Source organism: Rhinolophus hipposideros (assembly GCF_964194185.1).
Source record: "Rhinolophus hipposideros genome assembly, chromosome: 19".
In the NCBI taxonomy this organism is placed as follows: Eukaryota; Metazoa; Chordata; class Mammalia; order Chiroptera; family Rhinolophidae; genus Rhinolophus; species Rhinolophus hipposideros.
The window spans coordinates 27,987,009-28,114,682 of record NC_138065.1 but is presented as its reverse complement, the minus strand read 5'-3'; the positions used below and the strand labels follow the sequence as shown (position 1 = coordinate 28,114,682).

General features: G+C 46.3%; 5 protein-coding genes across 25 annotated transcripts; 3 read left to right on the top strand and 2 right to left on the bottom strand.

Moving 5' to 3' along the window:
- Positions 1 to 12,032: 12,032 nt before the first annotated feature.
- Positions 12,033 to 37,149, bottom strand: ATP1A2 (ATPase Na+/K+ transporting subunit alpha 2). 3 transcript variants are annotated; one of them, XM_081026949.1, is made up of 24 exons: positions 37,011 to 37,149; positions 31,913 to 32,017; positions 31,609 to 31,668; positions 29,952 to 30,155; positions 29,368 to 29,481; positions 28,979 to 29,113; positions 28,179 to 28,296; positions 26,059 to 26,327; positions 25,000 to 25,198; positions 24,761 to 24,870; positions 24,470 to 24,604; positions 23,561 to 23,750; positions 23,258 to 23,433; positions 19,792 to 19,928; positions 19,189 to 19,339; positions 18,944 to 19,112; positions 18,554 to 18,708; positions 18,245 to 18,368; positions 17,900 to 18,045; positions 17,563 to 17,693; positions 15,021 to 15,122; positions 14,817 to 14,908; positions 13,759 to 13,809; positions 12,033 to 12,715 (listed from the first exon to the last, which is right to left on the bottom strand). In XM_081026949.1, exons 1-23 carry the CDS (start codon positions 37,020 to 37,022, stop codon positions 13,781 to 13,783), a joined length of 3,063 nt encoding a protein of 1,020 aa, XP_080883075.1. In that variant the 5' UTR covers positions 37,023 to 37,149; the 3' UTR covers positions 12,033 to 12,715; positions 13,759 to 13,780. The 3 variants fall into 3 exon arrangements, with proteins under 3 accessions (XP_080883075.1, XP_080883076.1, XP_080883074.1); XM_081026950.1 differs by adding an exon at positions 35,556 to 35,750 and having other exon boundaries at positions 12,033 to 13,809; positions 37,011 to 37,112; XM_081026948.1 differs by having other exon boundaries at positions 12,033 to 13,809.
- A 13,419-nt stretch (positions 37,150 to 50,568) lies between these two features.
- IGSF8 (immunoglobulin superfamily member 8) lies at positions 50,569 to 57,823 on the top strand. Of its 2 annotated transcripts, XM_081026329.1 has the most exons (7): positions 50,569 to 50,842; positions 54,051 to 54,428; positions 55,091 to 55,552; positions 55,888 to 56,295; positions 56,508 to 56,921; positions 57,251 to 57,388; positions 57,564 to 57,823. In XM_081026329.1, exons 1-6 carry the CDS (start codon positions 50,785 to 50,787, stop codon positions 57,364 to 57,366), a joined length of 1,836 nt encoding a protein of 611 aa, XP_080882455.1. In that variant the 5' UTR covers positions 50,569 to 50,784; the 3' UTR covers positions 57,367 to 57,388; positions 57,564 to 57,823. The 2 variants fall into 2 exon arrangements, with proteins under 2 accessions (XP_080882455.1, XP_080882454.1); XM_081026328.1 differs by lacking the exon at positions 57,251 to 57,388 and having other exon boundaries at positions 50,588 to 50,842.
- Positions 57,821 to 84,297, bottom strand: KCNJ9 (potassium inwardly rectifying channel subfamily J member 9). 14 transcript variants are annotated; one of them, XM_081026340.1, is made up of 6 exons: positions 83,246 to 84,297; positions 69,417 to 69,483; positions 68,381 to 68,464; positions 66,714 to 67,678; positions 63,821 to 64,050; positions 57,821 to 61,852 (listed from the first exon to the last, which is right to left on the bottom strand). In XM_081026340.1, the coding sequence occupies exons 4-6, from the start codon at positions 67,561 to 67,563 to the stop codon at positions 61,817 to 61,819; spliced, it is 1,116 nt and encodes a 371-aa protein (XP_080882466.1). In that variant the 5' UTR covers positions 67,564 to 67,678; positions 68,381 to 68,464; positions 69,417 to 69,483; positions 83,246 to 84,297; the 3' UTR covers positions 57,821 to 61,816. The 14 variants fall into 14 exon arrangements, with proteins under 14 accessions (XP_080882466.1, XP_080882464.1, XP_080882474.1 ...); XM_081026338.1 differs by lacking the exon at positions 83,246 to 84,297 and adding an exon at positions 69,959 to 70,119 and having other exon boundaries at positions 63,791 to 64,050; XM_081026348.1 differs by lacking the exon at positions 83,246 to 84,297 and adding exons at positions 67,929 to 68,004; positions 69,959 to 70,098 and having other exon boundaries at positions 57,821 to 64,050.
- Positions 76,712 to 108,039, top strand: KCNJ10 (potassium inwardly rectifying channel subfamily J member 10). Of its 5 annotated transcripts, XM_081026331.1 has the most exons (4): positions 76,719 to 76,933; positions 101,242 to 101,348; positions 102,518 to 102,713; positions 103,797 to 108,039. In XM_081026331.1, the coding sequence occupies exons 3-4, from the start codon at positions 102,582 to 102,584 to the stop codon at positions 104,934 to 104,936; spliced, it is 1,272 nt and encodes a 423-aa protein (XP_080882457.1). In that variant the 5' UTR covers positions 76,719 to 76,933; positions 101,242 to 101,348; positions 102,518 to 102,581; the 3' UTR covers positions 104,937 to 108,039. The 5 variants fall into 5 exon arrangements, with proteins under 5 accessions (XP_080882460.1, XP_080882457.1, XP_080882458.1 ...); XM_081026332.1 differs by lacking the exon at positions 102,518 to 102,713; XM_081026334.1 differs by lacking the exons at positions 101,242 to 101,348; positions 102,518 to 102,713 and having other exon boundaries at positions 76,712 to 76,933.
- A 2,031-nt stretch (positions 108,040 to 110,070) lies between these two features.
- On the top strand, positions 110,071 to 116,273 carry PIGM (phosphatidylinositol glycan anchor biosynthesis class M). Its single transcript, XM_081026326.1, has one exon. The coding sequence runs from the start codon at positions 114,321 to 114,323 to the stop codon at positions 115,590 to 115,592; it is 1,272 nt and encodes a 423-aa protein (XP_080882452.1). The 5' UTR covers positions 110,071 to 114,320; the 3' UTR covers positions 115,593 to 116,273.
- The last annotated feature ends 11,401 nt before the right edge of the window (positions 116,274 to 127,674 follow it).

Below are 127,674 nucleotides of genomic sequence, written 5' to 3'. Positions count from 1 at the left end.
AGAAGGCCAAAGGGTGAGAAGATGGAGTTGAGGAAATGAAGGTGAGGGCCTGGGGGAACAAGAGATGGAGGACACCTATGTGCCTAAGTGATAAAGATGCCACAGGGTGCTGAGCAAGTGGGAGTGAAGGGGCCAGCTTGGCTTCAGGGTATGCTGGAAGCCGTCAGCCCCAAGACCTGTGCTTCACTGGGCAATGTCCAGGTCTGTCATCACAAAGGCCTCATGAAAGTTCTAACCAAAAATCTGGAAGTCTCAGTCTCTGGGTGTGAGGATGATTTGAGCCAGTTCTACCACAAAGAGAATTTCAGTCTGAGGACGAAACTAGAACAAAGTCCCAGCTTGGTATTTAGAGGTACCTTAGATAGCTGACTTACAAAAATAAATAAATGAATGAATGAATGAATGAATGAATGAATACATAAATAAATAAATAAATAAATAAATAAATAAATAAATAAAGCAGGTACTCTGTGTGTGAGCATGTTTTTACTGACGCACACTTTACCAACATTGATTTTGAACTTTAGTTTTAGGAGGTCAGATAGCAGAACACATCAGATCTTGGACTTATGAATCAATCCTGATTCTGAATCCTGGCTCCTCTGCTTACCAGCTGTTTGGCTTTGGGCAAGTTACTTAACCACTCTGTGCCTCTTTCCTCATCTGTAGAGGGGGACACCATCTACTCTTCAAGATGTCAAGAGCAAGGATTAAAGCGAGGTGCTCTATGTAAAGTACAATGTCTGACATACGAGATATGGCAATCAAGTCCTCGAATTTGCCACCGTGAGCTTACGTTGCCAGCACTGTACAAACAGCTCGGTAAGGTTTCATAATCTTGGTATATCAGTGTCTCAAAGCTGTGTTCATGTTGATGCGTGACGGTGTCTCGCTCAGTGGTGTTCATTATTGTTGCGTGTCATCGTGAGAATGTCTGAGCTTGAATTAGAGCAATAAACAAACATTAAATTTCTTGTTAAACTTGGCAAGCGTGGAAGTGAAATCAGGGACATGTTAGTCCAAGTTTATGGGGATAATACCATGAAGAAAATAGCAGTGTACAAACGGATTAAACGTTTTTCTGAGGGGAGAGAATGCGTCACTGATGAAGAGAGGTCAGGGTGGCCAGTAACGAGCAGAACTGGCGAAAACATTGCAAAACTTCGTCGAATTTTATGTCAGAATTGTTGGCTGACTGTGAGAAGCATGGTAGACCAAGTAAACATCGATAAAGAAACAGGAAAATCATTTTTTTTTTAGTTTCAGGTGTACAAAGCATCATAATAGTTAGACATTTAAACCCCTCATAAAGTAACCCACCCCTCAAGCTACTACCTCTCTGACATCTTATATAGCTGTTACAATACCATTGACCATCTTCCCTATGTTGTATTACACATCCCGTGACTATATATACCTATATATTTAGTTATAGTTGACATTCAATGTTTTTTTCCCTTCTTCCGCCTCTCCACCCCACTCCAGTTTAAGCCATTGTTTCTCAGGTGTAGGACACAGCTCCCTGGCTCATGCTGGTATTATGAGCCTTGCACCCCCCCCCCACCCCATCCCCAGCTGAGGCAATCGGTCGCCACTCAGTGGTCAGCCGCTCACAGCAGCTCTTGTTGGCTGCTGGCTGCTCATGATGGTTGCCGGCCACTCATGCTGGCTGCCAGCCACACCTGGCAGCACACAGCAGCCCACAGCAGCAAACAGCAGTCTGGGACAGGCCACTGCAGCTCATGCTGACCTCCGGCTGCTCACCGCAGCCCAGCTCCAGGGAGAGCTGTTGTTCACAATCTTAGCTGTAGAGGGCGCAACTCACAGGCCCATGTTGGAATGGAACCGGCAACCTCAGCGTTAGGAGCCCAGCGTTAGGAGCCCAGCGCTCCAACCACCTGAGCCACTGACGTTCAATATTATTCAACTTCAGCTTCAGGTGTATAGCGCATTGGACACAGTTTATGAAGTGATCCCCCTGATAAGTCCAGAGACCAGCTGGCACTTTACATGATCATTACAACATCATTGATTATATTCCCCATACTGTATTAACTGCCAGTTTGTATTTCTTCATACCTTCACCTTTTTCACCCTGCCCCCAACCACATTCCCATGTACCATCCTGATAGATCTAGTACCTATCTGGCACCATATCTAGTTATTACAATATGATTGACTGTATTCCTTATGCTATACCCTACATCCCCATGACTATTGCGTAACGACCAATTTGTACTTCTTAATCCCTTCCCCTTTCGCCATCCTTAACCCCCCTCCCATCTTAAAGAAATCCCTCTAAGATTTCTTGTAAAGCTGGTTTGGTGGTGATGAACTCTCAGCTTTTTCTTGTCTGGGAAGCTCCTTATCTGTCCTTCAATTCTAAATGATAGCTTTGCTGGGTAGAGTAATCTTGGTTGTATGTTGTTGCTTTTCATCACTTGAAATATTTCCTGCTACTCCCTTTTTGCCTGCAAAGTTTCTGTTGAGAAATCAGCTGCCAGTCTTATGGGGGCTCCCTTATAGGTAACTAACTGCTTTTCTCTTGCTGCTTTTAAGATTCTCTCTTTGTCTTTAACCTTTGGCATTTCAATTATGATGTGTCTTGGTGTTGGCCTCTTTGGGTTTATCTTGTTTGGGACCCTCTGTGCTTCCTGGACTTGTATTCCTTCATCAGATTTGGGAAATTTTCTATCATTATTTCTTCAAAAAGGTTTTCAATTCCTTTCATGTTCTCTTGTCCTTCTGGTTCCCCTATAAAGTGAATGTTGGTACACTTGATATTGTCCCAGAGGCCCCTTAAACTCTCCTCAATTTTTTGGATTCTTTTTTTCTTTTTGCTGTTCTTATTGGGTGTTTTCTGCTACCTTACCTTCTATATCACTGGTTGGATCCTCTGCTTCATCTAATCTACTGTTGATTCCTGGTAATATAATCCTCATTTCCATTATTGTGTCCTTTATTTCTGACTTGTTCTTTTTCATGGTTTTCATCTTCATTTTTATGCTTCCTATCTCTCTGTTGAAGTTTTCCCTGAGATCATTGAACATTCTTATAACCAGTGTTTGGAACTCTGTGTCTGATAGATTGCTTATCTCCATTTCACTTAATTCTTTGCCGAGGCCAGATGCTGCTTGTTTGGGGTTTGTGAACCTTTGAACGATTTAAGGAAAATCTGCAGTATGAGTCAAGGCAGGCCATTTGTGTGGAAAAGCCACTGGATGCAGCTTGGGTGGGCCTGCAAGTTGGGGTGGAGTGGGCAGGTCTCAGAGAATCTTCAGGGTGAGGGAACAGTGTTAGCTAAGTTGATGACATCTCAGATGCTGGAAATATTGAAAGGAAGACATTTTGATGACATTCAGGACACCAAGAGTCATATGACAGCTCTGATGGCCATTCCAGAAAAAAAGTTCCAAAATTGCTTTCAAGGGTGGACTAGGCGCTGGCATCGGTGCATAGCTTCCCAAGGGGAGTACTTCGAAGGTGATCATAGTGATATTCAGCAACGAGGTATGTAGCCCTGTTTCTAGGATTCATTCGCAAACTTAATTGTCAGACCTCGTATATAGTATGTGCTCAGTCAATAGCTTGAATTAAATATTATTAGTTTTATTTGTGGCTTAATGTGCAGCTCTTTTCAGTGAGAGTAAAATATGCTTTTGGAGGTGATAACCCTGTATTTTTCTCATCTTAATATGCTATATTTATCTCTTCCATTCACTTCTTTAGCATCTAAGTGAGTGCCTCGACGGTATTAATTTCATGTCTTTTTTACGTGTAAGTTATACTCTCCCTCCTTCCAAAAAAGATCTAAAGCAGCTATATATTTCTATCATTTATACATTTATTTTCAGTTATGCATGTCATAAACATTTTCCCTTTCTATTGTTACATATTTATTTAATTGTGCTTTGGTTTGGCATGCAGTTTAAAAATATGACTGTATCAGACAACATCCATCTTGGTGCCGGTGCAATCTTCTGTCAGTATTCAGAAATAGAAATGTTGCCTTTCCAACTGGGAAAAATGATAGTCTGTTTCTTTAATAGATTGGATTTTTTCTTCTCTACTAAAAATGTACAAAATAAAAAATGAAAGTTTCACTTTTCCTCCTTCCAAACATAGATTCTCCAAACATAGTAACTGACATGACTTCCAGTCTTTTTTTTATGTTTATACAAATAGATACCCAGAGACATATTCTAAATTTTTATAGAATCATTCAACTCTCCATTCATTTATCAGTCTGTCATGTCTGTGAAGCTGTCTTTTAAGTTGCTGTTAGGCATTCCATATTCTGTATTGACCATAATTTATTCAATCATTCCCACAACTGATGGATTTACAGAATATTTTCCACTAATTTTTTGACCATTAAAAACATTACTGCAGTGCCATCCTTACCTAGAGCTACCTTTAGGCCCTTGAGATTCAATTTCTGTAGAATCAATTCCTGTTGTTGAATCATAGGATGCTATCATTTAAAATCTTGAAAGATTCTACCAAATTTCTTTTCAAAAGGGCTCTTCCCATCTACTATATCCCAGCGATAAGATACAAGGATGTCCACTCCCCACACCTTTGATTACATTGGATGATATTGACCTTTTACATTTTTACCATTATAAGTGGTGAAATTTGGTATGGTATAGTGTTTTTTTTTTTTTTTTAAAGATTTTATTGGGGAAGGGGAACAGGACTTTATTGGGGAACAGTGTGTACTCCCAGGACTTTTTTCCAAGTCAAGTTGTTGTCCTTTCAGTCTTGGTTGTGGAGGGCGCAGCTCAGCTCCAGGTCCAGTTGCCATTGCTAGTTGCAGGGAGCACAGCCCACCATCCCTTGCAGGAGTCGTACCAGCAACCTTGTGGTTGAGAGGATGTGCTCCAACCAACTGAGCCATCCGGGAGCTCAGCGGCAGCTCAGCTCAAGGTGCCGTGTTCAATTTTAGTTGCAGGGGGCGCTGCCCACCATCCCTTGCGGGACTCGAGGAGTTGAACTGGCAACCTTGTGGTTGAGAGCCCACTGGCCCATGTGGGAATCGAACCGGCAGCCTTCGGAGTTAGGAGCATGGAGCTCCAACCGCCTGAGCCACCGGGCCAGCCCTGGTATGGTATAGTTTTAATTTGCATTTCTTTATTGTCTAGGTAAGCATTTTTTCTACTTATTGGCTTTTTAGTGTCCATTTTTCTTTTTGTGAATTATTGTTCTTATCACTTGTCCAGTTTTTCATTGTTTTCTTTTGCTTATTGATTTGTAGGAACCCCTTGTCATACACATTACAAATATTTTCTCTCTGTTGTTGTTTTAATGTAGACCATAAAATCCTTAAGAGCAAGGTTAGAATTAAAGTTAAAATTGCGAAAGTCATCTATGTATCATCTATGTAACAATAGCATTCAGACGAGCCTTGCACATATGAGGTCTGCCAAGCAATTTTATTCACACATACTCTATTGAAATTATTTTTGGAATTCCCATAGATCTTGGCTCAAAAATCTACCTCTTCAGAGAGGCTTTCTCTGATTGACAAATCCAAAAGAACCCCTCTCATACACAGCCCTCAATCCATCACTTCACTTGTGGTCTTCACTGTATTTTACACCCTCTGAAATTATCCTGCCCATTTATCTGTTGACTTGTTAATTGTCTATTTCTCTATGACCCTGGGGACCTTTTCTGGCTTACTTATGGCTGTATACCTAGTCCCTAGAATACTGCCTGGCACAGAGTGGTTGGTCTACAAATCGTTCCTAAATATATGTTGAATGAATGATGAATTTTCAGGTTTTATCTTAATGTTATAAGGTTTTGATAATTGTCACTTGGGTCTGCTATGTTTTAAAATCTGTTAGGGTGAATATCTACCCATTTGCTTCATAATTACTTATTAAAAACTCCGATATTATTGTCCAATCACTCTTGCAGCTGAATGTCATAACCAATATGGCATGTCTTATAAAAAATATAGTGAGGATTTTAATTAATATTGGACTAACTCTTTAAATTTTTTTTCAATTACAGTTGACATTCAATATTATATTATTTTCAGGTGTACAACATAGTGGTTAGACATTTATATAAATTACAAAGTGATTCCCCCCAATAAGTCTTGCACTTACCTGACACCATACATAGTTATTATAATATTATTGACTATTCTCTAATACTGTACTTATTCCCTGTGCTTTACATCTCCATGACGATTTTGTAACTACCAATTTGTACTTCTTAATCCTTTCACCTTTTCACCCAGCCCTACATCCCCCACCCATCTGGTAACCATCAGTCTTTATATCTTTGAGTTTGTTTTTGTTTTGTTTGTTCATTTATTTTGATTTTAGATTCCACATATAAGTGAAATCATATGGTATTTGTCTTTCTCTGTCTGACTTATTTCGCTCAGCCTAATACCTTCTAGTTCCATCCATGCTGTAGCAAATGGTAAGATTTCATTCTTTTTTTAACAGCCGAGTATGTGTGTACCACCTCTTGTTTATTCATCTGTCTTTTGATTGGAGCATTAAATCCATTTACATTTAAAGCAATTATTGATAGGTATGTAGTTATTGCCATTTTATTAATTGTTTTCTGATTATTGTTTGTATTTATTCTCTGTTCCTTCCTTATTCTCTTGCTCTCTTCTCTTGTATGTTGATGACTTTCTGTAGTGTTGTGTTTGGATTCCTTTCTCTTTATTTCTTGTGAATCTCTTGTAAATTTTTGGTTTGTGGTTACCATGTGTTTCATATATACCAAGTCATGTTTATAGCAGTCTATTTTAAGATGGTTGCTTATATTCGAACGCATACTAAAAATCCTACCATTTTCACTCAACCCCTCCACATTTATGTTTTTGTCATTATTTTTACTTCTTTTCTGTGTGTGTGTTTGTGTGTATCCCTTAATTTACTGTTGTAATTACACATGATCTTCCTACTTTTGCCTTTTAACCTTTGTTCCAGTTTTAATGTTGGTTGTTCCATTGTTTTTATTATGTGTTTGCCTTTGCCAGTGAGAATTGTTTTTCTTTGTGATATTTTCTTATTCATATTTTTAATTTTTGTTGTTATTAGTGAAGTACCTTTAACATTTCTTGTAATACTAGTTTGGTGGTCATGAACTCCTTCAGCTTTTCTTTTCTGGGAAACTCTTTATGTCTCCTTCGATTCTAAATGATAGCCTTGCTGGGTAGAGTAATCTTGGTTATAGGTCCTTACTTTCCATCACTTTGAATATTTCGTGCCAATCCCTTCTGAGCTGCAAAGTTTCTGTTGAGAAATCAGCTGTCTTATGGTATATCCCTTATAGGTAACTAACTGCTTTTCTCTTGCTGCTTTTAAGATTCTCTCTTTGTCTTTAAGTTTTGGCATTTTAATTATGATGTGTCTTGGTGAGGGCCTGTTTGAGTTCATCTTGTTTGGGACTCTCTGTGTTTCCTGGACTTGTATGTCTATTTCCTTCACCAGGTTAGGGAAGTTTTCTATCATTATATCTTCAAATAGGTTTTCATTTCCTCACTCTCTCTTCTCCTTCTGATGCAAATGTTGTTATGCTTGATGTTGTCCCAGAGGTCCCTTCAACTATCCTCATTTTTTTTTTTTTGGTATTCTTTTTTCTTTTTGCTGTTCCTATTGATTGTTTACCACCACCTTGTCTTCCAAATTGGTGATTCGATGCTTTGCTTCACCAAACGTATCCTTCATTTCAGTTATTGTATTCTTCCTTTCTGATTGGTTCTTTTTTATGTTTTCTATCTCTTTGTCAAAGTTCTCACTGAAATAATCTATTCTTCCCTTAAGTTCTTTGAGCATCCTTATAACTAGTGTTTTGAACTCTACATCTGGTAGCTTGCTTGACCATTTTGTTTAGTTATTTTCCTAGAGTTTTGTCCTGTTCTTTCATTTGGGACATGTTTCTTTGTCTCTCCATTTTGGCTACCTCCCCGTGTTTGTTGCTATGTATTAGGTAGATTTGCTATGTCTCCCAGTCTTAGCAGAGTGGTCTTATGTCATAGGTGTCCTGTGGGGCCCAATGGCATAGTCTCCCTGTTCATCTGAGCTGGGTGCTCCAGGTGTGTCCCTTGTTTGGGTAATGTGTGCATTCCTGTTGTAGTTGAGCCTTGATTACTGTTGGTACATCAGTGGTTGGTATTGACCCTCAGGAGGACTGGCAGTGACTACAGTGGAGGAGCTGTTGTGCAGGGGCTGACTGCCTGTGTCAGCCCAGGGCCACCTGGTAAGAGCTACAAAGTGATCTGTGTTTGGTAGCTGTCTGTGCTGGGCTTGGAGGTACCAGGGAGTGGTTATGCTATGAACTGAGGTCAGCTGCCACTAGTGCCAAGCTTGGGGCCACTTAGCAAGACGTACAGGGCATGCCAAGGCCAGCCACTCCTTGTTTGGGGCTTTGAGAGATTTTAGGAATATCCACAGTGTGGGCCCAGCCTGGCTATAGCCTCTGAAAGAGGTTCAGGCAAGGGGTGTGAATTGGGTGGGAGTGGGTCTCAGAGAATCACCAGGATGGGGTGAAAGCAGTGTTAGCCAGATTAATGAAGACTCAGATTTAGTGTCTGCCTGTGCTTGTAGGTGGGGAGGGTGGGCGTGAGCGAGGGCAGGGGTAAGCTCAACAAAGGAACAATGTTGTTGCTGGCACCAGGAGAGAGTCGTCCCTCCATCTCTCACTCTGAAGCCAGACAATTCAGTCCCTCCTCATATATGCCTGGTGCTTTTTGAGCTGCTATTCCTTCTCTGAAGCTTAGGGCAAGTGTCCGTATTCTAGCCCTTTTAGAGGATGTCTGGGTCTACAGCAGCCCTCCATCTCACCAAACAAATTGAAATGGCTCTTTATAATAACTTATTTTTATCTTTACTACTTTATCTTTACTCTGTCTTCCCAAACACCAGTTGAATTTAGCTCTCCATGTATTCGTGTTTTTCTTACTCATATTATGCTTTTAAATTTTCTTTAATAAATACTATGTGTCACATATGCTAAATCTAGAGTGTAATTTGTTTTGGTTCTGTTGTAAGTAGAAGGTCTTCATACTGTATTTTCTGTCTCACTAATATTTAGGGATACATATAGATTTTTTAAAAATTGATATTCTTCATCACATTATTCTGAGATAAGAAAATAAAAAATTGATATCTTGTGCCCTGTAAGTCTGAACTCTTTGCTTCTAGAATTTTGTTGTTGTTCTTGCTGCCATTACTTTGCTTTTGTTGACTTCCCTGGATTTTTTTTAGGTATATAATCATGTCATTTACCAAAAAAATATGTTTTTTGTTTTCTAGTTTGCTTTTTTTATTTAGACCATTTCAATACAAACATCTTATTCAGGATTTCAAATGTGGTTATCTCTTTTGTTATAGTTGTTATTGTTATTAGTTTTCTAGATTTAGCTTATCCCTTCCTCTCTTCTCTGAACATGATTACATTTTCCTATATGCATTTCCCTCTAACATTTAAATTAGGAATAGATGTTGAATTTTACTGATGATTATTTAGTCATTTTTTTTCTTGTTTCTTTATTTTTATTTATTTATTTATTTATTTATTTAATTTTTAGAATTTATTTATTGGGGTGACAATTGTTAATGAAATTACATAATTTCAGGTGTATAATTCTGTATTACATCATCTATAAATCCCATTGTGTGTTCACCACCCAGAGTCAGTTCTCCTTCCATCACCATATATTTGATCTCCCTTACCCTCATCTCCCTCCCCCCACCCCCCTTACTCTCTGGTAACCACTAAACTATTGTCTGTGTCTATGAGTTTTTGTTTCTCATTTGTTAATCTTGTTTTTGGTTTATATACCACATATCAGTGAAATCATAGGGTTCTCTGCTTTTTCTGTCTGACTTATTTTTGTAGTGAATGCTAGTTGTCAGTTTTCTGTATAATGTACTATTCTTGCATTCCACTGTTTGGTGGTAGTCAAGTTAGTACACATACTTTTTAATTAAATTCTATCAAAATCACATTTGTCTCATAAAATAGGGAGGGCAATATGAAATTATTGTCTATATTCTAATACGGTTAAAACACTGTAAGGATGTTCTTTGAGGAATTTGGAAAAAAATTCTACACTGAAGTCACTAGAGCCAAGGATGTTTTTGAAAGACTCATTTTTTATTAAATATCTTCCTTTGGTATTGATCTAATTATTTCCCTATTTTTTTCTGTATTCTTAGCATTATGAATATTTAGCTTCTCATCTGTCTCTGATGAATCATCACATTTACTATTCAGTGAATAAAAGGGAAATGCCATAGAAGTATTTCTGCCTGGGCCAGAAGTTGGCCTGAACTAACATTACATCTAGTAGTAAGATTCTCTCAGCTTTCTACTAAGATCCTCTAGCAGATTGATGAATGTTTTCGTATCTTTTTTTTAACTCCCTACTGCATCTTTAAGATAATGTCCTTTCCCTTTCTCTGGTTCTAATCACAGAGTCTATCTAGCTCCCACTTCTCAAAGGTTTGTTATCCACAATTCCTCGCTCCCTTTGCAGCCTCCCCAGTTCACTGAACCATAGGGCTGATCCCTCCATGCCCACAGGTTTTCTGTCCCTGCAGCTCCAGATGAGGGTGGCATTGTGGTTAAGATGGCTGACCCTAGAGCCAGACTGGTCAAGATTTGAATCCTGATCTGGATGCTTACCACTCCTGAAACTTTGAATCCATAATTTAATCTTTATGAACCTTAGTTTTGTCATCTGTAAATTAAAAATAACAATAGTCTCCGTCTTATTCAATTATGAGGATTTTGAGGATTATTTCAGTCATATCACCAAGTGAGGAAGCCAGGCCTGTGGGAAACATGTTCCTGGCAGAGGGACTATCAAGACAAAAGGCCCTGAGATAGGATTAAATGAGACTGTACAAATAAAAGTTTGGCATAGTTATGGCACAAAGTGAGCTGCCATTAATGCTCTCATAACTACTGCTGTAATCACCATCACACTGCTGTTAGAGTTGTAACAAAGGGGCTAAGAACTGACTTCTGACTGCAACTCCAAGATCATGGCATAGGGTTGTGTTTGTATCTTCCTCTCTTCCATTTCTATGCACCATTGGAGGAACGCACACCACACATCCATCCCTCCTTCTCCAGCACACAAAGGTCCCTCCCTCCTGCCTATCACACTCTGTCCATGAAGGCTTCTGAAGTTTCTTACTTGCTTTGTTTATTTAGGGCTCTCTCTACAGGGCATTCCCAATGCCTTCTAAGCCAGCCTTAGAGAAGGGACAGAGCTGCCTGCAGAGCAGAAAGAAGTGTTAGGTTCGGAGGAGCGGGTAAGTCTCAAGAATTGCATCTACTTTTCCCTCCATCCCCCAAAGACAGTACCCAGAACAGTGTTCTGCACACATCATAGACTGTTAATTGGGGCTGACAGTTGGGGCCCCTCAGCCCACCATCTCTTTATCCCATACCCTCAGATTGAGAATGGCCTGATTTTTGTCTGAAACAGAAAAGGCAGAAGTGGCCCAAATAGACTCATAGGCCCTTCCCTATCCTGGACAACCCCTTAGGGTGGGTTCAACCATGAGGAAGGAGACCTTACTATATTTTATTCTAGATCATTTTGCAACCTAACTTCTTCTCCTCCAGCTTTCTCCACTGACATCATCTGCTCCCAAATTATTTCCCTTCTATCCTGATTTTTTGGCCTCTCTTTGTTGTTTCCTCTACAAACCAAGTTCTGCCTCAGCACATATTTCAATGCCACAATTTGGGAGGGAAGCAAGTTTTAAGTATAGAAATCTGAATTATGGAAGGAATTTCTTTTTTAATAGAGAAATGCAACTTTATTATTTTCAAGTACATATGTAGTGCCTCAAACTAATGTTTTACAAAAGGTCACCAAGTAAAAGTCTTGCAGATGTTTCTTTAACAAATACATACAAATTGATAATAATTAGCCCACACACTCACTACTTGTAAATGGAGATTCTTAAAGTGCCTGAAAAGTATTGTTTTAGGTAGATTAAATATGCCACCATTAGAAATATTGTTTATGTTCTTAATTTACTAAACAAATGCCATTTTTATTGATTGTGCAAAGATAAACTTTTGTTCACAGTCAATAAATCTCAAATTAATAAGGCCCAAATTACTATGATTTTCCACTTAATTTTCTAAGCCCAAGGCAATGACTCACTTTTTTCAAGGTACTTCTGATAAAGTAAAATTCAGGGTAATGAAGTAACAGACCTTGGGAGGTGGCTTAGGGGCCTGACCTAACATTTATCTTTTGTGCTTCCTTGCTTTCTGCCTTAGGTCTTCCATTTTCCTTAGGCGTCTCTAACTTGCTTTGTTTACCTAGATCTCTCTCTGCAGAACATTCCCAATGCCTTCTAAGCCAGTCTTAGAGAATGGGCAGAGCTGCCTGCAGAGCAGAAAGAAGTGTTAGGTTCAGAGGAGGGGGTAAGGGAAGGAAAAGTATCTTCCATAGGAACCAGAAACCACTGCCATCTCAGGGAAAGTGGTCACAATGAACATCAACATGAAGGGCATTTGCCTGGGAGGGATAGCCCTGCTGACTGAGAGGTCAAAGGCAGGTCTCCTAATGCTTTCTCTTTTGTCCAGAGATTCTGACCACATTCATGACTAAAGCTGATTCTGCATGTCCCTGGAAGACAGGAAGGTTCTGGGAACATCTACAGCCCACTTCCAACTTTTGGCCAGGGAACTCCTGGTTTGGCAGTGCCTAGAAACGAGGCAGATTCATTAGCGTGGGCATGAAGGGGAAGGAGATAAGAGGGGCAGGGAATGAACTGGTGGTAGCTATCCCTCTTGGAACAACGTAGAATTTCTAAATTGTTAGCATTCTAAATGGTGTGTGTTACCAAGCATGTGCGATTGAGAGAGTTGGAGCATCTGTAACATCTGGGCCTCATGGACAAAACAAACCACAAAGCAAGGGTCAATGGGAACTTTGTGGCACATGAATGTGAGATCTCAGCGAAGCTCTCCAGATTGCCTTCTTGTCCTGCCTCTACTGCTACTCTGATGACATTTGAATTTGGTTTGCAGGCAGGGCACACTAAACGAGCGGGACACAGAGCTGGAGCCCAGATTTCTATCTGGAGACTCCACATGTCAAATGCCGTGTCATTGATACTCTCCTTTCTTGTCTCACCTCCTCCACCATACCCCAACCCCCTCCCCACCACCTGTCTGTCCAGCTCTCCGCTAGAGGTTCATAACTAGCTTTGACTAGGAAATAAGCTGGTGTCTCCAACCAGCTTCCCTTTCTGGCCTCACCAGGAGGAACCATTTGTAATTTCCAGGTTGGAGAGGGAAGCAGGGGACAGAGGCAGGCAGGAAGCAAACCAAGGGTGAAGGTGGGAAGTGGGATGAGGCTGGAGAGATGGACATTGGTGATCTGAGATAGTTTCCCTCCTTCCGGTTAGACAGGTCCCTGCTAATCCCCTGTTAATCTGTTCTAGTGGGAGGTGGGGGTGAAGGGAAAGGGAATGGGGAGGGCTAGGGTGACCTTCAATTCCTCATAAAAATAGACAACATAGTAGAGTGGGGTGGAGCAGGATCTGGAGAGGGGCCTAATTTGATGGCTTAGAGTAAGGTCTCTGGGGCAATCATGCCCAGCTTATTTACCCACTCCTCCCAACTTAGCCTGCTGAGTTACCTCATTCTCTCTCTCCAAATCTTCCCCTAAAAACTACTCCAGTTTTTTCACCCCTCCCCATCACCATCCCCTAACACCTCCAGGGCATCCCATCTTTCCCATGCCTGGTTCTTCTTTCCAACCGGCTCAGTAGTATGTCTCCTTTTCCACCCAGCCTGTTAAAGAGATCGGGGTGGGGGTTACAAAGTGAGCTTAAAAGCAGGCAAAAAGTAAATCTCCTCTTGGTGCTTGGGTGGTTGAGGCCAGGTAGATAGGAACCTGGGAAAGGAGGCTGAGGGAAGTAGCGGTAGGCAGGTGAAAAGGGAAGGGGAGGAAACCCAGTGAGCTGGGGTCATAAATTAGGGAAAAGGAGGGACTTGTATTTAGCACAGTGAAGGGTTGGCCTAGAGTAGGTGGGGGTGAAAATACAAATGCCTACAGCAGTTATTCAGGAAAGAAATGAGTTTCTAAAGAAGCAGCCACCTGTTGTTGCTGAACAGAATTGTGGCTGTGGGGTTGGCAGCTCTAGTAATTTTTCAGAAGTCAGAAATTTGGATTTTATGTGAAAGCCCCCAAATTTTAGGTATTGGGCCAATTGAAAAAAACAACAACACCTGCGCAATATATGGCAGGGCAAATCAAACACTATCCATGGACCATGTTTGTTTGTAAGCCATCCTTTCTCAACCTCCAGTAAGTGATCAAAGTGCTTGTCGGAAACAAACAAACAAACAAACAAACAAACAAACAAACAAACACCATTTGGTTGATGCTTGGGAATCAGGAGGCCTTGGTTCTAGTGTCAGTTTTGCTGCTCCTTGGTTTATGACCGTGAGCAAATAAATTCACCTCTTTGCCTTTCTTTAGCTGTAAAATATGGAAGTGGGATCAGATGACATCAAGGTCCTTTCTAATTCTGATGTTCTGTGATTCCGGGTAGAAGGTGTAGGGCCTCAGAGACCAGTTGGTGTTAGGTGGTACCAGAATTTGAGAGGAAGAAGGTGTGGAGACCAGGCTCAACAGAGTCAGGGCTCCTAGGACCTGGGACCCCAGGATCTGAGCGCACTGAGGAAAGGAGCAGGGCTCTATGGTTGTAATGGAGTTTAGGTTGGAAGGCCTGGAGGGGTAGCCAGCAGTGGGGGTTGCATCTGCTGGGGGTGGGGTGAGGTGTGGAGGTACTTACCCCCAGGATATCGTCGCAGGATAAGCTTGCGGACCTCATCATAGATGAAGATGAGGAGACTGTAGGGGAAGGCGCAGAACCACCAGGTGACCCTGAAAGAAGCAGAGCAGAGTGTTAGGAATATTAGAGGCTGGTTACATAAAAGAGGATTTGAATGGACCATAACTTGGATCCTAGAAGGTGCCCTTCTAAAGAGACACTCACTTGAGCGGGTACATGCGGAGGGCCACACCCATGCCTGGACAGTAGGACAGAAAGGCGGCCAGCGCTGTCTCCTCCAGGAGTCCAAAAATCAAAATCTTGTTCCTGGAAAGATAAAGAAAGGAGGATAGGTAGCATCTGAAGGGAGGGCAAGGAGGTAGAGATCCAGGGAAACCCCTGGTGGTGGAAGGGAAAGAAGCAAGAAGAACTCTGAAGGTAGGGTCATAAATGACATCTTCTGTGCCCTCTGCAGACACCCTCTTCTCATAGTTGTGTAACCTCAGAAAGATTTTTTTTAATTTTTATGCTTATTGATTTTACCTTTGATTGTTGTCTATAACACATATATTCATTTGTTAAATAAATGTTTCTTATGTGTTGAGTTATGTGCTCTGTTCTGGAGATGCTGTGGTCAACACAAGCTTTCTTCTGGAGGCCTGCCCTTAGGCATCTTATAATCGTGTTACTGCTCCAGACAAATGGTCTGTGAAGTCTCATCTCCCGAGCAAGATGCAGAGAAAGCTCCTTCAGTTCAGAGCCCATGTATGTTTTCTACATTCTCAGTATCTCCTACAGTCCCTGGTAGCTGTTGGTTGTAGATATTCAATAAAGAAGAGAACATTTGTAAAGTACTTAGCAGAGGGAGAGCTCACTGAAGATTGAGTGATCACTTATGTTTCCTATGTCAGGATTGAAAAGCAAGATAGAAAAAGGCTCTGAGGGCAGTTTCTGGAGTCAGGTGGTGTCTAGTCCCATTGCTGCCACTTACTAGCTTTTGGTTATAAGCAATATTTCTTAACTTCTCTGAGACTCATGTTTCTTCTCCGTAAAATGAAGATATTTCTTTTATATCATTGGATTGCTGTGAAAATCATGGGAGACAATATGTGGAAAGCTCTCAAACATGGAAAATTCTCAGTCATATTACTTAACCTTTATAACATGCACTTCACCTATTTATGGCTTAAGCCATTGTTTACCAAATTTTTCACTCACTAAAGACCTCTCTATTTTTCTTCTATAATAGTCACATTTTAATTGATTTTTGTCTCTCAAACTGCCTTTGTTACTAAGTATTGAATATATTTCCCCATTTAAAAGTAATTACACACATACCTAGATTCCAAACAGAACTACTCATTGTTCACTTTACTTTATACCTAGGCTTCTGCTTAAGAATGACACTTAAGTGGGTCTAGGAGCCTTCTCACAGGTAAGTGCTTGATTTCCATAACATTTTTTGAACAATACAAATAGCATCTAGGAGGACCCCTGAGGTGCAGGGACCCCAGGTGGGGCCCGAGGTGCTGAGGCTGCCTTTGGCCAGGTGACTTGTAGGTATTAATACTCTTTTGTACCCAGCCTGACTTTTTCTTTTCCATTTGCCTCTTGAATGGGCTGGATTATGTTCAGCCCATAACTGGATTAACCAGTTATGTTCCCACCTTCCTGTGGCCTGCATGCACTGCACAGTAGGTTCTGGCCCAGAACTGTACCCAATTTCTTGGACTTTCTGCTCCTTGTTCTCTTCCTACTGCACTTTCCCCATTAGAGCTTTTAGCTCACTGGAATCGCCTTCCTTCATGTTACCTTTATTTATCTAACAGACTTTAACTTTCCTCTCCCTAGGATCGTAAATGCTATTAACTTCACCAAGGTTTTGGCATCTTTATTTTTTCCCATACTAACAAATTGTGACAACACTCACTTAGTGAATTGTGCCCATCGTTTCCAGTAGAAGAAAATAAAGGGAACAGCCGTGATAACTTCAGTACTTACTATCACCCACGCTACAATCACAGAGTAGTTATTAAGTACCTCCCAGGTGCCAGACTCTGTGATAGGTGAGCCACTCAGTGTAGTGGTCAAGAGCTTGCGCTTTAGAAACTGATCTGCGTTAATCCTTACCAGGGGGGTGACCTCAGCCACATCGTTTATACTTTTTGGGGTCTCATCCATAAATTGAAAATAATACCTACTTAATAGAGCTATTGTGAGGTTAAATGATGTGTTTGAACCACTTACCTTGGTGACTGGCACATGGTAACTCACAAATAATAAGGCATTAAACCTGACACTGAGCAACTCAGGCCCTACAAGGATAACACCACAGGACAAGAGCTACCTACAAGTGTAGAGGAGCATGGGAGATCCTGTGTTTTAGAGCTGGACAAAGGGTTGAGGTGGGTGTCACTAGATTAAGAGATGAAGGGAGGAAGGAAGGAAGGAAAGAAGAAAGGCAGGAAGAAAGAAAAGAAAGAATGAAGGAAGGAAGGGGAGAAGATGAAAAGGAAGGAAGGAAGGAAGAAGGAAACCTTAACAAAGTACATTTTAGGAGCAAAATAAAACTCATCAGAAAATCATATCACTCCTTCTTCTCTTATCTATTTCAAACATGGTTATGGATATACAGCTGGGTAACTAAAACCTGATGTCACCCTGTCAGAACTGGACCCAGAGGGTGAGGAGAGCCTCTGTGGATTGGTGAGTGTACCCAGAGCCCAATCAGCCTGGGTGCGCAGGTGCCCGGAGGGTGGATGCTCACTTCATGCCCTGCTGGAAGACTGAGTTGCGGCGGGTCTTGCAGATGATGAGGTCGGCCCATTGCACGACCACAATGCTGGCAAAAAAGGCCGTGTGGCAGGTGAACTCCACCACCTTCCGCTGCTCATAGGTCTGGGGAAGGGTGGGCAGAGAGGTGATAGTGTGAGAGGAAAGTGCAGGACCAGAGTATTGTACAGTTCAGAGCCGTTGTTAAACCCTGGGCACAAAATCTACCCTTAGACCCCAATCCCAGTTGGCCACTACTGGCCACCTGTGCCAGGTGTTTAGCCTGCCCCTCTCTTGTATGTGTAAGTGCGCATATACACAGCGCCACTCACCCACTCCTGGCCATAGCTGTCCTCCAGGTCATTTGTGGACCGGTCATCCCAGTCAAGGCGGATTCCCAGCAGTCGCGAGGGCAGGAAACCATTCTCTGCCAGAATCACGAAGTAGGTGAAGAAGCCGCCCAGTGCCTGGATCATCCCTGTGGGTTGTGAACAAAAGGCAGGGCCTGGGTCAGAGAAGGAAGCTGGAGGGGCGGCAGTACTGATGGGCCAGAGATGGATATCCCTGACCCTGAGGAAGCTGGCCCCTGTCCTGGACTTTTGCTGGGGGTTCCTCCCTCCAAAAGCTGGGGAAAGAATTCTCTGGGATTCTCTCCAGAGCCGCAGGGCCCAGCGCACCAATCTGTCCATAGGCCATGCTGATGAGCCTCTCATTGACCAGCTTGTCTGTCTGTGGGTTTCTCGGCTGTCGCTTCATAATGTCACTCTCAGCTGCCTCATAGGCCAAGGAGATGGCGGGGACCTGTGTGAGGTGGAGAGTGGAGAAGAGGAGGGCATTGGAAGGGAGCCTTGTGCTTGTCTTCTCCTCAACCAGCACAGCCTGGTCAGCTGCCCCGGGTGCCTTTCTTTTTCCATCTGCTGCCCGTCCCTGCCCATATTGCCCATGTGATTGCCTTGCCTGCCCCCTACTCCAGTCCTGGGCCTCACCATGTCAGTGCCCAGGTCGATGCAGAGGATGGTCACGGTGCCCAGAGGCAGGGGGATGTTAACAATGATGAAGAGCAGGAAGGGCGTAATCTCAGGGATGTTGCTGGTCAGAGTGTACGCGATGGATTTCTTCAGGTTGTCAAAGATGAGGCGGCCTGGGTGGAGGTTTTGAAGGCATCAGGAAGATTAGAGGGACCATTCCCCACCCCTAGCCCTGGAAGTGTGGCTGCTCAGCTTCCTGAGAGAGGAAGATTTTGTGTGTGAGGGAAGCTAAAGCTGGTTGATGGCCACCTGGAATCCCGAGTTGACTCTGGTTGGGGTAAAAGGCACAGGAAGCAGGTGTGCAGGCATCAGACATTCTGGATACCATCCAGCCCATAGCCTCCTCACCCTCCTCCACTCCTGTGACAATGGAGGCAAAGTTGTCATCCAGCAGGATCATGTCGGCTGCCTGCTTAGAGACGTCAGAGCCTGAGATGCCCATGGCAATGCCAATGTCTGCCTTCTTCAGTGCCGGGGAGTCATTCACACCATCGCCCGTCACCGCCACGATGGCTCCCTAGGAGAAGGTACAGCCAAGCTGGATGGTGAAGGCCCTGCACACGCCCGACCCTGCCTCCCACCGCCTTGCTCACCTGCCTCTGACAGCCCTCCACAATGATGAGCTTCTGCTGTGGAGATGTCCGCGCAAAGACGATCTCTGTGTGGTTCTTGAGGATCTCATCCAGCTGCTCCGATGTCATGTCCTTCAGGTCAGAGCCATGCACCACACACGCTTTGGCCTCTCTGGGGTGCAGGGGCAGAGGTGCTGATTCTGGGCCTAACCAGCCTGCTGTCTCTCCTGACTGCCTCTGGGCCTCTGGTCTCCCCCAGGGCCTCATCCTCCTCTCACTCAAAGCCCAGTGACCTGTTTCTCCCATTTCTTTCTCTGAGAAAGTGATGCTAGATCCTCGCCATGTCATCATCACAGTTAACACAGTTTACTACCCGTGTGCTTGTTTTCTCATACACATCTCATACACATCATGTTGCAGTGTAGATAGGATCCTAATTTTGGCTCAAGGAGGAAAGTTGATGTCTCCAAAGTCACCCAGCTAAACAGTGGCACAGCCTGAACACACTCAGGACTGAGGAACCAGAGGAAAGGCCTGTAAAGTTCCCAGAGGTGCTATCCTGATACTCCAGGGAAGACTCAGGCACCCTGTGGTTAACCCCAGGGGGTCCTGAAAAGGCCTCACCTGGGGTTGACTTGACTGACAGGGATATTGAGCCGGGCTGCAATGTCCTCCACAGTCTCGTTGCCCTCTGATATAATGCCCACACCTTTGGCAATGGCCTTTGCTGTGATAGGGTGGTCCCCAGTCACCATGATCACCTGGCAGGAAGAAGTTAAAAAAAGGGGAAAAGACAGCAGTATTAAGATTCCCTGCCCCCTTCTATTCCTTTCCCAAAGTCAAAAAAAGACCACTAGGTGCCAGCCAAAATAATGGAAATGTGTGTTTGTGTGTGTATGTGTGTGTGTATGTGTGTGTGTGTGTGTGTGTGTCTGTCTGTCTGTCTTTGCATAAATGGATGAGGGGGAGAGACAATGACAAGTTGTGTTCTGGGGATCAGAGATAGTTTGCTTAAATGGAGGAAAGCTGCCATGACAGAGAAACATGTTGACAAGGGTCCCTTGGAAGAGAAGCCTCAAAGGTTGTTTAGGAGTTTAGATTTCATGGAATACAAGGCTGTCAGAGGTAAAAGGACCCAAAAATCCCCCTCCTGTTACCAATGAGGAAACAAAGGCTTAGAAAGGGCCTGTGATTTGATCAAGGTCACAGGGAGCCAGAACTATGACATGGTTTTCTTAGTGTCCAATATTAGTGTCCAATTAGTGTCCAATTGCTGCAGGCAATCTAACTGGACAGAACAAGGATGACAGGGAGACAGTCCTCCTTCCCTCCCCACTGACATTCTTCCATGATGTGAGAAGAAGGTGATTTCTGCCCTAATGACAATGTTCATTGTCATGTTGCAGAATGGATGGAGTTGGATGAGGAAGGTGGTTGGCATCTAAGAGGCCAGTTAAGAGGTCAGAGATGGATTAGGATAGCATTTGCATCCATTAATATAAGATCTGGTCTTATTTTACTATGAGACCAGGTCTATGATATGATATATGATATGATATGATATGATATGATATGATATGATATGATATGATACGATACCGGGTCATATTAATTTTTGCTCCAAAAGACGCATTAGAGCTGATTGTCTGGGTAGGTCTTATTTTCGGGGAAACACGATAGGTGGATACTAAATAAATGTTAGCTGTGTCTTAACACCCTCTCCCTTGATAACTGGTTCCTATTCCTCTACTTGCTCCTAAATGTTGGTGTGGCTCAGGGTTTCATTCTCCTCCCTTTTCTTGACCTGTGCTTCATGCTTTTTGCCTAGGCAACGTTAAACATTACGATTTATAATTATCAAGAATTTAACTGAGCTACTTCATGGTATTGCTGTCTTGACATCCATTTTGTTTAGCTAAGTTGCCTGCTCTTGGGCAATATAATAAAACGTACTAGTATGTCTGTACTTTGCACTCATGGGATAATTAGACTCAAATATCCAGTCCTGACCCTCTTTCTTGAGCTCTAAATCATATTATAACTTTCCCAGCAACATCTCACCCCCGGTGTCCTGCAGACTCTTTAAATGCAAGATCAATTGGACTCATTTCTTTATTCCCACCACCCCCACCAAGCCTACTCTTCTACTTCCTGCCTTAGAAACTGTCCCTCATTCATTCAGACCTTTTGTCTCCTATATCTTCCTTATCTCCCATATCCAGTTTGGTCACCAAGTTCTCAAAACATTTCTCGAATGTAATGACTCCCCTCCACTCCTTTGTTGCTGCCTTCATCTGGGTCACCATCCCTTGCCTGAATTATTGCAGTAATCTCTTGCCTGTCTCCCTGACTCCAATTCTCCTCCAAATCCAGGCCCTCCATCCAGGTAGCCGCCTGAAAGCTAAATTTGCCCTGTGATATCTGTGGGTCTCTATAGACTACAGGATAAAGCCTAAGTCTGGCATTTAAACAAAGTCCTTCCAACTGGTCCTGGCCCAAGGTTCCAGTCTCAATTCCCAATGCTCATATGCCACCTTTCCCTGCAACCCACACACATACCAAGTACAGTCTAACTACGCAGGGTACATACTGTTCTCTGCTCTTCACATGCCTTCCTCTCCCTCACTGCCTTACAAAATACTTGTCAACCTTTGAGGCCCAGATCAAATGTCAGGCCCTCTGTAAAACATTGTCCAGTTCCCTGAGACAGAATTAATTTCTCCCTACTCTAACGTCCCATGGAGGTACTTTCCCCAGGCCTCCATGATAGTTCAGATCATGGCAAGCGGTAACTTGACGAGCAGTGGGAACATATGCCTTCCAGAGAAGCAGGCCATGCTTCATATAGCCAATCCACTTCTTACCAGCAGTTTTATTTTGGGAAAGCTACTTACCCATTTTGAGTCTTAGCTTGTTTTATTTTTAAATGAAGGTACTGGTGTTTACCTTAGAGACAAAGTGCTATGGGGTTCAGAAATCACATATATACAGAAAAGTCATCTAGTGTGATGGTTGAGAAATAGCAGACTGCCTTGGCTAAAATCCTGCCCCTACCACTTACTAGCTGTGGGGTCTTGGGCATGTTACTTTATGCCTCAGTTTCCTTCTCTGTAAAAGAGGGGAAAAAATTGTTATGAGATTATACAAGTTTCATGTTAACAGTACTGCCTGATTCACATACAGGTTCACAAAAAAATTGCCTGTTTTTATTATTAGAGTATCTCATCGTAGGTACTGAATTACCCTAGCTATTATGATTGTTCTGTGGTTAATTGTAAAGGCATTTGTTTCCCCTGAGAGACCATGAGCTCCAGAGGTCTTACTCATCTTATCCTCAGCACCTAGCACAGTACCTACCTCTGAGTAGACAGGTTGAATTGAACTTATGCAGTAATAGGGGAGAGGCTGAAAAAAGAGGAGCAAGTGATGTCACCAGTAGCTAAGTTAAGGGGAGTGGTAAAGAGCTGTATCTTGGAAATAGGAAAGTAAGCTCCAAGATGCAAGGAATTTACATTGGTTTGTTTGTTTGCTTATTGAACTCCAGCACCTTGAACAGTGCCTGATACACAGCTGGTAAACCATAAATATTTGTTAAATGAAGAACAAATATAGCACCAAGGAGGGAATGGCTATTGAGAAACAACTGTGTTTGGATAAGAGAACCTGGAAGTGATGTGCTGGGTGGGATGAGGACCGGACCCAATATAAGGGTTCTGGGGGAAGTGAGTAGTGCTGACAGGAGCCTGATAATCCCATCTCAAATGGCTAAAGAGAGTAAGCAATAGTTGGGAAGGGTAGGACTATCATTATCTCCAAGATAGGGGTGCCAGATCGGCTTGACATGAGAATAGAATGAGCCATGCCAGGGAGGGAGAGGATGGGTGTGTGACATGGGGCACTCTGAGCACAAGGGATGAGGGTGAGCGCTCTAAGGCAGTGACGAACCTTTCCTTGTAGATAACAGCTTCTCACAATCAGTGGGAAAGGAGACCACTAGTGGCCTGGGTGTCCCCAGGCCAGCAGCCCCTGCAGTCCTTTGACCTTTGGTATGTGAAAAGAGAGGATGGAGGGGAGGAAGTGAGGCCATTACCTTGATGCCTGCACTCCTACACTTGCCCACAGCGTCTGGCACAGCAGCCCGGGGAGGGTCGATCATGGACATGAGCCCCACAAAGCAGAGCTTCTCTGTGGGAAAGTTCAGCTCATCTGTGTCAAATTTGAAGCCACGAGGAAACTTTCCAGAGGGCAGATTCAGTTGACAGAACCCTGAAGGGGCGCAGAGAGAACTGAGCAAAGTGGCTGTCTGGGCACCCCCAAAGCTCCTCACCCCAGGGAAACCACTGAGGCTTGGAGATCACTTTCTCAGCCCTGCTCATTGCTTCTGGCCCCTCACCTAGCACTCGCTCCCCCAGTCCTCCCAGTTCCATGTAGGCATTCTGAAAGGCATCTTGCATCTCCTTGTCCAGAGGAATCTCCTTGCCCTGCACCAAGATGGAGGAGCACCGTTCCAGAATACGTTCTGGGGCCCCCTTCATCACCAGCACATGGCTCTGGGGGCTGTCTTCTCGTTCATGGATGGACAGCTGGAGAGAGGACAGATGGTTACAGGGGGGACATACTTGTCTTGGTTGCTCCAGTACCCAGTTTGGGGCCTCAAACAGAGCAGAGGCTGGTAAGAAACCCTCCCTTAATGAAATAACCCCTTGCTCATCAATGCTTGTTAGTATAGGGACAGTCTCTGTGTGTGGAGCGGTGTTTGGACCTCATAGTCCCAACCCTGTAACCTGAGAGTCACCTTCCCATAAGACATTAATTGACTCAACAAATATTAATTAAGATCAGGTAAGACAGACACTGTGCCGGGGGCTGGACGGCTCTCTTGTCAGCATCCCCCCCCACCACACTGGCCTCAGGGGGGCTTTACCACAGGACACGGCTGAGACTATGTTCTTGGCATTTAACAGATGCCTACAGGCTGAGAGGTACCCTAAGGAAATTTCAGAAGAAGTATGTTTCAATTGAATGGGATGGAAGGGTTGGTCGACTGGGGCCAGAGGGTGGGGAACTCTGGGAATAAGAGTCAAGAGGGTAACACGTTTTAGGAAGGTATGAAGGTTTGGGAGTTAAAGGGTAATGGCAACCAGACATGTAAGTCACCCAGGCTGCCCTGGGGGATAAGGCAGGGGTGAGAGGACATGATGCTCAGATGTCTCCACTCTTCGTATTGATGACTCCTCCGCAGTTTTGTGCAACCCCTCACTTCTGTCCCTCTCCTTCCCCTGTCCCAGTGCCCTGACCAGACCTGGTACTTGTTGGTGGAGTTGAAAGGAATCTCTGCCACCTTGGGGTTCCTGTCTCTCATCTTCCTCACAGAGCCACAAGACAACTCAATGCACTTAAGCAGAGCAGACTCAGAGGCATCACCAGCTGTGTCCCTCTGCAAGAAGAGAATTCAATGTCACATTGGGGTTGGGGAAGGATGGAGGACCAAGTGAAGAGGGCACTGAAGCCCCAGAGACCTCCATAGCGTATGAGAGGGGAAGCTGGGCATCAGCAAAGTGAGCAAGATATGGAGACGATCCTGACCCCCTACCTTAGACACGGAGATGTTCTCCTGCCCTCCCTTAAAAACTGCACGGTTGCAGAGACCAGCTATCCGAGACAGGGCCGTCCACGTGGGGGATCGTTTGTCAAAAGTGGCCCCTGGGAGGAAATGAAGGAGAACCAGAGGCTCAGTTCCACTTTAGAGCCCATACCTCCCCTGCCCCACCCCACCATCCAGTGTTCTGGACATCTTCCAGTCCCCCTCACCCCTCTGGGGTTCCCAGTTACCAGACTGATCTTCGGTGGTGTCAGCCTCATGGATCTGGTTGTCAAACCACATGTGGGCGACAGTCATGCGGTTCTGGGTAAGGGTGCCTGTCTTGTCAGAGCAGATGGTGGAGGTGGAGCCCAGTGTCTCCACCGCCTCCAGGTTCTTCACCAGGCAGTTCTTCCTGGCCATGCGTTTGGCTGTCAGGGTCAGACACACCTGGTAGAGAGAGAGGAGAATAAACAAGGCTAAGCCTCAGACAGAGATGTCTATGATCTTACCTGAGCATGGCTCTATCCTTCCTCCTACTCCTATCCTATCTTACTCCACAAACATGAGTAGGATGTAAGTGTGAGCAGATGAACCAAGATCATGAGGATATATTTCAGTGAAATGTCCAGTAGGGAGTTGAAGACATTTGGCTAGAGCTCCAGAGATGGCCAGAGTAGAGCTGGGAGTGGGGATATGAGAGTCACCCACACAGAATGGGCACTGGAAAAACTGGGCTCACTGTAAGGGTGTAAGGAGAAAAGCAGAGAGCTGAGGCCTGAGAATCAGTGTCAGAGAGAAAAAGACATTGCTGGGGACAGAGGAGAGGAGAACCAGGATAGTGACATGTCACAGTGATCAGTGAAGGAGAGGATTCCAGGCAGGTGGACAGCAGTATCTATTTCAGCAGCAGAGTTAAGAGTAGGAGCTGAGAAAATCTCACTGGATTTGTCAGTCACTGGTGACATTTGGGAGAGCCTTTACAGAAGAGTTGGCCAAGATGAGCTCCAAACTGCAGGGGGCAGATGAATATTACATGGGTAGTGAAAAGAGATGACCATGACAAGCTCGGGGAGAGAAACTGTGTGCCAAGGAATAGCCCAACCTGAGATTTTCCAGACTCAAACTCTGAGCCATGTATTAAATGATCTTTTGCAGACTCAAACTCCAAGCCAAGTATTAAATGAAAATCTGACATGTGATTTTAGGGGCTGGCAGTGCCAAAATTGCTGAGAAAGAATGAGCCTCTAGACTTTTGAGGAAAGGGTAGCAAGATGCTCCCGCGGTGGCAATTCAGCCTGAGCACTCACAGTGACAGTGGCCAGAAGGCCCTCAGGCACGTTGGCCACTATGATGCCGATGAGGAAGATGACTGCCTCCAGCCAGCTGTAGCCCAGGATGAGGGACAGCACGAAGAAGGAGACGCCCAGAAACACAGCCACCCCTGTGATCAGCTGGATGAAGTGTTCGATTTCCATGGCTATGGGCGTCCGCCCAACCTCCAGGCCTGAAGCCAGAGTGGCTATGCGGCCCATCACCGTCCGGTCACCTGTGGCAATTACGATGCCCCTGGCAGTGCCTGCAACACAGGAGGGGACATCAAGCTGGGAACGCTGGGTCCTGCCTTACTTCCTGAGAAAAGAAAACCATACCAGAGTAAACAGGCCAAAGACTCTGATCCTGGAGTTTCAGCAGATTGTGCCTCACTTGGCTTACTCTCCCTGCATTGATCATCAATCCCAAACTCGGTACAATAGCAAATTATTTTCTCTGATGTTTGTGTCTAAGGAAAAACCTTGCAAATGACTTCAACATTCAAAATGAGGAGATTCAATAAGTGAAAGAAAAATATGGTCTGAAATATTTCAGTAAAATCAATCTCATACTTACCATCCAAAAGTCACAAAGTAAAGCACTTATGGATTTTCCGTGTAGTCTTCAGATTTTCTTTCTCAACAGTAGGTATGAATCTCTATAAAAGCTAGCCAATTACTGACACTTTAGTAGACATGAGAAGGGCCTTCAGGGGAGGGAAGGGGGGACAATGGGAAGAGCATGCATGCTGGCACCAGCTAAACCTGAGTTTGAATCCTTGTTTGAGTTTCTGGGGATTGGTTTAGTAATTAAATGACATAGTGCTGTAATAAACCTAGACCAATGCCTGGCACATAGTAGGCACTCAAGATGAATGTTAGTTCCATTCATTTCCTGTTCTCTCTTCAAAGACAATTTCAGAGTAAGCAATGGAAATATTTTGCTAGGCATTTTTAACAACTGTGGGAAATGTAGAGCAAACTTCAGAATCTTAGCGCATTAAAAATTTAGGAAATTTAAAGTGTGGAGGTTTTCATTGTAATTCCAACTTGCTGAAGGAGGGAAAAGCCCAGAGAAACATAATACACTGATGAGAAACAACAAAACAGGAAGCGAAAGTTGTGGAGGTGGTGTACAAAACTTCTTTGACTCACTTTCTGAGGCCCGTGGTCTGGTCAGGCCTCTTTCTCTTATCAGCTCTTGCCCCCTACTCCTTCTCTGAGTCAACCCACACTCAGTTCACTGGCATGACCACAGAAGGCACAGATTTCAGTTGTGCTCAGACTCCTGCCACTAAGTTGTGGCAGCCCTGAGAGCTCTTGCTGGCCTCTGGTCTTCTCTAGAACCCAGAACAGGAAGGGGGCAAAATGGGCAGCCTGTTCATGACAATTTCTCTTGTTGAAGCATAGTCCTAGATGTAGCCTGAAGGAGGACCCAAGTGTCTACTTGACATGGAAGCTTTCTGGCACCTCCCCCAGCCTGGGGCTCTGATCAAAGCAAGGGCCATAGGAGGAGGCAGCTACTCCCAGACTCAGGAGAAATGGGAGGCATCAGTTAAGTCAAAGATGCCCAGAATTCAAGATTGGCTTGCGGCGTGTGTGAGTGTGAGCGTGTGTGATCTCTTTTGTGTGTGAGATTTGTGTGTATGAGTGTGTGATGTGTGTGTATGAAATTTGTGTGTGTTAGTGTGATGTGTATGTGATGTGTGTATAAGTTTTAATATGTGTGATGTGTGTGTGATATGTACTGTGTGTGAGTGTGATGTGTACTGTGTGTGAATGTGTATGATGTGTGGTGTGTGTGTGTGTGTGTGTGTGTATGTGTGTGTGTGTGTGTGTAGGGGGTCTTGTTCCAACACCTGAAGGCTTTGGAATTTGCTCAGTCTTGGACTGAACAGAACAGAAATCTTCTTGCGGAGAGGTAACTATTTCAGTGTCATGCCTCGCTAGCCAATATCCTGCTCTCTGGAAGGGACTGTTTCTGTAATATTCAGGGAACCCTCAATTCCCTCCTCTGTAGCAGGGCTTTTAATAAGTACAGCCACAGCCCCCAATTATGACTGGGTATTCAGAATTCAGACTCCTCCCTCAACGGTTGCCAGGACTAGGATCCTTACCTTCCACGCAGTTGGTAGAGAAGAAACAGATATTGCGGGTTTCCAGGGGATTCTCATGGGTGAACTCAGGGGAGCGGGTCTGGGGCTCTGACTCGCCCGTGAGGGATGAGTTGTCCACCTGGGGAGAAAGCGGTGGTGTGGTCATCAAACTGCCAGATGCACTCCTGCACACACTGCTGTCTCCTGACTCTAATCGCACTCAATCTCCATGACACAAGGGACAAAATTGCACTTGTCCTCATCACATATTTATAGCATTACTCAGATATTGTCCTTTGGAATCCCAGCTCTTCCTAACTTCTTATGTGACCTTAAACTAGGTACTTAACCAACAGAGCCTCCATTTACTCATCTGTAAAATGGGAAATTTAACGAGAATCTCTGCATTGCATAACTACAGGATGTGCCACCAACACTATAGTCTATGAAAATGGCACCACTTAGGGTCGTGCATGGCATAACTTGTGTGGCCACATGCAATAGCCCTGAATGATTAGACCATTCTAACAGAGTTAAATTACATGGCATATGTGAATATATGTAAAGCATCTAACAATAATTGGTATTCAATATAAGATGGTTATAAAGTATATATCAAAGAAATACTCAGGGCACAATCACACATAGGTATAAGGAGATGATGCACTCTATATGAGAAAAAGTACAGCTGGGAGGTATGGGGACAGGGGTTGGCATTTGGACTTGGGTCTCCCAATCTTCAAACCTTTAACTGGGTCCCTCTCAGGTCTATTCAGCCTTTCTCTTAGACCTAGCCAATTGCTCTGGCATAGCCTTCTCACCTTACAGCCGTGAGAAGAGATGATCCGAAGGTCAGCAGGCACGCGGTCTCCACCCTTCACCTCCACCAGGTCTCCCACCACCACCTCCTCCGCATTGATCTGCATCTTCTCGCCCTCCCGCACTACGAGGGCTTGCTGTGGAGAGGCCACATGCATGTCATGAAGTATTTGTCTCTACCCCTACTTTTCTATCCTGCTGGTCTCCCACCTCTTCTCCAACCCACCTAAGGAGGAGAAAAAGCTCTGCACCCTTAACAACAAAAGTAGGTCCTAGCGTGGAGAGCTAGGATGCCCAAGCTTCCATCTCAGAGCACAAGGACTTGAGAAGGGATGAGCCGGAGCCTTCCAGAAACCTTATGCCCCATTTCAGGGCCCAGCCGGCCATCTACCTGAGGCACCATGTTCTTGAAGGAATCCATGATCTTGGAGCTCTTGGCCTCTTGGTAGTAGGAGAAACAGCCAGTCACGATGACCACAGCTGCCAGCACCACGCCTAGATATAGCTGGTAAGGAGAAAGGGTTTGAGGGACCTGATCATCTCCCAACACTAAAGGGACAGCTGCCACTCAGGACGAGCATTAAATGCCATTGTTATCTGTGAATGGGAGTGAGAATGGTAAAGTCCTTCTCTCTCTCCCTCAATCTACTCGTCCCCAGCCTCCTAATATTGGAAAGTGCAGAGAAAGTCTTAGGAAGTTCCCAGGACTAGGACTTCTCTAATGGATGAATGAAGACCAAGGGAAACAGACAAGCCCAGTTAAGTGTAAAGGAACAGGGAGGGGCTTTCTCATTCATGAGTGATATTGTGTGGGTGTGGGTGTGTGCGTGTGTGTGTTGGAGATACATATATATATATGCCTCTCTCTTTTTCAGCCTAAAGAGCACTGTGACCTTGGGGTCTTGTTCCCTGCCCCCCAACTACACTGGAGGGCAAAGTTATGGGCTGGTCCAGGGGTCAGTTGTTCCAGCTCACATTGTCATTGGACGGTTCATCCTCCATGGCAGCCTGGATGCCGTAGGCCAGGAAGCAGAGGATGGCTCCAATCCACAGAAGGATGGAGAAGCCCCCGAAAAGCTGGCGACAGAACTTGACCCACTCAGGGGTTGTCGGGGGCGGGGTGAGAGCGTTGGGCCCATCCCGAGCAAGAATGTCCTGGGCCCGCTGGTTGGTGAGGCCCTGAGGGAGGCAAGAAGAAGTGTGGGAGCTCGCATCCAGAACCAAACTGGCCCCTCACTTCCTACAAGCTCGTTGGCAGGGAATAATGTCCAGGTGGAGAGGAAAATCCCACCTGGTTGGAAGGGGTGAGGGGCCATCAGGAGAGGCCACATGAAGGAGGTGGTGTTTGCAGTGGGTGCTGGAGACCTTGAAGGCTGAAGAGGATTTTGAGTGTGGCCCCTTCTTTGGTCATCATTGGATTGAGACACAATTTGGGCCCACAATAATCTCCTCAGGAGGCAGCCTGGTTAAGGCTCCCTGGAAAGACATCTCAATTGGTTCCTCCTATCTTTCTTCCAGATTCCCTACATCACCAAGGATTCAAAAAGAGTCCTACATTATTGACCATCAATGTCACAGAGCTTTGGCTATCACCCGTCACTTTCTCCAGAAAGCTTCACCTAGCTCTGTTCCCCTAACCCCAGGTTGGTTCAGATGCCCCTCTCTGCATCCCATTGTACCGCAGGCATGATTCTAGAGCTGCACTCATCATATGGCACTACAATTAAATGTTTGTATTTCTTTCTGCTACTAGATTTTTGAGCTCCTTGAAGGCAGAGTCTACTTCTTATTTATCTTTCTATCTGTCCACTCATTCTTTTAATAAATGTGGATTGAGCATCTACTACATGCCAGCTCTATTGTCAGCTCTGGGGACCCACAGATGAACAAGTACCACAAAGCCCCTGCCTATGGAGCTTATGATCTAGGGGAGGTGACACACAATCAATAGATATTACTGCCAGAGAGTAAAAAGTGTTATTAAGGAAAAGAAAGTAAGGTAAAAAGAATGGGGGCATAGAATTTTCAAAAGGGCAATCAGGGAAGGCCTGCAAGAGGAGATTACATCACTACATTTTTGATTAATAATTTTTGTTTTTCAAAGTGATCTTTGTATTGTGCTGCTTCCTATCAAGCTGACCTTGGGAAGCTGCTCTCTCTCTCTCCCTGAGCATCCTTGCTCTAAGAAAGACGTCCATAGCATCTGTCTCTCAGGGTTATTGTAAAGATTAGAGAAATGTATGTAAAGCATCTATCATGTGCTTCATATATAGCAGGACCCCAACATACTACTTTAAGAATAATAATGAGTCAACCCACAATTTCATGTATGTCAGTCCCATGAGAGGTTGTGCATCACTGAAGCTGCTTGGGGTAGAGGGAGAGCCGTGCCCAGAGGCCCTCTGGGGCCTGGGTTCTAAGGAGTCCTGGCTTTCAGGTACATAGAAAAAGAGATATAGACTAGGAAGCAGGGGATCTGAGCTCTAGTTCTGGCTCTGCCACCAACTAGTCACTTGTCTCTGGGCCTTAATTTCCCCATCTGTAAAGAGGGTTGGATTATATTTGTAAGGTCCCTTACATACTGCTAATACTCTCACCTCTTTGGTGATCTCCCCAGAGTCCCTCCACTCACCTTGGACAGGTCCACTTGGTATTTGCGGCCCAGCTCATCCAAGGATAGCTTGTGGTCATCCTGGGGAAGGGAAGCTGAGTTACTTTGCGGAGGGAGGCTAAGTGTGTGTGTGTGTGTGTGTGTGTGTGTGTGTGTGTGTGTGTGTGTGTGTGTGTAGAATGCATGTGAGGGCACCAAGGGACAGAGGGGTGAGGCAAGGACATGGAAAAGGTGGGAATGAGTTTAGTGCATCAGAGCTGTGGGGCATCTCTCCCACCATCGGACCCCTTTTCATGGCCCTGCTGGGCAGGCTTATGGGCCTTACCATGGCCACCTCCTTTTTTAGCTCATCCAGCTCCTTCTCTTTCTGTTTCTTCTTGCCACCCCCATTGTCTGCAGTGGTGGCTGCAGGAGAGTACTCACGTCCAGCCTGCAGGAGGAAGGGAGAGCCCAGAGAGTCAGGAAGGATGGAGGCTGGAGCCTCTATTCCTATCTCACAGCAGGGAGCCCAGGCATTGGGAGTGGGGGCAATGGATTCAAAGCAGTGATCCTTCCAGGGGAAGAGAAGGCGTAGAGAGTGGAAGGGACACCAGGCCCTCAGTTTGCAAACAATTGGCAAAGCCATTGGGCTCTATGTTTGAATTTCAGGGAAGGCTGAAAGACTCAGCAACCCACCATTAGTTGTTTAGTAGTTAGGCTTTTGCTAAGATTTTGTTTGTTGAAAGAACCCTGCAGCTAAATACAAACCAAAATAAACAAAAACTTTAAACAACTACCTTACACCATTTAGAATCCTGGAAAGGGGTGAGAAGGACTGAGGAACCAGTGAAGGGTGGAAGTGACCTATAGGGATGTCTCTGTCCCAACACTATGGCTACTTTACTCAGAGAAGAGTAGAGACAGTTAAGAATTTAGGGAAATAAGAGTCTTTGAGGAGCCAGGGATCAGGGCAGGGAAGTGTCTAGAAGAGGATGTGGAACCACAGGGCCTAGTAGTGGCATGTGGAAATGGAATGAGCAGGGCTCATGGACTGAGAGAAGTTAGTAGTTGGGAGGGTCAGAGCATGTCCAGGAAATGGGGACATGGAATTTGCTGGGAGTCCTCTCCATCTTGCTGGGCAGGCCTGCCCACTATCCAACAAGAAGCAGTTTGCAGAACTTGTGGTCCCAAAGCACAACTAGATAAGAAGACAACTGGGTCCCATTTGTCCCAAAATAAAAGAAATTGTCTCTGAGGATAAATCTAAAACTAAAATGCGTATAGTTCTTAAGTCTAGGCATTCCTGGGTCCTTCGGTGAAGTCAAGTAAATATTTTAGCAGGAGCCTCATGAGGCCACCAATTTCCCCTTCCTCTTCAGGGCCTGTGGTATCCTCACCACCACCAGGCTTCCGAGGTCTCACAGGGAACATCTGGAGGAGAGAGTGGGAAATTTCTTTTTCTAAGGGGAGGCTGTCTTGGGGTAACAGGATAGGAGTGGGGTTGGGGAAGGCCTGGGGTGTCCATGACAAGTGCTTTTTCACTCCCTCTTCCTCCCCAGACCCCTGTCCTCCTCTTTTCTCAAGATATCATGTCCTTGTCTCAGGGGCTGCCTCTGTGCTGAATGTTGAGAGAAGAGCTTTTCTATACTATGGTGTAATTAATTTTTTTTACATAAGGTACAGGTATCTGGATGGGACATATGGCCAAGGTATTTGCTTTTTTTTATGCAGGATAATGCAATTTTTTAAAAAATAAAGTGTTTCTTTTAGAGCAGTTTTAGGTTCACAGCAAAACTGAACAGAAAGTGCAGAGATTTCCCATATACCCCTACTCCCATGTATGCAGTCTCTCTCACGATCAATGTCCCCCACCAGAGTAGCACACTTGTTTCTGTCTATGAACCTACATGGACACATCATTACCACCCAAAGTCCATAGTTTTCACTAGGGCTCACTCTTAGTATTGTCCATTCTACTGGTCTAGACAAATGTGTAATGACATGGATCCACCATCACAGTACCATACAGAAGAGTTTCACTGCCCTAAAAACCCTCTGTACTCCATGAAAATGCCTTTATTTCCTACCAGAGTCAGGAGCAATCCTAGGAATGCAGCAGCTGCCCTGATCGTAGGCATGAATTCAGCCCCTGGAGAGGGAGGAGTCACCGGTGACATCAGGACAGGAGGAGGTGTGCAGTGAGAGTGGATACCGTGTTCTCTTAGACACTAAAGTTTGCATTTATCCCCATATGACACATCCATGAGTCAAGTATACAGAGGTCAGACAATTAAGTTCGCTAACTCATCCTAGAAAAAGTGCTACCTCATTGCTAAATATCACTACGGTCACCTTCAAAGTACTCCCCTTGGGAAGCTATGCACCGACGCCAGCACCTAGTCCACCCTTCACAGCAATTTTGGAACTCTTTTTCTGGAATGGCCATCAGAGCTGTCATTGTATTACCCTTGATGTCCTGAATATCATCAAAATGTCTTCCTTTCAATATTTCCTTTATCTTCAGGTAAAGAAAGAAGTCATTGGGGGCCAGGTGAGTAGGGAGGGTGTTCCAATACAGTTATTTGTTCACTGTCTAAAAACTCCCTCACAGACAGTGCCGTGTGAGCTGGTGCATTGTCATTATGCAAGAGCCATGAATTGTTGGCGAAAAGTTCTGGTCGTTTAACTTTTTTACGCAGCCTTTTCAGCACTTCTAAATAGTAAACTTGGTTAACTGTTTATCCAGTTGGTACAAATTCATAATGAATAATCCCTCTGATATAAAAAAAAAGGTTAACAATATCATTGCAACAAGTTTGCAAACTTAATTGTCAGACCTGTATTTTTGGCTTCTTAAAGGCTGATTACCTTGGGGATCCTGAAGCAGCCCCACAGAGGAGTGGAGAGGGCCCCTTTCCCTTCCACAGGTGACTTAAGGGAGTTCATTGAATGGATTGAAATGCTTTGGATTCATGAATTCATGAACTATGTCCTTGGTGGGACAGGGCTGAGAAATGGATGAAAGGCAAACAATCGGGCTACACAAGCTTCAGTGAGGCAGGAACCAGGCTTGTGCACAGAGGAAGAGTGCAGCTGGGGCAAATGAGCAGAGGCCTGAGAATTTCTGTACATTCAGGTGTAAAATAAAGTTCATGAGGCTTAGAATCAAATGCATGGTTTTAAAAAATTTCCAGCCCACGCACTTGGGGCGTGTTGGATGGTGGCTGAACTAGTAGCCCTATGCAGCCCCCCTTCCTTCAGCCCCCACCCTGTCCTCCTGCAGGCAGGCACAGAGCTTGGGACACACGGCCCCTTCCCCCTCCTCCTGCCCTGACAAGGATCTCAGCCTCTGGTCCCTTCCCCCTCCCTCTGCCCTGGCAAGAATCTCAGCCTCTGTCGCCAGGAACCTGCAAAGATTTGGGGCCAGCAGGCTGCCCAGGCAAGAAAGAAAGAGAGGAAGCAAGGACCACTCCCCCAACCCTGTTCCTCCCTCCCCCAACCACAAGTCCCAGTCGGGGCTTAAATGCTAAAGGAGAACAGAGAGTTCTTTCTTAGGAAGCCAGAGGCTGGGACAGAGTGGGGGAAGCTGGAAATCAGCCACTGCTCCCCCCACTGCAGCCTCTCGGTGGCAGCTGGAGCTGGCCGGTTCCCTCCCACCAGTGCCGTCCCTTCCCCCAGCTCCCACGCTGTCCTTCATGGCCACAGTGTGATGGGGTGACAGTTAGGCCTTGCTTTGGAGGTAAGATGCAGGGGGAAAAAGGGATGGGGGCAAAATGAGTCCCAGAGGAGGGCGGAGGAGGATGAGGGTGGGGGATGGGGCTGCTTTCCCTCCTTAATGGTCTCTTGGTAGGTTGAACTCCAAGCTTCAGCCCTAAGTCTGCCCACTTCACCCAGCCTCTCAGTCCAAGCAGAACTGGATCTCCTCCCTGACTTGCTACTGGGGGTGGCAGGGAAGGGGATTTTATGGATGCTGGGGAAGAAGCACATACCCCAAGCAGTTGGGACCCCCTGAAGAAGTCAAGGTCAAATGGCTTCCCAAGCAGGACATCTTGAGCTGAGTCCACTTTGTTCTATGGTGGAGCAGGGGAGAAGGCTACATCCCTCCTCTTCACTTGTGATGGGGGAGTGGAGGGTCACCTGGCCTCTCCTCAGAGGTCTTGTAACTCATCTGGGACTCCCTTTCCCTCGGGAAACAAGAGATGCCAAGGTGCAGTCTGAAGATCCCAAGACAGCGTATTTTCCCATGGTTGTCACCTCTTCCTCCATAAAGCGCCTCCTCAGAGACAGCTTCTCACAGACCCTCAAACAACCCCACACAGTAAATTGATGCCCACACACGCCCCCTGAGACACCAACTCGGTTGTTAATCCATGAATATCTGTATCAGTTCCAGCTTATGGAGAGCACATGGGTTGCAGGTGCCACGGGCGCAGACGTTCTATTTATAGCTCCCACCCTAGCTCAAGAACCCTGGTGTCCACGCTTGGAGTTTTCCCAGTTGCTAAACTCAGTGCAATAACATGTCCTTGCCTGACCCTTCCTGGGCTCAGAAACTCCCCACAGGCCCCCTTTTTCCTTGACACCCCCCCTAGCTCCTTGGCTCTTTCCATCCACGCCCAGCATTGCACAAAGGAAGGTAGTACACACAGTGTATAAAAGGATTGGGTCACTTTCCTCCATATGGAAGCTTCATTTCCAAGTATCCAAAGCCTGGTGCCTCCCCTGCCTCCCATGGTTGTTAATATTCCCCTTGGCATACCCAGTGCTGCAGAATGACACAGGCAGGGGTGGGCTGGTGGGGATGGGGAGGCAGCTTTTTCCAGCCTCTTGGAAAGTCCTCAAAGCCCATGGCCAGAACAATGTTCCCAGAGGACATCTGCAGAGGTGCTGGGATGGAAGCTGGGGGCGCATCACTCTTCCCACACCCCTCTCAGCTGTCCTAGGAACTCAGAGACCCTTGAGATGGTGTCCGGAACTGTTTGGTGATTCTGGAGCAGATGCTCTCCTGCCCCTCTCTAACCTGTAATTGGACCCCCAACCTTTCAGGATGGGATTTCCAGAAAAATGAATGTTTTCAGGGGGTGGCAAACGCAGGGAGGATCAATAGTGCCAAATATCCCTTCCACTGGGAGGTTAGGGGACGCACTGAGAGTGGAGGGACAGAGATGCGGAGTGGGGTGGAGGGAGAGCTGGAGGGGGGGTGTGGTGGGCTGTGAGGCCGATTGTGGGGTGCTGAAGAGGTAAGCACTTGGGCATGAGCGGTGGGCCTGCGCACGAATTTGTAGCTAGGAAACTGAGTTCCAAGTTAAACCACCCCACGGATCAGCTTTTCTATGCTTCTCCCTCCACATCCTATCCCATTCATCCTTTCCCTCTAGTCTCCCTCAGCCTCCAGAGAGCCCTTCTTCCCACAAAGTCACCCTTACTCTTTGGGGGATACTCACCCCACGGCCCATCTTGGGGCTCAGTGGCTGAGGGGGTCTAGACCGGACAGATCAGCAGGAGGCTTCACACTGCGGTCTGGGAGGGCCAGAGACCAGGCAACCAGACCTCGGGCCAACAACAGGGTAGCTTTAAATAGGCCCTTCTCCCCCCTCCCCCGCCTTCCACTCTTTGGGAAAGAAACCTTTGTTGAAACAGGATCCCTGAGGACTCCTCCCCTCCCGCCCCTTAAGCAACTGGCGGTAGCAGTCAGTTTGTCCTGCTGTGTGCTCCCCTCAGCACTCTCCCTTCCCCCTGGCCTAGGATGAGCAGGAGAGTGGGGGGGGGTGGAGGGGAGCAGTCCCTCCCAGCATCCCAGGGTGCCAGAGAACACATGGTCCACCCTTCCTCTTGTTTTCCCAGTGGGGAAACTGAGGCCCAATATGAGTAAATAGAACCAGAACCCAGGTCTCCTGAGCCTACATCCGACCTCCCAGAGAAAGAAAGAGACTGTTCTCTCTACTACCGTGTTTCCCCAAAAATTGACCTAGCCGGACCATCAGCTCTAATGCGTCTTTTGGAGCAAAAATTAGTATAAGACCCAGTCTTATTTTAATATAAGACTGGGTATAATGTAACATAATACAATATAACATAACATAATAAATGTCGGGTCTTATATTAATTTTGGCTCCAAAAGACTCATTAGAGCTGATGGTCTGGCTAGGTCTTATTTTCGGGGAAACACGGTATGGGGTTGCAGGGACACTGAAGCTGGAAAAAATAGCTAGTGTTGGAAACAAGGCCTGGACCTTGCATGTGAGGCACCTCAGAGGGATCCTGGTGAGAGCCAAAGTTGGCACAAGAGGCAGCACGAAGTCTGGAGATAGAGGGTAGGGGTCATCACCCATGCTAGAAGAAGAGTCTGTAACTTTATACCAGTTAGCACAGGGGCAGAGATGACCCAGGGTGGGACCAGCTGGACTGGGGATGTTGTTGCTGTCCATTTGATAAAATAGTCAAAGAATGAAAGGCAAAGGGAGGAAGGGAGGAACCAGAAGAAGTAGAGACACAAGGAAAACTCCGCCCCTGCCTTTTCTTTGGAGCAGTCAGAGGAAGGATTCTCCTGGAGGGTCCCAATTTCTCTGGGCACACAGAGGGTATGGAGGGAAGCCAGAGGATTAGGGGCAGGTCTGAGCACCCTGAGCCCAAAGGAAGCTAGGAAGAAAGGAGGGAGGGGATGGGGGCTTCCGTGTCCAGAGGCTAAAGGTGCCTCTGGCTGGGCTGGGTCCCTGCTTGGCCCCAGAAGGAACTCCCTGCAGAGGGATTATTGACCTGTCCTCCAGCAAATCCACTCTGAGGGCACAGGGCTCAAGTCTTAATTCCCTAAATAACTGGCCCCCTCTGGGCCTGCAGTGGAGATTTTCCATTACAGGGATCTGGAAGGTTACATCCTGCTTCCACCCTCCTTCTCCTCCTGGGTTACAGCTAGAAGGGTGGGTACAATGGGGCAAACACCTGCTCTCCATGGGTCTCTCAAGTAACCTTGAATTTGGGCCTAGGGGAGAACAGGCAGTGGGTGGAAACAAAGAGAGGAAAACAGATTCTAGGTCAAGACTCTGTATGTAGAAGAGAGTGAGAGAAGCATCTGAAGGTGTAGCAAGAAGCTTGTGGTTAGGCATCAGGAGAGACTGCCTAGGGAAGACACTAGAAGAGTGGTCCACAGGTGGCTGGGTCATTCAATACTGGGGCAAGTGAAGAGCAGCCTTGCCCTGGGAGTTGGGGTGGACAAGAAGATGACTTGGGATTTAGGAAGCACCTGTTCCTTAGTTCCTGGGTTGGGATCCTGGGTTATCTTCTGTCCTGCCCTCTCCAGGACACGAGGTGAGAAAGACAAGAAATCCAGCTGTGGAACTTGAAGGCATGTAGGCATCAAGCACTGGGCTCTCACTGTTTTTACACCCCACCCTCACCCTGTTGGTACCACCCTCACCCTGTTGGTACCAGGCCCTGGCTCTGGTCCCTGGCCCTATAATAGAAAGAACTGTACCCTTCCTGTGCCCATAGGAACAAGAAGCCTGGTGGGGCTTCCCTGCCATGCTCTACATTGGGGCCAGTGCACAGCCCCAAGGGTACTGCTTCTCCCACATTTGGGGCTCAGACAAAAGAAGGAGTGGACAGGACACCCAGGGCCTGTTCCCCACCCATGCATCCCCGAACACCCTCCCTGCACAAGTGAGTGTGGAAGCTCTAGGAGCCTTCCTCCTGCTCCTCCAGTGTGACCCCCAGACTCTAGGACATGATGGGTGTAGATACCCGGTCCTTTGCTCTGGGTGCCTGGGTGGGGCTACTGCTTCCTTTGAACATAGCCGGTGGTGCCAGTTTGGGTCAAGGCCCTTGAAATGAGAGGAACAAAGCAGAGTAAGAAAGACTTAAAAATAGGACGTGGGAGAATCAGGATGACTGGTATGAGGAGTGGGTTTGAAAGAAAGTCACAGGGCAGAGAGGGAATTGACAAAGGGCAGGATGGGGGGTCCTGAATCAAATGTGTGGTCGGCATGGGGAGATCTGGGAAGTAGGTGTCTGTGTGTGTGTGAGAGACAGAGAGACAGAGAGAGAGAGAGACAGAGAGAGAGATAGAGAGAAAGAGAGAGACAGAGAGACAGAGGGACCAAGGGAGGGACAGAGGAATGTATACTCCCATGCATCTGAGCGTGTACCCCTGTGTGCTAGTTAAGACTGAGGCGGACATGATTGTGTGGGATCCTGTGTGTGGGGAAGAGACAGTGTGAAGTTACCAAGTGGTAATTCCAGAGGAGAAACCCCTCAAGACAGGAGAGGGCAACATTTATTTGGATGTGTGGTCATTCTGCTAAAATTCAGTTATTTGTGTGTGCATGTGGCTCGTGTGGGTGTACGTGAGAGTTCATGGGAGAATGTGCATGTGCACTAGGGAGGGGTGGGGTCACAGCTCAGCTGCAGATGAGTTTTCAAGGTCTCCAAGAAACAGTTTTGTTTCCTAAGTGACTGGCCTCCTGGGGCCTCCAGCCCAGACTTGAAGGTTGTTGCAAGATCATTAAAGAGAGAGAAGGAGGGAGAGTGGGTGGGAAAGAGCACTGGGAACCTTTATCATCCCCACTGTCCTTCCCACCCCCTCACCCCACTTCTCTGCCCCAGTCCTGATTTGAGCCAAGCTCACCAGCCTTGCTTGCTCTCTTCCTCCTCTCTGTGGCCAGCCCTCTCTGGGCAGTCTCCCTTTCTCTCCCCCTTCCGTTCTCTCCAACTCTCCTTTCCTTTATTCTTCAGGGCCTGTGGTCTTATCACCACTGCCAGGCTTCTAGAGCCTTCTGAGGGTGTGGGTGAAAATTTCTCTTTCCAAATGACAAACGTCCAAAAAATGTCCAAAAAAGATGCCTCTTACTCCTCCTTCCTCTCCAGACCTCTCTCCTCCCACTACCTGAAGATTATAGTGACTTTGTAGTGGGAAGTTTGGGTTCAGAGCCATAGAGTGACTATCCAAGTCCTGCTGCTTCCTCAGTTTCCCCACTGGACCACAGGGCAGTGCTGGATTTTATCTCCATATCCCCCTTAACATCTGTTCCTCTGTTTTCTTTCTGGTCTTTCTTTTCCATCTATTCAAAATGGATTCTAAAAATTTCTTCCTCTGTTTCTCCTTGCTTCTGTCACTTTTAATCTTTTCCCCAGATTATTCTTATCATTTTTTATTGTTAAAATCACTGTAGAAAGAATTCAGAAAATGGAGGAGAGAAAAGAACACCCAGAAAAATTTCCCTCAGCCCCTCTGCCTCTGCTCCCATCCCAAATCTTTTGTCCTCTTACTGCTCTCTGGGTTGGATAGCTCCATGTTCGTGTCCCACCTAGACAAGCAAGTGAAAGTCTAAAGAAAAAGGAGAGGATCCACGGTGTGGCCCAGGGGTTTGTGTCAACTCACTTTCCTGAGCATGATAGCCCATGGCTGTTCTGGGCCTCTGTTTTCCCATCTGCCCTACTTGTGGCCCCTACCATGGCCTAATGTGAAGGGCGCATGTCTGTAAGTCAGGCCAGCTGAGGCTGGTCCTGGTAGGGCCACTAACCAGCTGTGTGACTTTGGACAAGGAGCACCCCCACTCTGGCCTTGCCATCTTCATCTGAATAGTGAGGAGCAGAGTTAGAAAATTACTGAGGTCCCTTTGCAACTCGATAAACCCCAAATTCCAGACTACTTCGTCCTCAGCTCATGGCTCAGCTCAGGTGAACAGGAGAAGTTCCCAAAGCCTTCATCTGTGCGAGAACCACCCATTGGAAACATGGGTTCAGAAGGAGATCCACAGGGGCAGATTCTCCTATTTTGTTTATTAGTATGACCCACAGAAATGAGTTTGATTCCTTTATCTCTTGGCATAGCAGCAAGGAAGGACTCAAGGTTTGGGCAGAGAATACCCTGAATTCTTACAATGAGCCCCTGTGAGAGAGGACAAGGTCTGGATAGCTTTGGGGGAGAAGGACTGGGTTGGGGACAAGTCTGGAGGAACCTGACATGTATTGGCTGGCATTTGATCAGCAAATACCAGATGAATCTGTTTCCAGAGATTGTTTGGGCTAGGAAAAACATATCAGGGGTGATGGGGGGGCTGGGGTTAATGGGCCTTGCTGAGTGTGGGGGCAGGGGTCACAGCTGGGCCCTCTAGGGTTTCTGCTTGCCTTTGATTCAATCTGGGCAGGGAGGGAGTGGCCCCCCAGCCTCCTGAAGCAGGTTTGCTTTGGCCTGAGATCTGACCCAGCCGCTGGCCCAGAGCACTCCGCCTCCCTGTTCCTCCTATCAAGAGGCAGCCTGGCTCGGCCCCCAGCCTCCCCATTCCTACCTCTTTCTTTCCTTACCAGACCTCCTGCTCTTGACCCAGGATTTAGCTCCATTTGTCTGCCTGTCTCCTTTGGTATTCCAGATGCCCTGCAAACATCTGGCACACAGGGCCACAAGCTTACTTTCACATAACCAGCTCTCTTTGGGGCTTCGGGGAGCTGGGCCTGCTCTGTACCTCAGTTTCTCCGCATGTCCAGGATCCTTTCACTCTTGTGCTTCTGTCTGGTTGTTCTCAGTGCTGCCCCATGGGAACGTGAGTGCCCCAGCAGATTCAGTCAATAGTGCATGCTCATTTTCATGCCATTGCATCATTCAGACTTTATCCCAACATTTGTTTACCACCTACTGTGTGCCAGTGCAAGGTACTTGAGAAACTATTACAACCAAGGCCAACAACCTTCCCATGTCATGCTCCTTGTGTCAGAATCTCATGCCATTTAGTCCCCAAATCCCTCCACCTCATCCCTTGACCTGGTCTCTCCAAGGTCAGCTTCTAGCCCTCAGGGACTCCTCCTTATTTCCTCAAGCTTCCCCCACGTCTTTACCTCCATTTCTGCTGAGTGACATTGGGTGGGATTAGGCTCTGCCTCCCACCTAGGCGATTCTCCCATCCCAAAGATGTGGGAACAAAGCCTGTGCCAAGGAGTACTCGAAATCACCTTGGGCTGGACTAGAGGGAGGGCAGAGGCTTGCCATATAGGACTCGTTCTACCATTAACTAGCTGTGTGAACTTGAATAAGTCCTTTACCTCTCATTGATAAAGTGAGGGCATGGGACCGGGTAGGAGTTCCCACACCCACTGTATATTAATGTCCCATGTCTGGGCCTCACCCCCCAGGGACCATGTTTCAGTTGGTCTGAGTTTTCACCCAGGCATCAGTTCTTTTAAAAGCTACCCAGATGATTCAGGGTGCAGGCAGGGTTGAGAACCACTGACCTAGATTGTCCCTAAGATCTCTAGCTCCTCAGAGCGCTAGAGTCAATGATGCACTATGCTAAGCATTTTAGCACTTTCCATGTGTTACCTAGTTTAGTCCTCATAACAGCTCTATTTTATACATGGGGAAATGGAGACTTCCCTATGTAGGGGAGGCAGACTACACAGCTGGTAAGCCCAGGTTTGTTCAAGGTTGTACTGTCTGGTTCTGGAATCCTAGCCCCAAAGCTTTTGACTTAGTTGGAAACATGGAAGTTTTATTTCATATGCCTCAACTCCTGATTGGTAACATGCCTTATCCCCTAAGTTTTAGGTTTGTTCTGTCTAATCCCCTAACCCCAGGGACATCTAATTCAGGATCTGGCATCCCCAGCACCAAGGCTTGGAGCCTCGGTCCCCACCTGCTTGCCTGGATTCCCTGTCACCCTGGCCTGCACACTTGTCATTCCCCCAGGCCCCAACTCCTTCTTGGGGTGATGGTTTGTCCTGTACACAGGCAGCATGACAACATAGTCCAGAGTGCTGTGAGGTCAGAATGCCTGAATAAGAAATCCTAGTCTACCACTCACTCATTGGACAAAGTTTTAGCTTCTCTGAGCTTTGGTATTCTTAACAGCTCTAACTCATAGGGCTGTTTTGAGAATTCAGGGGTTCCATGTATGTTAGCTATTGTTTTCTGTCCTTGCTTTTCAATGTCCTGGCCTTGGGACTGCAGTTTCTGTTTTAGCTGAATCAGATCTCCAGCACTGTTCCCTTCCCAGAACATAGCCTAGGTTGTTTCCTGAAGGATGGAAGGTTCAGGCTCTGACACAGGGGAAGCTTTCTGTCGGCTGTCGATGGAAGTGACCAGTGTGAGACAAATTCCAGAGGGAGCAACAGTGCCCACTACGGAGATGGTCTGGCTACCAGAGAGAAAGGACCCAGTTTCCCTCTCTGTCACTCACCCATTGCTCACTTGTTTGCTCAATTACTTGGCAAATGTCTGTGGAACTTCTACCCCTTGGCAGGCACTGTGCTAGGCATGGGGGCAGAGCCCAAAGGAGGCAACAGTGGCTTTGAGATGCTCACAGCCAAGATGGAGATGCAGATATAAACAAGCCCTGGAATGACAATGCAGAGCAGAAAATACCATCAAAGGGCTGAGGACAGGGTGCTGTGGGAGCAAGGGTCATGGCAGTGTCAGGACTCTGGGCCCACTCGCTCCCACAGCAAGCTCCTTCACCCGCACCGTCCCATCTGTTTCTTTGTTTTTGTAGTCTTTATTTCTGGCTTTCTTTTCTTCACTTTCCCAATATAGAGTCTTGGGGAAAATTCCACCCTTTTTTCAGTTGGACTAGGGAAAGGGGGAATGGTCCACTCTACAGCCAGGACAGCCAGGTTCCTGGAGAGCCCAGGTGTAGACAGTAGAGGACACAGGGGCTGTCTGGAGAGAGGCCTTCGAAAAACATGTGACATCCAGCAGGGAATGGTGACAAGTAAGACCCGAGCTAAGTTGAGATGGCTGTGTGCTCCCATACCCTCTCTCTAGATTTCTCCTGAAGTTTCCCTGCCCTCTCTTCTGACTGGAGGGGTACACTGTGAACCAGACTTTTCTTTTCTGGCCCAGGGTGCTTTGATGAGCTAGGACCCCAGAGTTAGAAGTGAGAGTGTGTGTGAAATCCCCCATCATTCCTTTTCCCCCTCATACCACCACACACACAACCCTCTTACTGATTCCTCTTTTCCTGGGCCTCCAGCACTGCGTTTATTAATTCAACAAATATTTATTGAACTCCCACTATGTGCTAGGAGCTTGAGATATATTTGTGGAAAAAGACAGTTATTTCAAAAGGTTGTATAGACACCAGATGTGTGTGTGTGTGTGTGTGTGTGTGTGTGTGCTCACATGTCTGCATGTATGAATACGTGTGTGCAGGTTAGAAAAGCAGGAAGAGGAAGAATGTTAGCAGTTAAGTTCGGGAGTCAAACAGCTTGTGTTTGAATCTGAAAGCTACCGTTTGCTAGCCAGATGACTTTGAGTAAGTGGACTCACGTCTCTGGGCCTCCTTCTCCCATCTGCAGAAGAGGTAACAATCGTGCTCCCCTGTAGGTTGTTGTGAGCACTGTAAGCAGGTGTGTACAGAGTGCTCAGAGCAGAGCCCAGTACACAAGAGGTGTTCTGTAAATATTAGTCAGTACTGGTGCTTCCTCCTCACCTTGCTCAGACCTGGGTATAGACCAGGGGTGTCCAAACTTTTTTGAACGGTTTTCACCAAGGGCCATATGCTGTAAAATACACAAACAGCCGGGCCACTCACTCGAGGTGAAGTACATATTGCCTCACCTGGTTTATTTAAGTAAACTAAATATATTTTTGGAATTTGCTGCGGGGCAATTAAAAATGGATTGCGGGCTGCAGTTTGGACACTCGTAAATGACCTGTTCTCCAAATTTATCTCTTGCTCAACTTCAGTGATTCAGAGACAGCCACCTGGCATTAACCACCTCCTGCCCTCTGAGGTTCATCGACAACATGCAGCCTGAAAACCTCTGTCTAGCCAAATCACTGCCATCTTCTGCCCTTGATGGATCCCCCTCCCCTACCCCAGGCTGCCTGGTTGGGGAAGACATATCACACAGTGGGGTTGCCTCAGCTCATGCCACCCTCCAGACATATGTCTGTGCCATCAGCTCCCTCTTTAACTGACTGGAAATGGAGAAGGATGTGGGGGCTGCATCTGGGGCAGAGCTCAGATACTTAACACTATGGGACTGAGGAACAAGGGGCTTGTCAGTAGAGGGAGGATGAGGGGATTCCAGCTCAGAGGGTTCCATCCATGGCATTCTAGAGTGGGTGGCAGCTGGCACTAATCCTGGGCATGGAAATGGCAGGGCCTCCTCATAAGTCAGGACCAGGTTATGCCAAGACCAACAGTGGCATTGTGGCTCCTCTTTAACAGTTATGCCACACTCTGGTTTGAGAACTTGTGCTTAGCCAGGGCAAGAGGAGGGTTCAGGGAGTACACACACACACACACACACACACAAGATACCAGGACAGTGCAGGTGCCTAGCTAGGAAGGAAGGTGGGAATTGTGCATGTGGAGTGTGTGTGTGTGTGTGTGTGTGTGTGTGTGTGTGTGTACTTTTGGCTCTGTGGTTCTGTGAGTGCGTTTGGGCCTGCATGATGTCTATGTGTTTACCTCGGTATGCACCTGGGCCCCTGAGCGTGCAGCTATTTCAGTGCGTCACTGTGTGAGGTGGTTGTCAGGGTGAAGGCAGGTTTCTGCTCTACTTCCTCCTTGTTTCTTTGCTTGAGCCTCTCAACAAGGCAGCAGAGAGAATGTTCCCTTTTGGGAGGGTGGGGAAATATGGCTCATCATGGCAGTATGGGTCAAGGCTTTATAAACACACACAAATCATAGGACATTCTTGTGTGAGATCCTTAGCTCCCACAAAGCTGGGATTTACACACATTTGAAAGAGAGAGAGCTGAATACTATGTGTATGTTTGCAGCTTTTCTATGTCTAACGTCTGGTGGGTATGTGTGCTTGTTTCTTTGATGTATTTGTCACTCTGTCTCTAAGATGCTGTCTACGTCAATAGCTGGGTATGTATTTGTGCGTGCTGGGTCCATGTCTGCCTTTAAGAAGCCATGTAACACAGGTTAGAAGCAGAGGTTCCTCCACACTCAGACAATCCTAGGTTCAAATTCAAGTTTGGATAGTAACTAATCCATTAATATTGCACATGTTCCTAAAATTTTGTATACCTCAGTTTCTTCCCATGGATAATAATAGCACTGAACTCACAAGGTTCTGGTGAGGATTAAATAAAATCATGTTATGAAACTGGCACAGGTCCAACTACATTGATGAGCCTGTTTTTGAATGTGGCTGTCTGAGAACCATGTCTCATGGTGTGACATCTCCGCCACATGATAAACTGCTTTAGGGCAGAGCATGGGTCTTTATTATCTTTAATGATACTCAGGACACCTCAGTGCCACCTTGGTGCCTGTACATATGTCATCTTGAGGAGAAATTATTAAATAAGCATGTGAAACACAGACCTGATCTCTGATGTATGCCCACACCTGGTGGCACATGGAGGGCAAGCAGGAAGCAGGTGATGGCAGTGATGACAGGCCCCATGGTCACTGTACACCCCTCACTCATGTTTCTGCAATACAGGCTTCCTGCCTCCCTCATGTCTCAGACTGACCTAAAGCTCATGGAAAGGTTACCTTCCTCCTTTCTCTGCTCACCCCACCACAAGCCTCAGCCGTGGTGCTGGTTTAGCCCTAGTGGTTTTTTAAATGGGCCAGATGGAGAGGGTACAGGAGTGCTCTCCAGTCTATACCACATATCCCTCCTTGGCAGCATGTGTGTTTGTTGTTTGCGTGTCTGTGCATCGCTCTGTTGGGGGTGTGTATGACGTCTTTCTGTTTGAAGTTCCTGTGTTATCTGGGGTACATATGGCTGCCTGTATGTGTGACAAGCCTCGTGCCTGGGGCTTGCTTTCCTCCCCCCAGTTTTCTGTTACATAAGCATCCAAGGGAGACTCGGGCCTGGGCTATGGGCTCCCCCTGCTGGCGGCCTCTGAAACTCACAGTCTGGAGAGGAGCACCGGTAAGAAGCTGCGGTTTCCCCAGGTTTCATCGGCGCTGGAGACACCAGCGCTGCCCTCAATACAAACCCGCCCCCATCTCCCTAAGTGTCCCCTCTCATTCAGACTGGGGGTTGGCCCTTACTTATGGTGTGTCTCCCTGAAATCAGGGGACCATGCTGGATTTACCACTTATCTCCAGTGACCAGCTCCAGGTCTGGCCCCATCAGTATTTGTTGAATGAATGAGTTTATAGGGTGGAGAGGCTTAGTTAGGGAGACAATGGGATGTGGGAAAATTGGGGGCTTTGGGAACAAATCGGCCTGAGTTCCTCATACCTTGGCCATTTAAAAGTTGTGTGGCCTTAGGCGAAATGGTTAATGCCTCTGAACCTCAGGGTTCTCATCTGTTAAATGACATCACCTGACAAAATATGCTGCAATAATATCTAGAAATATCTAGAAATAATATCTGAGGACAAAAAAGGGGCCATACACTAAACCCGACAAGCTCAGGGGGATGCCAGAATGGGAACCCCTACAAACTCAGAGACTGAAAGTAACCACATAGGATGGTCTGAACATAAAAATTCATAATTAAAAGTGGGTCATGGTGGTAGTCACACTCTAGGCTTGTAGCTTCCTTGACAAATGTCAATCTTTAACTTAAGTGAGCCTGCCTATTGTCTTTCTGCATCTAAGATAACATACCTTTGAAATGTCAGAGTAATCTTCTTTTCTAGTCCTCTCAGGGTACAACCACTGTACAAGAGCACTAGACCACAGAACCCATCACTGTTATCTTGTTCCCCACATACCATCTCTATGTGCTGTAAATGTTAATTATTAACTATCCTGTACCCACCAATGTAAAAGAAGTATCTCTCTGTTTTACTTTTTATCCAATTCCAGCGATTTCCCCGCTTTGCTTTCTCCCATGCCCTTAATCTGCCACCAGTGGATTTCATGTAACCCTCTTTATGTCTCCTCCTTTGATTCTAATGTATAAAAAAATAAGCTGCAAAACTGCCATTCTCGGGAGCATTTTCTCTATCCATTGAGATTTTGCTTCCAGTTATCATCCGTTTGGCTCAAATAAACTCAAAAAATCTCTACAGGTTTGGACATTTCTTATGTCGACTTATCCTGAGGGCCTTATCATGTAGGCCTCCCATAAATGGCATCTATGATGTGGAAGAGGAGGACCAGCAATCTCTCTCAAGCACCAGCAAGGCATTAAAGCCACTCCACTTCCAAATAAAGGGAGTGGTTTCCCTTCAAGAACTTCCTTGTGCCTTTCAGTTTTCACTCAACTTGGCCTGTGCATAGATTTAGGTGAAATGGATCTAGGGGAATTAGGGTGTGCATATGTCAGAGTGGGCAGAAAGCAGCACCGGCTGCACTGCTCCTGGGACCCCCAGGAAGTACTGGCGGGGAGGACTGGACCTCTGATTTCGCTTGGGGGTCCCCAGCATTCTACCTCAGAGTTTCTCTGGTCTATCTCTGAATGTGGCTTCAACTGAACACCTCCTCTGAGCCAGGCACTGTACCAGGAGTAGGAAGCCCAAGAAGATCTGGTCTGACCTGTGCCACTTGCCCTCTCAGGGTCTGTTTCCTCCTCTGCGAAAGGGGGTGGGGAATGAGTGAGAGGGTGGGGGGAAGAGTAGGGGCAGGTAGGGGGTTAGAGGGTGAAGATGCTAGATGAGTTCTGGGGTCACCTCCCAACGAGGGTCACTATGACACCCTTAGCTTTGCAGACCTAGCTTCCCTTATCCACATTCTGGCCCCACCCTTTTTGCCCCGCCATTCCCCACCTTTTCCTTCGTGGGGAAGAGACAGAGCCCCAAGAGAAGAGGACTCTTCCATTCTCACACTTTCAGGGCAGGCCTCACCCTTCCCAGTACAGAGTGAAGTCCATCTCTCTTCACTGAAAATAGAGACTCCTTCACTCACCACAGGCTCACCCTCTCAAGCCTAAACTAAACCTCTTGGCAAGCAGTTTAAATAACAATTTAAAAACAGAACAAGAACACGCTCCTGTGTTTCCCCGAAAATAAGACCTAGCCAGACAATCAGCTCTAATGCATCTTTTGAAGCAAAAATTAACATAAGACCCCATCTTATTTTACTATAAGACCAGGTATAATTAATATAATATTATATTATATTATAGATTATAATATAATATAATATTATATTAATTATAAATAATAAATATAATAATACAATGCAATATAATATCGGGTCTTATATAATATGAGATGGGGTGCAATATTAATTTTTGCTCCAAAAGATGCATTAGAGCTGATTGTCTGGCTAGGTCTTATTTTCGGGGACACACGGGTAGCTCCTACTCCGTGTTATCCTGTGCCAAGCACCTTATGTATGTTATCCCAATTAACTCTCACAAAAACCCTTTAGGGTGGATGTCATCCCACCTCAATTTGCCAACAAAAAAAACTGGAGTAGAAGAAGGTTAAGCAACCTAGACCAGGATCACCAACCAGGAAGCGATGGTGCACAGCCGGCCCACCCTCCCAACCCACTTCCTCTAGTTCTGCCCCAAGGGGGTGGCAAATAGGTCTCCAGTGACCTTCTGGGCTCTGAATCGCCCTTCTGCCCAGATCCTGCGCGACGGGAACTCATGGTTCCCGCCCATGCGCACTTCAGTGGCGTTTGCAGCGAGGCCTAGCGGCCCAGAGCAAATAATTGAATTCTAAATGTATGGCCACAGTCACCTCACTGACCCTAGAGCCCCTGCACCCAAGTCTCATAGAAAGGCTGGCAGGTGTGGGATTGGGATTCACTCCGTTACGCGAGGGGTGGGGATTTGGCTGGGCCCAGGTGTTGCCACCCTACTTGGGTTGGGCAGGGGGCGGAGCCGGAGCCCAAGTCTAGGACCGGGTTCAGAGCGGAGTCCAGAACAGGGCTGAGGCCAGGAGAGCAGGACCAGGATCGAGATGGGCGGGGCAGATGCCGGGGCCCAGGACCCCTGGGGGAGCCAGAAACAGGAGTGGGGTCAGGGCTGGGACCAAAGTCTGCGGAGCCGGGAAGGGGGGCGGACCGAGGTCCAGCACCCGGAACTTAGGCGGGGCCAGGGTCGGGAGGGGTGGAGGCGGGGTTGGGGACTGGGACGGAACCCGGGCGGGCCTGGCAGCCTGAGGCCGGGGCAGGGGCGGAGCCTGGGCAGGGCGGGGCGGGAATGATTTCCTGAGTCGCTGAGGAGGGAGGGAAATCAGTGGGAGGAGGAGAGATAGGACTCCGCTGCTTCGGCTGGGCTCAGCTCTGCTGGAAGAACCCACGACTCGCGGCTCTGCTTTGCGCCCTCCACCCGGGCATGCACCCCCCGAGCATCTGGCAGCCCAGAGCCCGCGCCGCCCCCCGGAACCTCCCGAGAGTCGGCCGCGCAGGATGGGTGCCCTCGGTCCCACGCCGCCGCCGCCGCTGCTGCTGCTGCTGCTAATGCTAGGTAAGCCCGGCCTCTGCCCTAGCCTTCAGCCCTGCCCGGCAGGTGCCTGCCACCAGGCGCTTAGCCGGGCCATCTTCCCTAGCATTTCGGAGCCCTTCGCACCCCCTTCTCTGTCAGCGGCACCTCCAGATCATCCAGCCAGTCGGGGTGGGGGGGAGGTGAAGTCTCTTCAGCTGTAGGCCCTAGGCTGGGGCACAGTGAGCACCCATCGAGGTGCTGCCCCAGCGACTGCCAGGCCTCCGGGAGGGCCAGACCCCATTTCTCATCAAGCACACCTACATCTTAAGGTCGCTGCGCCCAAATGCTGCGACTCCTCTCTGCCTCACACTCAGCTTGAGGCCCAGCCTGGGGTGCCCGCCCTGCGTGGGCAGTGCCTGCGGGCCTTCATAATTGCCGCAGTTGGCTGGAGGCCCGGTTGCCGGTTCTGCTGATGATCTTTGAAGTAAGTCTCCCCTGATTGCACCCCACACACACACACACACACCTCATCATCTGAGGTTGGGCGCTGTTCTCTCTCTCACCCCCCATCTCTGACCTGGGCTGGGTCCCTCTTTGCCCCACCTGCCCTTTCTCAGATGGCACTTGGCTCTGTACCCTATTTTCCCGAAAATAAGACCTAACCGCAAAATTAGCCCTAGCATGATTTTTCAGGATGACATCTCTGAACATAAGCCCTAATGCGTCTTTTGGAGCAAAAATTAATATAAGACAAAAAAAAAATTTAATATAAGACCCAGTCTTATTTTCGGGGAAACACGGTAGCTTTACTACCTTAGTCCAAGCTTCCCTGCCTGGGGAGAAACCAGGCTCCATGGAGATTGAGCTGGGATTTCCAAACGCCCTGTTTCTGTCATGGTGGGTGTTCATGGTGGGGTGTCCCGGGCCACTGTTGCATGGATACATGAGGGTAGTGACTATGGGACTGATTTTGGCATAAACTGGAGGGCTCCCTATAGGAGATGGTCTGGGGGAGAAGTGTGGCATCAAGACAAGGAGACTGTGTGTACAGATGAACAGGAGACTGAAGCCCTTAAAATAAGAGCATGGCATGGGGGACGAGGGTGAAGGTGGGGGTAGCCTGGCTGCCAGGATTTGTAGCTGCTATAGTCTAGGCTTAGGCTGATGTAGCCCCAGCCCCCTTTTCTAGACCAGAGTTCTACAGCGGCACCAGCAGAGTCTCCCTCTGCTGAACAGGTCCCTAGGCCCTGTGGGACTAGAATGAGTCCTCTCCTTGGGGCCCTGGGCGGGAGGCAGAAGGATGTCAGAGGGACCAGTTGCCTAGCATTTGGCCTGTTTTCCCCACTGGGCAGTGTGGAGCAGAGAGAAGCCCACAGGAGATGGGTAAGTGTGATGCATAGAGATGGAAGAGCCTGCCGAAATCGGGGGACACTTATATTTATTTCAAAGATGAGGAAAATGGTGTAACTTGCCCAGAGAATGTATCTCGTGAGTGTTGGGGTTAGGATTTGAACCCATGTCTGTCTGACTACAAAGCAAATCTCTCTGTTCTCCCTTCCCTCTCTGCTAACACAGAGGAGGGGACCTGGCTGGAGAGAAAACTGCCAGGCAGCTGGATTCCTAAGGCAGTGGGGGTGACTTTCCCATGAGATCTCCAAGCATCAGCAGTTGTGGAGCCAGGAAGGTGGGAGGGGACCCTTCAGAGGGGAGTCAGCCTGATGGTTGGGGAAGGTGGAGGCCCTGGAGCAAGGTGTCAGCTCAGCCATCTTTGCCAGCGCCATGATTATGAAGTGCTCTCAGGCAGGGCCCTCCTGAGTCACACTCACTCACTATCTGAAGGAAGCTCTTAGCTCTCCTCAGTATGGAAACTGAGGCTAGGGAAAGGAAGGGATGGATCTAGGCCACATAGCTGGGGATAGGAATGGGACAGACTCCCAGCCTGTGCTCTAACCAAGTGACCACAGTTCTCCTCATGACTCAGCCACAGGAGGAAGCGCAAGGAGCTGGGCTCAGGTGGGAGAATCAAGAGGAGGGAGCACTTCTGGAGGACAGCAATTGAGCACAAACTCGGTGTTTTCTTCTAGCCCCTGGGGACAGGCTGTCGGGGTGCCCCTGGGAGTGACATTCTGTTTGGTGAAATCATCTCCTCAGGTCTCACTCGCCTTGGCACTCCCTTTCGTCCTCTCTGGCTTTGTTCCTCCGCAGGGATGTGTGGAACCATCTAAGGACAGTAGGATCTTGGCCAAGACAGTGTACTTCTCTTGCCTTACCTTTCTCATCTGTAAAATGGAGGCAGGGCTCTGTCCCAGCCCTCGTTACATTCTGGGGTTCTGTGATATTATCTAGTGGGGATAGGATGGAAGGAGAGAAGCTGAGCCCTCCAAACTGCCAGAGCATCTGCTGGGGCAGGGTGGGGCCTGGAGGAGAAAAAGAAGAGAAGGGGCAGCTGGGGATTTTGTGCTTCCCTACAGAAAAGGAACCATATGTAAATAAAAGCTTTTGTTGAGGGTGTGGGGGGGGGGGCATTGGGCATCAGCTGGGCTAGCCTGGAAGATTGGCAGGCACTGAGGGGGCAGGGGAAGGGATCATCTGCCCCCAGAGGCCAGAGCAGAGCCTGGTTCTTGCCCAATAAGCCTCAGCTGCCTCAGCAATCCTGTGGGATAGGAGAAGCAGTGAGCTCATGGCACAGCTGGAGGGAGGAGGGCATTGTGTGGTGAGAAATGACATTGTCTGTGCCCTGTCCAGCTTGGGCCACTGGCTCCATTGTCTGGAGTCCCCTGGCCCAGGTGACACAGCTAAGCCAACCATCCCTTCTGAGCAAGATTTTGCCAGCTCCTCTCAAACAAAGGAGGGGAATATGTGGTCTCAGAATCCCTTAGCTAGAAGGCTCCATTGACCAGGCCAGAATGGGAACCACAGACATGAGACTGGAAGCTGGGAGGAGGGAATCAAGGTACAGCTGGAATCAGAAAATGGTTACAACAGGAAAAAGATGTTCTTTCTGTTTCTGGCCTGTCAGAAATGGCATATTTCTGGGTTCTGAGGTAAACCTGGCCCTGTACCAGCTCTTTGAGACCTAGGTGTCTTACTTGCCAGCATCCTTACCCTATTCTCAGAACTCTGCCCAAGCTGCATACCAACTTTCTCCAGATTTCCTTTCCTTTCAGGGGCAGGGGTCAATAATGGTGCTGGTAGTGGGGGTATGCAATGGGGACCAAGGATCCCCAGCTTCTCCTCTCTTTCCCTACAGGAGTCCGGTGCTGTGCTCGAGAGGTGCTGGTCCCCGAGGGGCCACTGTACCGTGTGGCTGGCACAGCCATCTCCATCTCCTGCAATGTCACTGGCTATGAGGGACTTGACCAGCAGGACTTTGAGTGGTTCCTGTACAGGCCCGAGGCCCCAGAGGCTGCACTGGGCATTGTCAGTACCAGGGATAGCCACTTCTCCTATGCTATCTTTGGGCCCCGCGTGGCAGCTGGTGAGGTACAGGTGCAACGTCTGCAGGGTGATGCTGTGGTGCTTAAGATTACCCGCCTGCAGGCCCAGGATGCTGGCGTTTATGAGTGCTACACACCGTCCACTGATGCCCACTACCTGGGCAGCTACAGCGGCAAGGTGGAACTGAGAGGTACTGGGCCCTAGGAAAGGGCAGGGCCACCCCCCCACAAAAAGGGCAGAAAGTCAGGGCCAGGAGGGACCTATAACCACCCTTCAGATTTTGCTGCTGAGGAATCTGAGGCCCAAAGAGGTTAAGACTTGCACAGTCACCCAACAAGTTAGTGACTGGTCTGGGTCTCTAAACCATTCTAGTTCACTGCTCTTCTTATTCTATGAAGCTACCTCCCGGGAGAGCAGAAGTGTCCTTAAGCTGTCTGGTACCTTCTCCATTCCCTGATAGGGTGAATCGACTCTGTTCCTGGAGATTCCAGGATCCAGATTTGGGGGCTGTGGGGAAAAAGCAGAGGTATGGTAGGAGGAGTGACACCATGTGACATTCTTGCTCTCTTATTTGTCTTCTGAGAAGGAAGACAGAACCACTTTTTAAGTATTTCAAACAGGTGAGTCCTAAACATAAGGATGAAGGTGATGGGCTGGTTCTATGAAATTCAACAAGTATTTATTGAACACCTGTTATGTACCCAGCACTGTCCTTGGCACCACTGGGTTACAGAAGAAATAATACACCATAAAATATTCACCCTGTAGGAGCTCACAGTCTATTTAGGGAAATAGGTTGTACGTAGGAAACAGTAGCTCCCCTCCCTCCCTCACTACAGCTGTTCTCTCCAGTTCTTCCAGATGGGCTACAGGTGTCTGCTACCTCCCCAGGGCCCCGAGGCCGCCAGGCCCCGACTTCTCCCCCTCGCCTAACAGTGCACGAGGGGCAGGAGCTGGCACTGGGCTGCCTGGCACGGTCAAGCACACAGAAGCACACACACCTGGCGGTGTCCTTTGGACGAGCCATGCCCGATGCACCGGTGGTGCGAGGGACTCTGCAGGAAGTGGTGGGACTTCGGCCTGACCTGGCTGTGGAGGCCGGTGCTCCCTATGCTGAGCGGCTGGCTGTAGGGGAGCTGCGGCTGGGCAAGGAGGGGGCTGAGCGGTACCGCATGGTGGTGGGGGGCGCCCAGGCAGAGGATGCTGGCACCTACCACTGTACTGCCACTGAGTGGATTCAGGATCCTGATGGCAGTTGGGCCCAGATTGCGGAGAAGAGAGCTGTCCTGGCCCATGTGGATGTGCAGACACTGTGTGAGTACAGGAGCTGGGAGCCGTGGTATCTCAGTGGGTACTTGGGGGTACCAGATGGTCATAAACCAGGGAGCCCACCTTCCCTTAAGTGAGCAGTCCTATTAGCATCACTTCCCTCTATAGCACCCATGACAGTTTTCTCTGCTCAGAGTTGGGTATGGAGGTAGGAGGGCAATGGCTGAGGGGAATGTTGGGCCCCTGGGTATAGGAGATGGTCATACCACACAAAAATCAGATGGGTGGCCTCAAAGTTGCTGCTGTGAAGCAAACTACAGCTGGGGAGTCAGGTACCCCTCCTGCCTCTGTGATATCCTTTCCCCCCTCCTTTGTTTCAGCCAGCCAGCTGGCAGTGGCAGTGGGGCCTGGTGAACGTCGGATTGGCCCAGGGGAGCCCTTGGAACTGCTATGCAATGTGTCAGGGGCACTACCCCCACCAGGCCGTCATGCTGCATACTCTGTGGGCTGGGAGATGGCACCTGCAGGGGCACCTGGGCCTGGCCACCTGGTAGCCCAGTTGGACACAGAGGGTGTGGGCAGCCTAGGTCCCGGCTATGAGGGCAGGCACATTGCCATGGAGAAGGTGGCATCCAGAACCTATCGGCTACGGCTGGAGGCTGCCCGGCCTAGTGATGCAGGCACCTACCGCTGCCTTGCCAAGGCCTACATCCGAGGGTCTGGGGCCCGACTTCGTGAAGCAGCCAGTGCCCGTTCCCGGCCCCTCCCAGTGCACGTGCGGGAGGAAGGTGAGAGGAGTGGGTTGGATTTGTAGAACCCTTTTCCTTCTGTTTCTATGCCTCTCTCCCTCTCCATCAGCTGCCTCCATACCTCAGTCTCACACTCTTCTTCTAAGATTGTGGGAACACCTTGAGTTTCCTGGGGTGTTGCTTGGACAGCGGTCCTGATCCCATGCTCCCTCAACCTTGCATCCTATGATACCATGGCCTTTGTTGTGCAGGTGTGGTGCTGGAGGCTGTGGCGTGGCTGGCAGGAGGCACAGTGTACCGCGGGGAGACCGCCTCCCTGCTCTGCAACATCTCTGTGCGGGGTGGGCCCCCAGGGCTGCGGCTAGCCACAAGCTGGTGGGTGGAGCGACCTGAGGATGGGGAGCTGAGCTCGGCCTCTGCCCAGCTGGTGGGTGGCATGGGCCAGGATGGTGTGGCAGAGCTGGGGGTCCGGCCTGGAGGAAGCCCTATCAGCGTGGAGCTTGTGGGGCCCCGAAGCCACCGGCTGAGACTACACAGCTTGGGGCCTGAAGATGAAGGCGTGTACCACTGTGCCCCCAGCGCCTGGGTGCAGCATGCCGACTATAGCTGGTACCAGGCAGGCAGTGCCCGCTCAGGGCCTGTCACAGTCTACCCATACACGCATGGTGAGTGACTCCTATCCTCCCCTCTTCACTTACCGCCTTCCTCCAGCCCCATACTCTTATTCTTCTCTGTCCATCTGATCCTCTTGCTAGTGTCCCCTCTTTCTCTCTGCATCACTTCACACAAAGAGTCTTGAAAATCCAGCTTTCAGCCCCCTATTGCCCATCTGCACCAGGGTTCTTGGTAGATTTTTGACTTGAATGCAGAGAGGGCAGGGAGTGGGCTGATAGAGCTGTCTGTGAATGGAGAGGAGGTGGGTGCAGGCAACTTGATAGAGAAGGTGCTGGCACTCCAGTGGGAGAGTGGGTGAAAGGTACCCTCTCTCACCTAGCCCTGGACACCCTGTTCGTGCCCCTGCTGGTGGGTGCAGGGGTTGCTCTAGTCACCGGCGCCACTGTCCTTGGTACCATCACCTGCTGCTTCATGAAGAGACTGAGAAAACAGTGATTCCTCACACACACCCCACCAGGTGAGGGAAAAGAACTCCCGGCCTTGCCTTCCCAAGCTCTGAGATGAGCTGCTTGTTCCCCAGCCCCACCTGGAGGAGGAGCCAGTTCTCGGTTCTGCAGGACCTTGTAGGTGAGTGAGAGCTGTGACGGAGCCCCCACTCAGGGCTCTTAGCTCACTCCATGCTCTCTCTCCAGTTCGTGCAGGTCTTGACTGTCGTTCAGCCCAGCTCCAAGCCCACCTCCGGTTGCCTGGATACCCTGTCCCTCTGTACTACCTTCCTTTAATTTATTTGACCTACTCCCACCCAGAGTGGGGGGCCTGGCCTCCATTCCCTACTCTGTTCCTGACTCCTCCCTCCGGCCTTCTGTTCTTGATCTCATACCCAGCCTGAAGGGAGGCTTTCCCTGTCCTACCATTAGTTTTTCTAAAATGTGAATAAACTTGTTTTATAAAATCCAGGGCTGGCTGTGTCTTCCCTACCATGAGGCTGTAAGAAGCTGGGGGTTGTGGCACTATTCTGGATGACCCAAGCCTCTTTCCACCACAAACACCATCTGGCCTCTGTGGGCCGTGCCACCCACCCCAGGAAGGGACACCTGGATTCCATCTGCTGCCTGAACTGTCAGTGTTGAGCCATTTCTTATTTGGACTTCTACTTGGAGAGGGGAGCACAGGAAGGGGGGGTCCTCACTCCCAGGTTCTCCCAGGTTACAGGGCACAGGCTTCCAGCAGTGCCCTTTCTGAGTTCCCTGTACTACTCTGCCCTCTCATTCCGCTGGTCCAGCTTGTCTTGGACATGACTCCTCCCACCAGCCCTGGGGCCTCAGTCTTTTTCTCCCTGATCTTCATTATTCTGTCTGACAGCAGCAGAATAGAAGCCCCAGAACACAGCTGCCTGGATGGCGGGTAAGTCAGGGGAGGCCTGTGTGCCCACGGAGCCCTTGCATACACCACCCCCACCCAGGCCTTGCCTCACCCCTCTGCGTAAGAATTCTCTGATCTTAGAATTCTTACTGCATTGCACCTTAAGACGCACTCAGTTTACCTCTTTTAATTCATTTATTTATACACTTATCGAGCATTATCAGTTTGCTAGTGTTATTTTTAAAGATGGGGAGAGTGAGGCCCAGAGAAGTGATATGACTTACCCAGAGTCATAGAGCTAATTAGTGACAGTGTCACAACTAGAATCCAGGTCTCCTGACTCCTTGCACTGTATGCAGTAGTGCCCTGAGTGGTGAGTAAGTAGCGAGGAAAGGTATGGCAGGGTCTCAGTAACTTCTATCCAGGCTCAGTTTCTCTGCCCATTCAATTGCAATGGATTAACTACTGTGTGTGAGAGAGAATGTGTGTGTGTGTGTGTGTGTGTGTGTGTGTGTACAGACAGCCCACTCCCTCCTGCCTAGACTCAGCTTTTTCACTGAATTAAGCCAACATGACATTCCATCCTGCATCCCAACATTTGTTCTTGGGGAAACAGGTGACACCAGTGTTCCGGAACCTCATCTTTGACTGATGGTGTCTCAGGTGGCCCTGTGACCTGAGGTCAAGACGTCCTCTCTGAGTGGACCCAAACTGGCATGGGCTCTCTCCAAGACCCCCATTCCTGCTTCCAGGAGGCACAGGTCCCACAGGACCTTAGCTTCCCAGCCTGGAATGGAGCAGACTTGGGTGCTTTCCCCCAAAGGGCAAAAAAAAAAAGGACTTTCATTAAAGGACAGGAGTGGGGTGTAGCCAGTATTCGAGGGCATGCCTGCCTGGGCACACACTTTTCTCCCACGAGGCCAGCCTCAGGTCCCCTCTACCTCTGTCCCTTCTCAGCTTGCCATTGATCTTCCCTTCACCATCCTGGGGGGCTGCCCCTGGTTACTGAAATGACACCAAAAGGGGTGGTCAGGGGATGGGAATAGCGTATGAAGGGGCCCCTGTCCTAGCTGGACAGACAGCAGGCCACAGACCTAGACAGATGTTAGACACCTTCTCTCTCACATTCTCTCCCACATTTAACCCTGCCTCCAAAGTCCTACAAGGGCATGTCCAGTATGTTCACTATAGCGTCTTTCCTGCAGACATCTTTGCTGCAAGAATTTTTGCCCCAAACATTTTCACCACATAACTAACTGGCCATTTTTGCTGTGAGAGAGAGAAAAATAAATGGTTGACAGGTTTTGTGTGTGTGTGTGTGTGTTTGGTTGGTTGAATTTGTCCATTGACAAATCAACCACCTTTAGTGGACTTAATATATTTAAGGTAGTTGTAATTTTGGTTTCATTTTTCCACTGATGAAATTCTCACAGTTACTCTCATTTTCACATTATATAAATCTTAGGTAGTTCTTGTAATGGTCTACACAGTGATGAATAGACATGATGGTGCTGGTCTTAAAATAGTTAGCATTTCTTCCAGATGACGATGATATGCCCCAACAGTTGGTTTCTTATTTTGAAACACACTACATTGGGAGGAGAGAGGCCAAGGGCCCTCTTTGAAAGTGCAGAGTTGAACCCACATTTCCCACAGAAATAAGACAAGTGCTTAGGTACAAACACAAAATAAAATAAGTTATTTATGCAGTATTGCCATGAATCTACACACTTTTAAATGTATTCAAATACTCTGTATTTCACAATAAAGTCTTTAATTTGTTGCGTTCTTTTTTGTAGTAAAATTACCTTATAACCAATTAGGTATGTGGTGAAAATGTTTGCAGCCAAAATGCTTGCAGCAAAGATGCTCCTGTGAAAGTAAGAACCTATAAGGGATTCCCCCCCTTTGCCACTTCCTGCTCCAACTCCCCACCACCTCTGCAGGAATCCCCTCAAGGTCTGCTTACTGCCTCCTCCTATCAATCTTGCCTACTTAGCTTCCCCAAACACCATCTCTAGTTGTCACTACCCTATTTCTATTGACAGATGAGTCCGTGGGCCCAGCGTTAAATTTGTCAGCCTGGGTTTCAGGGTACCCTTTACCTACACAATAGACTCTACCCTTTCTATTTCAGTCTCCACCCCAAGGATCCTCATCTTCTCCTCAGCTACTCTTCAGCTTGTATGCCCCATCTCCTGATACAACTCCCAGGTCTTTGCTTATGGCAGTGGTTCTCAAACTGTAGTCCCATTCCAGCAGCATCAGCATGACCTTGGGAACTTATTAGAAATGCAAATATTTGGTCTCCATCCCAGACCTATTGAGTCAGAAGATCTGGGAGTGGGACAGCAGTGTTTCCACAAGCCTTCCAGGTGACTCTGATGTTATAGCTGCAGGCTTAGCTCCTTCTCTGTGCCTTGCTCAATCCCTAGCTTTCTGATTACCAAACCCTCCTACCCCTGCTTGGAGAGACTGCTCAGGTTCTTAATTTGAAACAGTTGCCATGGGCATATTTCTCTGTTTCTCCCATGTGCACTGTATTCCAAGATAGGAAACGGGTCTGTGGAGACAGAGTCCCAAAGAGCAGTTTCCAGACTCGGCCTCACGTGGAAAGGTGCTGGCTCAGTTAGTGGATGGCCATCAGCTGTAACTAGTTGCCCATCAGCTGTAGCCTGTTAACCATTGGCCACTAATATAACTGCCGTGGCTATGCTAGCAAGCGCGGATTGTGGTTGGTGGGTTGGTTGGCAGAGAAGCGGACGGCAGATTGTGCAGATTGTGGCACCTGCTTCCTGTGTCTCCAGCCCAGCCACCAGCGAGAATATATTGGTATGACTCCCCTATCTATGGTTCCATTGGTGTTCCTTTTTAGCTTCACCATATCCTGCGTTCTTGTGTGGGCAGCGGGACCAGAGTCCCTGCATGACACATGGCACAGCAAGCAGGGTACAGCACCGGCCAGAATCCCCAAAGAGGTAATGGAGCAGTTCATACGTGTGAAAGCTCAGTTTCGGGAGACCTGTGAGGAGCTGCGCCAGGAATGGAAGGCGAGTTCTGCCTGGGAGACTCGAGTCTCCAGGTGGCACACCATCCTCTTGGCCATAGAAAGTGTTGCCTTCCTTTTGGTAGTCTGCTGCTGCAATAGGCTCCGAGGGTTGCGGACATCTTACATCGAGGCCTCCACCTAATCAGACGCCTGGAGAGGTGAGCAGGATTCTCACCAGGTAGGAATTGTGTCTGACTCTGAGCAGGAGGGTAGGTGGGCCCCACACTGTGTGTGGTACCCGGTAGCCACTGTTCTCAGGAGTTGGACCCCCGAGGAGGGATGGGAGGAATGTGGATGGCTCTCCAACCGGTATAGGAAAAGCTGTGCAGCTGCCGAAGAGCTGGATCCCCATGGAAGGGTGGGAAGACATGGATGGTTCTCCAACGAGCATAGGCTAGAGAAAGTGAAGGTCGTTGCAGTTGTGTGGGCTGGAAAGTGCTTGCTGGGGTGATCCAGATGCGGGACTTAATAGTCCCAGGAGAAAACGCTTGCTGAGTCCTCAGTGGAAGATGCGGGTGACATCAAGGTCATCCCTCACCCCCAGGTTGTGGAGGACTTGGAGCCCTCACCCTGTGGAGAGGGCACACATTGTGAGGCCAACGCACAGCCCTGGCGAATGACTGTGGACTATGGGGAATTGCCTTCCATCCCTGATTTGATGGACCGCTTGGCTGTTTGCTTGGGAACCTACCACCATGTAGTGGAACTGGCGGATGTTTGCTTCCTTTGTCTCGCCCCATCACCAGCGAGACTGTGGTGCAGGAAGACCCCTTGTTGGGGTACACGCAGATGTTTGCTTCCTATGTCTCAACATCCACCGTCAAGAATATGTAAGCACCTTGGCTGTGAGCCACTATTGTTCCAGCACGGTACCCTGAGAACCATGGCTGTGCCCAGGAAATAGGTGGACATTGAGGGACAACCCCTGGGACATTACTTGAACTGGATTCAATTTTTTTCTCATGAGCTGGATTCCTGACACAGGACCCCTCGCGGAAGATGCTTGTTGCGTGGGTTGTGAGCAAGACCCTGGAGGGGTAGAGTGTGGGGACAGAGTCCCAGAGAGCAGTTTCCAGGCTCTCAGCCTCACATGGAAAGGTGCTGGCTCGGGTAGTAGATGGCCATCAGCTGTAACTAGTTGGCCATCAGCTGTAGCCAGTTAACCATTGGCCACTAATATAACTGCCATGGCTATGCTAGCAAGCATGGATTGCGGATGGTGGGTTGGTTGGCAGAGAAGCAGACGGCGGATTGCAGCTAGCAAGTGGGGTAGGTTGGTTGGCAGAGAAGCGGATGGCGGATTGCGCATTGTATGGAGCCTGCTTCCTGTATCTCCAACCCAGCCTCCAGCAAGACTATAGTGGTATGAACCCCGCCCCCCCCATTGGTATTCCTTTTTGGCCTCGCTATATCCTGCATTCTTATGCGGGGAGCAGGACCAGAGTCTTGGATTGTTCACCCCCCAGGTGCCTGGTTCAGTGTTCTGTACCCAATGGGCACCCAATGAATGATTTGAATGACTTCCTCTCACTATGCGCTAAGACTAATTCTGCTTTCCCAAGGGCCCCTATGTCTCAGAACTAGTGAATTCACTCTCTCCATCTCTCCCTGGCCCTCTTCCTCCTCAGAACCTTTCTCTCCCTTTGTACATCTACAGAGGTACCTATGAAATCTCATTCCACTGTTAGAAAAGAGCTCTCTATTTCCATGGACCCAACTCTGGCAGCTCCTATTTCCTGTTTCTCTGCCCAGAAGACAAGGTAATTCACACCCTGCTGATCCATCTCTATAGTCTTGCCTCCTCCCACTCAGCCTGTCACAGTGGTGAGGGTGGGGTTGGGAGGGCACCCTCCTTATCCTTATCTCTGCCCACCTCCATCCAGCTTTCTCTCCTCTGCGTCAGCTGGGGCTACTGTGTCCAATGAGACAGGTGTGCCATACACAGGGAGGCTGGCTGAGGAGGTGTGTGGGAACTAAAATCCAGCCCCTACTCTGCTCCCAAAGCCACTCATGCTGGTTGGCAGTGGCATCAGTCTGGAGAAAAAGGATGCCTTTTACAATTTGCACAAAGGTGCTTTATGGGTTAGCAGCAGCCCTGAGTGTATCACCTGTCTGTTGGTCCGTTTACCTATGCACCAGCTGTCTCTATCTGCTTCCACCTTTCCATCCAACCCATATAAATCCATTCTTCTGTCCATCCATCCACCCATGAACAGATGTGATGGTCAAACACAGACAGGCTAGTAAGTTCACCCATTCCCCACTCTCCTGAATCAGGATCCGTCCCTTCTACATTGGATCCTGGACTCAAGATTCTGAGGGGCTTCTCCAAACGTAGTGTATTCCCAGGGACCTCGCCTGTCTCCTTCTCCACCTCCAATATCCAGCTCCCCAGGTACCTGTGTCTGGCCCTGTCACAGTGGAGGAATCTGGTCACACCTTGGACTCACTCTCTGGGGGTGGCAAACAGCCATTCTGTCCCTTGTCAGCCCCAGCCCCTCCCCGTACCTCTTCCCCCACTCCCTTCTCTTCCTCCACCTTCTCATCCAGCCGGCTGGGGATGGACCAGTAGAGATGGGCTTCAAGACGGGCAGCTGCCTCAGCCAGCTCCCGGGCGCTGCACGAGGGCGTGGGCACCTCAAAGGTCTGGTGGAAGCTGGCATAATCCACCTCGTAGAAACCGTCCTCCAGGGTTAGCACTGATGTGAAGCGGTGGCCCCACAGCACCTCATCCACCAAGTAGGAGCTCCGAGCTTGGCACGTCATTCCTGGGGGGGAGGGGTATGGGTAAGGGGGAATCCCAGCCCCAGGCTTCCCTCTCCTGCCTCTCACTCCACAGCCCTATTCCCAGGACCCTTCCCTATATCCTTCCCCAAGGGGCCCAACCTCTTCCGTCCAGCCTACTTTCTCCCCCTCCCAACTTCTGTACTTGCTCAGCTCACCTCATTTCCAATGCCCAGCTCCTCTTCATCTCCAACCCACTCTCTCCTCTCCACTATAGATGCCAGTCAGAGCTTAACCTTGAAATTTACCTTGGGGATCAAGTGCAACTTCCCTCTACATATAGGGCTCCCACTGGAGCATTCCCAATTGTGGGCAACTGGCTTGTACCTGATTACCTCCCAGAATTGAGAGCTCACCACCTCACAAGTCTCCTACTCCTTTGCATGATGGCTCTAATAGTTGGGTTGTTCTTTATATAGAGCTAAAATCTGCCTCCCAGGATTTTACTCCCTGGTTTCAATCCCCTGACATATAACACCTCTTTAAGTATCTAAAAACAGGAGTCTCAGGTTCTATCATGTCTTCTCTTCTTCATGGTGAGCACCCCTCTCACCCTCCACCATTCCTCATGTGAAGTGGCTTCCCAAAATTTTACTTTCTTGACTGTAAACCAGAATGGCCAAGAAGGATCCTTTAAGCACTTTGTTTTAAATACTCCAATCGTGGCCTGATCCTTGCATGAGAGAGCGCTCACCACGTTTTTTCTGGCCATGATGCTTTAGCTAATAGGGTCCAAGATTACATTACATAAACATTTTGGAAGCTGTATCACATTGCTATGACATTAAGCCTGTGGCCAACTAAAACCCCCAGTTCTTTTTCACCAGAGCTCTTCCATGCTGTGCTTACATAAGTGATTTGTTTTTTTAAGCCTAAATGTAGACATTTATATTTATTCCTTTTAAATGTCATCTTGTTGGATTTTGGCTCATTATATTTGCTTTTCAAAAGGATTTTGGATCCTGACTCTCTCACCCAAAATATTACCATCCTTTCCAGTTTTGTCTCAGACAAGCTCCCATCTCTACCTTCATCGCACCCTCCTTGCCCTGAGCCTGTGTCCTGTCCTCCTTAATAGGTGGGCACACCCCACAGGTGTGCCCACCTATCACAGGGCAAGTGATTTTCCTCCTACCCTAGGGTCTCCCCTATCTACCTCAGCCTATGTCCACCTCAGAACAAGGGGGAACAGAAGATTGAACATCAGCTAACCAGAGACCAGCTCCCACCATTGCAATCCCCAACCTAAGACGTTTTAGGGTCACTGGTATCCTTAATTCCTTTGATGAAGTCTGGAATAGGAAGTATCCAGTGGGGAAGGGGAAGAAGAGGCAAAAGGGACAATGGGGAGAGAGGAGTTGAAAGGAAGAGAGGGAGGGTCTGGGGTTACAAAGGGAGAAGTGGGCTGGGTAGGAAATTCTCTGTAAGGGGAGGGGCTGCCTCCTGTACTGGCAAAATGGTGTGAGCTGGAGGGATAGAGAGGAAAGGATAGGGTGAATGGAGGAGGCAAAGAGCTAGGGGGAGACGGTGTGGGGGGGGAGGGGGGAGGGAGGGGATGATGAAGACGGAATGGGGAACACTGAGGCAGAGGGTGGCGTGTAGAAGCTCAGCTTGAAGGGGCCAGGCAGGGGATTTGAAGGGGCCAGCTTGTGGGGGAAGCCAGCAAAGTCAGTCACCTCTGACAACAGGAATTGCAGCCTGCCCATGGGCCTTTGGTTATCCACCTGCAGTTTTCTAATCCTTCTCCCACTCCTAGATCTCATGTCATGAAGGACTTCATTTGCTTCCCTGGCACTGGCCTTTCCCTACCTGCTCCCAAGCCCTTCACTGTAGGCTTGAGTTGGAGGTACTGACATCACAGGTGTATTGCTAGTTCCTACTGGGAAGCTGCTAGAAATGCTAGTATCATCTATTTCCTTTGTCAGTGGAAGCTGAAAAATCTTTTGATGAATGGGGAAACTGAGGCAGAGGTGAGGCCAGATATCAACCTCTCCCTAAAGTCCAGCCTACAAATAATTCAGGTCATAAACAACACTCCCCACCAAATTCCAGGGGCCCGGACCTTTCAGAATGACAAAAACCGCGAACCTAACCCCTACTTCCAACTCCATACCACTAAGCACAGTGAAGCCAGACTGCCTTTGTCCTCTCCACACATGGCCACTTAATAGCTTATGGCAGCGGACAACTTACTTAACCTTTCACTGGAGCAATCTCCTTTCTAAAAAATGAGCACAATAACAAGAAGTTACCTTTATGGAGTTCTCCTTAAGATTAAATGAACTCAGAGGGGTAAGATACTTTGGAGTTGTGCCGGACACTGAGTAGTAGCTATCAGTAACCCTCTCACCTATTCCCAGCAACACAGACCTCCCAGACCCAGGCCCCAGGCCAGGGCCACTTTCGGGAATCTATCCAAGCTTTCTCTGGGCTCTTTGTGGAGTCACTCTGCTAACATGCCCCTTCCAACAGAGGTTCCCCATCTCACCTCACTCTCTCACACTCCACCAGCTTCTCTGCCTATACTCTCCCTGTACCTGGCCTCTCCTCTTTGCCCCTGCCTTCCTCTGCTGTGCCCGCCCCCATCCAGGCCCTTGTAAGTCACGTTCTCCACCCACCCCATTCCCCTCCTCCCACTGGCCCGCACCCGTGGCTTCCACCATGCCCTCGAGGATGACAACGATCTCGAAATCGTCCCTCTCTAGGGCGCGGCGCGATGCCTCCCAGAAGGGGCTGGCAGCGTCGATCTCGTGGCTGATGACGAGCGGTGAGACGAGGAAGAGGCGGTCGTCGCCTGTGTCGAAGCCCACGCTGAGGTCGGTCTGATGCAGCGGGATGAACTCGCCCTCAAGCGTCTGGCGTGAACGGATGAGCTTGGCGCGAATGGAGGCCTCGACGATGTGCGACGAGCGCAGGTCACCCACGCGGAACATGAGGCAGAGGCGGCCATCGCGCAGCGACACCACGGCATGAGAGGAGAATACGAGCGTGGCGGCTCGCTTGTTGGGCTGCGAGATCTTGACGAACATGCAGCCCACCATGAAAGCATTCACCATTGAGCCCAGGATGGCCTGCAGCAGCAGCAGCACGATGCCCTCCGGGCACTGGTCGGTGATGACGCGGTGCCCGTAGCCGATGGTGGTCTCCGTCTCGATGGAAAAGAGGAAGGCGGCCACGAAGCCGTTGAGGTTGTTGACGCAGGGTGTCCAGGCGGTGTCCTCCAGGTGTTCCAGGTCGCCGCGGCCGTAGGCGATGAGCCACCAGATGGCGCCGAAGAAGAGCCAGGTGAGCGCGTAGGCGAGCACAAAAAAGAGCAGGCTGAGGCGCCACTGCAGGTCTACCAGCGTGGTGAACAGGTCGGTCAGGTAGCGGTACGTCTCGCGCACATTGCCCTGCTGCACGTTGCACCGGCCGTCCTTCTCCACGTAGCGCTGGCGGCCGCGGCGCCGCGGCGGCTCCTCGGGGCCGGGTGCAAAGGCGGCGTTCTCCTGCGCCATGGCGGCCGCGCAGGGCAGTGTCCCGGTCAGCGCCAGCCAGCGCGCTGGCGTCCGCGCCGCCGCTGCCTACCTCCCCTCGGCCTGCGCCTGAGCGTCCTCGCAGCTCCTGCAAGGACTTAAAGATTGGCAGAATTAATCCACCCGCGGGATAGGTCGAGACAGCCGGGCCAGCACCGAGGGGTTGGGTGGCCCTGAGCAAGGCACGAAGTGCCTCAGTCTCCGCATCAGCATTATGGGAACAATACATACAACTCTCGCTGCCCCTGTAGCTCACAAAATCGTGAGGATCAAATGGGATAACTTATTGGAACTGAATAGCATTATGCAAGTTTGATGATTCTTTTCCGGATAAAGCGGTGCCTTACCACCTTTAAACGGTGTGTGCAGTACTCCACAGATTTCCCGGGGCATGAGGCGAGGCGCCAGCAGGGAGGCAGTTTCCTGAAATCATTATTAGACTGTGGGCTCCTTGACGGCAGGCAGTTATTCTCCCTCTACTGCACCCCCTCCCTGGGGTGCAGTATTGTCGTCAGCTCACTCCCTTAATCACTGTTCTCCACGGTTCAACCTGATGGTCTAACCAGGCTCTTCTGAAGGTCATTCCAAGACTGATACACAGAAAATCTTTCCCGTTCCTCTCTCCCTGGACCTCACTCTACCTTCACCCACATGTTCTTCCACTCAGCAAATTTACAAAGGAGAAATGGAAGTGGTGGAGAGTAAGTGGGAAATCTCCAGTGGGCAAGGATTGAAAATTCCCACACTAGGAAATTCCCATTGCAACCCCTCCCTGATGACTAAGCTGCTGTAGAATCACCTTATTTTCCCTGGGTTCTTTGCACAGTGGAGACAGCCTGAAACTGGGCCTGAGAACTGGAGGATATGCCGTCAACACAGCCGCCTATGGGTAAAGGAAGCACAAAATTCCTCATGCGTTAGGTTTTCATTCCTCTACTATCCTAGTCTTAATGACATGCATTAAATCAGATTCAGTGAAGCACTAAGCATCCACCTTTACCTCCCCATTCCCTCTGGTTCTTAACCCCCAGCATCTTACCTCTCACTGATTATCCTAACAACTCCCTCATATGGCCCAAAGCTCACATTCCAAGGGAAGCCCGGCTAAATTTGCCTCAAATTCACATGGAGGGGCACTCTGAGCTGCAATCTGCCCTGAGAAAAAGAGAGATCCAGGGCCCTCCCCCAGGCACCCAGGGGCCCCTAGGAGATGTGGACCATATAAGGAAAGGTTTAGAAAAAATATTAGAGACTTTTCAACCTTCCTTCTTCCTGGGAATCATTCTCTTCCGCCTTAAAGGAAATCTGAGCTTGCTGGGGTGACATATGGGAAGGGAGGAGTGTGACATGAGGACCACAGGTGGTCTGGATGTTTGACCAGGTCCTGGGGAAAAACCACCTGGGTATGTAACCCCAAACCCAATGCTCCAGAATTTAAGTTCTGGGGTGAGGTGCTCTGCAGCCAAACCTTTGGAGGTTGTGTGTGTGTGTGTGTGTGTGTGTGTGTGTGTGTATTGGGGTAGGAGAAACCAACAAGAGATGGCTTAGAGCTTAGGGGCACCACCACATTTATTTTCCAGGAAGAATCAGGGGACACAGGGTCCAGGAGTCCCAATGCAATGGCAGATTAGGGTCTTTCCTCCCCCGACAATGGACCTTCCTTTCCTTTCCTGCAGCCCAAGATCTCTAAGCATTGACGGGTTCAGAGACCCCACCCATCATGCAGAAAATTACTTGGGTCCCACTTATCTCAGCTTCAGATGTTCTCTTGTATTAGGCAATCTGACCCCCAGTCAGCCTCAGGTCATGCAGAAAATTATCTGGGTCTCACTTACCCAAGCTTCAGTCCCAGGTGGACTTCTAGATGGTCTCTTGTATTAGGCAATCTGACCCCCAGTCGGCCTGCGGAGACAGACCTCTCTGCTTAGGGGTAGGGAAGGAACCGCAGAGTCTTATCACTCTCAGAACACTTGCTCTCCATTGCCCCAGGGGTCTAGGTGAGCCTTACTTTGATTTTGTCCCCTCTCCTGTCTTCTTTAGAAGGAGCTGCATTATTCTCAAGGGGGAAGGAAAGGTGTGAAATTGTTACCTCTATCCCAGGATCAAAGACTTGACTTCTTCACCTTCCCTCTAAAGAGTCCTGTTCCTCCAACGTATTCCTTTTTATTTCTTGTGCATGCTCTAACCCCTTTCCAGAAGACCCCAATGCCACATTTTCCTGAATCTCCCTTTCTCAGAGTGTGAAGTGCTGGCTAGCAAGGAGGCTTATTTTTTGGAAGGGAATCTGGTGAAAACTCCCTCAGAACCCAGCCCTCCCAAATCCCTGCTTGCCTTGGAAATAGGGGCCCAAACCCAAGTCCCCCACAACTCAACTCACAGCGTGTGGAGAGGAGAGCAGCCAGCAGCAAAGAGCCCTGGGGGTGAGCATCCATGCCCCTGATACTGCCCCCACCCCTGGCCCCCTTGGAGATTGGGAGCCGCAGACACCGCTGTTTCTCCTAAATGTGGCAGCAGCTCTGACTAGGACTTGCTATCTGTGTCATCCCCACTTCCCAGGTTCCCCTGCTCCTCTCCTGTTTCCACAGCAACCAGTCTGGCGACAGCTCTAGAGCATCCCCCTCCCCTCCCCAGTCCTGGGTACTACTAGAGGCTGATCCACATGCTATCGCTATTTTTAGCCCAATTCCCTCCTCCTGGACAATTCAGAGGCTCACCTCCTCACCCACGCAGGAAAAAAAAAAAAGCCGGCATGCTGGCTCTTTTCTAAGAAGCTCCTTGCTCTGGGAAAATACAGGCCCTGGCGTGTTTGGGAATAAGGCATTTGGTTTCCTGGGGATTTAAAGGGCCATCTGGGAGCTGGCAGCTCATCCCTTCCAACAGGGGCCTCTGGGTACAGGTGTTGCTCTTAGGTCAGGTCCACCATCACAGTCTCCATTTTGGAAGTGGCCACCATGATCCAGAAAGAGGTAGCTAGAGGGAAAAGAGATCCACCCAAGGAAGGGAAGCAGGGTAATCTTTGTCACTGATTTGTGACATGACCCATAGGAGTCAATTCACTTCCCTTAGCCACAGTTGTTCCATCTATCATAGAGTATGGACATATGCAAATAGTGGCCTGCTTCACAGGTGTGCAGCTCAAATGAGGCAATATAAACAGAATGGCTTTGAAGTATATTTTGTTAATAGCTAAAAGTCTAGAAGCAATCCAAATGTCCAACAGAGAGAAAAGTCTAGGTTAGGATTTACTAACTATTCATTCAACAAATGTTTATGGAATCCAAGTGCCAAGCAATGTGCTAGGTGGGGGTGGTTACAGAAATGAATTAAGTCTCTACCTGGAGGAGCTCATAGGCCAGTGCAGAGAAAGACACCTGAAGACATAATGCTGACACTACTGCTAACCATTTGTTGATCATCAGCTACGAAGGAGACAACACCTCATGTTATTTTCTTCATTTATAGATGAGAAAACTTAACTGAGAAAGGTGATTTACCAAATATCACAGAGTCTGGATAATGGCAGAGATAATAGTCAAACTCACACATCTTTGGCACTCCTCCATGCTGTTTTCATAATTACACTGCCTCAGTAATGTAATATCTGTGGCATAGCAATATAATCAGTTACTATGTTCATATATGTAATTGTGCATGTAGGCACACTGTTACATAGAAAAGCAGAACATAAAAATATTCGTATAAATTGATCATGAATTTATAGAAATAGGTGTAGGAACACTAATCAAAACCAAGGAAAAATTTGGAAAAATGGAAATACTTCAATGCTCATTTTCTTGAGGGAAATAATTAAAAGCAGAGAGTGGTATACAAATACCAGGTATTGTCATTACCAGTATTATTATATCCAAGATATTGATCTGTTTCTCTCCAGATTCCTTAACCCTTTTGCTGCGACGGTCAGATATATTGGAATGAATATTTCCAGAAAGGAAGTTTAGGAAAGCAGATGTACATTTTTTTATATTTTTGTGTTTTTCAAGAATGAATAACAATAGGAAATTTTTATACATAAAATAATGTCATTTATGTACAAAGCACCTCAAATTGTTATTATTAATTGCATAAAATAGTCAAAATATCAACTTTTTGGGGTTTTTTTGTGAATTTCTGACACATTTTGGAAAAAAAACTGGAAATCAATTAACACAGCAAAAGAGTTAGAGTTGGAACAAGAAGATATGTGCTAAAAGAGCAGGAAGAGATAGAAATGGACACTGGAGGGTTAGCAGTTTCTGAAATGAACTGGCAGGTTGGGAAAGGTAGTACTGAATAATGTAGTCTCTAGAGGCAGTGACCTGGGTTCAAATCCCAACTCTGTCTACTACCAGCTGGGTGACTTTGAGCAAGTTACTTCTCTAAACAGTTTCTTCACCTAAGAATTGAGAATAAGCATATTATCCAACTCTTGGGGTTGTTATGAGGATTACAGTGAGGCAATGCCTGGCACATTGTAAGTACTCAGTAAAGCTCCCTACATCTTCCCCCTCCCTCTCCCCTTTCCCCTCCTCTTTCTCCTCCTCCTCCTCCCCCTCCCCCTCCGTTTCGTCCTCCTTCCCTTCCCCCCCTCCTCCCCCTCCTCTCCTCTTTCTCCTCCTCCTCCTCACAGAGATTCCCTACCAAGCCTGTCCTTTCTTCCTTTGTTCTGGTGCCACCCAGCGAGACCTATAGGGGGCACTCCTGGTACACTGCCTTCCTCTCCCCAGCTCTCTTGCCCCTGTTTCTTGTTCCAAGTGGAAATATCGAGTTTTCAGCCGAGATTGGCATCAAGAGGGCTGTTAAAGCCCCAGTCAACACCCCGTCTCCTGGGCATGGCCTTGTCACAAGAGCCTTGGAACTGCTAGCCTGCCCCTTTCTGTCCTGCCAAGCGGCTGCTCACGTTGGTTCTACTGTGCCAGGAGCTCCGAGAAAAGAAACCAAACTCCTGGGCAAGAACGCATTTGCATAGAACTGGCCCCATTTCCTGGAGGGGGATATCACAGGGCTGCCAGGGCCTTGCAGAAGTTGGATCAACCAGCCCCTCACTTCAGTTGGGGCTGCCCTGAGCCTAGCCTTGCTGACAAGGAGAGAGGCTACCAGCCATTCCTCTGATTTACTGATCCTGCAGGTCCTGGACTTTACCTGGTATCTAACCTCAATTCCTATTATCATTGAGCTTGAACCAAGTGAGGAAAAAAAGTTTTGCTAGGTACGAGGACACTAAAAAATGGGCATGATCCCAGCTTTCAGATATTATAAGATAAAGAAAGCAACTTTACAAGTTGTGATGATGGGAGATTGGGTTTGGAACTAGAGGATACTGAGAGCAGGAGAGACACAGCTGGGGCCACATTGCTGGTCTATGAAGAACCTTGGTATGAACCTCTCTGGACAGATGTGTTCCTTATGGAATGTAGCTTGGAGAGCAAGTGGTACTTTTGGGTAATAACAATAATAATAATAAAAGGGGAATCCCTCCAGTAGACACAGATCCGAGCCACAGTACAAGAATTGGTAAGCTGAATGCAGTTCAGTTCTCAACTTGACCCCTCAGCAGATGCCTTGTGCACGTACAACTGTATGTGGCAGCCCCAGGAGCAACCAATGTGGAAAGGTTTCCTTGAGAAAGATCATGAGACTTCTTGAGTAAAAGCTTGGAGGTGGGAGAAGAAACATGATGGGGAAAATGAGACGGTTGAAATTATGAGCTTAATGGAGCAGGGAGGCCGATCTGGTAGATTATAACAATTTCAATAAATTCAAGGGAGATGGGACCCTTGAAAACGCTGAGCAGAGGGAGGATATGTTTGAAGCAGTTGATGGGCTGGAGATTAAAGTGAAATGGGAGGAGCAGAAGACCACTCCAAGACAGATGGAGCCCTTGAGCCCCTGAGGCTGAGGGGCTTGCTGGCTTTCTGGCTGTTTTCAGCAGAGCTAGAGGATGAGAAGATTTCTCACACATAGATCTATCTTACTTTATAGGATGGCATGGAGGTAGACCAGGATTTAAGTCATGGCATTCAGAGGTGGTCCAGAATTAGTCCTTACTTTATAGGTAAGGGATGGGTCTCAAGAGAATAGAAAGGTCTAAGACTTAGGTCTCCTGGATCCTGGTCCCTGATTGTTTATTTCCTCTTTCCTTCCTCCTACTATGGTGCATTGTGTATTAATAGAATTTTATCTATTGGACTCAATTGGAAAGGTACTAGTTGAAGAAATCCTGGAAAGAATTCTTTAGTAATGTGATTAAGCATGCCCCAATTTGTGTCTTATAAATGTGAATTTGTGTAAATCACATTTATTGAAAGGAGGTGGTATACCTAAATAATGATCTTTAGCAACTGGGGGGATATATAGCTTAGCCCTTCTCTTGGATTTCTTCTCTGCGGTTTGAATCATCCAGCTAGCAGGTGCTCCACTACATGGAAATTGTTCAGGCTTGTGGGGCCTGTACACTAAAATGACACTTGGAATCCTGTAGTGAGCATTGTCAGTGTCTCTAGTCTTTCCAAAAACTTCTCTGAAGTGTTGCCTGTTCTGAGCCTCAGCATGCTTCCTGCCCCAACACTTACCTCGTCCCTTCTGTCCACACCTGCTTTTCCCAGCAGAAGCCCCTCATACGTACTACTGCCCACCTGTGGATTCTCCTTCCAGAACAGATTACTCGTCCTTGCTCTCCTCTGTGCTCTAAGGGAACCCTGCCCCATTATGAACAAAGTGAAAGAAGAGATGAGGCCAATGTCGGAAGGAGTGAGTCTGAAAGCAACAATCAAGAATAAGAAAGAAACAAGTTGCTAAACTGAGAGAAGAGAAAGAGGTCCTCAAAGAAAGATAGTTCCCCTAACTGCCATTTTGTATGGTAGACACTGGACATCACAATACTGGCAAATTTTTCATACCAACAGGAGCTCATGTTGATAATGAAAATTATGTTTAAACCATGTAGATTCACTCTAGTATTACCTTGAGACATGCTTTGCAGCTAAACACACATGGATTCAAGTCCCAAATCTAACACTTTCTAGCTATGTTACCATAGATAAGCCACTTACCCTCTCTGAACCTCAGTTTTTCCATCTCAAGTAATATATCTATCTTGCATAGTCAACACACAAATACTAATTTTCTAAGCCCTTTATCACTGATTGTCTATTGGGATCCTAGTGACTATTCTAGGACTTCTCTTTTGTAGAAAGACCCCCAAATTAAAAACTGACATTTGATATTACAAAGCAATATACATGATGGATATATGTATATATGTTATAAAATGTAATTTGAGAAAAAAAAACTCAATTTAAATCACTCTTAAAATTAGAAAACTACAGTGCCATTCAAGCTATCTGTGTACTTTTCCATAATCTCTCACTCCTGCAGTTCTTGAACGTCTAAATTCTAATTGCCCAGTCCCACCCCTGAGTTTTACTAAGTGACTCTTATGTTCTACAGAAAAGGTAAAGACTATTTGGAAGAAACATCTCCAGAGACTTCTTCACCACAAGGTATCTTTTTCTGCTCCTGGTCCTACCCTCTCAGAAGAGTACCCAAAGGAGTTTGGACTGTGATCAGTAAGAAAGGGGCAACTATTTGGGGTTTTTATACAAGGGCAAGGGATTGACATAACGAATACAGGTTGCCTCTCCCTTTGAGACTAGAGAGAAGGGTGAAAGGTGGGTCAGATTCCTGGGCTGCTAGCAATCTTCCTGATCCTGGTAGTAATCTGGGTAGTAATCTGATGGTGTCCTGGACCACAGCCATGATGATGAGATCAAGAGGAAGAGGGCAGAATTTAGGAGATTTAGAAAGTAGATGCATTGATTAAATAAAGGAGATGAGGTGAGGAAGAATGAAGAATCTACAATTGCTGCCATGTTTCCCTTGATTCAAAACATTTTGTTTACCTCCTGATTAGTCTTTCTAAAATTCTGCTATGGCTTTGCGCCCCCACCACTACCAACACTCAAGACCTGTAATTGCTCTCCATTGCCTTCAGAAGCTCAGAACTGACCATGAACTAGCACAGCTCTGTATACTCCAGGTATTCCTCCCAAGGCACTCTGCCTATGGTGCCTGACCAGTAACCCAGTAGGTGCTATTTGAAATGTACATTTACCCATCATATGGCTTTTAGAGGCTGAACTAAGCTAAAATTTCAAGTTTCCTTGCCTTTTTTCCAAGATGTATATCAACTCAATATGGTAATACTGGTTACTGACTAGTAGTTAAATATCTACGATGAACACAAATGGGAAAATAATTATTTTCTCCCTTAATAAATGCCAAGGGTGGAAGATTGTGAATAAAAACCTCTCAGAACGTACATTCAGATGATAATGTAATCCTTGGTGATGAAAATGTTGAGAACCACCACCCTGTCCTCAAGTCCAATGTACCAGCTTGCTGCAGTTTCCCACACAGACTTGTATTTTCATGCCCCCGCCCCCCGGACTTTATGACTGCAGTTCCCTCTGCCTTAAATGCCCTCCCCACCATCCGCCAGTACCTAAGTCTTCCGCATTCTTTAGAGCCCTTATCAGATGTCACCTGTGTCCTCCACATCTGCCAGGACCCCCCTAAGTACAATGATCTTTCCCGGTTCTGCAGCGTCTTTCCTTCCAGACCCAGAGCTGCATCTCGCATCCCGGATCTCACCCAGTACTTAGGGAACGGTGAATAACATGGAAATTGTGCTGAACAAAATAATCCTGTAACCCTCGGAGCCCAGCCCCAGTCCGCCCCCACTGGGCTGCCCTGAATGCATTTCCACAGTAGCTCAGCTCAGGCTCGCCCCCACCGGTTCCCGCTCTGTTCCCCACTCTGACATGACCGCCTCCTTCTTCCTTCTCTTTTCCCTGTCATCTTGCCATCTCAGGCTTCTATCGCTTCACGGATCGTCTCTTCGTCTCTCTTTCCCGCGAGCCTGTCTGGGTCTCTGTCTTCGCGTGTTGCGCTCTGCCCTGCGTCTCCTGTCTAGGCTCCGCTCCGGAGCCCCCTACGCCCCACCCTGTCTGAGTTTCTCCAATCCCTAGAGCGCGGGCTCGCGCTCCACGCTTCCATTGGTCGACCCCCCCACCCCCGACACACACACACCGCCCTGCTCTACCGGCCCCCCTCCCGGCCCTCCATTCACACAAACTTTGGCTCCAGAGCTGAAGAGGGAGGGGGCGGCCCGGCCCGGCCCAGCTCTGCCCCCAGCCGGCCCGACCCCGGCTCCGGCCCTGGGACCAGCCCTTATCTGATCCCAGCTCCTGTTTAAGAGTCCTGGCCCTGCCCGTCGCACAGCTCCGTTCCTCACTCCTGCCCGTCCCTGCCTGTCCCGCTGCCCATCCGAGGGGCCACTCCACGCGGACCCAAGGTAAGCCCCAGGCCCTGATGAGGGAGTTGCTGCCGCCCCTGCCCGAGTCCTGTCCAACTCACTCTCCAGAGATATCGGAGCCCCAAACCCCAAGGTCCCTACCCTGCCGGGCCTCCGTGGTATGGCCCTATTTCCCAACCTCCCGCCTTAGGCCGCCCCACACTGACTTTCCTGGGAAGGGCTCCCCAAGAAGGTAACTTTACCCAAGCTGGTCACCACAGTCCTTTAGACTAAGGAAGGGGCTTTTCTGATGCTCCTTCCCACAGGGAAGACCGACAGTTGCATCACAGCTCCTCCAACAAATACAGTGGCCACCACCTGGGAAACCATGCATCCCCACATTGGCACTCCAGACAGTGCCCCCTCTTCCCAAGATCATCAGGTTACTTCCACTGCCATAATTAGCCCCTGTCCCCTTCCCTACACAGGGACACTCACATAATGACACTCACTGATCACTAGTGCACACCTGGGAAGACAAACACATACAGCTTATATTAGGGTTCCTACGTAGCCTGTTGTGCCTGGGACCCCTATTCACCCAGTCTCTTCCCTTCATTCTGACTTACCTTCTACTTCAAGACACTCCTCCCCATTACTACTCCTCTCCCCCAGATGTTTTACACTGAGATCCCCAGGAAGGAAGCAGCAGGGTCCCTGCTAGGGGAAGAAGGGTAGATTGGACTCTAACATTCACCTTCAGATGGAGATGCCCTTTTCAACCCACCCCTTCTCTCCACCAGGAACTAACTAAGGGCACCTGTGTTCAGAAAGAAGTGAGGGTTGGAACTTCCTGGTTTGGGGGAGGAGAGCTGAACCCCAGGATGGATAAAAGGACAAAACTGGACAAAAGTGGGAATAGGACCTCTATTATCTCGAGATTTCATTCCTGTTAATGAAGTACCCCAGGCAGAGTAAGGCAAATGGGGTAGTGGGGATGCTGAAGAAGCCAGTACAAATTTGCACCCAAAGGAGGCCAAGGCTTAAAGCCTGATCATGTTGCTTATCATAAGAATTCTGGCTAAAGATTTTTGAGCAGTCTATCTTGGTTGTAGGGTTTGAATTTTTTCCCACCAGGACTGCTTTAGGCAATTCTGGATGGGAGGGAGATGAAAATGGGAGATTTGGTATCTTTATTGTGAGAAGTGCCACTTGCTTAGGGGTGCTAAGGAGGGCCTGGAGCGGGTTTCAAGAGACAAGCCTGAGGAAGGGCCAGCAGCCACAACTGGTTCCATTAAGTTTCATCTCCAAACCCTCACTCTAATCTCCAAGAATTTCTGAACCTGTTCCTGGCATGATGGAAGGCACCCTCCTGAGGAGTAGGGCTTGTTAATTCCTCAGAGTATAGGCTGGGTATAGGGGACCAAGTGTAGAAGGAAGCAGGTGTCCTGGCTCATAGCTAGTTTTTCAGGGAGGAGGAAATGAAGGAAGAGGGGGAGGGAAGATGCCATGCTTGGCAGAGGGGCCAGGGCTGGTCTGCGGAGGCAATAGACATGGCCCAGGCAGTGCCAACTTCTTCCCCCACCCCCCCACCAAGTCCTTTGGTGGTGGTGGCAAGGGAGGGAGAAAAGGGGTGTTGGGGGGTGATCTGGGCCAGTCCAGCCTCCCAAAGCCTTTGCCAACCTGGGTCCTGAAAGGAGCTGCTGTTTTCTGAGCCATCCCCCCAGCCCCCACCCGGAGCCTGAGCAGCCAACTTGTCTCAGTGGATATCAAATGGCAGTGATTCCACCGTGTGTGTGTGAGGGGGGAGGGTTATGGACCCATTCCTGTGGTTCTAATGCAGAATCCCACTGCTGCCCCCTACCCTAAGGAAGAAAAAGTCTCTCCCCAACATGCACCCCCACATGCAGTCTATTGACACGTTTGTGTGGAAGAATTCATTGTCTGCCCTCTGGCATCCCACACCTACTCCCTGTGCCCTACTGAACAGCACCTGTGCCCCACACCTGCACCTCTATGCATGAGCTCATTTATAGCTCCAGCTTGGTTGGCTTGGACTATAAGGGAAGGGCCTGGCAGAAGACCTAGAGGCCTTCTTCCCTTGCTCTCCCTAGAGACCAGAGAGGCTGGGTCACTAGGATCTGGGTGGGCTCAGATGAAGTCCTCTGGGGTCATCCTGGGAGTAGTGGGATAAAGGGTTTAGGGCCCTGTGGTGAGTCATGGAGGAACACCCACCTTCTCAGAGGAAAAAAGGTTTCCTGAGCCTTCTAGCAAAATGCACACAAGATGGAAGAGAGGTTGAGCCCCTGGCATTGGTGGGGAAGGAAAGAGATGTTGGGCAATGCAGCCCCTCAGCTTTCCTGCCAAGGGTTATTTAGGATGGAAGGAAAAACCTCCACTCTCCCTCCCCTTTCTGGCCTAGATTCTTCTCTTGCCTGACTGGTCAGTGCTACTGTCCAGGCTGAAGCCAAGCTGTCCAGGATAGTGGTGAGGCCCTGGAAGGGGGCAGAGAGAAAGGATAGTCTGAAGTACACCATTGAGATGAAACAGTAGAAAGACTGGAGAGAAGGGGAAGATTGGAATCCAAGTGTTTTAGCACCCAACAAAGGGTGGTTGGCCAGGGAAGCTGAACTTTTTGAGTTTACCACATCACCCCTCTCTACCACAGCCTGAGTTCATTGCTTATCTTCCTTCATCTGAGTTTAACATATGTGTTGCCGCCATTGTTCATGGAGACAGTGCATTTAGGTATCCCCTCTTCATCCCCTCCTCCTCATCAGAACCTTGAAAGAGCAAAGAGAAAGGGATTGTGGGAAAAACTCTCTCATGGGTGTTTGCCAGCTTCGAGCTGGAGTTGAGGTAGTGGGGAGGCGGGAGAGGCTGACTCTGGAATGTGGGAGAGAAGTAAGAACTGAACTGTGTAGCCTGGAGAAAGAGGATGAAGAAGCAGGACCTTGAGAGACTTGAATTAGTACTTCAGGCCTATAAAAAGGTGTGACATAGAAAGGGTGTATATGGCCATCTGCTCCTCTTCCAATGGCAGAAGACCTGGGAAAGGGGTGAGGCTTCATCTGGAAGGACTTAGGTTGGATTTCAAGAAGCTCATCCCATTAAAAGAAAGAAACCTGAAATGAAGATTGGGAAAGAAAGGGAGACCACCTTCTGGACTAAAAAATAAAACAAAAACATAAATCCCAAAACAAAAATGCCAATTGTTAAGGCTTCTGAGGGGAGATGTAGCTCAGATACACACAGGGATTATTGTGGCAGCTGTCATGAGGCCTCTCCTGGGTGTCTATCCCTTGCCACAGCACTGTCCTCTGGCTCCTTTCTGTTCTGGCTTTGTCTGAGAGGCAGTAGGTGTAGTGGTTAAGAGCATAGCTTTGGAGTAAGACTACCTGGGTTTAAATCCTGGTTTCACCACTTAGCTACACAAGTCTCCTCATCCTTACAATGGAGCTAATAATAGTTGTGGATTGAAAGAGTCAATATTTGTAAAAGGCTTGGAATGGTGCTTAGCCTGGAGAAAGAGCTCTGACTTTTTCTACTCTGTCATCTTTCCTGGCTCCTGGGCCTTGCCCCAGCCCTTCACTGTGGTTTTTCTGAGTTTCTGTCCTAGGTCTCCATTCCTCCACCCTTCTTGAGTTTGGGAACGAGGGAGAATTATCACATAGTTTAAGATGAGGTTCCTGTCTTTATTCCAATAGGCTGGACAGCACCAGGGCCTGGGTTCCCATACCATAGCCCTTCCTCTCATGCTTTTCACCAAGCAGAAGTCCTATCTTCAACTCAGATTCAATAACTTGAGCTTCCCCCAGATAGTCTCTTTCTCTATTCTGAGCAACTTCTGTCAGCTTTTCTCTACTCCATCTCCCACCTCTGTACCCCTACAACCTCACCTGTTCCTCTCTCTGCCCATGTTTCCCCCCATATCTTCTCTCAAGTGTGTGTCCTCCTCTTATTCTGTCCTCTCGTCAGCCTGTCCATCACATCAACTTTGACACTCACATTATGACTTCCCTGACTCTAACCTGTGTCTCTTACAGATTTCTTCTCCACTCTACCACAGAATTTTCACTGTGAAGCATCAGTTTTATCTTGCTCCTTTCCTACCGAGACCATTGGTTTTCAGATGAAAACTCCCAATCATAGTCTTCGAGATACTTTATGTAAGCCTTTTTCCCTGCCCCCTCCAGCATCACCATTTTTGGGGACTGCCCCATTCAGACTTTGTTCTAGAGGAACATATTCAATGGCAATTCTGAGCCCCATTCTTTCTCCCACTCTAGGCCTTCACACAGACCATTTTGAGTCTTACCCCTCTTGCCGATCTCCATTCCCCTATTTCCCTGTCTGCTCTGTCGTCTCGAACCCCCTTCTCCTCAGCATCCTTTGTCCCTTGTCCCTTGTGTCTGTGACTTTGCCTAGGATGCCAATGCAGTAATGATGTTGGAGGGGATATCCTGTCTCCTTCATTACATGGGGGCTTCTCTGGGGTTGGGCCTCTGCCTGTGTCAGACTGCAGACTCCCTGAAGTAAAAGTGTCTTTTTCCACCCCAGAGCCTCAGCCACAGAGTATCTGCTGACCAGCTTGGCTCTAACTAGGAGACCTTTCTGATTGCTGATTCTGGAGGGGAGGATTCTGGTTATGAGTGTGTAAGACCCTATTATCCAACCTCTCCTACTAACAGGGCCATCTTGTGGAGATGGTGTCACTGAAGATTATAAGCATCAGACCCCAGAACCCCCAATTTCCAGTCCTTTAAGGGCTATTGGCCCAAACACAAAAATCCGTGTGGGTATGCAGGCTCCACAGAGCCTTTCTCTTTTCACCGGGGAGGTCTACTCCACCTGATGCTGGGCTTGTTAGCAGGTATACAAAGTGGAACAATGGCAAAGGTCAGAGTCCAGTTTAAGATAGACCCATTGTCTCAAGCATACCTCTGAGCAAGGTTTTGAAAGCTGAGAGACATGTGTGGACACCTCCCAAGTGGGGTGTAGGCCTGACCTGTTAGTTTTACATTCCCCCAGGATTGTCCCCTCATCTCCACCCCTGATGCTAGTACCAACCACGAGACCCTGGCACATACCTCCTCCCCACACCTAAACCTCCCTGTTTGACCCTCTGATAAAAAAGACACAGGCAACTGGGAAGAAGAGAGGGTGAGTATTTTTGAGTATAGGGCAGTGGTTCTCAAACTTTTTGATTTCAGGATCTCTTTACACTCTTAAAAATTATCGAATATACCAAAGAGCTTTTACTTGTGTGGATCATAGCTATTGATATGTTAGAAATGAGGCCGAGGAGACTTAAATAGTTATTAATTCATTTAAAAATAACAACAAACTCATTGCATGTCAACATAAATGACATTTGTAATGAAAAATAACTATATTTAAAAAACACAAAATGTTTAGTAAGAAGACTAGCAAAATGTCTCACATTTTCACAAATCTTTTCAATGTCTGGCTTAATAGAAGACAGTTGATTTCTCATAGCTATGTCTGCATTCAACATGTTGCAATATTGTATGTCATGTACAATTCTGGAAAACTCCTCTGAACACTCATGAGAGAAATGAAGTGAAAAAAGCCAACCACATATTAACATTAATATGAAGATAAGTTTGACTTCAGAGAGCCTCTGAAAAGGTCTCAGGGACCCCCGGGGTCCCAGACCACGCTTTGAGAATTACTAACCTAGAGGAACCTCAGGAAACAGTTTTCAAAACTCCCGGGCCAATCTGGACATCCTGACTGATCTCCCCCAGCTGCACATGGTATTTTGAATGTTTTTACTAGGGATGAAGTATGGGGCCATAGTTAATCATGTGGATTCTGGAGACAGACCACCTACTTGAGCTTGAATCTCAGTTCTACCACTCACTAGCTGTATGACCTTGGACAAACTATTAACATCTCTGTGTTTCAGTTTCCTCATCTATAATATAAGGCTTTGAGGAAGTGTCTGCTTTTTAGAGTTGCTGAGAACTAAATGACATAATACTAGAAAAGGGCTCAGCATAGTGCTGAATAATGTCAGCTCTTATTAAATTCCAGAGCCTTGCCCCTGAGTTCACTACCCATTGACCCAGAAGGCAGCGAGCTACAGAGGTGATCCTTTCCGCATTACAGATGGGGCTTCTTGGCCCAAAGAGGGAAAGTACTTGTGCAAGGTCCCAAGGAAAGTTAACAGGGGTGTTAGGCCCTGAACCCAAGAGTTCTAATTCCTAGCCCTATGTTCTCACCAGACTTTTCCAGTGTGTGTGTGTGTGTGTGTGTGTGTGTGTGTGTGTGTGTGTGTGTGGCGGGGGTGGGGGATAAATGGGGATGAAAACAATGTCCTGAGAAGGGGAAGGAAGCAGACCTTACCTTTCCCCCAGCAATCCAGGTGAGCCATCCAGGGCCTATGGTAGTATAGCAGGAAGCCTTGAGGGCAGGTAGCAGGGAGGACTTCCTGACATCACAGCAACTGAAAAGAGGAGAAAGAAAGTCAGGAGAAGACATTGCTAAGCCCAGAAGATCTTTCTGTCTTGCCTTGTGGGGAACAGTTTTGTAAAGTAGCCCCAGGCCTCTCTCCTATGGGTTTCTGGTCCGGGGCAGAGGAAATCTCTGATTGGGCAACACTGCTTCTCATGTGGGACCTGAAGACCCTTCTCAGAGCACTGCCTGCTCTCAGTGCTACCACCACTTCAGCCCCTCTCCTTTGTCCAGGTTTTCTTGACTTGCCCTCTGTGCTGAGGTACCATAGGACAGGGCACTGCACCTTGAGAAAGGCGGTGGTGCTGAGGGTGTTAGTGGGGGTAGGGGTCCTCAGGGCAGGAGAAGAGAAGCCTCTCCCTACAGCATGAGGAAGGGAATGAGGCAGATGAGGAGACAGACAGATACAAGTTCTGGGGAAGAGCTAGTCCTGGCTCTTGGGCCCATCAGGCAAATTCCCTGAGCTGGGATGCAGAAGCCACCTTCCTCAGAATCCTAGATACCCGAGTCCTGAGCACATGCCCTTTCTGCATTCTAGAGGTTCAGATCCCACCCGCAGCCCCCAAGACAACTCTGAGACACCACAGGCTTCAGTTTGAGATCTTGCTGTCTGTTGCTCCGTTTCTCTTCTGCCCACACAATTCCCTTGAATAAAAGGGTAAAACTGAGGCAAAAAGTGGGTGGACTCAGACTGCCTATCACTACTTTCCAGAGCTTGCCTGGAAGGAAGGGGTCTGACCTCCACAGCTCCTCCTCCCCCATCCCTACCAGTCCCCATGGCTTTTTCCACTTAGAAAGTCCTTTCTGGCGAGTGGCAGGTTTAGGGACCCTGGTCTAGTCTCCCTGCCCTGACTCTTGGGCGTATCCCCAGGAACACCCCCATGGTCTAAGATGATTCAGCCTCAGCCTTGCCCCACCCCCTGCCTTCATTGGTGTGGTCAGCAGCCCCCTGTCTCATGCCCTTGGGCTGTGGGACAGGGAGAGAGAAGGCTGAGGGGCTGGCTCTGCATACTAATGTCCTACCCATTGTCAAAGCCCTTTTGTGCCAGAGAGCTCCATTGAGGCGGCTCTGGGGCAGGCACAATGGGGGCTCTGTCCCCAAGTTCCCCCAAACAGTCACCTGCTTTCAGAGCCTCCCCCCACCCGCCCCAGTGTCCAGAGGGCCCAGAGAGTGTGGGGGAGTTGGCCCAGGGCCAGGGGGGATGGGCAGGAGGAGCACCACCGCCCCACACACTCCCTAAGGCAGGCTGGGGAAATGGGCACACAGCGGGGAGAGGCCCCAGCTGGCAGGGCGGGGGCAGCTGTGGATGGAGTTGGAATGCAGGTTCTGTGCAGCCAGAGAGAGAAGGGGAAGGGAGCACAGCCTGCCCATTCCTTAGTTCAACTTGCCCAGCTGAGCCAGGCTGCCACCTCTCCTCCTCCTACCACCTTAGGACTCATATATGCAGAGACACACAGGCACACACTCATCTATGCAGCTCCACATACTGCACAGAGAGCAGATGTGCCCAAACACAGCAGCCACCGTAGGTCCACAGACCCAGACCTGCCTGCCACAATCCACTTACAGATGCCCCTGCACACCGGCCCTCAGCCCCCCCCCTTCACTGCCAGCCACTGCCAGCTCAGTACCATCCCCCCCTCGTGCCCTCGTTGCCCCCTGCTGCTCTGACACAGGTTATAACAAGTTTGCACTTGTTGTGACCTCGAGAATGTGGCCCTGGGGCAGGGAATGTCCCGCTGCCCTGACCCACCTGCTTATACGTTAACCACAGACATGGCCTCTGCTGAACTCTGAGCACAGCACCCCCACCCCGCCGACTATGGAGGAGTTGAAGGGGCCAGGATCCTTGCCCCCGCAGAGCTGAGCCAGGTACCCTGGAGGAGCTCTGTGTGAATGACCAAACCCTGGCCTGCTGAAGCACAGGCCCAGAGGGACCATCCTTGCATTTGCCCAGTGCATGTGGATATGTCACAGCCCCTCATGGCCTTGTGAGATAGATGGGACAGTTATCATTTTCCCTGAGAGAGGTAACATGATGTGTCTAGGTGGCAAGGCTGGGACTAGAATGGAGGTTTCCTGCCTCTAGGATATTTTTTCTCTTTTTTTTTGAGTGTCATTATGTGCCTCTTGGCTTCACTCAGATGACCCACCCGCAATGTGGAATTTTCACAGAGCTATGTTTTACCCACCTTCCTTGGGAAGGAATGGGGACATGGTGGGAAGGTAGGGAGGGTGAACAACAATTACAGGGATCTTAAATATGATTTTTGGTCTATAAAGAAGGTCACCTTGACCTGTCCATTGCCTCTTGGCAGGATGAGGCTAACTTCTTTCATTCCTGACCCTCCTTTCGGGCCCCCCTTCCCTCCTGACTCTGGACGGCTGGAGAGAGAAGCCAATGACCTTTTCGATAGGGTTTAGCATTTGAGAACTTTATTAATTGCAAGTCCTTTGTAATGCCTAGCTCTGATCCTCCCTGCTAATATCCTATGTCTGTATAGGATCTGTAGGGGGTGTCTATGTCTCTCTTACTATTCTGGTCTGGAGTATCTTCTGGAAGTCTGGAGCAGGAACCCTAAAATTGGAGGAGATGGAGGACCAATCAGGACCTCAAGGATTTGAGGGCTGCCTGTACAACGCTGTGCTGGAACCTGGGGTGGATGGGGTTACAGCAGTAGAAACTCCATCAGATGGAGAGCTAAGCTGATATTGGTTTGCTCATTTACAAATATTGTCAAATGCTGATCTTCATGATGTTTCCCTTACATCAGAATGGCACACACCCTTCTGTTCCTTAACCCTACTCCTCACCTAGAATGCTCCCCGTCTGGCTACGGGATTCTGTTTCAGTCACCTCATCCAGAACACGCCTCCCAAACCCTTATACCTTGGTGTGGTTCTTCTGCCTCTAAATGCCCCTTCCAATGTCCCTTGTTGGCAAAGAGGCCCATCCCAAGTATAACTGCAAACCCTCCAGCTACACTCAGGCAGTTAGCTACTGCAAGAGGGAGGACATGGACATAGCCACCTCTGAATCTAGTTCTGCATCTAGTCAGGGTCTTCATGCCACCCCTGCCCCATCCTTCTCTTCAAACAAGGAAAGTGGATAAGAAATGAGTGGAAAGTTGGGGAGGGGGTAGAGAGATCCCTCCCAGAGGGATCCCCTTAGACTTCTCTGTGTAAGGGTCAGAGGTTGCTCCACATATATGGGACCAGGAGCCCTTAGAAAGAAAAGGAGTTGAGAGGACCTCTGTCAGGGAAGGTGGCTCAGTTGTCTGAATATGCATCCTAAGTACAGGGTACCTATGGGTCTCCATCTCCACCAAGGTAAAAATAAGAATAAACTGCTTAGGTAACAGCAGGTAAGTTTTGATATAACAGGAAGCATATCATGAGTATAAGGTTTAACTAGGCAAAGGGGAAGGATGGAAAGAGGTGAAGAACTTACATCCCCCAGTGAGAAAGGAAGGTCTCCTATTGAACGAAGGCTGGTGACCAGGGAAGGGAGATAGTTCTAAAGACACTCGGAGCTTCTGTGGGCCATGGGATTTCCAGTTGTCTCAAAGAAGTCCCTTGTCCATTTTCACACCTCCAGCAGAGAGCATTATTGAACCTGTCTCCTCCCTATGGGCCCGCAATTTGCTGTTTTTTCTTGATTTTTTTTATTGGCTTATTTCTGGGGCAGCTGCTGCAGGGGTGAGGAGAATTCCTGACACTTGCTGATGGACAGGGCACAGTGGACAACTCCTGGGCTGCAGCTGTGGTTGGACAGGGGAAGCGCTCAGTGGATGATGTCCCAAGGGTGACTCTACACCACCTGGCCCTTCAGGACCTCAGGATCAAGAAAGGATCTTGTAGGAAGAGGAAGTTTGGGATGAGGAAGAAAGTCAGGGTTATTGCTTTAATTCTGATTAAAATCACATGTGCTACTAACCATCTGTGTGGTCATGGGACAGTTATTCAGCTTTTCTAGGCCTGGACTTCTTCTTCAGTGAAATGAGGGGATTGACCAGGAGACCGTAAGGACCTCCCAGCATGGCCGTTCTATGATTGTACAGTGGCAAGGAGAGAAGCATGAACTTTGGTTTAAGCAGGCTTCGGTTCCACTTGCAGTCACCCCTTACTTCCTAGTCCTCCTGGGCAAGTCAGCTACCCTTTTTGAGTTTGGTTTCCGCACCATCAGTATGAGGATAATGGCACTACGTGCCTCCCAAGGAAGATAGGATGAGGTGGTGTGCAAACATTCAGCACAAGTCCTGGCTCATTGTAGAGGCTGAGGTGGGGCAGTCCATGGCACTGTGGGAACACAGATGAGGGGCCACAACTCCCACTGGGTGTGTGGGCATCTGGAAAGGCTTCCCAGAGAAAGTGACATCTAAGTTGAGTCCTGAAGGAAGCATAGAAAATAACCAAGCAAAGTAAGGAGAGGAAGAGTGCTCCATGGGAGAGGTTCTGTTATTTGCCAAGAACTGTTGTTGGTAAGAGAAAGCGGAGCCTGGTCAAAGGCTGAGAGAAGTTTAATGTGGCTGGAGGGCAGACTGTGTGCGTGTGTGTGAGGTGGGGGATAGAGCGTGGACAACACTCATGCTGGAGAGGTCAGCAGAGGTCAGGTTATTATGGCCTCTTTTTCTCCTGTAATTCTAGGAATTTAACAGCTGGTGCCCCTCCGCTACCCTTCCATCTTCCTTTTCCTATTCTTTCTCCCTATGTCCCAAGTCTCAGTTCTCTTGTCCTTGGTCACATGGGCACAAGGAAGAACTGGGCTTCTCAGAAGGTCCTGTTCGGTCCAGGGAGAAGCTCAAGTCTAAAGTTATCCAACTCTAGACAAGTTTTTGGCCCAGGTCTGAAGATTTCTGCCCCTCTCCCACTATGAAAGAGCAATCTACTGCCCACAGAAAGAAGCCTCTGGATGTCTGGCATTAAGGTCCTCCTGTTAAACATTGTGCACTCTCTTTGGACCTGTTTTCCCATCTGGCTCACTCATTACAGACAGTTGGGATAATGATGGAGGTGGGCTGAGAGCAGCATGGAGTGAGGACTGAGGAAAATGAGAAAAGCTGAAGAAAGCTTGAAGTAAAGGCTGGTGGGGCAGACTGAGTCAGTGCCCCCAACTGTTGGGAGGTTGAAACAATAGGAAGCTTGGAGGGAAAAATTCCCAAGGAGGAAGCATGTCGCACACCAAAAGGAGGCATGAGGGAGGAAAAAGGAATGTAGATCAATCCTATGGGCTCTTTTAAGCCAAGAAATACTTAGCCAAAGCTCTACCAGGCACTGAGGAGGACACAAAGATGAACAAAATATAGGTTAAGAATCAGTTCAGAAAAGACTCTCCTGTTTGGGAAGATGGGCATGGTCTTTCCTGGAAGAAGTGGGGAGATGAAATGACCCCTATGGGAGCTGCTCCTGAGGGTGCTTCCATACTGTGGAATGACTCTCCTGCCTCCCTGTCTATACTGTCCCTTGGGCTCCCCACCAACTAGGCCCAATCCCTTCCTTATCACTAGCCAGTGCAACCTCTAAGATCACAGATAAGAAAGTGTATAGAGAAGGGGCCTTCAGCTGGGATCTAGTTGGCCTGCCTCTCTTTTCTCAGGTAGAGGACCCCACTGGCCATGGAACCCTCAGGAACAGGTCCCATCAACTCAGCTCTTCTCTGGTTTCTCAGATTCTGGTTGCAGATCTTGTGACAGCTCAATGGCTCACTGGCCTCCACCCAAAAAAACTTATCTCCTGGGGCCTGGCCATCCTTGGCTCTGAGAAGACTTCCAGCTGCCTGGTGCCACCAAGGCTGGGGACAAGTAGGAGGGCAAGGGGCCGAAGGGCAGTAGCTGAGGAACTTGGCTCCATGAAGCACCCCTCACTTCATGCCTCTCCCATCTCTTGGCAGGTTGTAAGGGTTTTGGAGGGAAGAGCCTCCTTTTGGGAATTATAGGAGGTGGGATAAAGCACAGTAGGTTGGAAATTTTCTCCAATTCTGCGGCTATGGTAACTACTACCCTACAAATCACTGTTCCCCTAGAGAAAAGAGAAATAAGGCAGGGGTTTACCTTGAGCATCATCAAACCCACTGGGGTGTGGAGAGGCAATGTGACTCAAAGACCACAGGACTGGAGACAGAGATTCCAGTTAAATAGATGTAAGCAAGTTACTTTACCTGTTTGAGCCCTAGTTTCTCTAATTCAGTAGATACTTTCTTTCATCTACAAAGTAGGGTAATAATAATATCTTATATTTGCCTAAGGGCCTTACAGATTTCACATACTTTACTTCATGTACTTTATCACACAATGGAAGGTTTTATTGCCTCCTTAGGAGAGGAAACTGAGCCCTAGAGAGATTGAAAGATTGACTGAAGTTTCCAGAGCTAGTAGATGACACAGACTAGGATGGCAAATAGTGGGAAAGAAGAATAGATAGGGACCTTTGGCTGTGACCCAGACATGCCAGAATAACAAATAGGTTTCATTTGTTAGGCTAACTCCATTTGATTGATAATGGCTGCCTGTATCACCGTGTTGAGAAAGATTCTGAGGCTCAGGGAGAAATAAAGTACTGTGGTGAATTAGTGATATCCATTAAGCGTGGGGACAGGGTGAGTGGTGGCCCACATGTTGTATGTTTGACGTTCTTAGCCCAGAATCAAACCAAGGATTTCAAGTCCAAGTCCTTCCTCTATACTAATCAATTAAGTTAAATCCAAAGGTACTAGTTTAAAAAGAAATATAAGATATAGTCTCTGACTTCAAAGAGCTCATCATCTCTCAAGAAGGACAAAGATGTACTATACTGATGATGTGGCAAAATGTCCCAGGAACATAAAGGGAGCGTAAGTCCTTCTAGAGGACATTCTGGGCAGAGGGAACTGCATGAGCAAAAGCATGGAACATGGAAGTGATGTGCAGCCATGCTTGAAGGACAAACGGAATTTCTGTATAGCTAGAAGATAGGTACCTAGGGGGAAGTATCAAAGGAGAGTTTGTGAAAATTAGAGTGGCATCTGATGGTGAAGGGTTCTGACTGCTATGCCAAGAATTTGGGTTTCATTACAAAAGCTGTGGATTAAAGGATATAAAGCAGGAGTGATGGGAAAGGCCCTTGTGGCAGGGTGGTGGTAAGGAAGGTGAGGCTGGGCAGGAAGGGCAGGAGATCATTGCAACATTTCAGGTGGAAGAGAGTATGAGGCTAAACTAGAGCAGCCTCCAAGGAGATGGAGAGGAGTCCACAAAGGCAGAATTGATAAGACCCAGTGATCAAGTGGATGAGGGGCAAGAGAGAAACCCAGGGTACCCAATGGATGGTAATGCTGTGAACAAGAGGGGAAATACAGAAGAGATTTCATTTTGAGGAAAGAGGACATGAGTCTGAACATGTTAAAATTGGAATGCTCCACATAGGGGGAGCCTGTCAGTACTTGGACAGGCAGAGGTGAGGTGAAATCCATGAGAGGGGTTAAAATAGCCAAGGAAGAGAGAGTGGAGTGGTTAGAAATGAGAACCAAGGGTGGATCCCTGAGAAACACCAACTGGTAAGGGGCAGAGGAGAGACTACATCAAGAGAGATAGATCAAAAGTAAACAGAGAGAGAACCTGGAGGATAATGTCAGAGAGTAACAATGAGGCTCTTCACATACTCAGTGCTTCACAACCCATGAAGTGCTCTTACGTATATAATCTTATCTCATTCTTCCAATACCATGGTGAGGTAGGTATTATTAGGTCCTTTTTGCAAATAAAGAAAATGGAAACTCAGAGAGCTTAACTGATTTGCCCCAAATCACGAAGCCTAGAAGTGGCAGGGCCACTGAACAGTTATTCAAGGCGCACAAAAATCAGTGGATTCCCACCATATCACAGGACAAGCCAAAGAAAAAAGTATCAAGAAGAGACGGGCTGGTCATCAGTTTCAAATGCTGCAGAGAGACCGCTAGCGTCAAGGACTGAGAAAATGCCCTTGGATTTAATGACTGGAAGGTCTGCTGTGACTTCAGAGGGAGGGTTGTGCTGCTCTAACTGCCACCCAGCCTGGCTGTGTGGGTCAAATGGAATTGTTTCTAGCGTGCTTTGTAAACTGCAGAGCCTCATGGTCTGAAGGTGGCCGATACTCTTATTTTTATTATTATATATTAATAGTATTTTATTATATATTAGTAGATTGAACCATTTAATATCGCTGACATGGGACCCAATTTTTTTAATTGGCAATTTCATATGGTTCAACCAAATAATAAAAGGGTGGGCTGGGTTGGGGACTGGGCGGGAAGAGACTGTAAGAGAAGGTAAACTGCAGAGATAAGCCCTGCCCCCTGGTGGTGGCGAGGTAAATCTTCAGTGCTGGGCAGAGACAAGTAGATACCTGGTGAAGCTTCAAGTTTGCAGGAGTTCCCGCTCATCTCCTGCTCCCTTTGCCCCCATCTGTAATCTTTACAGTCCCCTCTGCTTTAAGTGCAGCTGAGGTGGGGTGTGAACTCTCCTGAGGGCCTCTGTCCGGAAAAATACTTCTAACCTCTAAACTAGTGTGATACCTCAACCGTAGGCAGGGCACACTGGTGCATGAACAAGAAAGCCCGAACAGACATCTCCGTTAATACCCTGTTTCTAGCTAACTCAGTGTCTGAGATCTCCTCCAGGGTCTTTGGGATCCTCTTCAGTGTCTCATGTCTCACTGATACTAGAATAACAATGGCAATAGAAGTTATTCCTATTAATATTGTTGCTTCCAGCTGTATCTTAGCACTGATACTGATTTTTCTGGCTCTTCAGTGGAGGTGAGGAAGTATGGGTTAACATCTCGAGTAGATGTTCTTCTGCAGTGAGGATCCAGATGGGGCCAGGCCAGGAGGCTCTCAGAATTGCTGGAGCTGGGGCTGTGGAGGCAGTGGTGCATCCTTTGTCCTCAGCTAAACTCTGCCCGGTGCCAAGCTCCTCATACAGGACCAGGATGTTCAGCCTGCTTCCCCAGACGGTGGGGAGGAACAGACACTGGTGGGGTGATGACTCGGGTGGGAGGGTGGTGCTGTGGGTGGGTGGAGGGGGGGCAGGTGTACCAAAGAGGCATGTTTTGCTGCATGTTCCAGGAAGTCAGTCATCCTCCCTCTCCAGCTGGGGACAGAGGGGGTCACTGAGATGCCTCCCTCTGTGCAGTTCTCTGCAGGAACACTGTCCCTTCCTGCAGGGGACAGAAGGCACTGCCTGGGGATTGGGTGGAGGAAGGGGCAGTGGTCCTGATCAGCCCACACTGACAGGCCGGTGTGGTATCTGCACAGAGGAGAACATCTGACGTGGCCCCATCGCTGTGTCCCTCCCTCTCTGGACTGGAAAATACACAGGAGGGTCGGGAGGGCCAGGCAGAGGTCACAGGCTCCCAGGAAATGTTCTGAAAGCTTCTGTCCTTTCTTTTGATCAGACTATGAGAACTTTTCAAACACTAACACAAGGGAAGAAAAGCCCATTCTTTCCTGGGCCAGGGCCTTGGTGTCAGGCTGAGGCTAGAGGATAGGAGGGAAGGGGATGGAGACCTAAGGGTGGGGGGCAGAGGCAACAGTGACTCAGCTGGAAAGGCAGGTCGTGGACACACACACTGCTCTCTTTTTCTCCACTTCAAGATTTGTGTGCATCTGGCTTTATTTCTAATTGTTTATTTCTCTTTGGGGCAGGACAGGAGGGAGATTAATGAATAAAGACATCCAATTTGGAAAGAACCCCAGACCCAACTCCATTATTTTTCCAACCTTGGGGGCTTACATAATCCTGCAGTGCTTTTCTTACTAGCCTTCCTCTTACACTCCTTTCCTTTCTCTTCTTTTCCCCTCTCTTTCTTATAAGAACACTTGGAAGTCAGACATGCTTCTTTTCAGTCCCCAATGCAAGCTGATCTTTTGGAGGCCTCCAAGATTGCTGTTCAAGTTGGGCTCTGTATCCACAAAAAGAGATACATGGTTGGTGAGAGAAGGCTGAATAGCTGCTTCCTCTCTCCACTGAGGCCAGTGGGAGGGATGTGTCCAAACTGCAGTGGGAGGGAGTGAGGCTAGACATGCAGTTTTAAAGCAGAACGTGACCTTGATAATCTTCAAACACAGGGCCTCCCAAACTGACCCTGTAATTCCTTCTGAAAGACAGAGGAGAGGGAATTATACCCCAAAAGATACAGGGATGCGCCACACATTGGACATTCTTGAAATCTTTTTTGTCTTTTAAATCATGTAAATTTTTATTCCACTGCGTTGTTTATTTAACATTAATATAATATTTTACTTCAAAATCTTTGAGTAAAATTGATTATCTCAGGAAAATGCACTAAACTTAATCCTGTGGCTTTGAGTACCTCCTGGCACACTAGTTCGAGACATGTGGAACTAACATAACATCCTTATTCCATAAGTAAAGAAATAAAGTCCTGCAAGGTTTAGAAATGTGCCTAAGGTCACCGCGAGTCAGTGGCAGAGTTGAGAATGGCTTCTATGCCTTTTGCTTCCCAGTTCAGCCCACTTTCCACAAAGCAATGATGCCTCTTTTTTTCCTGGCAGCATCTTCAAACACCCTTGTGCCTGATTCTCTCACTCCATCTCAGAATTCTATGCTGGGCATGTACTTAGTTCAGATGTCCAAGATGAGTGTGGGCTTAGAGACCAGCCTAACCTCAGCTTCTGAGGCTGATACTGCTGTTTGCATACAGGTCTCTCCCAACACATAGCACTTGAGCATGATGGGCAGATACTGGGACAGAGTGAGCTGGTACTATCACTCATTATTTCTATCCACCTATTTATTTATCTGTACAGCACAGTGATTGGTTCAGGAATGCCTTCAAACCTAAATTAATTGAATTAGTTAATACCTATAGTAGAAACTGCCTCCCTTTCTGATCCCATTTCTAAATCCTAAAACGAGAGGATATTTTCTGGAGGGAAGAAGTAGGGAGACAAGGAGGCTGCAGGGCTTAGAATGCCTCTATTGATGGGGACATGCCGATGGAGATAGTGTGGTACAGAATTTGAAGGTTAGAGTGTGATTAGATATATAACATACTATTCCTCCATAGCTTCAAAAATCAGCTCTCCAGGATGTGATACAGGAGGCTGAAGAAACTATGATGAGAAGAAGGGACAGTCTAGAGAGGTGTGAAAATATAAAGAGGAAGATGCAAAGGAGGACAGAAGAGAGGAACACTTTAGTAACAGTCAGCATGAAATACAAAAGGGGGCAAGCAGGGCAGCACAGATGATAAAAGAGATGGGAAAAGAGCTGGCAACAGAGCCCAAGGGAAGGTAATGGGGAGAATAAAGAAATGCCATGCAAACCCAGGAGAAGGAAGTTGGGATAATGCAATGACAAAAAGAGTATCACCACCAACCAGCAGATACACCCTTGGTATCACTGTTGGTGAGTTTTCATATCAGGCGAGTTCCCGCTCATCTCCTAGCATGCTCTAGGTGTCATCTTCTCTGGTTGTTGAGTGTTGTTGGATTTGCTCAGTGAAGGCAAATTCACTATATGAGTCACCTGATGACATAGTGGAAAGGACTTTGGAACACAGCCAGAACTAGGTACTAATGTCAGCTCTGCTGCTTGTAAGCGCTGTCACCGGGGTCTCTGAACCTGTTTCATCAGTAATCATGAAGACAAAAACTCTTTTTGTTGTTGCAGAGACGCAATATGAAGTGCTGGTCTAAAGTAGACATTTCAGTAAATGGTAGTCCCCTCCTTCTCTCTTCTTCCATTTCACTGAACCAAATGTTAGGAGAAGGAAGGACTCCACAGTCAAAAAAAGTGGCTCTAAGAAAGGATGTCCAGCAGGCCGGAGCATCATGGGGAAGAGGCCACAGGGCTGCATTCCCATGAGGTTGCTCCTCATTCTAGTGACTGACTTTTAAACACATGAAACAGGAGTGTGTTAAGGATCACAGCACATCATTGTTTTCCCAATCTGTCCTATTAAATCTCTCATGTGCTCCCAACACTTCAACCAAAATAAATGGCTCCTGCCCCGTGGCTGGCCCTGGATTTCCTCAGTGTTACACCTTTTGCTCATACTGTTCCCTTCCCTGGAGGGGCCTTCTCTTTGACCTTCAAACCCCAATCTCCAAAAGGTCCAAATCTTGCCTATCTTTCAGGACCAGTTCCATTGCTGCCTTTCTCTATAAAAATCTTCCCTGAGACAGTTAGATATGCAGGAAAAAACTCAGCTCCTTCTTGTTACTGATGTTTCCTGGTATAAATGGGGATAATAACATTCCGCTGGGGGTGTTGGGGGAATTATATGAGTTAGCATATAGAAAAACTCCCCAGCAACCTTACCTGGTGCCTAGCATGTAATAGGTGCTCAATCAATACACGCTAATTTCCTTCCCAGCCTTGCTCCCTTAAGCTAGATGTCACCTTTCCCTTCGCAAGCTCCCCTAGCACTTCATGGATACCTCTTCTATGGCACTTATCACTTCCTGCCTATTTTATTGTTGCCTCCCTTGTTAGATTATAAAGTCTTCAAGGCCAGAATCCACATCTAAATCATCTTCATATTCCAGTGTCCTGTTTCAAATCTCACACCTAGTAGATGCTAAAAAAATTTGTTTATGAATGCTTGAAAACACAGCTGAAACTGCATGGGTCTTCCTGTGTGATGGGAAACATCATTAAAGATGAGAACATTTGGCTCATTTGCATATCTATCAGTGTTGATAATTAGTTATTGGGTTTCTGTGTGTACAAGAAAAAAGAGAAAACATAAGAAAATCAATACACAAACAAGAAGGGAAAATGAGAAGATCCACATATGAGAGAGGCCCTGGACCAGAGGGAAGTTTGATCAGTCCTGCCCAGGACAAGAGCTCTCACATTTCCTTAGCCCTACTATTTTGGAGAATTGTGGAGTCCATTCACAATTCTCTTAGATTGGCCCCTATAGCCTCAGTGGTTAGGGAGCCCTCTTCTGCTCACTCCTTCACACATAAAATACTTCTTGAACACCTACTATTTGTCTTACATTGTGCTAATCATACATCAGGCTAATCAAAACATATGCCCTGAATCCTTATTTCAATAAACTTATTTTTAGTAGAAGACAAATGATGTACCAAATAAATGTGCCATAAACAGTATAGCTGGATATGTAGTTGACCCTTGAACTATGTGGAGTGGGGGAGATAGGGGCTCTAACCCAACCCAATGGAACATTCATGCATAATTATTGACTCCCCAAAAACTTAACTAATAGCCTACTGTTGACTGGAAGCCTTACCAATAACATAAACAGTTGATTAACACATATTTTGTACATTAAATATACTATATTCTTACAATAAAGTAAGCTAGAGAAAATAAAATATTACTAAGAACATCATAAGGAAAATACATTTACAGTATTTATTTTTAAAATATGCATATAAATGGGCCCACACAGTTCAAACCCTCCTTGTTCAAGGGCCAACTGTATTTCTGATCCATAGTTGGGAATCTGTATATGTGGAGGGCCGATTTAAATGTTTGACTGCACAGGTGGTTGGCTCCCCTAACCACCATGTTGTTCAAGGGTTAACTGTTGTTCAAGAATTAATACTTAAGATACTAAGCCTGTGGGGATAAGAGAAGGCTTTATGGCAGAGGGGTCATCTGAATTGGGCTCTGAAAAAGATCTTGGATATAGACACAAGAAGAAAGGTGAGGCCCAGAAGACAGGAGAACATGGATGTGTACAACAGGAAGCAGGGAACAGTTGGTTTGCCTGAAGCTTGCCAAAGGACAGAAAAGGTAGGAAATAAAGTGGAAAGGAGGTTTAGAAGCCAATTAAAGAAGACCAAATGTGCCAGACTGAGTTTGGCCTCTCTTTTGTACATAATGCAGAGACATTAAAATCTTTTGAGCTAAGGAAGGAACTGGGACAGTTATACTATACTGAAAAGTGGATGGGTTTGGGAGACAGAGGACCTGAGCATGAGTTCAGTTCCACAGTTTACCAAGTCACATCATCTCTCTGGGTCTCAGTTTCCTTTTTCATAAAATAAGGATTATAATATTAACACTTTATAGGAATGACATAAGAATGAAATCTAGAAGTGTTTTGTAAAGTATTAGATACATGCTCATTGATTCCTGATCAGAGGTGTAATTGAGAAAGAGTAAACCAGGAGCAGTGTGGGATGGATTTAAGAGAGAAAGAATGGAAAAGATGAGTCAGAGGCTGATTCAGTGATTCAGCCAAAATGCATTAAGATAATGAACCAAAGAGGAAAAGGCACAAGTAACAAGTCCACATGGCATTAGATGAATGTTGAGATGTGGGAGATTGAGGTGATCCCAAGATTTGTAGTGTGGTAACTCAGAGGATGATGACACCATTAATTGTTTAGGAAACCAAAGAGAAGCAGCAGGTAGGAGAAGAAAGAGGATTTGTTCACATTTGGAAATAAATGCATTTAGTATTAGTACCCAAAACTCCTTTCAGTCAAGTTGCTTTTGCCACAGAGAAAACAAAGTGCTTGGCTCAGGTTCACACTGCTGCCCCTCTAACCTGACAGGAGAAGGTGCACAGCTCTTCCCTACCCTCTCCACCATTGCCCATAGGAGGAGGTTGAAGCTTCTTTTCTAGACACTTAAATTTGACATAGTCCACTCCAATAACCACAGCAATTTACAAGGCTCATTCTCTTTCTCCATCCAGCCTGCAAAGGGAACAGCTGACCTAGAGGAGACCTGGGCCTGATGCCTTGGGGCTTGCTTTCTCCCTCCTTTTGAAAAAAGGATTTGTAAACATTTGCAGCTTTAGTGGAGCCTGTGTAAACTTGGGTTCTTCCCAACCTGCCATGGCACCACCTGAAGGTCTCCATAAACTCAGCATCTCCTGTGAAATAGACCAAAGCTGCAGCCCTCACTCGGGACTCTGCCTGTCCAGAACAGGCTTTCAGTCATTTCTTTACTTATTTTTTTCTTAACAAACTGCTGGGTACTAGGGAAACAGGTGAACAAATTGTGACCTTAAAAACTGTGACCTTAAATTAAGAACTCACAGGTGGCAAACAATGGTAACAAACCATTGCAAAGCACAATGATTTTTTTAAATGTTAAATTAAATTTGTACATTCCATTTTTTAAAAGAATGTTTGATTTTTTAATTTTATTGGGGAATATTGGGGAACAGTGTGTTTCTCCAGGGCCCATCAGCTCCAAGCCCATCAGGTCCAAGTCCCAAGTCATTGTTCTTCAATCTAGCTGTGGAGTATGCAGCTCAGTTCCAAGTCCAGTTGCCGTTTTCAATCTTTAGTTGCAGGGGGCGCAGTCCACTATCCCATGTGGGAATTGAACCAGCAACCTTGTTGTTGGGAACTCGCACTCTAACCAACTGAGCCATCCAGCCGACCCTCTGGGAGCTCAGCGGCAGCTCATTGTCTTCAATCTAGTTGTGGGGGGTGCAGCTCACTGGCCAATGTGGGAATTGAACTGGCAACCCTGTTGTTCAGAGCTCGCAGTCTAACCAACTGAGCCATCTGGCTGCCCCCACAATGATGTTTTAAAATAGGATGTATACAAGTCCATGCTTAGTAAACCATGCTGGGGTAGAACGAGAAGATAGATAAGTAGGAAGTCATCAAATAGGCATGGAGTGGGGCAATGTGAAAGCATGTCCAAAGGTAGAAAGAATGAAACAGTGAGGCTCTTTACAGGGTTGAAGTCCAGAATTCATGTAGAAGAGTGGTAAGAGTAGAGCCAAGAAGTAGGCAGAGACCAAATCAAGAAGGGTCTCGAATTCTGTGCTCAGAGGTTTGCAGCTTATCCTAAAAGCAACAGGGAGCCATGGATCAATTTGAGTCACGAGAGGCACCAGAGCAATGGTCATAGTCCAGAGAAGTCCTATACTCAAGAAAGGCTCTGATAGGGGCCGGCCTGGTGGCTCAGGCGGTTAGAGCTCCATGCTCCTAATTCCAAAGGCTGCCGATTAGATTCCCACATGGGCCGGTGGGCTCTCAACCACAAGGCTGCCAGTTCAACTCCTGGAGTCCTGCAAGGGATGGTGGGCTCTGCCCCTGCAACTAAGATTAAACAGGGTACCTTGAGCTGAGCTGCCACTGAGCTCCCAGATGGCTCAGTTGGTTGGAGCGTGTCCTCTCAACCACAAGTTGCCAGATCGACTCCTGCAAGGGATGGTGGGCTGCGCCCCCTGCAATTAGCAGCGGCAACTGGACCTGGAGCTGAGCTGCACCCTCCACAACTACAATTGAAAGGACAACAACTTGAAGCTGAAACAACTAAGATTGAAAGGAGAACAACTTGACTTGGGAAAAAAAAAAGTCCTGGATGTTCCCCAATAAAGTCCTGTTCCCCTTCCCCAATAAAATCTTTTAAAAAAAGAAAAGAAAAAAAAAAAAAAGAAAGGCTCTGATAAATCCATTCATTCTGAAGAATAAATGACTCATGAGCTCACAGGTAAAGAAAGCAACTCAGGGTTGGTTGATTGACAGGCATGAAGCAGTAGGTGGGAATGGTATTTGCTGAGGGAACATGCTGGACATCACTGTAGGTATGAGTGGCCTTTGTTTCAGAGAAAGAATCATTAGTTCAATTTTTAGAGGAGAAAGAAGGTGATTGTCTTTGTTTCTGTTTTCACTCCTCAGAAGTTTTCAGAATTCTTCAGATCCTGTCCCTTGAATCTAACTGCGACTGTTTTTGGGAAACAGCACCCTCTAGAGGAAAGAGTATGTGTTTCAGGTGGGGCAGTAACTACCATTTCCAGAGCTTTGGCCTGTTCCCTTCCCAGGGGCCTGGACAACTGTGGGTGGAGTGTATCTGATTGTTTATCCACTTCTGATTCTCACCACCACGGAGAACAGAGCTGTTTGGCTGTGGATGGTGGCATAACAGCTGGGAGCAGCAGATAACAGCTGGAGGAGGCAGATCTAAAGGCTGACAACACACACAGCTGGAGGCTTTAATCACAACAGAGTTTTAGCCAGTAGCCAAAATCTCCAGTGCTATGTCCGTAGCCTTAACATTGGGCTCTAGAAGCTCCAGGCTCTGTCTTCTCTGTCACAGCCATGATCCTCCATACAGAGTACCACAGAGGTATTATACCTCCTGAGAATATGAGATCCATGAGAATCAACCTGAGGAGCACAGAAGCAGTTGCTACAATGACAAAGCTCTTGACCAGGAGTCGGAAGACCAACTCTATCACTGATCTACTTGGGGAAAATCTGTCTGAGCCTTAGTTTCTAATGATGCCTTTCCTACTTACCTCATGGTGTGTGGGTCAAATTACATATTTTATAAACTATAAAGTGATCTATAATCAAAGACTATTGTTTTGGGAATGATAAGCAAAGCTTTTCTTGAGCTTCCATTTCCTCAAATATGCAGAATCTCTGCTCAACACAGACAAAGTCAGGACTTTGGTGAAGAACCCCTGAACGTTACCATAGGAAATGCAGCGGTAGGGATTGGGAGGAGGAGGCAGGCATCTTGATCCCCATGAGTGTAGGTGGAAGCTTAAAGACAATCTTTCAATCTACCATCCAAAGCTTTACTCTCCTCTAGAGAATATCTACAAAGTGCTTGTCTAACCTGTACTTGAATACCTCAGGGGACAGAGTACTCGCTACCTTTCGAGAAGGTCTTTCTACATTTGAATGTCCCAGTTGTTACAGTGTTCTTTGTCATATGAATATGGAATGTTTTCCTGTGTAGTTTGAACTCATTGAACCTGGTTGCTCCTCTTGGAGTGCAAAGAAAAATTTAAACCCGTTCACTTGACAGGCCTTCAAACCAAATATTTGCACACAGCCATCACATCCCTCAAATCCCTTTTCCCAACTAAACTCCATATCCTTCAACAATTTCTTATACGATCTGGTTGTAAATCCTTTCATATCCTCATTTCTCCTTGCTACTCAATACTGCAGGTATGAGATGAACAGAGCAGAGCAGAATCATCTACTTCCTTATTCTACTTTAATTCAACTAAAGTAACCTAAGATTGCATTGCTTTTTTGGCAACCAAAACACATAGGTAAGTCATACATGATTATTTTCTGCTAAAATTTATTTTCATAGTTCTGCTTACTAAATCACATCTTTGCAATCCAGAACATACTCAGGTAATTTTTAGACCCAAACACATAACCCAACATTTATCCTTTTTGTTAGATTTGGCCCACTCATCTGTCCCCTTTTGGATCCTAATTCTGCCCCCAACCTTGCATTTGTGATTTATCTCATTTGTGTCATTCACATAATTGATGGCCATGCGTTCTATAATTTTGAATAAAATTAGTGTTAAGAACTTCGAATAGGAAAAGGCCAAAGATAAAGCTCTCTGGTACATCACTAAAAAACTGATTCCAGGCTATCACAACCCGCTCACCAGTACCATTGTTTTTCTATTTTTATTTTTAATTAGAGTAGCATTCTGTTTATTTTTCTCTGACATATCCCCAAGGACATAATGAGAGATCTTGTCAAAACTCTTGCTTAGATATGCTATATCTATTGCATTTCTCTGATATGTCAATTTGGTAACCTTGACATTTAAGGAAATTAGGTTAGTTTGATGTGACTTATTCTTATTAACCCCATGCTGGGTCCTACTGCTAAATACCTTTCCCCCACTCTGCCCACATACTTACAATCTTACTGTTCCATTCTAGAATCTTGCCTAGGATCAATAGCTCACTTGTTTGTCTGTAGTTTGTGAAACGTATCTGATTTTTCTTATTGAAAATTATGTTCACTCATTCACAACTTTCCAGCACTTCCTCTGTTCTCTAACAATGCCTCAAAATCTCTTATACAGGTTTCACATCTTTCAAGTTTGAGGATCAAATGAGAAGGCATGTGAATGTGTGAACTTTGAAATGGTATATAAATGCAGGCATTATAGTGGTTGTTCCTTAATATTACTATTACTACAGAGTACTGAATGGGCTTTACTTGGGATCTAAATAAATCTTCAAACTTCATAATTACAGAGCTTTCCTTTCACTCCAAAGTAGCTAAGGATATTGGGAAGTAGGTGGTATCCAGGTCTGGCTGAGTAGTCTCACTCAGGCAAAAGTTCCAAGTGGGTGGGGGCTGGTAAAATGGGCTCCTGATTAACTCTAAACATTCTGTCTCATCCATTGTTGATCTCCAACTTAGTGCTTACTTGGGTGGGTATATGAATGGACCCAAATTATTTAGTGTTTTCCAGGTGTAAGGCCATGGAGAAGACAGAGTTGGAGGCAGTGTGAAGAAAAATGATAAAATGCAATGGCTCAGACTTCTCAGAAGGGAGAATGTGATGAGCCTCTCTGTTCTCCAAGGACCAAACTCCCCAGAGATCACCCCGCTCGTTCCCAGAAGATCTGGCCATCAGATCCAGAGTCAAAGAGCTCAAGTGATTAAAATTATTTCTCTACTGGAAAACTACAAGTTACTCTTTGGGCAGGGGTGCCAAGCACCTTGTATTAAGTGAGCTGTCTCCCATTTCAGAGTCTTGTTCCACTTTCTACTATCAGGACAAATAGCAATCCTGAATTTAAGCTTGTGCAGACATAGCCACTAACTAACATATACTCCTAATCCTCCTACTTCACTCAATCAGGACAGTTTTGCCACCTCCAACCTGGCATTTCTCCCAGTCCCTGGGAAAATATTCCAGTGCTGCCAGGAAGCTTCAGCATGTTGCTTCTCCACCACCATTGCTTATTTCTTCTTGCTCTTTTTGTCCTGTCTGTTGCTCTTCCTAATACCACCCCAGACCCTAACCCAGACCGAAGTTCCCGAGATGATGCAAATTGATGATGATGATGATGATGATACTAATACATAGTGATATGGGCTGGGTGCTTAGAGAACATCTTGAAGGGTAGAAGAATGGCCAGTTTATGCTATTTTCTAAGCCAGATGAATATCTTAGTATCATCAACGAGTATAGACTTGGGGCTAGGGGAAAGAATGGATAAATTAAGGGTATGTTTGTATTAAGCAGGGTTAGCCTGGAAGGATCTCAACAGGGTAGTCTTTCTTGCTGATGCCATTCATGAGGGTGAGAAGGGGTCTTATTTTAGAATTAGAGATAGTCACAGAATTGGTTTTGTGGTAAATGGAGACCAGTAGAGCTCTCTTTACTCTGGCCCTACATTCAAGAAACTGTGAACTTATTACTCTTTCTTCTCTGCCTCTCCTAAGAATTACAAATACCTAATAGATGGTATTGCAATCATTTGCTCATTGAACACATGTCTTTCTCACTAGGCTGCGAGTTCCTGGACAGCAAGGATGATGTTATTTTCATCTTTGACTAACCAGCATCTTGCACAGTGCCTGGCATATCGCAAGTGCTCAAGAAATATTTGCTAATAAAAGAACAAATCAGTGGTACTAAAATGAATGTTATTTCTTCCTTCCCATGGGGTGATGGCTGGGAGTTGGCTGAATTCCTGCAATAACCTCCATTATACTGTCTTGCTCCCTCCAGATGACATCAGTTGCCAAGGTATATTACAGTCAAACCACTCAGACAGAAAGCCGGCCCCTAATGGGCCCAGGGATACGACGGCGGAGAGTCCTGACAAAAGATGGTCGCAGCAATGTGAAAATGGAGCACATTGCTGACAAGCGCTTCCTCTACCTCAAGGACCTGTGGACAACCTTCATTGACATGCAGTGGCGCTACAAGCTTCTGCTCTTCTCTGCCACTTTTGCAGGCACCTGGTTCCTCTTTGGTGTGGTGTGGTATCTGGTAGCTGTAGCCCATGGGGACCTGCTGGAGCTGGGCCTCCCAGCCAACCATACTCCCTGTGTGGTACAGGTGCACACACTCACTGGGGCCTTCCTCTTCTCCCTTGAATCCCAGACCACCATTGGCTATGGCTTCCGTTACATCAGTGAAGAGTGCCCACTGGCCATTGTGCTTCTGATTGCCCAGCTGGTGCTCACCACCATCCTGGAAATCTTCATCACAGGTACCTTCCTGGCAAAGATTGCTCGGCCCAAGAAGCGGGCTGAGACTATCCGTTTTAGCCAGCATGCAGTCATAGCTTCCCACAATGGGAAGCCCTGCCTTATGATCCGAGTCGCCAATATGCGTAAGAGCCTCCTCATTGGCTGCCAGGTGACAGGCAAACTGCTTCAGACCCACCAGACCAAGGAGGGCGAGAACATTCGGCTCAACCAGGTCAATGTGACTTTCCAAGTAGACACGGCCTCTGACAGCCCCTTCCTTATTCTACCCCTTACCTTCTACCATGTGGTAGATGACACCAGTCCCTTGAAAGACCTTCCCCTTCGCAGTGGTGAGGGTGACTTTGAGCTGGTGCTAATCCTAAGTGGGACAGTGGAATCTACCAGTGCCACCTGCCAAGTGCGCACCTCTTACCTGCCAGAGGAGATCCTTTGGGGCTATGAGTTCACACCTGCCATCTCGCTGTCAGCCAGTGGCAAATACATAGCTGACTTCAGTCTTTTTGACCAAGTTGTGAAAGTGGCCCCTCCTAGTGGCCTTCGTGACAGCACTCTACGCTATGGAGACCCTGAAAAGCTCAAGCTAGAGGAGTCATTAAGGGAACAAGCTGAGAAGGAGGGCAGTGCCCTTAGTGTGCGCATCAGCAATGTCTGACAGCTTGGTTTCCACCTCCTTATCCCTCTGGTTTCATTTCTTTTTTTGGCACCCTGGGTGAGAATATTACCCTGGCTTACTGGAGAGTTCTGGAAACACCTACTCCCTATTCCCTTTCCTTTAAGCCAGTGGTCTGTGGGTAGTCACCTCACCCCACTTTTACCGTATTTTACATACCTCCCTTAAGCCAGGATAGGGAAAGGGGAGGGAAGATTAGACTGAAGTGGCTTAGAGGCCTCAGCAATGCTTGGAGACTCATATTAGGAAGACCATGCAGTCGGATGGATAGACTCCCCTCTACCTCCCGCCACCACGAGAAAGTTTGGTGACTTGAGGCTAGAGTCCCCTCCCTCTCTAACTTTCCACCTAGCAAGTTCCCTAAGGCCAGACTCTCTGATGGTCCCTTTGGGGTCTGTGCCCTCAGAAATATAGGAATCTGGGATCAATTTATCTTTGGGGTCTCTACCAACCCCTATTCAAAGAAGTCAGGGTTTTTCATGGTGAGTTTCTGTTAGCAACTCCTGACTATAACCTAGGTCCTTGGTCTCCACTATTTTCCTCTTTCTAGTTTTGAAAGTGAACCCTCTCTTAGCATATCCAGTTCTCTCATCGATGCCTCTGCTCTCAGAGAATCGGGTTGACCAAGGAAATAGAAAACCTATAGTCACAACCACCACACCTGCACCCATCCTGGATTCTGAACTCTTCAGTATGGAGTGACCAATGCAGAGCTGTTGTTCAAACCCATGAACCTATCCTCCAGGCTGCCCTTGGAGGATTGGTTTCCCTGTGTCCACTGAATGGGACGACCCTCGTTAATATGTTCCCCTGGAAAAATTCCACTGCCTAGACCCCATGAAAAAGTTTGAAAATGGTGTTCCAGATTACACTGCCCCTGGCCTCTCTTCTTTTCTGCCCAGCCCACTCTTCCCTTAACCCCAAAACTTCAGAGGAAGGCGGGGGTGGGCGCGGGAGAGGAAATCCAAGGGCCTCCCTTTGTTAACACTGTTCAACTAAAACTAGACTCACAGGGCACAAAGTTCCCAGGAAAGTTACATCAACCCCACCAAGTGGGATGAATAATTTATCAGATTTCTGGACTGCTGTACATAGAGCCTGTGGGAATTGGCGATGCTTTGTTAAGGTTTGGGCAGAGGCAGAACTCTGTGGCTGGCAAACACTATTCTCCTTGTTACCCCTCCCAGTGCCCTCTGAAAAGTGCCAGCTGTTTCATTAGGCAATGTTGGGAGGGAAGGAAATTATACCTCCTGATTAATTAACCATGGTCTCCCTCAGCGATTCCTGAGACTTAGTATAAAATGAATATCAGTCTCATCTCTACTCTCCTTTGCCATGAGGCCAGTTTCAGGCAAGTTAAAAGGCATACTTTAAGAGATCAGACTCAGGCCATTCCTTGTTCCCTGGCAGGGACTGTGTTAGGGGTCAGGAGAGGTATGGGCACCAGAACCTTCTCAAAAGCCCTAAATCCCAAGAGTGCTTCCTGGTCTCATTTAGATACCAAGGAACTCCCACCACCACACCCCAAAGTGGTTCAGCAGACAGTCTTTGTATGAATCAAGTGGCAGTTTATTTAAGGTGGACTCAGCCAATTGTTACAAGCCACACACTTATATAGAATGTGTACATGCATCTGTGTGCAGAGCCTTGCAGAGAAACAAAATTTTAAGGCTGGAACCATGGTTACCACTTACTACCTACAACTGTACAAGATCGTCTTATATTGATCTCTCCTTGAACTCTAATTATACCTTGAAAATGAAGACCCTTATTCTCCACTTATTGTAAACCCCACCATTACTCTCTAGTACTTAGGAAAGCAAGAACCAGAAAAACTTGAAAATCTTAAACAGAGAACAGAAGGCAAAGAGCCAGCTTCTGGACCCTCAACTTTATTCAACATTAAAGTTACCTGATTTCTTTCAATGTGTAAGGGTAAAAAGTATTGCAGTATTTGTGTATGTCATTTATCCATTAGCAAGTTATCCTCCTAGTTTCTTCTACACACAGCTGCTTCCCTTCTGAGGGAATTACTCTCTTCCCACCCCCTGATGTCTATTCAGATTCTCCTCACATTCTTGGATAACAAAATGAGAACATTTTCTGACTTACCTTTTTTGATTCTCCTCCATGATTCCAGACTTTACTCTAAGTTGCACTTTAAATCATACTGTCCTTTCACTTCAATCTGGCTTATTTTCCCATAAGCCCCGTCCCTCACTGTCAACCCTAAATGGCTTTTTAGACTACAGACCTCATCTTCTCTGAAGTCCTCTTTCAGGCTATCGAATAGGCTTTAGAAGCAGCCAGGTCTGGTAAAAAACAGGGTCCCTTACCACACTAACATGGACCTGGCATGTCAGAAGCACTAGGCACAAATGTTCAGGAGGGAGATTTCAGAGAATAGGCTAAACAACTGATGAGGGCAAAACAAAAGATGAGAAAGGGTGCTACTGAGAAATCTAGTGAAATCGATGATACCCTTGAGTCTTACTTGAGCTAGCAAACAAGAGTAGGTGGAAGCTTGGGGAATTAAGATATGGTACATATGAAAGGTTTATCTAAGAAGAAACAGATTATATCTATACCTATAGATACAGAGATCCATCCATCCATCCATCCATCCATCCATCCATCCATCCATCCAGGGATGTATATAGATGTATATAGGACCAAATATACTGAATGTACAGAAAGGAAGTGTTCAGAGATCTCGGCATTGGGGCAGATATCGTGCTGTGGTTTTGGGGTAGGACTCCCCGTATTTCCAAACTTACAACAAGTAATCCTGGTTTCAATATGGAAGTGAGATACCTGATAAAGGCTTTCAGTTTTGATAATAGGAAAGTGAGTGGTGGAAGCTTCTCTTCAGAAATAAACAGGCATCCATTGAGACTTCCGATAAATCCTGTGCTGCTGATAGGACCAGGAAGATGGGAGACAGGAAGAAAAGGGAGATACTCCACCCTTGGAAATCTAGGAAAATCCCTATTTATGCTGTGTTCCCATCCCCAGAAATGTCTTGTCACTGTAGTACTTTTAAAAAATTTTAAATAAAAGCACCCTTCTATTTCCCTCTCTTGAAGTACACTGTATTTCCCTTCTTCCACAAGGGTGGGGGCAACTGCAGCTTCCAGCCCCTGGAAGCGATGGCTATTCAACTGAGAACCTGAACACTTTGTTGTGTGGAGGCACTGAAGGGGAGCTTCAACCCTAGAATTCAAAGGCCAGGATGAAAGAGGTGTTGGGCCCAAGATAACTCCCAAGGCAGAGGCCCAGCCCTCTGTGAGGCTGAAAGCAGCCCAAAGAGAATGCTGTCTATGCTAGGGGAATCCCAATCCTGGCATTTGGGCATGAGGCATGGTGCTTTGGCTTTGATGCTTCTGTATGAAAAATGGGGCTATCAGCTGCCCTAGCGGATGGTGCAGATACAGAAGAGGCTTCTGAAATCCCTGCTCTTGCTTCACTACTCCCCCAACCTCTGTCAGCTAGTAAGACCATCCAGGAATTTCCCTATGAGGCCTTAGAGGAGAAAAGAAGCCAGTTTTACTATTGCTACAAGCCAGGGACACTGCCCCCTCCCCAGGGCTGCTAACCTGGTCCTTTACTCCTGCTAGTTAACCTAGTTTATTTGTAAAATAACACACTAACTTTGCTGTAAAGTTATCAAGGGCCTCCAGGTTCAGTAATGGCCAACTCTACTAAGGCAAAAGTATCTAGGGATAGTTTTCCCATTCATTGCATTAAAGACTAAACCAGGTCAAATTTACCTTGGAAAAAGATGTGTGAGATTTTTTTGTTTTTGTCAATTCAGAACAAGCTACTAAACAAAATGGACGAATCTCTGTTCTTCACTCTAGCTTCTTTTAGAACTCCAAACCAAGGCTTGAACTTACAAGCTTACCTATGGGAAAGGAGGCTAAATTAGGCTGTGCTGGAAGAACTGATCATGTGACCAGGTTTCCCTTCATTGTTATTATCTACTCCCTCTACTCCTTTTCCGCACCTACCTGCATTAACTTTAGGATCTTTTAGCAAATACCTTTCAAACTCAGTTTTAAAAGGACAATATATATATTTTTTCAAAGACCCAGAAATCCAAAAATTGGCTCAGCTTAATCCAGGAAAGTCAAGTTGCTTTGGATCCCAGGCATTGGATCCCTTTTGGCACGTATGATGTCTTTAGATCCCTTTTGGCCAGTGACCATGCACCCAATTTTCCTTCCATGCTATCACGTAGACATTCTTTATATATCCTCAAGGCTCTGTAAGCCTACTCATTTAATTGTTGGGCACTTCTTCTCCTAACTCTCAAAGAAATGGATTTCTTTTTAACTCATTTATGTCATTAGCCTGGAAAAGGCATGGTTGTCTAGCCCTGAATTCTCTCTGATGAGGAGCAATAGATGCCACAGTCACTGACTCTTGTTCCTCAGAAATGGAAGGATGGGGGTGGTGGTGGTGGGGAATTGGGGCTCTTATCATCGTCAATAAATACTTATCTACAATATTTGGGAAGCACTAGTTTAGGGGTGAGTCATAAGGCGTACAATATAAATGATACATGAAATATGTAGTCTCTTAAAGTTTGAAGAAACTTATAAATTTGTAAGGAAAACAAGATAAAATGACAAGTACCATACACTAAAGGCCAGATATACCATTAACATGTTCCAGAGTGAGATCTCTTTGGAAAACATTTTATAGGAACAGACACTAGAGAGGGAATGGTATCAATCTAAGAGCTCTGATTTGAACACATTTGACATAAGAGTCAAGAAAAATGAGCAAATACTGAGTTCCTGTTAGGTGGAAAGTACCATTTACATAACAAAAAAATAGAGGACATGATACATTCCATAAAGGGACATAGAGTCTTATTGGGCTTTGCACCTGCTATTCTTCTGTGGAACTCTCCCTATGGCTTGCCAATCCCCAACATTGTTAACTCTTACTACCGTGTTTCTCCGAAAATAAGACCTAGCCGGACAATCAGCTCTAATGTGTCTTTTGGAGCAAAAATTAATCTAAGACCCAGTATTATATTATTATTATATTATATTATATATTATATTATGTTATATTATATTATACTGGGTCTTATATTAATTTTTGCTCCAAAAGACGCATTAGAACTGACTGTCCGCCTAGGTCTTACTTTTGGGGAAACACGGCACGCCCACCTTAAAAGCTATGATTGTACCCTGTATCCTTCTTTCATAGTATTTACCACTGCTGCAATTTTATATTACTTGTGAATTTATTTGACTAATGTCTGCCTCACTCAGACATTAAGAGCTATGTGAATGGGATTCATGTCAGTGTCTGGTCACCAAGAACCTAGTGACCAAGGTGACCAAGCTTGGCACTTAGCACAATACCTGACAAAAGGAAAGGAAGAGGGAGGAAGGAACTTGCCTAAAGTTCACACAGCTAGTATGCAGTGCAGTTGGTATAATTGCTAAATAACAATAAAAGATTTAGATAACATATTTCAGAAGGCATAATTGTTAAAAAATAGAGTAGACAATAAACACTGTTTCGGGAGGGAGAGAGCATTTCTACTCACTAAGATCTGGAAAGAGTTTACAGAGGAATTGAGATCTAAGCTCAGCATTAAAGGACAAATAGTATTTAAATAAGTGAAGAGAAATACAATTCTTTGTAGGTAGTACAGCATGAGCAAAAGTATTATAGGAAGAAAGCACAGGCGTATTTTAGGGATGGTTAATAAACCTAGAACTGAGGGCTTTATAGGTGAATAGGTTGACAAGGTAGGAAAATGGCAGGATTAAATGTCAGGCTAGTTTATTATTTTTTTTATAGGCAGTTGGGAGCTATTGAAGATGTCTGAGGAAGGATAGAATCTAATTAGTGTTTCTAAATATCAATCTGGCAGTAGAATTTAAAGACAGGAGACACTAAAGCAGTAAAGGGACTTGCAAAAGATTGGGGGAAAGGTAACTGTCACAGATCCTAGAATAGTACAGGTGTTCAATTCATGTTAAATTGAGTTGTTGAAGGTCTGGAGTAAGGATGCTGCTGAGCATGAAAAGAATTAGACGCAAATTCAAAAGAAATTACAAAGTAGGAAATATGAGCAAGATTTAGAAAATGAATTAGTCAGGGTTCCAGCAGGAAACAGATGACACACTCAAAGGGCTAACTGGACATAGTTTAATGAAGGGATTATTTACAAAGGTGTGGCTGGGGTTAATGAATCAACAAGAATAGTAAAGCATCCAGGGACTCACAACAGTAGGAAGACGTTACCAGTCTTAAACCTAAAGAGATAGTTATTAGAACCTGGTGAGAATTGTAGCCAAGGGAGAGGGCTTTAGCTTCAGTAGAAGCTATGGCATTAGGTAGAGGAATGCAGCCACTAACAAACATCTGCTAGTGCCTCCCACAGGCCTATTTTAATGGGAAGGCAGAACCCATAGAATTAACCTTGTACAGCACAGGACAAAAATATGGAGAGGATCTGGAAAGGCAACGAGAGCATATACAGCATAGTAACCAAGGTCAACTTTCTGGCTAAGGATGCTGGGGATGAACTATTCATGTCTGTGTGTTTTCCCTATCCATTGGCTCTAAAAGAATGAAAACCTAGAGGCAGACAGTAAAAGGGGGCATTAGGAAGAACTGTAATAGTTCAAGAGGTAATGAACAATTGAGTATATGAAACAATGTACTTCTTTCAGTGAGTAGTGAGAAGACAGAATCCCTAAACCCAATGCAAAAAGCTCAATATGGGGTCCTGAGACTCTGCGATACTTCTCTCTCACCTAGAAAGTAATGAAAATCAGACCTCACTGTCCAATATATTTTTCTGGACTCCATTCTCTTCTGCACTCCCAAAACTACTATCCTTTGACTTCAGTGATCCAAGCTTAGTTTCTTTTGATTAGTTGTCTCCCTATCTGCCCAAATTAAGTGCATCTTACCTCTTTACTAGGTCAGCTCTCAAGGGACAAATTGGCTGAGGCCTTTCTGCCATACCACTTAAACCAACCCAGCCAGGAGAACCCTTACTTAATTAATCCTCAGACCTCCCATATCCTCTACTTTCTGGGACTAAGTCTCACTTTTCTGGCAGAGGAAAAGAATAAATCATAGACAGAGTCACAGAGAGACTATCAGAAAGATTCAGACAAGAGATCAATGAGAGGAGGCAGAAATTATAATTCAACATCAACATTTTATTTGCAAGTTAGCCTCATAGTGGTTAAGAATATGCTGGGCCATAAGACCTGCTTTTGAGTTGCAGCTCTGTCACTAGTTCACTATGTGACTTAGGAACATTACTTAATATCCATAAGCCTTGATTTCCTCATTTGTAAAAGTGAGAATATCTACCATACATGATAAGTATTTAGCACATTACAAATAATTCCTCAACAAAGCTGGCTATTAGAAATCATCAGCATTATTTTTTAAATGGTGATGTGCTGCCACTGTATATATGGCTATTGTACTATAAAAAAGGTTAAAGTTATTAGCAATATAAGGCATATAATTACACCACGGTACATAAAAGGACAAAGATATCCTTTATGGATATGAAAATGGAATGTAAAAGATTAACATGATTCCTCCAAAGGATAAATACAAAGTGTATGATGGATGAATGAAGGGTAGTCCTGGGAGCTGCATGTTCAGACTGGATGGAATCTTCTACTCTCCTTATGCTAGTTTAAAAGACTTCCCCTAGGAAACAGGCTCAATCTGTAAAATTAACTAAATCAGTATTTACTGAAAATTTACCATATGCCTAAGGCTACAATAAATATGAGTAACTGAAAAAAATTGAGGCTGAGATATAATCTCTAACCTCAAAAACTCTACAATCTCAGTGATAGGGTTATGAATACAATCTAAAATAAATTATAAAATTCTACAATGACAATGATAAGTGTACTACGTGCTCACAGAAAGGAAAGAGCTAACAGGTTGGAGTGTTTGGTGAGAAATTCATGGAAGTAGGGTTGGAGTGAGGTAGGTGAAGGGGAGCAGAACTTTACCTAAGTAAAGGATATTTGAAAGAGAAAAAGACTGGGAGTTGGGAGCATTCTAAGGATGCCACTCTAGAGATATTTTGGTAATAGGAACATAGAAAATCAACTGTTACTGAATGCCTACTATAGTTCTGGTAATGTGTTAGATGCTGAGGTACAGAAAAGAACAAGATAAATCTATTCTCAAAGAACTCAGGATCCTGATGGGAAATTAGGAAAAGAGAAACAAAAAAAAAACAGTTGTCACAAAACAATGTGACAAATGCTATAATAAAGGGATGGTCATTCCAAAAAGGAGTTTTGGAGCTTGGGATGGCAAACACTGGACAGGACTTTTATGTATCAAGGCAGGGTCTTCTGTGTGAATGATTTTCTAGAGCTTAGAGCCTCTTTGCCCTTGTCCATCTATCCTCAGTTACTGGAGAGGACTGACATCTAAATCCTACTGCCTGGTGAAAAAATGAGCTGAGAGCCAGGATATGCCTTTAGGAGTTAACACTTGAGCCTATGCCTGAAGGATTAAATAGGTGAAGAATTAAGAAGTGACTGGGGAGGCGAAGGCAACCTTTACAGAAGGAATAGCAAAAACAATGGCACAGTGGCATGAGGGCCTGACATAGTTTACAAACGCTATGAAGCTTCCTTGTCCTCCTTCCCATCCCTCTCCCTAGCTTTGCCTAGTTAAATTCGAATTTAGAGAGACAACTAATAATTTCAAAACACGTATAAGTATGTCCCAAATACTACACGGTACGTTCACACTCTGGGCTCCTTTCAATTCGTTTTAGCCCGCCCAGGGGGCCACAAACCCCAGGGATTACCCGCGAGCTGGCGAAGTAAAGCGTGAGAAAATATAACAGGTTTAGTTTTACTTCACTCTTACATTTTTTACGCTTTGGTCTCCTGCCCATGCCTAAGAGATATATCTCGCAGCTCGCTCCATTACAGGTGTCTAGCTCCGCCAACTGGAGTTGGGGCGAAGGGGAAAGAGAGGTTCACTCACACAAGAAACCCACTCTCCGTTCGGTAAAACGCCAGCCAGTGGGGTACTTCCGGCAAAGCGGAAGTTGCCTTTCCAAAGGACCGGAAGTCCCGCCCCCCGGAGAAGGGGCGAAAGCGAAGAAGGTAGTTCTCGGACATGGATGACTGAGACTCCCTCGTGGCGCCCGCGATCAGAAGCAGCGCGATAACCGGGCTTCATGTCGTAAGTGTTCACCGGTAGTTGTTTCGGTTGGCAGAGTGACTGGTGGGAGATGCGCCCGCAACCTTAGGGGAGAAGCCGGAGCTAAAGTTAGCGTTTGGAAGGCAGTTTGGAGCTGGGGCAGAGCTGCTGTCGCGCAGTCAGGTCATGGCCCCGAACAAGCATTGGGGAGAATGGTTCCTGAGCCTGCGGGTGCCCCCCGTAGGACTGTTTGGTGTGGCCTTCCTTGTCCGAGTCGCTCTGGTTTTCTACGGGGTCTTCCAGGACCGGACCCTGCTCGTGAGGTACACAGACATCGACTACCAGGTCTTCACGGACGCTGCGCGTTTCGTCACGGAGGGACGCTCCCCTTATCTGAGGGCCACCTACCGTTACACTCCACTGTTGGGGTGGCTCCTGACTCCCAACATCTACCTCAGTGAACTCTTTGGAAAGTTTGTCTTCATCAGCTGCGACCTCCTCACCGCTTTCCTCATATACCGCCTGCTGCTTCTTAAGGGGCAAGGTCGACGCCAGGCTTGCGGTTACTGTGTCTTTTGGCTTCTTAACCCTCTCCCTATGGCGGTATCCAGCCGAGGCAATGCGGACTCGATCATCGCTTCCCTGGTGACTATGGCCCTATACCTAATAGAAAAAAGACTCGTCGCATGTGCCGCTATATTCTATGGTTTCGCAGTACATATGAAGATGTATCCGGTTACATATATCCTACCCATAGCCCTCCACTTGCTTGCAGAACGCGACAGTGACGAAGGCCTCTGTCAATCCCGGTATTCGTTCCAGGCTCGTTTTTACGAATTCCTGAAGAGGCTGTATAATCGGGCTGTGCTACTCTTTGTAGCAGTTGCTGGACTAACATTTTTTGCCCTGAGCTTTGGTTTTTACTATAAATACGGTTGGGAATTTTGGGAGCACACCTACCTTTATCACCTGACTAGGCGGGATATCCGTCACAACTTTTCTCCATACTTCTACATGCTGTATTTGACTGCAGAGAGCAAATGGAGTTTTTCCCTGGGAATTGCTGCATTTCTACCACAGTTCATCTTGCTTTCAGCAGTGTCTTTCGCGTATTATAGAGACCTTGTCTTTTGTTGTTTTCTTCATACCTCCATTTTTGTGACTTTTAACAAAGTCTGCACCTCCCAGTACTTTCTTTGGTACCTCTGCCTACTGCCCCTTGTGATGCCACTAGTGAGAATGCCTTGGAAAAGAGCTTTAGTTCTCTTAATGTTATGGTTTATAGGGCAGGTCTTATGGCTGGTTCCTGCATATGTTCTTGAGTTTAAAGGAAAGAACACCTTTCTGTTTATCTGGTTAGCTGGTTTGTTCTTCCTTCTTATCAATTGCTCCATCCTAATTCAAATTATTTCCCATTACAAAGAGGAATCCCTGACAGAGAGACTCAAATGTGACTAATATATGCTCCAGTTCTTCTGCCACTTCTATTTACATTCTGACTGTTCTTAATGGACTAGAAGAGAGCTTCAGAAAAAATTTTCAAACATCCTAAGCACTCTAGTGAAAGTTCAGTTTGGAACATAAAACCCTGTTCCAACATAAATTAAAATGAATATTTGCCTTACAAAGGGGCTTAATAATTGAGGTCTACACTTTATGAAATCTTAGGATTCATTTATCTGGGACATGATGGGAAGTAAAGTTTACTTGTTTGGAAATGAAAGGGCTGATGAAACTATCAGACGCTAAAAGGTTTTTATAGAAAAATACAGAAATATAGTCAGAGACATAAGGTGTAAGCCAGCATTTGTTCCAGTTATGCTATGCTATTGTCTGAAGCTGTCTTATATTTTACCCCCCACTTTTTCTTGCTAAAGCTTTCAGCCGAATGTTCCTAAACATGTTCCTAAAAATGTTTCACAAAATGTTCCTAAAGTACAGCTTTTAGATATAAAGTGTTAAATAATACTACATACTGTGCTTAGGTTGGGAAAGTTTATTCTGTATTAAAAGTGGGGGTTTATAAGATAAAGAATACAAAGAAGTTAAATTGTAATCATGTTTCATGTATTTGTTTTGTAACTACTTAGTCCCAGTGGTATTAGAATAACATTTGGATTAAATTTATTTATTTATTTATTTATTTATTTATTTATTTATTTTTAAAGATTTTATTGGGGAAGGGGAACAGGACTTTATTGGGGAACAGTGTGTATTTCCAGGACTTCTTATTGGGGAATGGTGGTGTGTTTTTCCCAGGACTCTCATCAGCTCCATCCAAGTCAAGTTGTTCTCCTTTCCATTTTAGCTGTGGAGGACACAGGTCAGCTCCAGGTCCAGTTGCTGTTGTTAGTTGCAGGGGGCGCAACCCACCATCCCTTGCGGGAGTTGAACCTGCAGCCTTGTGGTTGAGAGCACATGCTCCAACCAACTGAGCCATCTGGCCACCTGGGAGCTCAGTGGCAGCTCATTGACTTCATTCTAGTTGCGGAGGGCGCAGCTCGCTGGCCTATGTGGGAATCAAACTGGCAGCCCTGTTGCCCAGAGCCCACCCGCGATCTAACCAACTGAGCCACCCATTCGCCCCAAGAGGATTAAATTTAAATTCATCCATCTTTAACTTTGAGTTATTATATATTTTAAAATAGCATCTTGCTTTTGATGTTTGAGGTCCACAAACTATTAGGACATTTTAGTGTTCTCTTATACTCCTTTGTTTTTAATTTTCTGATTGTTAAAGAAATATTTTTCATCTAGAATTTAACTTAATCAAGTGTTATTTGTGTTGTAAAAATGAACATTAGATTTTAGGTGATAAAAAAATTGTTAGTAAGGCATTTCACAGCTTAAAAGTGCCCCACTTATGAAAATTCCATGATACAAATGAAGACCTGCATGTGGAGGCTCCTGAAAAGCATAAGAAGCATCCTAAATATCCATTAGTCTTCTAGACCAGGAAATTGAGGGAGAAGTTGTGGAAATGAGCCTTTGCTGATCCATTTTCCTTATTACTTTAATATTTCTCGGATAAAAAGCTTTCTGAGTTTCGAGCAAACAACGTAAAAAATATATATATATTTTTTAACATAGCCCATTAGGTTGGGGATTCCGTAACACTCTAAACTGCGTAGCAATATGTAAGTTTGATTTTCTGGTTGTGATTTTAAAAGATGAGTAATTTAACAACATTGTTCTTTCACAGTAAAAAAAAGTAGTATGTTTCATGTCAGGTCAGGCCTAAAAAAGCCTTTAAGAACAAGATGTGTCTGTAGGCTGGTCATAATAAATAATGCTGATTACTGGCAGCATTTTGATGGATATCTTTTGGACTTGCCATTAGAAAGAAGGGAAGAATGGGTAGCTTTGCATGGGTTGCTGTTTGGGTAAAAATAGCAGAGACAATTAATTGTTGAGGACAATGGCCTTTCTTATAACATCTAGTCTCACATCCCACATTAGGTATTATCTTGAGGGTTCTCTATATATGACTGTTCACTAGTGGCCTTCCAGCCTTGGCATTCTTACCTCTCTTTTTTCTCCATTCTTTCATAATAGTAATTAAAAACTGGTTTTTAGTAGAACTGATGGGGCAAGGGGTGGGAAACAGAAATAGAATTCCAACATCTCAATATAATTGTCTTTTTGGTATTCATGGCTATTATTTTAATAGTCATAAGTATATTTACTTATTAATATTTTTATTTTTTTACTTTCACATTTTATGTTGTGGATTACTCTTCATACTTATATTAAATTGCTGAATAATATTTATCACATGGATATTTACCTTGTAAATGCATCATTCCTCCATTGTTAGACCTTTAAGATTGCTTCTCATTTTTAATATTCTAAGACCTTAAACATTTTCCATGTTTTAAATCATTTCCTTAAACATTCTTAGAAATCAGTCAAGTTCTGTTGGGGGTCTTTGGAGAGAACTTCAACTTCAGATTCTGCCCTGCAAGAAATTCTCTACCAAAGAACTGTAGTCATTTCTTAAAAGATGCAGAGAGTATTTTGCAAAAAAATTTAGTAAATTAACTTAAATTGTTTTATTTGGTCTCTTGGGGCTTTTTATTTTTTTCATTTTGTTTTTTGGTTTTGTAAAATCTCTTTTTGTCTTCATTTGCATTTTCCCCCTTTATTTATTGGTTCTTTAATCACACCTTAAAATTGTATAGCACTTTGGCTTATTTCCTACATAATTGTTTTTATTCTTATACCACCACTCCTTAAGATGAATATACCCATTTACAGATAAGCATTAATAGTTAACATATGAGAATTGGTTCCCCTAAACAGAGGGGCTATATAGTTTATTTTCTTCTGTTGTTGCCTTAATGTCTTCCAACTGTGGTTCCTAAATATCCCTAGATAAATTCCCTGGATTAGGTCCATTGGAAAGGTACTTCCCTTACCCACACACAAAAGAATCTCTTTCTTAAACTCATAGATTTTAGTTACTGACTCCTTACCGTCTGGCTGAATGACTCTAAATAACATAGTTTCAAAAGTTTTATAAGATTTGTCTTTTAGTTAATTGACTTATGGCTTAATATGGAATATTTTTTTATTTCCCAATCAGCTGTTTCTGCACTAACTCCCCCCCCCCACCTCAACCATCTGAACAATGAGTGGAAAAAGGAAAATTTAATATGGGACAGTCCCTAAATGCAACCTCTACCCCCCAATACTTTATTATGAACAATTTTAAACATTACCCATATATCTACCATCTAAGTTCAACAATTAACATTTTGCCATATTTGCTTTATATATACTATTTATATAATTTTTTCTGAACCATGTGAAGTTGCAAGCATCAATGAACTTCACCACTAAATATATCAGCATGTATATCCTAGAAATATTGTCTTACAAATCTGTAATATTGTTATCTAATACAGTTTAACATCCTGTTCAGTTTCAAATTTCTCCAATTATTTTGTGTTTAATCTTAAAGAACAGATATTGTTGAATCTCAAAGATTTCCTGTAAGAAAGCATGATAGACAATCCATAATTAAGAAGTTTGGGTCCTTCCCTGGTCGTTAAAACAACAAAAGGGATTTACCTTCCATCAAGTTGAACAAATCATTTTTTGGTGCAAGTCTTTCTGTCTCTCTCCTAAAAAAACACAGGATAGTAATCATCCCTAAAAAGTTTTCCAGATAAAAGATTATCTGTGTTTGGATTCCTAATATACACCCCCTGCCCCCAACAACTGATTAACTGATTTTACCTCTGGCTAAAACTGATTTTACCTCTGGTAAGTTCTGGCTTTTCATGATTAACTGATTTGGAATAATTTTCACAGCAAGACTTTAGAGTTGGTATTCATACTCCTCATTTTATAGGTGAACAAAAAGCTCAAAGATTAAATGACTTACTAATATGTAATAGGGCTAGAATTTGAAGTGAGTTTTTCCAAACTTAATGTCATACTCTTTCCACTATATGTATTATGTTTTGGATTTTTCCAAAGTGCCCAGACCCAACAGATGAAGATTGCTGCAAAATAAGTGGAACTCAACACCAACCCTTAACAAATGACTTGCCATCCAATTTGCCCTTCCTACCGTGTCTTCCCGAAAATAAGACCTACCAGACAATCAACTCTTCCCGAAAATAAGACCTACCGGACAATCAACTCTTCCCGAAAATAAGACCTACCGGACAATCAACTCTTCCCAAAAATAAGACCTACCGGACAATCAACTCTAAAAAATTAATATAAGACCCAGTCTTATTTTACTATAAGACCAGGTATAATATAATAATATAATATAATATAATATAATATAATATAATATAATATAATATAATAATATATAATATAATATAATATAATATAATATAATATAATATAATATAATACTGGGTCTTATATTAATTTTTGCTCCAAAAGATGTATTAGAGCTGATTGTCCAGCTAGGTCTTATTTTTGGGCAAACAGGGTAATCTTTTAGGTATTTGCTTGAGAGGCAGTTCTGTTTCAGTTATACAAAAATTTCTGTCTTTCCCAAACTTTTCAATAATTCCAAACCTTTAATAACTCCATCCCACATCCAGACTCTCTTACCAAACTACAATTTTTTTGTTACTGCTGACTTCATAATGCCCTTTCCCTCCATAGCCTGGTCTAAATAGTTGATTTGCTGAACCACATGTTAGCTCAACTATTTGTAAATCAAACTATGGAAATAATGTGGCCATAATTTCCAAAAGGTAAAAGGCCATTGTTAAATTTCTCCTTCTCTACAGTGTACAGGTTGTACTGTGCATTCATACAGGTAAAATTCATGACTTAGACTGATAAGAGAGCATAGCATAATAGAGCTCAGATTCAGATAGCTTGGGTTCATATCCCAGTGTGTGACTTTGGACAAGATTCTTTTATCTAGATAAATTAATTTTCTGTCTGTGAAATGGGGATGATAATATAGTCCTCATACTAGTATTGTTTCTAAGGATTAAATGAGTTAATACACCCAAAGTGCTTATGCTGGTACAGAACAAGCTGTTACCCGTCACCTCCCCAGCTTAACATCTTTTTATAAGTCTTTAAAGAAGGAGCTCCTTTTGGAGTCTAGACTTAAGACTCCCCCAGCACCCCCCAGCTAATGGATATAGGAAATGAACCTGGATTTATACTAAATAATTATTTTAAGTCCTGTTACCATAAACTTTATTCCTTCTAATATTGTTCTTTGAAAAGATAGTAGTTATACATAAAAATGTATGTACAAATTTTTCAGACGTCTGGTTCCAGCTTGACAATTTTGTTTTTGTGTATTCCTGTCATACATTTGCTGACTCTAAGCAGTGGAGGTTTGTCTCATGCCCCTAAATTACACAGCACTTCTTTTCTTCATTGTGTTGAAGGGTCATTCAAGGGTTGGTGCTCTGTCAATAGAAGCACGTGTCTTCTGCTTGGGTCAGAATCATCAGAGTAACACAAGCATTTATTTATTCAGCACTGATCCAGAAGAACCATTCATTTAGTTAAAGCAAGATTTCATATTCATTATTCTTAACAAAATCCAGACTAAATGGGAATATTTCTTGTTGCTCAAACCCTTTGCTAATTATGTCTGCTATATAAAATAAAATGACACTTATAGTGACTATTTAAGAATAATTTAGAGTATGAATATTTGAAGCTCAGTTCATTTCACAAAGGAAATTTCCAACTTTTTCTACTTTCCATTCTTTTGGCAATTATTTATAAATCCAGACCCTGTGCCAAGTCTTGCAATAGATGAGAAAGACATGGTCCATGTTCTTGAAGAGTTAATAGTAAAGACAGAAACATACCTTATTAATAAAATGCTATATGTTACAATAAACGCTAAATGCTATAATATTAATAAAATGCTACAACTCTTGATTTGTAAAATGGGAAAGTAGGGGATAATACTCTTTCTAGTTTACAGATTACAAAACTGAGGCTCAGAAATAAGTAACTTTCCAAGGCCAAACACCTTGTTAATGGCAAGACTAGGTCTTCTACTGTGTTTTACAAGTCCTTAATGCCATATGATGGTAAGCGATTACAACGAAAAAGCTCATTATTTACCAAATATCATTCATTTAGGAAACTACCTAGCAAAAGACTGTTATCTTCTATGCGCCGGGCATTGTTCTAGGCATTGGATACAGTTTTGAGTGAGGCACTCTCTCTTCATGGAACTTAGATTTTCATGAGAGGCAAAGGATAAGCAAATACATGATTGTGATGATTGTCATAAAGAAAAAAATAAGGCAAGCTAAGGAAGTAGAAAGTGATGGCAGTAATGGGAGGAGTGGGTGCTGTTTTAGCTAAAGTACTTAGGGAAGGCATCTTGAGGTAAAATTTAAGCAGAGACATGAAGGAAATAAAGACACGACATTCATGCAACTATCTGGAGAAAGAGTATATTTTGCTGAGTGAAAAGGAGTGCAAAGACCCTGAGATAAGAATGAGCTTGGCATATTCAAAGTATAGCAAGAAGGTGAGTATAACTGATTGGGGTAAGCCAGGAGCAAACAGAATGTAGTTCAAGGTATCCACTAGAACAACATGAATGCTGGTTGAAAAACACAATTTAGCATTTCTACCAACATGTAATACATAACTTTGGGCTCAACCTATTTTTTTTTCCTGACTTGTGAGCACAGGTTAATTTGTAAGGAAGATGAAATATATATAAACAACTTACAATTGAGCAATGCTACAAAGTATTTTCACACATTATTTTGAGACTGAGGAGTTTTAAAAATCCCATTTTTACAGATGAGAATCCTAAGGCTCAGAATATATGTATTTTGCCCAATGTACATAAGACAGGACTAGAATCCAGAGCCAAATTTTCCACTCCTTTCTCTTTACTCCCCTTATTATATAGACATAGTGAGAAGACAACCCTGTGGACCCTAGAGGCAAGAAATTCAGGAAAAGGTTGTTTACCAGATCATTCATTCATTCATTTAGTAAACACTTACTAAAAGCCTACTTTGTGCCAGCCAGTCCCCTAGGCTAGGAGTATAAGGATGATAATGACAATAGTCCTAGCTTCAAGGAATTCCCTGTATCAAAGTACACAGATGAAAAGATGATAACTCAATGTGACAGTGGCTAGAGTAAAATATATATAAAGTAGTTGGGAGCACTTCACTATTCCATCAATTGGACAAGGCTAACACAGAACTTGGTACATACTAGTGTGAATTAAACAAGGAGGCCGTTAGACGGAGGTGGTTCTAATGCCTTAGCAGCCTATGTAAGCAAACCTAAGCCTGCAAATGCCTCAAGATTAAGAAATTGAAATCTTAATCAAGATTAAGATTTGGTGGCTCAGGTGGTTGGAGCTCCATGCTCTTAATGCCGAAGGCTGCCGGTCCGATTCCCATATGGGCCAGTGGGCTCTCAACCACAAGGTTGCCAGTTCGATTCCTCGTCTCCCGCAAGGGATGGTGGGCTGCACCCCCTGCAATTAACAATGGCAACTGGACCTGGATCTGAGTTGTGCCCTCTACAACTAAGATTGAAAAGGACAACAAATTGACTTAGGAAAGAAGTCCTGGAAGTACACACTGTTCCCCGATAAAGTCCTGTTCCCCTTCCCCAATAAAATCTTTAAAAAAGAGGAAAGAAAGAAAGAAATCAAAACCTAAAGACAATCACCAATGGCCAAGGGCCAAGTTGGCTTTCCCAAACAGATTAAGCTATAGCCAATTAAATAATTCCTTGCTTTGCTTCTGCCTCTTCTCTATAAAAGTCTTTCTCTTAGCTCTCATCGGTGGAACACTTCTAGTCCCTTCCAGTTTGACTTGCTTAATTCAAATCAATTTTTGCTCCAATAAACTCTTAAAAAATGTAATATGCCTCATTAGGTACTGAGAATTTTTATCTTACCTGTTTTTCTTTAATACTGAGTAAGAGTGGGAGCTTTCTTTGAGACTTCCTTGCTGAAAATCACTCGGTGATTGATTATACTTTTGCTAATCCTTAGCTTACAAGAAGACTGTTTATGATCTGGCTCTACATCTCTAGCTTCATCTTCCACCTCACCCCAATCTACAATCATACCAAATTATGCCACCTCTTCACACCTTCCCATCAGCTGTTCCTTTGGCTAAAACATTTACCTCATCCCCTTGTCTCTGACCAGCTCCTGTTCAGTTTAAGGATGATCTTCACAAAACATTTTCTGATTCAGTACCTCTGTTATATAGCACAGATCACATGGGACTGCAATTTCCCATTTGTGTGTCTTGCTATCTAGACTAAGCACCCTACGGACAGTGATTATTTCTTATTCATAGGTATTATTTTCCTGGGGCTTTCCCAGAACCAAGCAAAGATGGACAAGAGTAACAACAATGACATTGAGCTACTAAATGTGCCCCATATTCTTCTAGGTTTATTGAATTGAGTTGTACATGAATCTCTCAAGTGAGAACGAGAGATAGTGGGCTCCTTTGTACAGTTAATGGTAGCAGCTGTAAAAAAAAAAAAAAGGAGCAGTTTCTGAGTGCCTGTTACTTCTAAATGTCATAAGATCCACCAAATTTTCTAAGCTAAAATCTTATAAACATTCCTATTTCTTCTTCACTTGCTAACCTCCTTCCCATCTAATCAGTTACTAAATCCTGTCAGTTCTACCTGTTTTTTTTTTTAAAAAAAAAGATTTTATTGGGGAAGGTGAACAGGACTTTATTGGGGAACAGTGTGTACTTCCAGGAATTTTTTCCAAGTCAAGTTGTTGTCCTTTCAATCTTAGTTGTGGAGGGTGCTGTTCAGCTTCAAGTTGTTGTCCTTTCAGTCTTAGTTGAGGAGGCTGCAGCTCAGCTCCAGGTCCAGTTGCTGTTGCTAGTTGTAGGGGGCACAGCACACCGTCCCTTGCAGAGCTCGAAGAATCGAACTGGCAACCTTGTGATTGAGAGGATGTGCTCCAACCAACTGAGCCATCCCAGGAGCTCAGCAGCAGCTCAGCTTAAGGTGCCCTGTTCAATCTTAGTTGCAGGGGGCACTGCCCACCATCCCTTGCAGGACTCGAAGAATTGAACTGGCAACCTTGTGGTTGAGAGCCCACTTGCCCATGTGGGAATCGAACCGGCAGCCTTTGGAGATAGGAGCATGGAGCTCTAACCACCTGAGGCACCGGGCCGGTCCCCAGTTCTACGTTTTAATGTCTGTGGAGCCTACTGGCATCTTGCCGATGTCATTGCTGAGTCTACAGTTCAGACCCTCATTATCTCTTATCTGGAATGGATAACTCTAACTGGTTGTCTTGCTTCCCATCTCTCCTGCCCTTCATTCAACCTCTCATTAATCCACCCCCTGCTGCCAGAGTATACTTTCCAAAGTAGATCTGATCCTGTCACAATCCTGATAAAAGCATCCTAGAGGACTCCATGACCAGCAAGAAAAAGTCCAAATTTTTTAGCATCCTCCATCTTGCACTGATTTCTCCTACTCAACCTCACTTTAGCCCACTGGATAACAGTTTCCCCAAATTACCAAACTATTAAACCTTCATTTACACTGCTTCTCTCCCTAGTGTGCTTTTATTTTTCAGATGAACTGCCACTCATTTTTCAAGACGCATCTCATAGGTGCCATCCTATGTCAGGAGGCATGTAAGGTGAGCTTCTGGAAAGAGATAAACTATTAAAAAAATTTAAAAAGGGGACGTCATCAAAATGGCAGCGTGAGGTGAGCCTCTGTAAAGCTCCCCTGGAATTTACAACTAATCGAACAACAATAACTCCACAAAGGACTCCTTACACAGCAGACAGGCAAGATGAAGAGGCCCATTACTGAATTCACCTAAAGGTGGGAAAATCGCGTGAGTGGGGGAGGAGAGAAGGGAGAAGTGTGGAGATGGAGCCACAAGGGCGCAGGACGCAGACTTAGCTCAGTGCTCCGAGCTCGCTGCATCCTGGAACTACCGCAGCTGCGGGAGAGGGAAGAACTCGGACTTCTAGGGCTCCGCTTATGGCCCACAGGGCTGAGGGGGCAGCATATAACACGGCTGAACCCAATGCTCATGGCAGAGACCTTGGAGAAAAGACTGAGGAAAGAAGGCTGAAAACGGTGGTTTAAGCCCTCACTGCTGAGCAGAGAACGGAAGCCTTAGGCACTGAGACTAGCTGCCCCCTCCCTACCCTCCCAGAGCTCACCCCACCCCAAACTGCCCGGTGCTAGAATCGGAACAGTAGCAGTGTCAGATCAAAAGAACAGAATATTTGCTGTTCTGAGAACTGTGGACCGCAGACACAGATTCTCAGCCCAAATAGTTCTGGCAAAGGGGAGGGAACTGTGAGAGCAGGACCGGCTGTAGTTGTGGTCGCAGCCATGGCTCTGGGCCACTTCTCACAACTCACCCGGCCCCTGGCCCCACCTATCTGGGCGGATCCCTGCAGGATTAAACAGAACTGCTGGAACATACAAGCTCTGAATCTGGTGCAGAAAGAGCTTTGGAACTTCAAAAGCTCTCCGTATACCCACCAGGACACTGCGCCCTGTGACCCAGTCGAACTATTAATGGAGGAGAAGCCCATCTCCCAGGGAATCCACCCATTGTGTGAGAAGCTGGAATAGAACATAGAAAATGTAGCACTACCATGTGAGAGAGAAAAAAAGGCTGCAGTCAGAGAGAAAATAAAACATTCTACCAACAAGTACTGGAAAATAAAAGAAAAACCTCTTCCTGTTGCAGAACCCACTCCTGTAGATGTCAAGGAAGAAAAATAATAAATCAGTAATTGCCATGAATAACCAAGGCAACAAGACAGCTCAGAAAGAAAGTGAAAAATCTCCAGAAAAGGAACTTAAAGATATGGAAATATGTGACTTAAATGACAGGGAATTCAAGATTGCAGTTCTGAAAAAACTCAACGAGATGCAAGAAAACACAGAAAGGCAATTTAATGAACTCAGAAATGCAATCAAAGAACAACATGACCATTTTACAAAAGAGATTGAAATTTTAAAAAGAACCAAATAGAATTTCTGGAGATTTATTTTTATAATCATGTAGGGACACTATAGGTTTTCTACTTCCTCTTCTCACTCTCTGTGTAATCAGCTTATACTGCTCCTCAAGAGACCCATTTCCTTTGCTCCATCAAATCTGAAGCACTGGCTGCTGCTGGGAAAATCATCGCCTTGCTTCTCCTAACATCTCCATCCCTCTTCTGTCCTTGTTGCTTACTGCTATGAATGACTGCTGGGATTTATGTGTGTCTCTTTCTCTGAGAGTGTTGGAGATTTGTGAGGAGCCTTTCTTCCTACGTTTTGCTTCTCATTTTGGGTAAGACTGGCCAGAACCACTCACAAGAGGAGGCATCCCTAATCCCTTAGAAAGGACTTGAAAGGTCATCTAACCTGTCACTCCTCTCTTTGCCCTACCACTACTTTCCTCTACTGTGTCTAAACCAACATTGACTTTCAACCTAAGCGTGACCTCTCAAGCAAGTCATTTCCTTCCTAACAATGATCTTACAATTTAATTCATTAAAGTCCTTTAGACTTTGGAGGGAAAGCTCCATGAGGGCAGGGGTATTGATTGTTCTCTGTCATGTACCAGTGCCCACAGTAGTGGTTGGCATAGGGCAGGTGTCCATTTAGTTGTCTGTTTGAAGAAATAAGTAAATGAATGAGGTCCAGAGACACAATCCTTCCAGAGTGGACTCAAGTGTCAAAGAAATTCTGGAGGACGTTACCAAAATGGCAGCGTGAGGTGAGCCTCTGTAAAGCTCCCCTGGAATTTACAACTAATTGAACAACAATAACTCCACAAAGGACTCCCTGCACAGCAGACAGTCAAGAAGAACAGGCCCACTACTGAATTCATCTAAAGGTGGGAGAATTGTGTGAACGAGGGAGGAGGGAAGGGAGAAGTACGGAGAAGGAGCCGCGTGGGCACAGGAAGCAGACCTAGCTCAGTACTCTGAGATCGCTGATTCCCAGAAACCACAACTGCGGGAGAGGGAAGAACTAGGACAGCTAGAGCTCCACTTATGGCCCACAGGGCTGAGGGAGCAGCATATAA

Bases quoted from the DNA above. Each gene is read 5' to 3' on its own strand.
- IGSF8 (XM_081026328.1), top strand. From the start codon at position 50,785: ATGGGTGCCCTCGGTCCCACGCCGCCGCCGCCGCTGCTGCTGCTGCTG. The intron at 54,429-55,090 runs GTACTGGGCCCT...TGTTCTCTCCAG, and splicing joins CGGCAAGGTGGAACTGAGAG to TTCTTCCAGATGGGCTACAG. The intron at 56,296-56,507 runs GTGAGAGGAGTG...TTTGTTGTGCAG, and splicing joins AGTGCACGTGCGGGAGGAAG to GTGTGGTGCTGGAGGCTGTG.
- PIGM (XM_081026326.1), top strand. From the start codon at position 114,321: ATGGCCCCGAACAAGCATTGGGGAGAATGGTTCCTGAGCCTGCGGGTG.
- KCNJ10 (XM_081026331.1), top strand. From the start codon at position 102,582: ATGCAATGGCTCAGACTTCTCAGAAGGGAGAATGTGATGAGCCTCTCT. The intron at 102,714-103,796 runs GTGATTAAAATT...TGCTCCCTCCAG, and splicing joins TCCAGAGTCAAAGAGCTCAA to ATGACATCAGTTGCCAAGGT.
- ATP1A2 (XM_081026948.1), bottom strand. The intron at 30,156-31,608 runs GTGAGTGGAGGG...TGCCTCCCTCAG, and splicing joins ACCAAGTGGACCTGTCCAAG to GGCCTCACCAACCAGCGGGC. The intron at 24,871-24,999 runs GTAACTGGGAAC...ATTTCCTCCCAG, and splicing joins CACCACCGAAGATCAGTCTG to GGGCCACTTTTGACAAACGA.
- KCNJ9 (XM_081026345.1), bottom strand. From the start codon at position 67,563: ATGGCGCAGGAGAACGCCGCCTTTGCACCCGGCCCCGAGGAGCCGCCG. The intron at 64,051-66,713 runs GTGCGGGCCAGT...CCTCCCCCCCAG, and splicing joins GGGCATGGTGGAAGCCACGG to GAATGACGTGCCAAGCTCGG.